Source organism: Balaenoptera physalus (assembly GCF_965194825.1).
Source record: "Balaenoptera physalus genome assembly, chromosome: 1".
In the NCBI taxonomy this organism is placed as follows: Eukaryota; Metazoa; Chordata; class Mammalia; order Artiodactyla; family Balaenopteridae; genus Balaenoptera; species Balaenoptera physalus.
In genome coordinates, this window is record NC_138882.1 from 66,180,803 (window position 1) to 66,310,935 (window position 130,133).

The 130,133-nt window shown below is 44.0% G+C and overlaps 1 protein-coding gene and 1 long non-coding RNA gene across 5 annotated transcripts; one reads left to right on the forward strand and one right to left on the reverse strand.

Moving 5' to 3' along the window:
- Positions 1-34,304: 34,304 nt before the first annotated feature.
- Positions 34,305-114,075, reverse strand: UCK2 (uridine-cytidine kinase 2). 4 transcript variants are annotated; one of them, XM_082438814.1, is made up of 8 exons: positions 113,644-114,075; positions 111,148-111,532; positions 55,774-55,933; positions 54,855-54,951; positions 47,895-48,037; positions 41,849-41,946; positions 39,545-39,593; positions 34,305-38,182 (listed from the first exon to the last, which is right to left on the reverse strand). In XM_082438814.1, exons 2-8 carry the CDS (start codon positions 111,157-111,159, stop codon positions 38,043-38,045), a joined length of 699 nt encoding a protein of 232 aa, XP_082294940.1. In that variant the 5' UTR covers positions 111,160-111,532; positions 113,644-114,075; the 3' UTR covers positions 34,305-38,042. The 4 variants fall into 4 exon arrangements, with proteins under 4 accessions (XP_082294940.1, XP_082294939.1, XP_082294938.1 ...); XM_082438813.1 differs by lacking the exon at positions 111,148-111,532 and having other exon boundaries at positions 113,644-114,068; XM_082438812.1 differs by lacking the exons at positions 111,148-111,532; positions 113,644-114,075 and adding an exon at positions 113,359-113,597.
- LOC309649598 lies at positions 60,416-76,954 on the forward strand. Its single transcript, XR_014257218.1, has 2 exons — positions 60,416-75,302; positions 75,371-76,954. It is a non-coding gene; the product is annotated as an uncharacterized lncRNA (long non-coding RNA).
- Positions 114,076-130,133: the final 16,058 nt, after the last annotated feature.

The window sequence follows — 130,133 nt, forward strand, 5'->3', positions numbered from 1 at the left end:
TGACAAAAGCATATGATTATTTCAATAGGTGTGAAAAGAACATTTAATAAAATTTGAATACACTTCAAATAAACAACATTTTAAGATGTGAGACTAGATGAGTTGTTTCTCAACATGATACAGAGATACTATTTTCAGCTGGCATCATATCTTGTGTGTAAAATACTAGAGGCCCAAAACAAAGATGCCCACCATTTCTATTATGGTTTATTATGTTGTTTATAAAGTTCTAGACAATTCAATGAGACATGAAACATAATAAGAAGCATGCATTTGGAGAGCAGAAAATTATCATTATTGATAGAGAGTATGATTTATTTTCCTGCTGAGAATGTAACCCTTGGCATGAGCCTAGGTGCCATGTGCTTCTGATAATTTATCTCAGCAAATCCCACAACACATTAGGGGTGACACCTTTCTTCTCTTTTGATAGGTGAAGATAAGTAATCTTCCTAGCTATTAAGCTGAGATTTGAACATAATTTTGTGATTACAAAGTCTGTGTTCTTACACCATGTTGCCAAAACAAAAAGATAACTCAGAAGCTTCCAGCACTTCCTCTTTCCTGAGGTCCCAGAGCTGTGGAAATTTCAGCCCTGCTCTGGGATCAAGGTAGAAGCTAAAGCTCACCAGCATCTCAGAAGTCCTAGCGCCAGAGAAAGGATGGCTGGCAGCTGCCTCCTTCCCTGCATCCCGTGGGCCATTCCAACTGGAAAGAGGCCCCAGAGCCTCAGCTACTCAGCACAAATAATGCTGAGGAATTTTGCATTTAAGTGTGAGTCTTAGCCCTTCCAGGGAATATTTAAATTTTAAAAGAAGAACGTTTTTCGCCCAGATGAATCTACAATTGCTTGAATTGTGTGAACAATATTTTAACTGTGGGAGGGGTGGGTCTTTGGAGTTTCTCCTGCTTCCTCCAAGCTGCTGCCACAGTCACTTTCCCTTATGCTAGAAGAGGCTAGCACCTTGGCCTACACCTCTGGAAGTGTGCTGACCCTCTGCCCAGAAGTCATGTGTTGTTGCATAAGGTGACTTGAAGGAAGAGGCCAGGCTTTTGAGGTATGACTGCACAACTTGGCTTGTCTCTTCAGATGCAAAGGAGGCTCAACCCCGCATTGAGGGTTGCCAAGACTTGTCCCAAGCCAAGGAACTCTGATATCTGAAGCTCCAAGTTCCTGCCAGGACTATGGAACTTTCTCTTTCCATTCCAGATGATATCAGAATAAAGCATAACTCCTTCCATTTTCAATAAATCCTCAATTCAAAAAATTGAAGCCTATGGACTCTCCAAGATAGATGGAACTGACAACCCTACATTTTCCTCGTTACTCTTGAAATGTGATGTAATGTGTCATGGGCAACAGGCAGTTCAGCAGCTGCCTCATATCTGCCTGAACCCACAGTTTGTAAGTCCAAACTGGCCTCTTCCTAGTTGTCAGACTCCTTGAAGCTTTTCATTTTCCTTTGGATGTTTTCTTTCCTTCCACCATGAACAACACAAAACCCACCTGCAAGCGGCTGCTGCAAGCTGGCCCTTCTCCCATCTCAGCCCTCCATCATAGAGCAGGTATGAAGCTTGGATATGGTAGAAAGGAGAGGGGCAGATGGAGAGGACATGAGGAGGGGAGGAAAAGGAGGGAAGAAGGGCCAAGAGGGTGCCAACAGAAGACTGAATCCACAGGGTGACAGCACTTGGCACCAGCCCTGTCTCAGAAGCATGAATCCTAAGGGAAGTTTCTCTGTCATAGCCTGAAGCACCTGTCACTGTACCATGAGGACCAAGCTATTCCCAATTTTCTCAACTCATATTCCAGCCAAGCACTGAGGAATGTAGTGTTTCCCTGCCCTGGAACCTCAGGAAATCTGCCCTCAAGGAGGCCTCCCATTTCCTCCTGGGAAGAAATGGCCAGCATTGCCTAACTCTGTTCCCCATCTCAGAACCCTGGACAGCTCCCTGAAGGCTCTGCAGACCCTGCAGCCACGGCAGCCCATTCCTTTCAGAGATTTCCAACAAAACTACAGTCTGCCTCTCTTGTATTCCAGTCCCATAAACAATAGAGACAGACAGTCTTTAAAAAAATAAATTTGTGGGGTGCTTCCCTGGTGGCGCAGCGGTTGAGAATCTGCCTGCCAATGCAGGAGACATGGGTTCGAGCCCTGGTCCGGGAAGATCCCACATGCCGCGGAGCAACTAAGCCCGTGCACCACAACTACTGAGCCGGCACTCTAGAGCACATGAGCCACAACTACTGAGCCCTTGTGCCACAACTACTGAAGCCCATGTGCCTAGAGCCTGTGCTCCGCAACAAGAGAAGCCACTGCAATGAGAAGCCTGTGCACCGCAACGAAGAGTAGCCCCCGCTCGCTTCAACTAGAGAAAGCCCGCACGCAGCAACAAAGACCCAACACAGCCAAAAATAAATAAATAAATAAATTTATAAAATAAATAAATAAATAAATAAATAAATAAATAAATAAATAAATAAATTTGTGGCCACCTAATCCACAGGCAGTGTTGAGTATTCTGCAGAACACCAAGTCTATTTAAACATGGCTCCCATGTCCCCCCCAAGTTTCCCTGTTTATCATTTATGACAAGATGTTTATTAGCAGCAGAGCAGTAAACGGTGAGTGGACATCTGAAAACAGGGTTAAAATGTTCATTGCAGCTCTATTTACAATAGCCAGGACTTGGAAGCAACCTAAGTGTCCATCAACAGGTGAATGGATAAAGAAGATGTGGCACATATATACAATGGAATATTACTCAGCCATAAAAAGAAATGAAATTGAGTTATTTGTAGTGAGGTGGATGGACCTAGAGTCTGTCTGTCATACAGAGTGAAGTAAGTCAGAAAGAGAAAAACAAATACCATATGCTAACACATATATATGGAATCTAAAAAAAAAAAAAAAAAGTCATGAAGAACCTAGGGGCAAGACGGGAATAAAGACTCAGATCTACTAGAGAATGGACCTGAGAATATGGGGAGGGGGAAGGGTAAGCTGGGACAAAGTGAGAGAGTGGCATGGACATATATACACTACCAAATGTAAAATAGATAGCTAGTGGGAAGCAGCCGCATAGCACAGGGAGATCAGCTCGGTGCTTTGTGACCACCTAGAGGGGTGGGATAGGGAGGGTGGGAGGGAGACACAAGAGGGAGGAGATGTGGGGATATATGTATATGTATAGCTGATTCAGTTTGTTATAAAGCAGAAACTAACACACCATTGTAAAGCAATTATACTCCAATAAAGATGTTAAAAAAACAAAAAAATAAAATAAAATCCTGTAAATCACAACTCTGCATAGGCAGCCACCAGCCCTGGGACAATCCCTCCTTTCATGGCTCTGGAAACTGTGGCAGGTATCCATCTGCACTGGAGTCATTTACCCTGCTCAGGTGCTGCATAGTAGGATGTGAAGGGCTTTTTCCTAGGTAGACTCACTTTGTCCCCTTCTCACTTCTTTTGTAGAGTCCCTACTATGTGCCAGATGCTGCACTCAGTGTCAAGATCTGAAAACGGCCCTAGCCTTCAAGGAACTCATATCCGTGAGCAAGAGGCGGGGGACCAACACTGCAGTTGCATTGTTTGCTCTCTGAAGGACCCAGTCCCCCACTTCTTTCTGTGTTTCTGTTTCCTATCATCACCATGCCCCCTAAGCTCATATTTATTACACAGGACCCAGTTTGTATGTGTCCTGAGGTGAGCTTAGCCATGGATGGCTCAGCGTTAGTGATGACCTTCCAGATTCTTATAGGCCACAGAGAGGAGGGTTTGGCCATAGTTAAAGAACTATTCATTTAACTTCAATACTATCTTCATGGCAAAGGCCACATCACTATAGTGCTTCACCTACTTGGCCAACTGGACCCACTGCTACAGCTGCTTCCAGTCTCCCGTGTTGCTCAAGGTACAATGTTGCAATGTACCTCACATCTCGCATGTCATATCTCCTGCCTCGTGCATCCCACCCCCGACACTGGGGAACCACTGAGCCCCGCTAAACTCCTGTGCATACACACTGGCTGGCCCACAAGGTTTCTGCTGCAGGCAGGCAAGGAAGGAAGGTGCAACACTGGCCTATGCCACGACGTATGTCATCAGATCAGGCTTCCCCAGCAGCTGCCCACAGAAGCCAGATAATACAACCAAGGAATACAAAGGAGTTAAGGCCCTGTGGGGGAGAAATTTAAGCTATCACAGCAGCAAGATAGGAAAAAATAACGGATCAATTCTTCTCCCTTCCTCCTCCCAACAGACTATTACCAGACTCAGTATTTCTGTACAACCTCTCCAGAGACCTCATATTTGATGCATCAATAGCTATGCTTTTTGGTAAACTGTAGCCAGTTTGGTAACACACTTCCTTGTATTTGCTTTCCCTTCCACTTTTCCTCATTTCCCTTTCTCCCTCACTGTCACTTCCCTGGGACTGCACTCTTGCACCCTTATAGAGCATGAACTCATAATTTTTTTTTCAGTCTCTGTTTCCTAGGAAACTCAGGCTAAGACACTTCTCAACCAATCTGGAAGCTAAAAATACCAAGATAAATATGACCTAGATGCTGACTTCAAAAAGCTTTAAGTCTATTCCATGGCACCAACACATTCATAGTTTTAATATGATTTGGTATCATAATAGAAATGCATATTGGGAGCAAAAAGGAGGATATTAGGTCTAGTCGGGAATGCTGAGCTAAGCCTTGAAAAATTTGTGAGACTGTCTTATAAGAGAAGGCCATACAGGACAAGGGAATGGCATATGAAAAGGCTTGGAGGGGGCATTCCCTGGTGGTCCAGTGGTTAGGACTCCGCACTTTCACTGCCAAGGGCGTGGGTTCAATCCTTGGTCGGGGAACTAAAATCTCACAAGCCACGCTGTGTGGCCAAAAGAAAAAGAAAAAAGGCTTGGAGAGATTAAACCTTTCTAAAAATCTCCTGCCAAATATTTCTTCAAGTGTTCCTCATTCAGAAGTCCCTTGCTCAATGTCCATCAACAGATGAATGGATAAAGAAGATATGGTACATATATACACAATGGAATATTACTCAGCCATAAAAAGAATGAAATAATGCCATTTGTAGCAACATGGATAGACCTAGAGATTATCACATTAAGTGAAGTAAATCAGACAGAGAAAGACAAATATCATATAGTACCTCTTATATGTGGAATCTAAAAAAAAAGGATACAAACGAACTTATTTATGAAACAGAAATAGACTCAGACATAGAAACAAACTTTTGGGTACCAAAGGGGAAAGGGAGGGTATATAAATTAGGAGTTTGGGATTAACAGATACACACTACTATATATAAAATAAACAACAAGGACCTACTGTATAACTTAGGGAACCATATGCAATATCTTTTTTAAATTTTATTTTATTTATTTATTTTTATACAGCAGGTTCTTATTGGTTATCTATTTTATACATATTAATGTATACATGTCAATCCCAATCTCCCAATTCATCCCACCACCACCACCCACCACCCACTTTCCCCCCTTGGTGTCCATACGTTTGTTCTCTACATCTGTGTCTCTATTTCCGCCTTGCAAACCGGTTCATCTGTACCATTTTTCTAGATTCCACATATATGCATTATATATTCAATATCTGGTAATAACCTATATTGGAAACTAATCTGTGTTGGGCGCTCCTTCAGTGCTTAGCCAGGCATTTATTGTTCTGCCTTAGCCTTCACTTCCTGCTTGCATGGATCCTAATGGTCAGCCGCAGGTGGAAGCATAGGGTCTTCTCAGGTTTTTCCTGAGCATGTGTCCAGCCATGAGCATGTGTGTGGCCTTCTAGATGTCCCAGTATATACGGGGAGGTTTTCAAAGTCTTTATTCTGTATCTCCTTCCCCAAGCCTCTTCCTTTCAGGATTTCCCATCCATCTCTGCTTGCCCTGACTGTTCTCCCTTGCCACAGGTGGCTACAGCTAGTATATTCACCTTTACATGCTTTCAACAAACACCACCCAGGGAAGTCACTTCAACCCTGAAAAAGTTCCAAGGCAGGAGAAACAAAGGCAAGCCCTTGAGCCTATTTTCCAGGGAACCACAAGACAGGTCAAAACACACAGCACAGCTCTTTGAAAGAAAGGTCCACGTTGCTCCCTCTGGAACCAGAAAGCTTCTGCAGAAATGCAGATCACCGTCCTCACAGCTGCTGTCCAGCTGAGAAGCGGGGATTTGTAAGTGGGTGACTTAAAACCATAGTGCTCCCTTCCCCAACTTCAGCAGCTTCTTTCTTCATTAAGCATTCCCCTGATGATTGTAAGTTTTTTAGGAGATTCCAGAGTTCTGAAAAAGTTGATTCTGACAGTTTTTGTCAGTTTAATCATTCCTTTAGTGGAGAGACATAGTTTTTCAGTTCCCTACTGTCATTTTTGGTGACATGCTTACTCTGTATATGTTTCAATGTTTCTATAATAAAATGTTTTTGTAAAAGCTTCAGGTAACTCTGATAAATTATAATAACTTCCCCTCAACCGAGTTTTCAAAAATCACTAGTTTAAGTGAATTCCGGCTTTCTCTCTTCTCGTCTGAGCAACTTTAACTCACTGCCCCCTTGTGGTCCTTTAGGGTTAACGAACCACCCTTCATCAGTGTCCTCCAAGCCTCCAGACGCTTCATGTTATTTTCTGTATCTACCAGGGCATCCTGTGTCAGCCATCTCTGTTGGTTCATCTGCAGCCCCTGGAGAATCTAGAAGTGATGAGACATAACATAGTGTGCCTAGAACAAGACTTACTGGACAGGTGTCAGTTTTCGTCCTTCCCCATTGTGAGCAACCTGCCTTCAGTTTTTCTCTGTCCTTGCATCATTTTTTTCTTATGATAAGCAGCACACAGAAATGATAATGAGGAAACTGCACCCAGATAAGCACATCTGCAATCTCAAGGACAATGCACTGCTAAACAAGGTTTGGTTTTATTGTTGTTATTTTGTCTTGCTTTTAACCACTGTGGAAGTTACTTAACTCCCACTCCCCAGAATCTTCACCAGACCCTTGGCAGATAGGCACCGAAAGGATTAGGCTTTTCTCTTCTTGAACATATTTCAAGGAAAGCTTTTCTAACAGCCACATACGCTGCTAAGCAGCTGAGTACTTTTGAATGCTTTCTCTGACTTCTCTCTCTCTCTCTCTTTTTTTTTTTTTTTATTTAACCATTTTAGAGGATGTTTCTGGCCACCTAGAGGGAACTCTGAGTAACAAACAGATCTCCATGTGCTTGTTTTTCCTAAAGCAGATGCATGTAGCACCTGGCAGCTGAGTGATTTGAGGAAAACAGCTTCTTGTCACACCTCTCTGCACTCCATCAGCCCTGGGAATAATTAGAGATTTCAGAAACGGTGGCATGGAGCTTGGCATTGCCAGTTCTTACTTTCCGCGGAACGATGGGGAATGTGAGATTCTTTGATTCTTCTTTCTCTTTTCTACAGCTTCCTGGTTTCATCTCAGAAGAACAAGATGGGAGTACATGCCTTCTCCTTTGTTAATATCTTGTTAATGTGTGACTCTATACATCATGCTACTCTATGCCCAAAAGAAACCAGTGTCTCCTCACTGCCAGCAAATTAAATCCAATATCTTTCCAAGTCTCAAACAACTGAACCTGACCTCTTTTCCTAATCCTATTTCACACTGTCTAGGATGCTATGATCCAGGCAAAATCAAACATCGTCCATTTTCAGAACTTGTCCCTCGTGATGCCCTTTGTGCAACTGCATGCATGTCATCTCCTCCACCTCAAGTACCCTCTCACTGCATTGTGCCGCTGAGCAGCCCACCAGCTTTCTGGAGGCAGCGCAAACCTCAGGCCAACTCAGGGCTCACTTCCCTCTTCCCCAAAGTGGATGCCTAATTTCCTACGTGTCACATTCTGCTTCGTATTACAGCTATTGGTCAGCTACATCTGTCTCTTCCACTGCGTTAAAAGTTTTTATTAGGTAGGGAAGGTGGTAGAGCCACTTTTGGTGCTGACAATATGTCATAGACACTCAACAATGTTCTCCTGAATGAATGAATGTTAAATAAAAGGAAAAAGAAATAACATGCCAGTCATTTCTCAGGCTTCCAGCAGCTCCCAAGTAAAGTTAAGCCAATATCTATTTCCTTCCGATACTCTATTGAGTGCCATGGAGACAGTGAGTTTCCCAATCCAAGTCCTAGCCAGCCAGTGTAGTGCTTGTGGAATTGACTGATCAATGCTAAGGGATTGGAAAGACTCCATTCCAGATGCCTTGCCTCTTCTCTTGCTAATTATCTTCAATGTCTCCTGAACAAACTGCTCCATAATCAGTGACTTCATCTTCTGCAGAGAAAGCACCAGGGTCTAACTTAAGATGTCTGAAAAACAGCTCCATCCTTTCCCACCTCCAACAGGGACAAGAGGGCAGTCAACAGGCCTGAGAATGGGACCTCAACACTAAGTGGGTTTAACACACAGAAAGGAAGCCTGCAAGAGCGCAAAGGAATCTTTATGACTATTTGACCCAATGTTCTCCTTTCACACACAAGGAAAATGAAGACGAAGGAAGGGAGGTGGTTCCTTAAGCGTAGAAATGGGACTGGAACTCTGGAGTCCTGGTTCCCAGGACTGTCCTTACCATTAATTATGCCAGTGTTTTCCCAAATCAACCTGAGCACACAAATCACCTTTGTGTTAAGAATCATCAAAACTTTGTTACCCCTGGGTTATGGGTGATGCAGAAAATGCAGACTAAAAGGTTTCATGCTTAGGGGATTGGAAAAGGAGAGGGGCTTAAACAGAGGAAGGGAAATCACAAGCTGATGGTAGAATTGCAGAGGGGGGTGGAGAGGAGTTCAACTTTAGAAACGTTGACAGCTGCAAACCAAGCACCGAGCTAGGCACTGCAGGCAACACAGAAGGGCAGCAAAACGTCTTATGATCTGATTGTTAAAAACTAGACTAGGGGGTGCCACACCAGTGGCTTGGAATTAAGCCCTACTGGCATTTGGAGGAGAGGAAATGACCACGATTACTAAATGATTAGTAAAGGCTTTCTTGGAAGGAATAGTGCTTGAGTCAGACCTTGAAGAGAGAGCAGGGCTTACATGGTGCTGCAGAGGCGTGAGGAGCTAGAATAGGGGGAGGAGGAGCAAGGTGCAGGGGCGTTTGAGACAAGCCATCATCAATTAAGGGATCAAGGAGATGAGAAAAAATATCAGAGTTAGTTAAGTAAATTATGCCTCCTGGGGCTTCCCTGGTGGCTCAGTGGTTGGGAGTCCGCCTGTCAATACGGGGGACACGGGTTCGAGCCCTGGTCCGGGAAGATCTCACATGCCGCAGAGCGACTGGGCCCATGCGCCACGGCTGCTGGGCCTGAGCTCTGGAGCCTGTGCTCCACAACTACTGAAGCCTGTGCGCCTAGAGCCCGTGCTGCACAACAAGAGGGGCCCCCGCTCACCGCAACTGGAGAAACGAAGCAACGAAGACCCAACACAGCCAAAAATAAATAAATAAATAAATTTATAAAAAAGAAAAAAAAATAAGAAATACACACCTAGGTATTTATAGATGAAATTATGTGGAAAAAAAAAGTAGGCCTCCCTCCACTGGTCTCTTTCACTTCCCTCCTCTTGGTGCTCCGTCCACAGCCCTGCACGCTCACTTTCCCACCCGTGTCGCCCAGGGCCTGCTCATGGACAGCACCCCACTTGGATCTGTCCTGCCCTAGACATCTCCCCTATTCTCACCCTTCTCAGCCCCTCTCCCCAACTCCTAGCATAAACCATACCTGTTCCATTGCTGATCACCTGCTGGCCTTTCCAAATGACTGGCTGATGAAACGATTACCAAAGGGTCAATGATAGAAAGTAACTCAAGATATTATTCCAATAATAACAGTTAGTTAACAGTTACCGAAGGTTTACTCTGTGGCCAGGGCCTGTGCCCAACAAATGACACATAGCATCTCATTAGTACTCACAGTTTATACTTATATAATAAATAGTGTTATTATTGGCATTTAGCAGAAGAGTAAATGGGCTTGGTAGACCAAACAAGGCACCCCCTCCAAAATGCCCACGTCCTAATCACCAGAACCTAGCAATATGGTACTTTCCATGGCAAAAAAAAAAAAAAAAGTTAAAGATCTTGAGATGGAGAGATTATCCTAGATAACCACAAGGGTCCTTCTAAGAGGGAGGTAGAAGCCCCAGAGTCGGACTGGAGGCGTGACGGTGGAAACAGAGGGAAGCTTAGTGCACCTTGAAGATGGAGGTAGGGGTCATGAGCCTGGGAACAAGGCAGCCTCTACAAGCTGGAAAAAGCAAGGAATTCCATTCTCCCCTTGAGCCTCCAGAAGGAATGAAAACCTGCCAACACCTTGATTTAACCCATAAGACCTATTTCAGATGTCTGACCTCCAGCCTGTAGGATAATAAATTTGTGTCATTTTGAGCTATAAATTTGTGGTAGTTTGCTACAGCAGAAATAGAAAACCAATACACTGCGTTTTCACAATACTTGCACTTAATCAGAGACCTTTACCATCTTAACTCAATGCAGTTTCTTCAAACAAAGAAAATTTTGTAAAATCTGGCAGACCAGCAGGGGAGACGTGTATAAGTGTGTGTGTGTGTGTGTGTGTGTGTGTGTGTGTGTGTGTCAGTCTGTCTTGTGGAGTGTGAGCAGGAAAGTGTTATAAAGAGTAGGTGTTAGAGTATCTGGAAAATCGTCCAAATGGCAACAATCTGTCCTCCTGGAGAGAATTCCCTGGGTGGTTAATGTCACACCCAGAACGAGACTCTGATCCAGAGACCTAAAGAGCCCTGGGAAGGATGGACCACAAGGAGTCCTTACTCCTTGTGGGGCTTTCACATCACTCTCGCCGCCTTTGTGCTGGCATTGGTGACTGCCAGCTTTGTTCACCAGGAGGCTGCTGTCAACCTGACTAATTAGGGTGGTGCAATGATCAGAAATGGGAACCGTAAAAGGAAAACTGCTGAGCAGTTGGCTGCTCACTAGAGAAGGGCTGTGTCTATCACTCTCCATTAATAAAGGAAAGGTGGGACTTTGTGTCAGATCTCAGCTCTAATATTGCCTGACTGGCTTTTATCGGCCATAGGAGACTCTGGGCAGGAGATGCTGGAACTGTTCTAAAGCACTTTACTACACAAGATTTACTTTGCACTCACCAGGGCAAGAGTAAAGTGGCTGTGCTGGTGGTTACCTGGAGTGGAGGCATCTGAGCATTTTTAATCAGTTATTGGGGGAAAGAAGTAAAAGCTACCCTGTGATGTGATAAGACGCAAATGACACTTTACCTCTGTGGTTTTCCCCCAAAACTCATATCCCAGACTAGTCCTGAGACAATCATCAGACAAATCCCAATTAAGGGACAGTTTGCAAAATATCTAACCAGGTTTCCTCAAACTACTGCATATACTGGCAGCTACCGAGACTGCCATTCCCCAGAGTGTGTGAAAGCCCTGGCTCCTTGCTATTGGTCCCTTACCACCAAGGCTCCCCCAAAAGCCTTAGGATCCAGGCAGGCGGTTCTCCTAACTTCAGAAATAACCATGATAAGTGAGCACCTAGACTTGCACATTCAGGGCTCAGAAGACAGGAGTCATGACCTTAGGCAAGTTGCCCCCTCTGCAAGGCCATCTCCCCATATGTCAAATGAAGCAGTCGGTTTAGATCAGCACATGTCAATCTCTAACTGCAGATGCACCATCTGAGGAACTTGTGGAGTATCTGAGGCCCAGAGTCTTCGTTTATAACAAGTGTCTAGATGAGGCCGATGTTACTGGACCATGGACCACATTTTGAGAAGCAAGGGTCTGGATCCATGGTTTTCAAGTAGAGATGATTTTGCCCCATAGGAGACATTTGGTCATGTCTGGAGACACATTTGGGTGTCACAGCTGGAAGGTAAGTACTACTGGCATCTAGTGGAGAAAGACCAGGAATGCTGCTAAACATCCTACAATGCACAACAAAGAATTTTTCAGCCCAAAATGTCAATAGTGCTGTGTTTGAGAAACCCTGGTCTAGATCAGTGTGATCCAGATCATTCTTAGTGTGGGTAAGAATCACCTGGATGACGTGTTAAAACACAGATTGTGGGCCCCTTCCCCGGCGTTTCTGATTCAGTAAATCTGGAGTGGAGCCTGAGGCTTTGCACCTAGAACATGTTCCCAGGTGGTGTGATGCTGCTGGCCCCAGCTCGCACTTGGGGAACCACTGGTGTTGATGAAGGCTAAACTCCTTGCAGCTCTAGCATGCCTTGACTCTCCCACTGCCCACACCGAGGAGGCAGCAGCTCCTTACCTAGAAGCCCCACTGCAGTCAGAACTTGTTGATTCCAAGGTAGGAACTGGCATGGCTCCCCTGTGAGAACATTAGATCTAAAGATAAGGCAGCATTAAGAGGGTGGAGGGGGATCAACTCCATCTTGAGGAATATTCCTGAGACAGCTCGTCTCATGTTTAGGTGGATCCACTTTTCAAAGAAACCAAGGACTGTCCTTGTTTTGAGGCTGAAAACAAAATATCGGGAGGACAGCCTACTTCCAATTTTACTGCCCCATTTTTTGTTGCTCACAAGTCACCCATTAAATGTCAGAACCACGGTATTCACCTAATAGGCAATGAAAGTTGGCTGGCTATCCGTCGAGGAGGACATCTTGGTGGGCCCATGAGATAGCTCACGGTGTCACCAAGCCAACCCAACCCTCCACCCTCCCCCCATAGAACAGCACAGAAAAAGCTATCCCACTTAATCAGGATGACCTGGGAATGAATATGTGAGCTCTCACCGCCCTGTTTGCCCACTTCTCTGTGTGAACTTAGGCGAGTCACTTCTCCTCTCTAAGCCTTCGTTAATGATCTGCAGATGAGAATGACCCAAGTACTCCACAGGCCATGGTGAGGATTTGTGCGTGAGGCAATTGTTATTGATTCCCTATTGTGTGCCGGCACCATTCTAAGCCTCGGGGCTACAGCAGTGAACAAAACAGACAAAAAGACCTGCCCTGCTCGCTCACAGTAGGCCCTCAAAACTTTTTTATTGAATTTACCCAAGGAAAATGAATGGGGGCGCCTTGCCCTAGGAGATCTGTCAAACGCAGCCTCCAGTTCACTCACAAAGAAAAGCTCCGGCAGGCAAGGCAGCTGAAGCAGAGAAACTGGAGCCCAGTGAGGCCGTCTAACCAGGATGATTTATCTTTAGTTCAATATGGTACAGGGCTGCAGCTCCTGGAGCTTTAAATATTAAGGGTTTCATTATGACTATTTCATTATCCCGAGTAGTGCTTTGTAGGAGACAAAGTAGCTCAGTGTGATCAGGCGGCAGGTGAGGCCCACTGGGGTCAGAAATGGGGTCGTGTTGGGCAGGGAATTGAGAGCTCTGGGCAGCAGGACTGTGTCTCGAGCAGTGATATGGAACAGGCCTCACTTTGTGCCAGCCACTGCCGGGCACTGGGGACATGGGAGCACTCGGGAGGGGTGCAGAGTGGTTGGCCCTGCAGCAGACTGCCAGACCCTGCCCGAGGATGGCTGAGAGCCAGAGTCCTTTCTGGGTGAAGGCTTCTTCTAGAAGACAGCCATTAGCTTCTGGCTGGTCAACACAGCAGGTTGGTCCAGAGCCTCTGCAGGCCCAAGGTCTGGTTCAGTTCAATGGGGCCAGCAGCCTAAGCCAACCCCCTGCCCTTAGCCTGCCTCCTGCCCTCCCTCACGACTCCCCTTTAAGAGGCCGACCTGGGTTGCTTCTCTTGTTACCTCCTCCCAAGGTAAGATCTCCCCCAGCTGTCTGGGCCTTTCTAGCCACATCTTTTGATACTTACCCAGCCTGTGTCCCTTTCTCTCTGTCCCCACTCCCTGCTATTCATGTCTTACTAGATGTGATCAGCTAGCCCCAGGGCTGGGGTTAGTGGATGCATCTTTACAGGTGTTGACCCTCCTGCAACATTGATTCACTAAGCATAAGTTTAAATATTTTCTACAAATCTTCTGGAGACTCTTAACCCAAGGGGATAACAGATGTGGAAATTTGTGACTATGGAAAAATGCAGGGGGATTAAAGATAAGATGGGAGGGAATTTACTTTGAGCTGCGATGGGCTGCTAAAGTCACAATTACCCTAAGAGACAGATAGTATTGACGCAAATTTTTACAAATGAAGAATCTGTGGATAAGAGAGCTCAAGGGACTTTCTCAAGGTTCACACAGCTAGCAAAAGACCCATCAGGATTTTCTGAGTCTAAAATTGCAAGCCCGGGGCTTCCCTGGTGGCGCAGTGGTTGAGAATCTGCCTGCCAATGCAGGGGGCACGGGTTCGAGCCTTGGTCTGGGAAGATCCCACATGCCGCGGAGCAACTAGGCCCATGAGCCACAATTATTGAGCCTGTGCGTCTGGAGCCTGTGCTCCGCAACAAGAGAGGCCGCGATAGCGAGAGGCCCGCGCACCGCGATGAAGAGTGGCCCCCGCTTGCCACAACTAGAGAAAGCCCTCGCACAGAAACGAAGACCCAACACAGTCAAAAATAAATAAATAAATAAAAATTTAAAAAAAAATTGCAAGCCCATCACCTATCATGGGAAGAGGGAGAGCTAGTGCTGATAAAACGTGGACGGGTAAGCCTGGAGAGACGAGGATTTCTCCTAACATCTGCAATGAATCCACTCTCGTACTATTTTTTTTTTCTGATAAGGGGTTCATTATTTTTTTATTTTAATTGAAATATAGTTGATTTACAGTGTTGTGTCAGTTTCAGGTGTACAGTAAATTGATTCAGTTATATATATATATTTTTTTTTAATTCTCTTCCATTATTCGTTATTACTACTGCGCTATACCGTAGGCCTGCGTTGTTTTATCTATTTTATATATAGTAGCGTGTACATGTTAATCCCAACCTCCTAATTTATCCCACTCCCCCCCATCCCCACTTTGGTCAACTAAGTTTGTTTTCTATGTCTGTGTGTCTATTTCTGTCTTGTAAATAAGTTCATTTGTATCCTTTTCTTAGATTTCACATCTAAGTGGTATCATATGATATTTGTGCGCTCCCTCACTTTCATCCTAGCTCCCCAAAGCCCTAGACCCTGGGGCGGAGCTGAAGCAGTTAGAGGAGGAGGCCAAGCAGTAGGGCCCAGTCTGTGCCGATGGTGCGGATGAAAACAGTTCAGGTATTCCCTGGATCCAAGCAGCCGCCTTACCTGAGAGCTCAGAAGTCCAAACCAGCCAGTCTGACTCCGGGCAGCTGGCCCTCCGCAGAGCCGCTTCTCCAGCCTCTGCCCTGGGGGCCAACTGAAGCTCCGCTGGCCAGATGAGCAAGCTTTGGCCTAACAGCTGGTGGAGGCTTACAATGTCAGCCCTCCCGACACTGGCATTTTCACAGCCATCTTCACGTTGCCACACTGGAGAGAGGCAGACATGTTTGAGAGAGAAGCAGGGCCTTTCCTAGACCCAGAAAATTTTTGATTCCCCGAGCGCTCTTATTTCTTACATAAGTCTCCCCACCAAGGCTGCTTCTCGTTTCTTCGCTCTGGGTGGGAAGGGCTCGCAAGGCAGCTTAGCCTCAGCTGGGGCTCCTAATTAGGCAAGAGGTCTAGCTGATGGGCTCCCCCGGCTCTTCCCCAGCCCAGGCTGGAGTCTGGGAGGGGTCCCTGATGCCCTTTCTGCTGCCTCCCTCCTCCTGACTCGGGGCCACTCTCCTGCACCTCAGCCCCACCTCCCTCCTCCCTCCTCCCCAACCCTGCCTTGGATTTCTATGCCTCAGACCCAGTGCCTCTGACTACTACACTCCTGCCAGCTCCAGAGCAGATTTGCTAATCGTGTCCCCCACGTCCCCTCCCCTGGCATGTGGGATCATCACATCACACCCACACATGCCCATGGTGAGAAGGAAAGGGCCTCGGGTTCAGAGCTACATGACCCAGGTGTGATCCCAGCTCCACGTGGGATCTTGTTAACTGTGTGGGCTTGCTCAGGACCCGTCATCTCTGAGCCTCAGTTTACTCACCTGAGAAAGGGGGAGGAAAGTAAGACCTGCCTGTCTCTTAGAGCTCTTGTGAAAGTCAAATAACATCATGCATCTAAGGGTCAATAAATAATATCCCCATCCTCCCTTCCTGAGCCTAGAACTAGTTAAGAAAAAAAGACAAAACTGAAGCAGAGTGAATTTTTAAAATCAGTTTAGGGGACTTCCCGAGTGGTCCAGTGGTTAAGATTCCACGCTTCTGCTGCAGGGGGAGTGGGTTCAATCCCTTGCTGGGGAACTAAGATCCCACATGCTGTGTGGCACGGCCAACAAATTAAAAATAATAAAATAAAATCAGTTTAATTGGTAGAGCTGAATTGGAGAATGTGGATTGAATTCGTGGCCAATCTGTGGCTAATATATCCCTCCTGCATTCGTGCATGGCACTCTGGGCTAAGGGATGTACCATTTTTATCTCCAAGAATCACCCAGGAGACCTGAGGCAGGTATGACTCTTACCTGTTACAGAAGAGGGACTAAGGCCCAGAGGGATTAGGAATCTTGCCTAAGCTCACACAACTAGTAAGTTGCACAGCTGGGTTCTGAACCTGAGTTAATCGATTGCAAAGCCCAGGCTCTCACCACCAGCCAGCAGGTGAGAGCCTTTCCTGCTACTAGAGGCAGAGGCACTGGACAACGGTCTCGACCTACAGATAACGCTTCCACTTTTCAGGGCGATTTCCCGTGCCTTATCTCATTTCATTCATTCACCTATTCAACAAATATGTACTGAGCCTGTCCATATGCTAGACAATTGGCTGAGGGTTTGGCAGGAAGCAACGCAAAGTCCCTGCCCACAAAAGCGTACATTCTAGTGAGGAGACAGACCCCAAAGAATTATCTATAGAAGGAAAGATAAGTAGGTGGATATAGGCCTAGCCATAGACAATCTCAAAGAAAAAATTAAATCGGGGTTAAAGGATAGGCAGAGGGACAAGGATAGCTGCTCTGAGCGTCACATCCAACAGAACCCAAATGAAGTGAGAGAATGTGAGTATCAGAGGAAGGGCATTCCAGGCGGAAGGAACGGCCAACGCAAAGTTCCCGAGAATGGAGCAGTGCAGTGATCAAGGGCTAGCAAGTAAGACATTGTGTCTGCAAAAGAGCAAGAAGGAGGGTGGTAGGAGGTGAGGTCTTAGGGCTGGGGGCAGGAAGGGGGCAGCGAGGGGAATATGTAGCCTTGTTGGTCACAGGAAAGACTGGATTTTTTTTCTTAAATGTGTTGGAACCTGGAGGATTACAGAACAAGTAGGTGTCTTGATTTGATTCACATTCTTAAAATATGGCTGCGGCTTTTCCGGGGAGAACAGGTTATAAAGGGCAAGAGTGGAAGCAGAGTCCTAGCCCAGTTATAATCCTGATCCTAGCCGGGGACCTCGGCATGGGAGGCAGCAGAGCAACACAGAAGGTCCGGCTAGAGGCTCAGCACCAGCCACGGAACCGTCCTTGGTTCCCCGCCCCTCTTTCGTCAAGATGGCAGGCCAGATGCACCGTCTAACGCTTGCTGTGTATTTTTCGAATGACATTTCCCCAGTAGTGAAAACACCGCGTGCCACTTTAATGCAAGATGGTGGGACAAAGGCAGAACGCTGAGGGAGGCGCCTCAATTCGCTCCCATTCAGGGAGCTACGCTGTGTGCCCCACCAAGAGGCTGGGGACGCTTCATTTCAATACATGTTCCTGAGCATCTTCTTGCCAGGTGTTGGTTGGGGCACCAAGCTGCACATTACAGGGTGTTGTGCTCTTAGCCTGGTGGTGGGGAGAGAGGCTGGGGGACACAAGAGAAGGAGTGAAGGATGAAGCCAGGAGTAAGGGAGAGGGACCAGGAGAAGGTCTTTAATGTGTGTGCCCTGAACAGGTCTAGGGGATGACCATGTATAAACAGAGGCAGGCAGGTGTGCAGAAGCATGGGCCCCAAGCAGTCCTGTGCAGGGGGAGTCCCTGTGGCCTGAACAACAGGAGCTGTAGCAGAAACAACTAATATTTACTGAGCAATGTGCCAGGCAAGCCGTGCACGAAGAGCTTAAAGGCAATTGCTCACTTGATCCTCCCAACACTGGGAGGCAGGAGGTACCACAGCCGCATCATACGGGGTGAGGAAACAGGCTCTGAGGGCTTAAGTGAGTTGACCAAGATTATTTAGTAAGAAGAGGAATTTAAAAAAAAAAAATTTTTTTAAGTTTTTATTGAAGTATAACACACATACAGAAAAGATTACAAATCCTAAGTGTTACAAAACAGAAACAGATTCACAGACTTAGAAAACAAATTTATGGTTACCAAAGGGGAAAGGTAGGGGGGAGGGATAAAGTAGGAGTTTGGGATTAACATACACACACTGCTATATTTAAAATAGATAACCAACAAGTACCTACTGGATTGCACAGGGGACTCTACTGAATATTCTGTAATAAACTAAACAGGAAAAGAATTTGAAAAAGAATTGATATATGTATATGTATAATTGAATCACTTTGCTGTACACCTGAAACTAACACAACATTGTAAATCAACTATACTCCAATATAAAATAAAAATTAAAAAAATAAATTAAATTAAAAAATTTTTTTATTGAAGTATAACACACGTACAGAAAAGATTACATATCCTAAGTGTACAGATGGATAAATCATCACAAAGAGAATACACCTAGTAACTACCAGCCAGGTCAAGAAACCGAATCTCACCCTTCCAAAACCTCTCTCCGGCCCCTTCCCCAACTCTTCCTTTCCCTCCTCCCCAAAGGTGAGCACTATCCTGAATTCTGAATCCCTAGATTCGTTTTTGGAGTGGAGATTTGCACCCAGGTCTGCGGGACTCCTGAGGCCAGGGTTTTTAGGAGGCACAGGACTAGGTGGATGGACGTCCCCCAGTCTGGCTGGGTCTGCACACCACTGCCAGGACTGTCTCCCTCAACCACATCCCATTCTGTGCCATTCTCCTTGCAGTGTCCTTGGTGGCACCGGAAGGCAGGTGACAGCTCTAAAGCGAACTCTGGAAACAGGTGTGGGAGCTGCCTGCATCTAGGCCAGAGTCCCTCGCTGGGCTCAGTGACAGGGATACGCACTAGACCTTAGGTCAGTGAGGTTGCCCACATCCCTTCTTCAGGAACATATGATTTAATGACAAGTCTGTCCTATAGGAGAGAACAAATTGATAGCCCTGAGCAGTGTCCTTGAACAAATATAACCATATTCTCAAAGCTAAGAGTTTTTATTTTGTGAAATGTGAAGAAAACTTGGGGCGGGGGGAGGGGTAATGGGGAGTTAGTGTTTAAGGCAGAGAGTTTCAGTTTAGGAAGGTAAAGGATTTGGGACATGGATGATGGTGAGAGTTGCACAACCGTGTGAATGTACTTGGTGCCACTGAACCGTACAGCTGAATATACTTAAAATGGTATGTTTTATGTTATGTGACTTTTACCACAATAAAAACAACATTAAAAAAAAAAAAGCTATATAGTCACTGCAGAATAAAATAAAAAGACTCCAGTTTGTCAACAGGACAATAAAACACACCCTCCGTTCCCCCACCTCACCCCCTAGTCTCTGTTCTGGTACAAAAACAAAAAAGAAGCATAAACTTTGCTGAGATAGTGATTAGCTTGGGTTCTTCTGAAGCCCTGAGTAACACAAGCTCTAACCCATGTGCTGCCCTCTTCACCCCCAAGCATATTTCGGCCAGATCCTTAATACAGAATTCTGTGGTCCACTCCCCTCTTGACAAATCTTATTTTTCTTGTGTCCTTTCACTCAGGACAAGATGAACCCCTGACTTTCTCAGGCAGCACCCATCAAGGCCCTGCTCCCCTTCCCTGGCCGTCCTGACCAGAGGATTTTGGATGGCAACAGTCTAGTGAAGGAATATTCCTCCCCTCTAAGCCATTGTGAGCTCAGGGGGGAGCCACCTGAAGGGAGATGGGCCAAGCCACAGACCCAAGTAAAAGAACTGCTGGTGGAGTTGGAGAGGTCAGTGAAGAGGGACTTTAAAGTGCAGCTGTGATCGATACTGTCCCAAATGAGGATGTTATCGGGAACATGAGGCCCAGGCCAGGTGGCTGAGGTAACCATTTCCTGGTCAGGTGAGCAGGAAAACTAGCTTAGTGGAGAGCAGCGGAGCACTTGTAAAGCTCTCCAGGTGGGGGAGACTGGGAGGCAAGAACCCTGTCTTTGGGACGCAGGACACAGAGGAGGCAGCAGAGTGTAAGGTATAGAGTTGAAGCTCTGCAATCAGAAAAACATGGGTTCCAATGCCAGCACCTCCATGCATTGCTGACTTGGCATAATTTACTTAACCTCTCCTAAACCTCAGTTCCTTTCATGGAAAGTAGGGTAATATAATCCACCTCATATGTCAAGTGAGATTTAAAATAAAATAATGTATTTCAGCGACAGACACACAGCAGAGCCTAGGTACGTGGTTGATCAATGAAATGATTAGGAGAAATTTCAATTACGCCCCCTGGTGGAATTAAGCCTATCACATTGGAAAATGGAAGGAGCATTTAGGAGACGGTGTGTCTATAGGATGTCACGGTTAACACACACACACACACACACACACACACACACACACACACACACACGCAGACACACTCACAAGAAAATGTCTGCATGGAAATCTCATTTTAACTAAAGTTTTAAAAACAGTGATTGTGATCAAATTTATTAACACATTGTTTTTAGGCTTTTTTTTAAATTTTTTATGGCTGTGTTGGGTCTTCGTTTCTGTGCAAGGGCTTTCTCTAGTTGTGGCAAGCGGGGGCCACTATTCATCGTGGTGCACGGGCCTCTCACTATCGCGGCCTCTCTTGTTGCGGAGCACGGGCTCCAGACACGCAGGCTCAGTAATTGTGGCTCACGGGCCCAGGCGCTCCGCGGCATGTGGGATCTCCCCAGACCAAGGCTCGAACCCGTGTCCCCTGCATTGGCAGGCGGATTCTCAACCACTGCGCCACCAGGGAAGCCCTAACACATTGTTTTTAAAATAGACTCTGGGGGACTTCCCTGGTGGCGCAGTGGTTAAGAATCTGCCTGCCAATGAAGGGGACACTGGTTCGATCCCTGGTCTGGGAAGATCCCACATGCCACAGAGCAACTAAGCCCGTGCACCACAACTACTGAGCCTAAGCTCTAGAGCCCGCAAGCCACAACTACTGAGCGCATGAGCCACAACTACTGAAGCCCATGTGCCTAGAGCCCATGCTCCACAACAAGAGAAGCCACCGTAGTGAGAAGCCCGTGCACTGCAACGAAGAGTAGCCCCCGCTCACCGCAACTAGAGAAAGCCCGTGAACAACAGCAAAGACCCATCACAGCCAAAAATAAATAAATAAAATAAATAAATTTATTAAATTAATTAATTTAATTAAATAGACTCTGGTGGCAAAGAAATCCAAGAATCCCCACAGGGGTGTTCCTTGATGGGGCAGGAAGATAGCATGGTAACATGTCTCCAGGCTGTCCTCCTCTCCCCTCTTTCCATGGACCATGGGAAGGTACCTTGAGTCTCCCGTTGGCTAGAGGACTTTGTCCCCTTCCCTCAACTGTGAGTGGGATAGGAAAGCCCCCCCTAGCCACAGGTTCCTTTATCACATTTGTCCCGAAAAGTGACAGAGGATTTTCCTCTTGGAGCTTGTTTCAGGGATTAGGACAGAGTCACACTCCACCCACACTGTCCTACTTCCCCCTCGATGTCATCTTCCTCAAGGCCCCTGCGTGGGGAAGGAAAAGAGCCCCTCTCCTCAGGCTGAGGCAGACCCCTCCCACAGAGCCTGAGACAGGAACTCCTGCTACAGGAGACCTCCCTTCTTGGATGTCAGGCTGCATCAGGCCCAGGGAACATCAGAGCACGAGGCTCAGCCCAGCACTTCACTGACACTGCTGTTTCCTTGGCTCCTAACCAGCTAGCACACATCAACCAGCTGTGGGCCTCCTTTTCTGGAAGAGCTTACATTCTTTTTTTTTCTTTTTTTTTCTTTTGGCTGTGTTTGGTCTTTGTTGCTGCGCGCAGGCTTTCTCTAGTTGCAGCGAGCGGGGCTACTCTTCATTGCAGTGCACAGGTTTCTCATTGTGGTTGCTTTTCTTGTTGCGGAGCACGGGCTCTAGGGCCTGCAGGCTTCAGTAATTGTGGCACGTGGGCTCAGTAGTTGTGGCTTGCAGGCTCTAGAGCGCAGGCTCAGTAGTTGTGGCGCACGGACTTCATTGCTCCGCGGCATGTGGGATCTTCCTGGATCAGGGCTCGAACCCGTGTCCCCTTCATTGGCAGATGGATTCTTAACCACTGCGTCACCAGGGAAGTCCTTACATTCTAATTCATTCAACAAATGCCCAAGTGGGCCTAACCTTCCCTGAAGGAATTTTAGAGAAATTTATATGAACAATTATTTTAATGCCTCCTAAGTTTACGGCACTTATGAATTTTCAAAGCATTTTAACCTTTAATACTTCACTTAAATGTGACACCATTCTGGGAGGTGGTAAGGCCTGATATTATGATCCCTAAATGAAATTGAGGCTTAGAGAACAGTTAATCCAGGGTCACATAACTAGTCAACTGCAAAGTGAGGCCTAGGAGGAAAACCTGATGGGAATGATAAGATATATACACACGAAACAACTGTAAGAAGAAGTTGGGTGAGACTGGGAGGGGGTGACACGCTCCTGGAGGCTCCTGTCTCATAAACTGACCAATCTGAGTCCTGCAGGGAAGAGGTCAGTGGTTCCTCCTTCTTAAGACTCCCTGGGTTGGGCTTCCCTGGTGGCGCAGTGGTTAAGAATCCGCCTGCCAATGGAGGGGACACGGGTTCGAGCCCTGGTCCGGGAAGATCCCACATGCCGCTGAGCAACTAAGCCCGTGCGCCACAACTACTGAGCTTGCACTCTAGAGCCTGCAAGCCACAACTACTGAGCCCTTGTGCCACAACTACTGAAGTCTGTGCACCTAGAGCCCGTGCTCCACAACAGGAGAAGCCACCACAGTTAGCAGCCTGCGCACCGCAACGAAGAATCGCTGCAGCTAGAGAAAGCCCGTGTGCAGCAACGAAGACCCAACACAGCCAAAAATAAAATAAACAAATAAATTAAAAAAAAAAAAGACTCCCTGGGTCTAGGAACTTGAATGTGCACATACCATTCCGCCTCGGATACATGCTGTGTCTATACGTGAGTGGCCACTGGCCATTTATGAGGTCCCTGAGGGCAAAGAAGGCTTGGCACAGTATCTGGCACATGACAGGCGTTCAATGATTTTGAATTGACTGCCTTCCAGCTGTTCTGAAGGTTAAAGCAGGACTTGACTTGCTGTGGTTCACTCTCGCCATCTAGTGGCCAGTTCTAAGAGAAACAGACCACAGATGGAGCCGAGTTTCCCAAGCCAATCTGGCTGCAGCATAGTCACACCTAGTCTACAGCCCATTTTTCTGGTCAGGACCAACTCAGACAGATTTCCGTGACACTCTTTAAAAATATGTGTGCATCTCATGCTAACACTGTGCCTAGCTCCAAAACAAAAGTCAAGTAAATGGCCAACTATTAGGCACTGATTATGTGGACAAGTATTGTATGTGCGGGAGCACATGAAGGTACGAGAAAAGCACATTTCACAGTTCCTGAACTTAAAGAGCCTACAGTTTAACTTGGAGTACCACACTCCACACCCTAGGCATCCCAGCACACTCACATACTTAGAACAATGGAAGTTTTGGAACTCCCAGTAAGACTTGATCCTGTAGACAAAGCAGAATTTTTCTGGAGAAAAAAAGTGTGAAAGAAACCAATGGGATACTTTTATTTTTTTCACTATTGTGAGTCAGATAAGCAGAAAACCCTCTTGCTATAAAATACTAGAAATTCTAGATAAAATACCAAAAAATGTCTTGCTTAATGCATAGTGGAGTACATATGAAAATTAAAAATTTTTACAGGGGCCAAGAATAGAAATTGAAAACGTAAGGATAAGATACTGTAGAATATCAACAAGCAGATTTGTCATAAGATGAAATAGTTTTTCTAAAAGCTAAAAATATGGTCAATGAAATTAAAAACTCAATGGATAAGTTTTAGACAACAGACTGAACATGGCTAAAGAGACAATAAGTGAATTGGAAATAGATCTGAGAAACTTTGCAAAAGTAGTTAAAAAAGGAAAAAATAGAATGAGAGTAAGAGACTTAGAGAAAATAATAAATGTAATACATGTAACTACAGATCCAGAGGGCTAAAGGTGAGGAGGCACATTAGAAAAGATAATAGCTATGAACTTTCCAGAATATATGAGACACATAGCTCTTGCCAATCAGGAAGCACAAGTAGGATAAATAAAAATAGATCCACGTCTCAACACTTCAAGGCAAATTGCAGAACATCAAAGACAAAGAGAAGTCTTTTTTTAAAAAAAGACAGTAGAAAAATATGTTCCAAATGTTGAGAGGAAATATACAGCTAAATTATCTTTCAAAAGTGAAAGTAAAATAGACAGTTTCCAACAAAGAGCATACCACTAACACCCTTTGTAAAAGTATCACGAAAGGGTGTGCGTTAGAGAAAAAATTGAATCTGGAACTAAGAAGAACAATGCAAAATGAAATAGTGAACAAAGGCATTATAAAACTCTGGGTAAATATAAAACAAGCACTGACAGCATAAAACGATAGTGATTTTTTAAAAACAATAAATGATAACTAACTTAGGGGATATAAAAGCAAGGTGGATATAATGGAAAAGAATCTGAAAAAGAATATATATATGTATATCTGAATCACTTTGCTGTACACCTGAAACACTGTAAATCAACTATACTTCAGTAAAATGAATACATAAATATTAAAAATAAAAAATTTTAATTTTTCATTAAAAATTAGAAAGCAAGGTAGAAATAAAACTCAGTAATGCTGACATGTAAGCTGGACTGCGTGATCAGAGTTAAAACTTTCTAAAGCTCATATTGTTCAGTAGGAGATTAGAGATTTTTTTCAAGTCAAGTATGCCTGTCAGTTTTAAAAGATAATCACCAAAGTAAGAAAAATATGTGTAATTTCCAAACCTGTAGAGATGATGAAAGTGAATACAGAAATCTCAAGAACTTTTCATTAAATATGGTAGATTAAACCACTGTTATATCTCTGCTCGCTCCTGAAACTACTCTAAACATAGTATTAACATTAATAAATAAGTTTAGCAAGGTTGCAAGATAAAAAACCAGTATACAAAAATCCATAGTATTTCTATATGCTAGCAACAGACAATTGGAAATTAGAATTTTAAAAATACTATTTACAATAGCACCAAAAATTATGAAATACATAGGAAAAAATCTGATAAAAAATGTACAAAATCTGTAAACTGAAAACTACAAAGTATTGCTGAGAGAAATCAAAGAGCAAAATAAGTGGAGAGATATACCTTGTTCATAGGTTATGATGACATATTGAAGATCATTTAAAAATCAAAATGGAGTAACTCTGGTTCAAGCATTCAAAATGGAGCCAGATGGCCACTGTGGATGTGGTCTCAGACATGTTCCTGCATCATTGAGAACTTAAATTTTCTGAACTCTATCAAACTCAAGGATGCCACCAGTTGTTTTCAAAATAGTATTTGCTAGCAGCTTCCAGCTGCAATCTTGTAACTATGTGACCATTTCGGATCCCAATCAATCCTTGCTTAATAAGCACCCTTACTTCTTCCCAGCTCCAATCCCAAGTTTTGACAAACAATTTATATAACTTTGCGGTTTTTGCCTGTATAAGCCTCCCCCATTTTGTAGTCCACAGAATACAATTCAAGTGCTTCTTGAATCTGTGTCTCCCAGGCTATAGTCCTCAGCTTGGCTCAAATAAAACTCTTTTCTATTCCTATCATAGATTGTTTATTGATTACTTGCATTGACAGTCAAAAAACACAACATTGTTAAGATGTCAGTTCTCCCCAAACTAATCTGAGTCTCCAACGCCATCCCAATTAAGGTTCCAGCAGGACATTTTGTGGAAATTGACAAGCTGACTCTAAAATTCATATAGAAATGCAAAGGGCCTAGAATAGCCAAAACAATTTTGAAAATGAACAGAATTGAAGGGCTTATACTACCTGATTTCAAGGCTTATTATAAAGCTACAGTCATCAAGACAATGTGGTATTGACATCAAATAGACAAATAGATCAGTGGAGCAGAGAGTCCAGAAACAGACACACAAATATGAACAGCTGATTTTTTGCAAAGGTACAAAGACAATTCAATGGAAGAGAGTCTTCAACAGTGGTGCTGTTGAAAAATGGATGTCACATGCAAAATAATGAACTTCCATCTATACCTCACACCATAAACAAAAATTAACTCAAAATGGATCACAGACCTAAATGTAAAACCTAAAACTGTAAAATTTCTAGAAGACAACCCAGGAGAAAAATTTTGTGACATTGGATTATGCAAAAATTTCTTAGATATGACTCCAAAAGTGCAATCAATAAAAAATTTTTGATAAATCAGACCATCAAATTTTTAAACATTAGCTCTTGAAATGACACTGTCATAGAACAGACAAACCACAGAATAGGAGAAAATACAATTGACCTTGAATAACACAGGGGTTAGGGGCACCAACCCTCCACGCAGTCAAAAATCCATGTATTGCCTTATAGTCAGCCCTCCACATACAGTGTTCCACATCTGTGGATTCAACCAACTGGGGAATCTTGTAATACTTTAATATGTATTTATGGGGAAAAAAATCCACGTATAAATGGACCCGCACAGTTCAAACCCATGTTGTTCAAGGGTCAACTGTACTTGCAAAGCACATATTTAAAAAGGATGTGTATTCAAAACATATAAAGAACTCTCAAATTCAATAAGAAAACAAACAGAAAGGGCAAAAATTTGATATACACAACATGGATCCATATCAAAATTATGCTGAGTGAAAAAGCCAGACCAAAAAAAAAGGAGTACACAGTGTGTGACTCCACTTATATAAAATTCTAGAAAATACAAAATAGTCTATAGTGAGAAAGCCAATCACTAGTTACTTGAGGGAAGAGGAAGGATGCTTATGAGGAAACTTCAGGGAATGATGGATATATTTACTATCTTGATTGTGATGACGGTTTCATGAATATATACATATGTCAAATTTTATCTAATTGTAAACTTTAAATATGTGCAGTTTCTGTCACTTATAATAAACTTTAAATATGTGCAGCTTATGTCACTTATACCTTCATAACTCTTTTTTAAAAAACAAAACATTGCATTAACAGCTATCATTTATTGAGAACTTGTCATGTTTGATTGTTTTTTTGCTTATATTATCTTTGCACATTTCTATTTTACTCAGAGTAGGAATGACTCAGCTAAAAGACCACATTTCTCAATCTCCCTAGCACGCAGATACGGACATAGGCTAAGTTCTGGCCAATGAGATATCAGCAGAAGTGTGTGGTACTTCTGAAAAGTCTTTCTTAACAAGAATAAGCCATGTCCTTCTTTTCCTCTTTCTGTATGGAATGCAAACCTGTTGACTGGAGCTCTAGCAGCCTTTTTGGAACACAAAGTAATCTTGAAAATATAAACCAAGTGCTGAAAATAGAAACAGAGGCCTGAGTCCCTGACAACATGATGAAACCACCATGTTTGCCTTGAACTTCCTGTCCCTAGATTTATTTTGTGAGAAAAATAAACTATCTTGCTTAAAGCCAATTATTTGGGGCGCTTCGTTAGTTTGTTTTGTTGTTGTATGCAACTGAACCTAATCCTAACTGACAAAGCCTCTTTCAATGATGCTTGGTATGGTGGAGCTACTTCTCAGACTTTGGGAAGGTTAGATCCTGTGACAGGTTGGCACTTTGACCAGAGGTAAAGAAACAAACATTGTCTTCATGCTTCCTGCAGGTTCATGGACACTGCCCCAAAGCCACGCTCTCTGAGTGGCTGACGCAGGCTTTCACTCCATTAATCCACTTTGCTGTTTTCATCTGCTCTCACCTCCTTTCTGGCTATGTACAGACATCTTATTTTCCTCACCCACACATTGGTCTGAGTCCAGCTTGATCATTTCTTAATACCACTTTGGCCCAGTTACACTTTCCACTGAAAATAAATAACACATTTTATGTTTGTATGACAGCTTTTATTGCTCTAATTCATGTTATAGCTGTTCTTTCACATGATCTACTAAACCATTAAGTTGAGGAGGGCAGAGAGGAGTCTCTCATTTCTCAGATGGAGAGGCCTGGCAGGAGAAGTGATGTGACTTGCCAACATCCCAAGGAAAGAGTGGAAGCTCAGACCAGATGAGGTTCCCTGACTCTGTGCCCATCTTGCACTGCATGCAGAGCTCTCCGCCCTCATTCATTTATTCCCCTTTGTTTTTCAAAAGTTTGTCAAACACCTGCTCTGTGGCAGAACTAAGCCATGTCAAGCATTGGGTTGGGATACTGAGAGTAGCCAGACATGTTCTATGCTCTCAAGGAGCTCCCCATGCAGGAAAGACAACTTTTTACACATGCAGACAGTACCGTGGACAAGCATGCAGCATCTCTACCTAGTGACTGAGCTGAGGTGAAGACAATTCCCTGGTGTCTTCCCTTATCTGTATTTAGGAAAAAAACAGAAGATTCTGGGATTTCCCCCTTTTCTCCTTTCATTACCAGTCATTTCTGCCTTCCATTTCATAATCATCTCCTTTGGACCTCTGTGCGATAAATGGATTTTTTGTGTTCCCATCTATTCAATATCATCTCATAGATTTTGCCTTATATTCCTTTTCACAAGTTTTCTTTTTATTTCCCTCCACTCGGAATTGGTCATTTCATCCTCATCCATTGCTGAACCAACATATGTTCTTCCTGCTGTGAGGTGACCCTCCACTTCTGTCATCACTGAATTCCCCTTGAGCCCTTCACTCCTCTGGGATTTTCTCTCTTTGGCTGTTTTCCTAGCCCTCTTCACGGGCTTTCAGAGGGGGCACTCCCAACACTTAGGTCTCTCCTGAAGAACTCAAGGCCTTCGGGACCCAGGGCTGGAAAAATGTAATCTTTCCTGAAGGGTAACATAAAGGCAGAAGCCCCACTAGACAAAGGCCTAACCAAGGCCTGGCTCTCTAGTTAACTAGCCATGACCTTGGGCAGGTCACTTCCTCTCTCTGGACCCCAGTACCCACTTTGGTAAAAAGAGAGTATTTAACGGGAGCCTTGCCTGACCCAGACACAATATAATTCTAACTATACTGACCTGCACTGTCCAATAAGGCAGCCACTAGCCATGTAGCCATTGAGCCCTTGAAATGTGCCCAGTCCAAATCAAGATGTGCTGTGAGTGTGTGGTAGACACTAGATAACAAAGACTTTGTACAAAAAGAAAATGCAAAATATCTCATGAGTAATTTTTATATAGATTACACGTTGAAATAATGGTATTTTGGATATACTGGGTTAAATAAAATATGTTAAAATTAATTAATTTTTTTTACTCTTTTAAGTGTGGTTTCAAGAACATTTTCAATTACACTAGGGTTGCTCGTTGTGTGTCCACTGGCCAGCAGTCAGACAGCTGTCACACAAGCCCAGTGCCATGGCTGGGTCCTGACTCACTCAACCCAAGACACATAGTAAAAGGGGACAAATTCATCTACCTTAGTCACCAGGTGACCTGGAAGATTTGGATCTAGACCAGTGTTTCTTAATCTGAGGATTAAGGACAGAAGCCTTGGGCAGAATTCAGGTAGTCTATGATCTTTAAAATTTACATCTTTATTTTCACTGGCCTCTACTTGAAATTTTAGCCTTTCCTTCCATTATGAATGTAGGAAACAAACCACAGGAATGAACATTAGTTGTACTTGGACTTGTTTGTCAGCAATAGAAATCAGAGTTATGTTCCTAACACCTTACAGTTGCCGCAGAATTTCAAAATACGATTTAGTTTCATCAATATGATACCATGTAGTAGTTATTAGATCTGCCACTGAATCTTGTTATTTGATGTGTTAATAAAGAAGCACACGTATCACAGATTTGTTTTTATATTTTGGTAACTGTGTTTCAATATAATTTATTTTCTTAAATTTCTTTGGATGTTATTTCATACGTGTAAAAACATTATTCTGACAGGTGTCCTTAGACTGCTAGAGGGGTCCATGGCACAAAAAAAGACTGAAAAGCCTAATCAAGAAACACAAGGCACGTTCATTGGCTGGAGTACCAGGGGGGACCCCTAACCCTGAAGGGGCTGCTAGGACAACGTAGGCTGTCCCACTGGAGAGGCCCAGTGCCCCCTCAGCTTGTTTGCCCCACAGACAGAATCTTCAGCTACAGAACAAGAGGACAAAATATCTGACCCCTTTGTTTTGGTGCCAAGGCTTCTGGATATTCACCATTTTGAGGTCCTAAAAAGCACATCATCAAGTATTTGGATCCATTTAAAATAACTAAATGATACGTACAACAGATGTCCTTCCTTATTCCATCCCCGAATCCAACTCCCATCTCTGAGCCTCACACACCCCTGGGAGGTGTCAGGGTCAACAAGAGGGCCAGAAATGGGTGGGTTTCAGCCTGGGAGGCTCATAGCCCTGGGGGCGGGCTAAAGCTCTGAACCTATTGGGTTGGTCTTTGCATCAAAATAGCCTATTGTGGTTTTGCTAAACCCTCCTCTGGCAACTCTGAGATTAGCTCCGGGGCAGGGCTCCAGCAGTAGCTACAGAGAAATCTGGTTTAGGAATTATTCCCCAAGCCAGCCAGCCTCTCCCAGATGCCCTGAGCTACTAAGAAAAAGCCTTCTAGGAACTCAGTCTCACCCACTGCAATCCAATTACTAAGAGTATAAGGACAGCCGCCACTCCCTGGACACTTTACACGCAGGCAGTCCTGCCTGTGTACAAGCTCACATTCAACACTGAGCAAAGCGGGGGTCCTTATCCCTAGAGTACAGCCTGCACAAGACCACACAGCCGTTACGTGAAAGAGTCAACATTTAAACTAGATCTGTCAACTCCACAGTGATTTCGCCCAACAGGCTTGGTCTCCCTTTGACTTGAAGCCAGACAACACTGAAATCATTGAGCAGAAGGTGGAATCCCTTTTACAGAACTCAGCTGACCCCCAACTAACCAAATACAATTTTTAAAAGATGTTCAATTCTCTCTCTTCATTCTCCTGCCTTCCACCCACCCAGATCCTTCTTCCTGTAGCTGCCAAAAAGAATCAGTCCAATGGCAGTGGTCCGCCCCAACTTCTGCCACCAACGCCTGCCCTGGAGAAGCTCTAAAGGACTACAGGAGGAGGAACTTTTGTTTCAAACCCTGAAATCAAGTCCACTGCAGACCTACAGCCCAGTGAGTAGTAGGATCCGGACCCAGTTGTTTTGCCTCTGGGTCCTAGGTTCCCCATCTGTAAAATGAAGGGCTTTGACTTCAATGGCTTCAAAGAAAACCCTGAGAATTCTCAAGGGAGAAGCTGCTTTTCTGCTTTTCACATTAGACTTCAAGGAAGACTTCAAGAAGGGCTCCATGACTAAAAGCATGCTTGAAGGCACTGGACTAGATGACTTCTAAGAGCTTGCCCTGCTCCCAGGACATCTTAGGAACTTTCCCAGGGCAGACATGCAGCCGTAGTTTAGTGTCCCCTGGTGCCGGGTTTTGGGGGTGGTGGGGGGTGTCTTACAACCTAAGAGGCAGTGCTGGACTTGAATGAGCTTCTGAGAAGCCTTTAATTCCCCTTTCCAGTCCCCATGCAGGCAGCGAAGGGCTTTAAACAGCACAGATGACATTTCCGGGAGAAATGGGCTCCCCAGTGCTGGTGAACATCACAGATTTAAACGGTCTACGTGATTAAACACACAAGGTCCTGGGTTTTCAACTCTGCCTATGCATCTGACTCACCTGTAGTTTGTTATAAAAGATCCTCTCCCTAGACCTATAGAATCAGAATTCTCAGGAGTGGATCACAGTAGTGTCTTTATCAAGCCCCGGTGATGATGATGGCCAGCTTGGGGAACCACTAGAGTAGACTGCAGCAACAGAGAAACTAGGAAGTAGGAGCTGATGCTCCTACCTGCCCTAGTGAAGGCTTTAATAAAGATCTTCCAGGAAAAAAAAGAAAAAAAAAAAAAGAAATCACATCAGTAGTTAGACTTCTAGGCCCTCTAACCATTCTCTTCGAAACCGTGATAGCCAAGCAAATAGTATTAGTCCAGCAACCCAAGGCATCCCCCCACCCCCGTTGAGAACTGAGTTCCACCACTAGATGGCAGACACGCACCAGGCAGCCTCCACCTACAGCATGTCCTACTTCCTAGCTTCCTCGGTAGAACTGGAGCAGGACCACATTCCTTACATACTTTGCAGGACTGTTTGAAGGCTGGAAAAGTCTGATGTGAGTGTTATCAGGAAAGCTGGGAAATTTCAAGAACTGAAAAGAAAGTACATGTTGTACATGGTGCTCACTGATAAAGAGGAATCTGGAAATATCCTCAACTCTAATTCCCTTAGTGAGAGCATCCTGGGCTTGTCAGATAAAACCCCATGAAGCACATGAGCTTGTAAGGCAGAGGCCAGGCTGGCTTTCCCTGGCCCAGGGCAGTCAGCACTTAACACCGTGGTGAACCCCAGGCCATTTTCATTCCCTGCATCACGGGCACCACTGACCTAGTCCCAGCAAATCCTCATTGTAAAAGGGGATGCCAAGCATGGATTGGACTGTGCGAAAAATGAGTTTGTGTAAGGCACAGTTTCATGTTCTCCCACCCTTAAGCTCCATCCGTTCATCTGAGGAGATATGTCTAGATAAATCTTTAGTCTTAGCTCAAATTGATTCAGTTGGCTAGTTTGTTATTTTAGTTCACGGTGTAATTGAAAAGATACATAAGCATATATGCAGGTATAGCCCAAGATTTAGCAGGAAGGGTAACTTCATTCTGGGTTTTAGCAAATGTGTTTAAACTCTGCTTTAAAATAGAAATCTAAACATCCCCCAGCACCAGACGATGACAGAAATCAATCCCTATGGTCCCATCCTCTCAAAGCTTTCCCATATCCTAGGTCTCCTTCTCCACCTCTTGTCTTTAAAACTTTTCTGCAGGTCCTAACAGGTTTCTTTCAGTCTGAGCCGATGTGGTTTGATTAAAGCAGCACTCACTGGTCAAAAGGGTGAGTCCAGGATGCAGAGCAGAAAGTGGCTCAAAGGATGCTGTGACAGGCGGGCGGGAGGCAAAGCAAATCGCTCAAGGGCTTCACTGGCCTGCACAACTGTGCCTCAAATTACAACAAGGAAGCAAAACTGAATTCTGAGAAATGAGCAGAGTCCCAAGCAAAGCATCCAACTCCAGACGTGGTCCACAGATAGGGGAAATGTGAGAGCAATGCACAGAGCAAACTGGATCACAGCTAAAGCGGCTTGCACAACCATGACTCACGTCTACATCTGCCTGCAGGTAATAATCGAGCCTGATAATACACACCTACGTGTTATGTAAAAACACAGCGGCCTTCTGAGGATGGATTCCTCTTAAATCCAAGTTCTTTTGGATCTGAATTCCTTGAAGGATTTGCCTCTGTCCTTGGAACAAGTGGCTGGAAATAGCAGGGCAACTCTGCACATCAATGAGGGTCATTTGGTGCCTGGGAGGCAGCAGGTGAAGGGATGAAAGGGAAGCTGAGAAAAGGGGGGGCCGGGGGGAAGGGGTGCTACAAAGAGCACAAAAGCCAATTACTTTAATTATTTTAAAATCCTCGGTGGTGGGTGACCTAGATCTTTCAGTAACAAGAGATAGATGATTATCTGCATTTGATTGATGTATGACTATAAACTAAAGAGATATAGTCATCCAGGGTAATCACACACACATATATGTATGTGTATTCAACTTGAAGTTGTTCCCATTGTCATAATGTCAGATTTCCTCCACCCAACCCCAATAAAGTTTTCTTTATTTAGAAGGTTTTGTTCTGGCTTTTATTGTGAAAGCTGAGGAAGGGATGGGGAAGGGAGGGCAGGGAGGGAGGAGACTGCACAAACAGGATGACCTCAGAGGGAGCAGAGCCAGCCAGAGCCAGCGAAGAGAAGCCTCCCAGGGACCTTGACCTGGCTTCAGAAGCAGAGCAGAAACGCACAAGTGCACACATGGTGACCTGGGTGCAGCCCAGGAGGGCAGGCATAGTGACAGCAGGCTGGTGCCCGTATCCACACAGCGAAGGCCTGGAGGCACTACTTTCCCATCAGCTCGCTGGCCTCAGCCACTGTTCCTCCTGCCCAAGCACCACAAAGAAGGCAAGAGTGGGTTCTTTTCTGTTCAGTCTTTATTTACAGCAAAGTACAGAGTATGTGGTCATTTATGTAACTGCTAACAATAAAGGCAGGGCAGTAGAAAGAAAAGGGGGAAGCGCAAGCATCTGAAAGACAAAAAGAAGCCTACGTCTTTATTTACCTACTCACCCTGTTCCTAAGGCAGGACTGGCTAGGCACTCACTGCCTCTAAGGGTGGCCGGATGCTGACCTGTAACCAGCCCCCTGTCCCAGGAGGGCCGCAGAAGGCCCAGAGACCAAGATCAGAGGGGACTCAGCTCCAGGCTCACCTCGACGGTTTCCCCAGCCTGCTCTCCCTCTCGTTTGCTCGGACACCGAGACTTTCCCCACTCCACCCTGAGGTCAGGGTGAAGGGGAGGAGTGGCAGAGAGGTCCAGTCAGCCCTTCTCAGAAGCCCAGCCCTGGGACCCAGAACCTCCCTAGCCTGCCTCACCCACACGGTTGTGGACAGGCAGGTGGGAGACTCCAGGGCAGAGGAAAACACTTCCCTGCAAGAGGCTACTACTTCCCTCCCATAGCCTCGGGCCCTAGTGCAGGTCAAGGATGTTAAATCAGGGAAGCCACACAAGGACAGCAAAGGAGGTGATACACAAACGAGCTGGGCTCCAGTCCCTCCCGCACACAAGCCTTAGCCTGACCTAGTGGCCTCATGAGACTGGCAACCCACCCTGGGCACAGAGACAAGTGTCCAAGCCAGCCCAGGAGAGGCAAGAAGCCAGTGTCCTTGACTGCCCAGCAGCCAAGACCACAGTGGGTTGCCGCAGAGACAACAGGTTCTGAAGGGTGAACCGGAGACCTTTCCCTGCCACCCTCCCCAGCCTGTTCTTCAGAGACCACTGCCTCTTCGAGGGCCTACCCTAACCATTCCAAATCAAAGGACACCTGAGGTCACAACACTGCATCTTCCGTACACACACTGCCATCTCTCTGCTCCTATTGGTCTCAGGCTGCCCAAGAACAAGAAACCCAGGGCAGCAGAAGCTCCACGGGGGTGAAGGAGCATGGGACCAGGCCTTCCCACGACACAATGCCTGTTCCCTAAACACATGGTCCTCGGACAACACCTGCGCAGCTGGGAGAAGCAAGCACCACCGGGTATGTCTGAAGCCAGGGGACTCCTATGTACACACGACCAACGCTGCCCCACTCTGCTCATCCATATCGCCTCCCCGGGCAGCAAAGAGTATCCAGATGACTCACGTCATGATTTCTGGCCTAATGACTCTATCTGACTCTCCAATGGAATCAGAGATCCAGTGACTCTTGAAATACCAAGTCCGGGACTTGCCACATAGAAAGCTCAAATTCAGATACTCAGCTGGCTAAACGCTGGGGTCACCACACAAAGGCAGAGCTTCCTGTCCCCTCCTTGCCCCAGACGTACTATGTCACAGAACCAGAGGAGTCGTCAGCACGGCCCAGTGAGCCCCCAACCAAGACACCAAGAATTGGTGATGGTTTTACCCAGAGGCAGGGCAGCCCTAGAGCTGCTTCCAGTGAGGACAGGGCTTCTCGGAGACACTGGACGCTTGGTCCCAACACCATGAGTAGATGAGGAAGCGGCTAAGTGAGTCAAGGCTCAGAGATGAGAAGAATCCATCTTCCGAGGCAGTGGGATAGACAGCCAAGGCACAGAATGGTTTGGCACCTGGGAGCTTCAAGTAAAGTTGACCATGCTACCATCGAAGGGCCGAGGCTCTCCCAGACAGGGACGGGCTTCCCCTGAGCACAGACAGGCCCCACCCAACAAGGCAGGAGACCCTTGGGTCCTCAGGATCCTAATCCAGGCCTGCCATCTACCCTTCATCTCAGAACCGCACAAGGCATGACTGGAAAGATAACCAATACTGACTCGGAAACACGCACTCCAGAGCTTGGCCATCCCGCCAGGTACCGGCCTTCAGAGCAGGCACCCCGGGAGCCTCCCCTTCTCCAACCAGGCAGCTGCTGCCCTTGGGGGGCTCCCTCAGAGCCTGCAGCACAGTCTCCTGAAGGTCTCACGGGTGGCAAAGCCCTGCTGGGGATTAGGTTTGACTTTTTGACACAGCCCAACAGAGTTAAGAGTCAAATGGAGTCCAGAAAAGGGGAAGCAAACTGCATGGTGCTGTTTGCTTCCGTGTGACTAGAGTTAACTGCATCAGTTTATCTGAATGGCTCAAGGGGCTATGAAAGCAATGGAAGGAGAAGGGTTCCCCAGAATGTTTCAGGCTGTGGCAGTCACAAGGGAATAACTAAGGGCATAGCCTACCGAGCACTGAGATGGTCCACACTGAGGTGAAAAGGTTCTGGCTCTTCTGCAGTTAAAAGGTGACGCTTTAGGCCTCTATAATCACACCTCTTCCTTCTCGCTTGGTCCCCTGCTTCCTCCACCCCTCCCCACCAGGAATCTTCAGGAATCTGTACTTCTTGCAAAGAAGGAAGTTTTCACCAAGAGAGAGCCCTCAGAAAAGCTGGAATTCTCCACCCCAAACGTTTTCAGCCTAAGACTCCAACTTGTGACTTAAAAACGCCACTCCCCTTCCCCGCCCCTCGTGCCCGGCAGCTGCCATGTGACACGGCAGCATGGTAAATAAGTCAATCAATGTGGCTGTGATGCTGCCAGTGACGGTCCCTGTTATCCCCACCTCGCTGCAAATCCCCACGCTTCGGGGAACAAAAGCTACAGGCTCCCTACACGGCAGAGCTCTCTTGCCACCCTGTGAGGGGCAGGCTGCCAGCAGAGGTCCTCAACCAAAGCCCAGACTGCAAGGTCCACTGTGCACTCCACAGCTTGGGGGACAGCCCAAGGAATCTCATGGGTGACCTCCCTGGGAAGCACCAGCATCTCAGACGATACGACAGGCATAGTCCCACTCCCTCCTTCGCCACTCAATCAGGAAGCGACCCCATCACATCCCCACCAGGGAAGGAGAGCGAGGCAGCTCTGGCTTTCGGAGAGACTGAGAAGCGGTTGAGTCAGGAAGGAAGCGTGGAGCTACCAGAGCAGCCAGAGGTGGGCAGGGGCAAGAAGAAAACGCAGAAGACTCGTTCCCCTCAGTGGGCCCCTTCCCTGAGTTTGATTTTTGAGTTGAGGTCTTGCCTAATTTCAACTCAAAAAAAAAAAAAAAAAAACAGAAAAGAAAAGAGGATCTCTCATCAACATTATCCTAAAGCTCCAGCACCAAGAAGGTGGCATCTGGCAAGGGAAGCGATCAAAAGTTCCAAACTCCACTTCCAACGAGTCCCACAGACAGTGAGAGCCGCGAGCCGTGAGCCTCCCTCCCAGATGCCTGAGCCTGTCCCACCTGGAACCCACCAGGCAACTTCCCTTTGGTGAAACTCCAGCTCCAGCCCCCAAAACACTCAAGTACAGGCCCTCCTGCAGAATACTTACGGCAAACAGCTGTACAGTATTTGTACATTTACACAAAAATAGATCCTTTTCTATATATATATATATGTATTTATAACTGGTTACACGTTGAAGTCATAATTAGGCATCACCAGTAGTAGTTGGCACAGTTTGTCATTTAAGCTCAGGGTCAAGTTCTGTTTCATTTCGCTGCTCCGAAGTACCAAAAAAAAAAAACCAAAAAAACAAAAGGCATTTCATCCCCATGGTGTTTTCTTAAATACAGCAATGTCATAGGAAACCATATGTATAGATGCACAGTGCCTCCTGCCCCCTCCTCCTGTCCCTTGGAGATCGGGGCCAGGGGCTGAGGAGACGGGGGTCAGTGCGGCCGGCTGCTGGACTCCGAGGCCTGCCTCTTGCGTGAAGGGGTATAGCCATTGAGATAGCCGTTGGTCTGCCGTTTGGAGATCCCTCCGTTCAGGATGTCCTGGATGTGCTGCACGATGAGGTTGATGGCCACTGTGGGGCAGAGACCAGCAGAGTGTTAGGGACACGGGGAGGGTGGGAGCACGTCTGTGGGGCTGTTATGTCTGTTTGGGTGGACGGCACTCAGGAACCAAAGGCTAAAAACTGTTCCAGGAAGCTGGCTTTGCCGCTTGCGAGCAGGTCATGCCACCTCCCCAAGCCTCCATCAGGGCTAATATGACCCCCGTAGGGGCATTCTCGGAGTAGGACAATGTAGGACGCGATCAGAGGCATGGACTGGATGAAAGCAATTGACCCAAATTCTGGACATGAGGTCTGGCCTTCGCTCTGACACCATCAATTAGCTGTGAGACCCTTCCACTGGGTCCCCATCCCATGCAGCTCCCCATCCCAAGGACAGGGACCCCACAGAAGGCCCTCTCCTCCAAAGGTCAAATGGGACTCTCTTTCCTTAGCCTTGGAAATAAATCATATGCTTCAAGCAAATGATCAATGTTAACATCACCAAAAATGGGATAAACATCAAGTGCTGTCTGAGGTGATGCCCCAAGAACACCCCTCCCCCAGGGTATTCTCCAGACTATATAAGCTGAAGCTAATCATGAGGACACAAAGGCAAACCCAAGCTGAGTGCCATTCTACAAAACAATGGGCCTGTACTCCTCAAAAATATCAGTGTCATAAAAAACAAAGAAAGGCTGAGGAAAGTTAAGGAGATTAAGTCAATATTAATTGTCCTGGATGTGATGAGTGCACTGTGGCTATGTAAATGAAAATGGCTTTGTCTTTAAGAAATATACAGTGAAATTTTCACTGCTGTGACTAACTCCCAAAAGGCTCGGCAAAAAATTAACTTTTTAAACAGAGGAAAATTGAAATAAATGATAAAGAGAATGAGAAGACAGGGTCTTCTCACAATTCAACTCTGCCCCATTATGCCTAAGTCCAGGGATAGTCCTACTTTCTAGACAAGTCAAAGCTAACGCATAAATGCACTAGTGGTAGAAATCCCTTTCCCTTTAGGAAAGGCTACCTTAGTGGCAGGTCATTCTAAATTAGATTAAGAAGGAAATCAGCTTTTGCTAAAAAATGGCCTCAGATACAAGGCAGCCAGGTATCATCACTGGAAATGACAGTAGAAGGTAATCTATTGCCCTCTGATTGTTGCCAGAGAAGCACAAGTTCACGTCTGTCCCCATTTATGTACGTGCATATTCACAGGGGCCTGTCCCCGAGGCCAGACGCATAGGTATAAATACCTTTCTGGCTCACAGCAGCAGCCAGTGGCTCACCCACATCTATAGAGCCTTGTTTGGTTACCACATCCTACCCCAAAGTATAACTGACAAAGGGTAGAAGTTATGCCCCATGGGATGGCACCCCATGAGGACTCACCTAGATTATCTGCACCTCTAGGAATGATCACATCAGCATATTTCTTTGTCTGTGGAGAAAGATATTTACAATGCATTAAATGCATTACAATGCGTTAAAGAGAGAAGCTGGCCCAAGCCACTCTCTAAGGGAATGTGGGGAAAGCGCCAGCCTTCTCCAACCAATCCCAGAGAGCAGCAGCTTGTGGCTTTAAACCTAATACATTTTATCCATTTTATCTAATTTATAATAAATTGGCTTTTCCCTGAGTTCTCATTAGCATTTAACATTGTTTCAGCTTACAATCTGCACAGAGAACATGGTCTTTGAAACCAAATATATAATTGCCTCTTCACCACTAGGAAAACCATCGGTTAGTAAAACCAAACTTAAAGGGGAGCAATTCACCTTGGATTTCTATACACAGTTTATCTAGCACGAGGGTAAACCCCAAAAAAAGTAATCGCCGTTGATGACCATTTTCCCTGGCTCTGTTATGACACAGCCTTAAAAAAAAGAAAGAAAGAAAGAAAAAAAAGCCCACAGACTCTCTTTTTTTTTGTAAAGTTTACTGACATTTTGTGGACCATTTTACAAATAACTTGTGTCCTGGTGAGACCACATAAACGATGCCTTAGGACACGGGCATCTTTACTCTGTGCAGCTTCCACGCGTCACAACTGCTGAATCGCGACTGAGGCCCAACTTGAACCAGGCAGACAGTTTATCAGGCCCAAGTTCCTGGTTGATGCGGGAATGAGCTGCTCTTCCCTGAGCTGAGTGGCTGGACGGGAGAAACAGGTAGAACAACCTAGAAAATATTTATGTAAAATTCTTAGCTCCATTACAACTAAGTTAAACAGCAGAAAGTTGGCAGTAAACTCTAATCTATGTCCAGTAATCAGTTTCCTTTGTATTCTTATTATTAAGTTAAAAAGAGCAGGAGAGGTCCTCAGATGGATGGATAGAATTGCACAGCTCCACAGCCACCTCTGCCCTCTTCCCAGAAACCTAATCCTGTGACCCAATCCTCTCCAGGGGAATGAACAGGGCATCAGCGTTACTCAGGCTGACTCAAAGCCTGCCTGGTTCCTGACTGAAACAAATGTCAAGTCTGTTTTGATGCAAAACCTACTAACAGACTTAAAGAAACAAAGAGGCCCCCGGGGTGGGGGGGATGGGTGGGGGAGGGGTGCGGATGAACTGGGAGATTGGGACTGACGTATATACACTACCATGTGTAAAACAGATAGCTAGTGGGAACCTGCTGCACAGCACAGGGAGCTCAGCTCGGTGCTCTGCGGTGACCTAGATGGCTGGGATGGTGGGGAGGTCTAAGAGGGAGGGGATATAGGTATACGTATAGCTGATTCACTTCATTGTACAGCAGAAACTAACACAACATTGTAAAGTGATTATACTCCAATAAAAATAAAAAGAGAAACAAAGAAAGAAAGACGGTTTGGGATCATATTTTTCCACGAGAGGAAAAAGAAGTTAATTATTAGGAGAAGCAGAGAAATCCCCACACTCGGCCACACTCTACACCTCTCATCTCCCTGAAGGCATCACCCAAGACCAGACGAAGACCCAACCTCTCTCGCTTTCTCTCAGAACTTAACCTCACCACTCCAAACCTCATGTCCCTGAGGCCTTCCCTCAAAGTTCGCCTGTCTTTCATGAGGAAGCTGGGGTGTTTCCTAGGCTGAGGGCTGATTTGCTAAAAGCTGAGAATTCCCCCGCCCTCACCCTTCCTTCTCTGAAAGCCAGCTCACTAGAGAGTTCCCAGCTGCCGTGGGGAGGCCTGACAGAGCCTGTGCTAGGGCAGAAGTACAGAAGCCTGTTCCAATATGGCGAACCTCCCAAATGGGAACTTACACAGGGACCAATGACAAGCTCGAAACGGGGCTCAGATGTAGTGACAGAAGAGATTCAGAAGGGAATACCTTGTAGCTGAGGCCTCCTACACCAGTACTCCAACCATCACAGACTTTCTGAAGACCCAAGTGGCTGAGTCTATCCTTGGATACTGATGCACCCTCGATAAAGGGTCTCACACCATGAGCCTACCAAGCAAGAAGTGTACAGCTTGCTGGACTCAGACAGCAGGATCCTGAAGGGGTACCCCAGAAAAAGAGTGGCAGGACAGAGCTCTTGCAGAACACAGTGATGGGAAACAAAGCGCCAAAGGCTGCCCTTTCTTGGGACTTGAAGATAGAGGAGGGAATGAGTGAAGTCCCAGCCAGGGAGCTCAACTTACAGACCTTTATTTGTTTGATTACATTTTAAAGACTAAATTCAATGAAAAACAAGAACACAACTCACTGGCAAGCAGAATTCCTCAAAGGCAGGCTTGACGAATGTAATGTACTGAGATAAAATCTGCTCAAGGTCCCTCCCTCTTTCGCTGATGTCCCTTAATACTAGAAGAGAAGGAAAAACAAGAATCAAGAAAACAGTGCATGAGTCAATGCATGTCCGCCTTTCACAAGGCCGACCAGGATCACACAGGCTTCACAGTGACTCTGGATGATTCACAAGCTGGATTCCTGAGAGACTTGACCAAGAGCCAGTCAGCAGCAGCTTTGGGAAAAACAAGTTGCGTTTTCACGTCTTGCTATGGTCAAATCCAGCTATGCTCTCCAAAGCAAAAGGTTGTCCAGGAAAGGCCAATAGTCTTCTGATTTCAAGCAACATTTGACCCAAATTAAACTTCATTGCGAACCCCAGAAAAAGGCAGGACAAACTCATAATAGGAAGTGGACTGGACCCAGAGAGGTGGTGGGGCTTCCTGGAAAAGGGTGCGGGTTGCCCGGAGACTTCTCCTTTGCCCACCCTGATCCCGTACCCTTACACTTACTTACCTGTGTTCAGGACGGCAACCCTCTGCTGATGTGCCACCTCCACCTGCCCGGCTCCCACCCACACTTGAGCCCCTACAGGGGGTAGAAGTGGGGCAGAGGGCCCAGCTGTGGCCAGCCACTCCTGCCCACCTCAAGCACAGAGGTCTGCAAAGGGAAGACCTCTTAGTGAAAGATGAGAAAACCATGGTGTAAGAAACCGTGGGCTGGAGCTGTGAAGCTGCCCAGATGGACCCAAACTCACCACCTTCTACCTTCTTCCTCCTGGGGGGGGCTGTTATTCGGGGACTTGCAACAAACACTGCTTTTAATACAGTCTTTCATCAAAACATGGAAAAGCAGCCAGAATCCTGGTTCTGCCACTGTACACTAACCTCCCTGGGCCTGAGTTTCTCCCAAACTCAGCAAGTGAGTTTGAGCCCCATAATCAAAAACAGCCCCTCCCTACAAATGTTTTCAATCTTGGCTATTAACTCTTTCCCTCCCACCCCAAAAGGGTATCAAATCCATCTACAATCATTTGCAAAGGGCTCTCAGCTCCTCTCAATCATTTCTCAGGTAATCGTTTCAGTGTGGGATGAAACTCGCTGTAAACAAACATAGGGAATACTTCTAAGTGAATTTCTGGAAAGCCACGTCTGTAAATAATTCTGTGTTTACACGCAGGCGTGCACACAGGAACGCACGCACGTGGGGGAGCGCAGGTAACAGGGAGAGCCTGTGGTTATGGTCCAGGCTGGCATGAAGTCTGCACGATCAGATGGCTAGAAAACTGTCAGGAAGACCCCATTCCAGAAACCCGGGTAATAAATATACTGCTATCACCATTGACTTCTCTACCGGCTCCTCAAATCACAGGGAGTTTTCCCCCGCATGAGCCCTGGCAATAAAACGGTTGGTTGGTCCCTAAACCGTCAGGATTTGCCTCACAAACCCTGCCGCCTGTGCACCCAGCCCAGCCAGGAAATGGTCTTCTCAGGCATTTGGACACGGGGCCCTGCTCCAGCTGCCACCGCCGCTGCTCTGTCAGGGACGCTCGGCCAAGTAGGAGCCCCAACAGGTGCCACGTGGCTCAGCCCCACAGGCCTCCAAGAGCTCGGGCACTCAGGCCAACGGGCTGAGCTCACCAAAACACACAGCCCGTGCGGCCTCCAGCTCTTCACACGTCTCCAGATAAGGTCCAAAGAAAAAAGGAAGCCAGACCAAAAGGGTATCAGAGCTGGGGGGAGAAAAGCAAACACACGCCCGCACTTATTAAGCAGCTTTGACTCAAAAGCCCTGCAAAAGCCTGATGCCGGGTTTGTTTCACAAGACGTGCATTTCACACAACTGCTGACAGCTTCAGCACTGTGGGAACCCCTGTCCTTCCCCCAGAACACACACACACACACACACACACACACACTCCCCTTTCACATCTCTCTGCCACTGCCCTCAGCCCAGGCCTGCAGCCCTCTTGTGTCTTGCAGACCCGAGAGCATCACCTGTCATGTCACGGGAGACAGGAACGTACCAGGGGGAAAGCAGTGAACGCAGGTGAGTCACACCTGCGTCCGCTGAAGCCCAAAGCCACTTCTTGCCCCATCAGCTACAGCGATGGGGGCGAAACTGACCCAGTTTGAATCCTGACCCCATTAACTACTACCTCTGTGGTCTTAGACAAGTTACTTAACATCTTTGGAGCTCATTTTCCTTAACTGTAAAGCAGAGCCCATAATAGCAACTTTCTCACAAAGCGGTCACTTAGGAAGACAGGGAGATATACATAAAACTCTTCAGCACCGTGGCTGGCACATGGTGTGTATTCAATAAGCCTAAGTTTCTATGATTATGAAGACAACAGGACCTGAGGAAGCTCCGGGAGGGGGATGGCTCCCTGAGACAGCAGACTATCGGGAGGATGGGAACTGTGAACTCAGGTGAGCAGGCTGGACCCAGTGGGGGTGGGAGTCCCTCAGAGCAGCTGGGAAGGTGGGGGGCGGCGGGCGGGGGCTGCAGTGCAGGAGTGGGGGGCGGACACGTGGAAAGACAGGATGGAGAGGGAGAAACAGGAAGACAGGGAGGAGGCATCCTCCAGCTTCCAGCCTGGAAAACGAGATGGCAGTGGGTCGGCATGTTTCCCAGACGCTGGGAACACGCAAAACCAGAAGGCATCGCCCACCTCTGCTCCCAAGAGCCTTCCATCGAATTATTACCTTAAACAGACGGGACCCCTCCTGAAGCCAAGGACAACTCGGGGCCAGCCAGTTCACTGCACTGAAACGCCTTCCTCCTCAGAGTCAGGAAACGGGGCCAAGCCAACAACTAAGTCAGAACAAGGTCTGGGCACAAACCGGAAACTCCAGGGACTTAGAACCAGCTTCCTCGTCATCACTCTGACCCTGGCATATTTGCTGGGCTGGTATAGGCCCTCTCAGAGGGGCCCTGCAGGGTAAAGGGCAGGAAACGACAGGTCTACCCGTCCCTGCTTGGCTTCCACTCAGCCCTTCCAAATCAGCTAGTGCTGCTTCACATCAGCCAAAGCCGAGAACCAAACGTAGAAGGACCCAGAATAAACACAATTCCTCCACGGCTGTCAATTCACTTAAAAAATTCCTTGAGGAGATGTGTTACCCTAGTAAAAGAACACACTGACTGTTTCAAGGCTCGCTGCAGCCCTAATTCCGTGTAAACTGGGCACAGAGAGCCATGGCGGGAGAGACTAGGGGTCAGCAGTCCCAGGGCCCCCGCCTCACGTCTTCCCTGTTCCTAATTCAAGGGTTGGTTAAATTCACACAGAGAGGGGAGGCGAAGGCAAGCTCTGCTGGGAGGAAACCAATTCCCTAGAAATAGAAGGGGGTCCCTGGGAAGGAAGGAAGTCCTTCCAAGGCTATGAGACTTGATGCAGACCTCCCTCCCACATGAGGGTCAACTTGGAATGTGCCCAGGAGGATGCAACCCACAGACGGCTGAAATCATAGTGCTCACTCAAGTCTCCAGGAATGTTCTTTTGCCCCACAGCTCCCAACTAACCCTCCCTCCCTCTCCCTTACCCACAAAGCACATGCCAGGCATATTTTTTGTCCTAGGTGGACAGAGAGTGAATTCGTAGAAACAGCTTTTGCTGAGAGTGACTAAGCAGTGGGTGACATGACAAGACAGCGGAACGGAAAGAAGGCAGAGACCTGCCCCAGGGGCACCAGGGAAGGCAGGGGGTGAAGAGAACTGACCCTAAGAAATCCCCAGAGAAGGCCACCATCACCTCAGGTCTCTCCCCCATTTCACATAAGGATCTCAGTACAAGAAAAGGAGGGAGACGTTTCTGTTTAATCTACCCTAGGATTATTTGTTTGAGTGAATCAGAGTCCAAGGATGTTGCCACTCCACAAAACGTGGTTCTAATTTCCTGTGCAATTTCTTGCACTTGCTCCTCCCTCAGGCATCACTCCATCTCCTGGGACTTTAGTACCACCTGCTGGACTAATGATGGTACCAGCCCAGGTGTCACCAGCTCCTGAGGACATGACTACTCAGAGGTTCTGACAAGTCCTGAGAGAACACTCGGAAAACATAACATCATAATCTCAGGTGAAGCAGGTTTCTGATCTGCCACATTGATATTTATCAAATAATGCCACCACCAGGCATTTTACCTGCATTACCTCTGATCGGCATAACTATCTCAGAAGTACTAACTAATCCTTACATGATCAACCAATAGGAAAATAAGGTACAGAGAGATTAAAGCATAATCCGCCCAAGGTCACACATCTACTAAATGGTGAAACCAGGATTTAAATAATGTCCAGTTTAGGGGGAAAACCACGGTGGGGTGGGGATGGTGGTGTGCTGAACTGGGCGATTGGGAGTGACATGTATACACTGATGTGTATAAAATTGATGACGGATATAAACAAACAAACAAACAAACAAACCAATAAATAAAAAGTCCAGTTCATCTGACTCCAATTTTCCCCCCAGTGATGCCTCCCAAATTTGGCAAGCTAATATGGACATCCGAGCAGATCAGCCTAGGTAGGACCTGGGTTTGTGGATGAAGGTGATAAACCAGACCCTGGGGCAGATGCATAAGCGATTGTCAGGCTCAAGCCTCAATTCTCTGTCAAAAAAGATCACGCAATTCTTATCTGGCCTGTGTAACCCTAAAACACAGGCCTGTCTCCTTCATATTACCCATTTAAATAAAAAAACCCATGCCTGGGAGGTCACAAGAACCACCAAAGTCACAAAGTTAGCAAGGGGCTCTGCTGGGACTAGAATTCTCCTTTTTTCCATCAGGTTACTCCCCCCTGCCCGACACCACCGGGGAGGGGAAGTACAGCTCCCCTGACTTAATAGAGTGTGACTCCTATTACTTCTTAGGAGGGCAAAACCCAGGGAGTCATTTCTCTAGATTCTGTCATTTCCACTTATAGTTCTTGTGACAAGAGTACTGAACTGGATAAACTGAAAATCTGTTTCATGAACCGGAAAAGAGGAAACTTCACAGACTTTGAGGTCAGAAGGCTCTGGGCTGGAGCTTATGAAATTTGACTCTGCCAACGACTTGCTCTGCGACTAGGAGCTAACCCTGGCGTTTCCTGTGTCACTCCTCTTCCGCACGATGGGGACTCAAACCTTAAGTCAGCTTTCATCCCCCTCCTCAGTCACCCACACCCCACTGCCTTGGTTGGGGTCCCGTCAGCTCTAACTCTGCTAGGAACCTTTCTCATCTCTCCCCAACTCTCCATTGCCCCTCACACCACCCATGGGCGACAGCCCTACCTGTTGTCCAGATCAGCAAGACAGTCCTAACAAGCCGTGGTGTCTCTGTTTGCGGTACATGCCTTCCTGGGCTGCCCACGCCATCACCCCGCCACATCCAAGTCCAGAACCCACTTCCCCCACAAAGCCTCCCAAGCTCTCTGGTGGAAGCAAGCCCTCTGCTTTGTGTCCCGCAGAGCTGAATTCACAGGCTCCGCTCTCCCACCAGCAAGCAGTTTGGTGTCTTCAGCACACGCGGAAGGAAGGCCTGCAGAGAGAACAACTGACTTTGCTCCCAAGTTGGGTGGACAGAGTGACCAAACCTCCACAGAACTTTCCGGAAAGCGAAGGGTGAGAGAAGCGGGCAGGTGGGACCAGCTGCCCAGAGTTGCAGGCAGAGGGTGTTCCTGCCCCCCACCCCAGATGTCCTACAGTGAGTTCCCATCTTGATTCTGACACCTGTGGGGAAATCATAAGGAACTGAGCATTTAACCAAACTTTTCCCCAGCAAAACCAAAACGTAAACTTCTTATGTCATCTCTGTGACCTCACGAGCCTTTCGTTACCTGAAACAATAAGTGACTAATCCCTTCTCAGATGTCACCAAATGTTTGGGCAGCAGGACATCCCTGGGACTAGACTGACTCAGTTGGGCTGGGCCACACAGCCACGAGGCTGCCTCGGGGAAGGCACGGGCCCCAGGATAGGGGAGGGCAGGGGCCTGTCACAGGCCACCGACAGGGCCATCAGAGGCTTTTGGAACGCACCTCTGCGGGAGAGCCGGGTGTCCGCATCTGTGTCCACGAAAAGCTTCATCTGGAACAGGTCTCGCACTTCCTGGGAGTAGAAAGCCAGGATCCCTTCGAAGAGCACCACGTCCGCAGGGTAGACGGTAACCGTCTCCTCCTTCCTGCAAACCAGAGCAGATGATGGGCCGAGCCAGGCGGGGGGAGCCCGGGAGGAGGAAACAAGAGAAGCTGTCTGGGAGTCTGGGGTCCCAACCCCTTGACTGAAAGGGCGCTGAGAGGGTTTAGCTAACACAACCTTACAGAGCCCTCACACCACCACGGGAGACCCAAGAATGAGCGCCAGGACGGCTGGAGCAAAGGTCTCCTGTGACCAGTTCTTCTGAGCTTTCGCCATAAATCAGATGGGTAGACATCCTTCTCCTTGGAATAAAAAACCTGCTGTTGGGACCTCCCTGGCGGTCCAGTGGTTAAGACTCTGCGCTTCCAATGCAGGACACGCAGGTTCGGTCCCTGGTCGGGGAACTAAGATCCCACATGCCACACAGCACGGTCAAAAAAACAAAAAAACAAAAAAACCTGCTGTTGAATGAAGAATAAAGACAGACAAAAGAAGATGTGATCACTTTTTTTTTTTTTTCCCCTCCGAAGGCGTCTCCAGGAATGCTCTCAGTCCTGGCATTTATGGAACCTAACACTCTGAACTTTCAAAAACAGAAACTCACAGTTTTCTCCCAACAACTCCACCCCCTCCCCCAGTGCTGAGGCAACTGGGAGGAAGAAGGAAGGGGCAGATGGAGGGAGGGGAAAAGAAAGCTCTAGGTAAGAGGGTGGGAAGGGGAAACGATTTCTGTGGAGGGAAAGAGTCCCAGTCCTGCCAGGTTTGGCTCTGCCCGGCTCCTACAACTGTCTACCTTATCAGTAAAGCAGGGACATACATTACCTCATCCATCTACCCACAGGATTGGGAAGCGCAAGGCAGATAGTACTGTCAACACGACTTTTCAAAAGCCAGGGGAGTGAAACCAAATGGATAACTGGGGCCTGCTGGGGTCCAGCTCCGCCCTGTCTCAACTTTCACTGCAATCTTATCTTTTGCTTCTGTCGGAAAACCACCTTGCACTTCACCTCAAAATTCACTAAAAGGGAAGTAATGACGCCACTCCAAGGTTTACCACTCACCCTAACTAGCAGACATTTGTGAAGAAACATTTGTGAAGAAAACCAAACAGTTATTTCAAAAGTTCCTTAAGATGATAGGTTTTATCTGTGCAAACACAGTGAAGTCAGCAGCAGCTGGCCACTAAGGAGGGACTTCCTTCCCATAAACATGCTTTGATTCTTTATTGGCTCAGTCCCTTGGGTTCCTGTCTAAATTCTAAGGCAGCACTGCTGGAGCAACTACCAAGGTGGCAGAATATGGAGCATAAAAGACAGCAGAAAAGCACCAGGTTAGTGCAATTAGGAGACTCTCTAGGAAGGTGGTATTAATTCTGGATGCACACAGAACCATCTGGGGAGCTTTTAAAAATATTTATACCTGGACCCTACTCCCCTGGGGCTCTGATTTTATTAGTCTGGGGTGGAGCTAGAGCATCGATATTTTTTAAAAGCTCCCCAGGTATTTTTTCTTTCTTTTTTTTTTTAAGTCATGAAACTTTATTTACTTAACAGCAGAGGTTCGAAGTATTTTGAGCGGATAAAAATACCAGGAGAAACTGCATCCACGTTGGTATTGGAGAGACGCCTAACTTCTGTATTTTAGAAACTGACAGATGAAGTAGCAATAACGAAGGAAATGGAAAGTATGAATAACACAGTTAGCAAGCATGTATGTTTGTGCGTGCACACAACTTTGTACAAAACTTGGAAATACAACTGCAGCAGGCACAAAAATTAACTGTTAGGCCACAATGGAATATTAACCAATTCCAAAAAGTAGAACTCACTTGTGTATTTCTTTTTATTTATCCTGCTTGGGATTTGCTGGGCTTCTTGAATCTGTGGATTTAGTGAGTTTCATTAGTTCTGGGGAAAATTAAGCTACTGTCTCTTCAGATATTGCCTTTATTCTCTTTCTTTCCTTCTTATTAAATATTTTTCAGGTCTTTTCACTGTCTTTCATGTCTCTTAATCTCTTTTCTGGTTTTTTTTTCTGTCTTTTTCTTTCCTTAATGCATTAATGAATGATTTCTTCAGATCAATCCCCTAGTGTTTGAATTGGGTTTTTTTAGGTCCATTTTGCTGCTAAATATGTCTACTGAGTTTTAAAAATGTGCCATTGTGTTTTCCATTTCTAGAAGCAATGTTTGTTCTTTTCCCATATTTGATACATTATTTTTAATTTTTTTTCTTTTTTTTTAAATTTACATTTTCTTCTCCCAGTTTCATTGAGATATAATTGACATAAAGCACTGTATAAGTTTAAGGTGTACAACATAATGATTTGACTTACATACATCATGAAATGATTACCACAATAATGGTAATAATGTTTAGTGAACATCTATCATCTCATATAAATGAAATATTTAAAGAAACATTAAAAGAAATATTAAAGAAATAGAAAATTTTTTGTGAAGGAACTAAGGATTTAGTCTCTTAACAGCTTTCATATATAACGTACAACAGTGATAATTATCTTTATCATGTTGTACATTACATCCCTAGTACTTATTTATCTTAAAGCTAGAGTATATACCTTTTGACTATCTAGTTCTCCCTCCCCCTGCAAGCCCATCTCCCCATTTCCCCACCTCCCCCAACTCCCCACACTGGTAGCAATAAGTTTGATCTCTTTTTCTATGAGTTTGTTTTTGAAGTATAATTGACATACAATACTACGTTAGTTGCTGGTACACAACACAGTGATTTCATATTTCTATACATTTCCAAATCATTACCATGGTAAGTCTAGTTGTCATCTGTCACCATACAAAGATATTACATTATTATTATTGAGTATATTCCCCACATCGTACACTTCATACCTGTGATTCATTTATTTCGTAGCTGGAAGTCTGTACCTCCTAATCTCCCTCACCATTTCTTCTTCCCTTACCCCCTTCCCCTCTGGCAACCACCTGTTTGTTCTCTGTATCTATGATGCTGTTTCTGTTTTCTTGTTTGTTCATTTGTTTTTAGATTCCACATAATACGTGAAATCATACAGTATTTGTCTTTCTCTGTCTGACTGATTTCACTTAGCATAATACCCTCTAAGTCCACCCACGCTGTCGCAAATGACAAGATGTCAGCCCTTTTTTAAAAATGTTCCCCAGGTATGTCTACTGTGCAGCCAGGGTTGAGACACGCCAACCCTAGAAGAATGTCAGGTACCGGAAAACAGGGTTTTGTGGTTTAGGATAAGGAACCAAACTGGGCAGAGTTCAGAAGCAAGATGGATAGAAAAAAGGATCAACGAGTGAGTGAAATAATGAGTCACTCTAGGCAGCTGTCCTGGGCCAAGAAGAGGGCAGAAAGGCTCTGCTGGGAAACAAAACACGTGTGTGGGATTCCTAGGGCTCCATTTGGAATACACAGAGTGAGTGCAATGACCATGCTAATTTACCCAGACTGGCACTGTGTGGCAGTGCTGATCAGCTTGCCTAACTGATAAACACTAAAAAGGAACAGGTGGTTTTCCAACTCAACAGTCATGCCTCTTCAGTCCTGGGACAGTAAGAAGAACAAACTGCCTGCTCTGTGGGTGGTGCCCCGAAAAGTTGAAATCAATCACTTCCCAAGTCCACATGTAGGTCTAGGTGGGAGAAAATTTAGAAATAGCTTAGAGCTAAAAACAACATTTATTGAGCACCTACTAGCCCAGGATGTGCCAGGAACCTATGGTGCAATATTCTGTTTAGGAATTTAGAGATGGGCTGGGAGGTTCACATAAGAAACCTGGAGTATTAGAGCATTTGAGATTACCTAGCCCAACCTTCTCATTTGACAATTATTCTTTACGATAAAGAAGGGGAAGACCAGAGAAAGGTATTTACAGAGAATAGGTGACTTCTCAGTTTCAGCCCAACATTTGTTTGTAGTCACCATGAAAGACCCATGGGTGGGTTGGGATCAGTTAACCCTGGACAGCTGGGTCCCTCACAAGTGGCCCTTAAGAGTTGGGGGGGACTGCTGTGGTCTTAGGTGGTCACAAAGCTTCATGCGAGAGATGGGCTCTGGGCCACTAAAGAACAGGATTTTAAAATAAAAGGTATGAGAGAGGAATCTGGAGAAAAAAACGGAAACACAACTGGATGGGCAACTCTGCAGGGTTTTTTTTGTTGTTAATACGTGAACTGGATGGAGCTCGTGCTGCACAAGCTACTCTTCTTCACCTCCTGCCCCCCGACTACACTGGTCAGGCCCTGACTCCTGCCAAGTGCCCTCACTCCACTCCCTTCCATCGGCCCCATATCAGTCTCTCACCTGGGCCACTCCAAGGGCTGCATAAACAGCATTGTGAATCCTCGTTCCTGCCACCAGAATGACCTCTCCATTCCTACATAACTGCCATCTATGGCTGCCTACTGCCAACACGTTTGTCCTCTGGCCCTGGGGTCCATGGTCCTTCCTGATCTGAGGCCTGCCTGCCTCCCAGCCTCCTCCACCTCCTGCCGCTCTCCCCACACACTGACCCCCATCCCTCCACACCTAACCTACTGCAATTCCCCACCAAGCTTGCCCCTGAAATGCCTCCCTACCCATCACCTTGGAAATCCCTTTCCCAACAATTTCTCATGCTTTCCAATGCACAGCTTAAATATCATCTCCTTTACACAACCTGCGCTAAATACTCCAGCCCTTCCTCCCTCCTACTCCTCCACATCCCCGTGCCTCAGTCGTCAGGCTGCACTGTAATTCTGTAGCAGTACCCCGCCCAGGACCTGAGAGGTGGTGGGCTAGACTGTCTCTTGTCAACTTGACATCACCACCACTCCCCCAAGGCTAGAAACTACAATTCCCAGAATCCCTTTCCCTATATGGTCCCAGCTACTTTGCCAATGGAAAACCTAGAAGATGAAAGTGATTAACACAACACTGTAAATCAACTATACATGAATAAAATAAATTTTTAAAATTAAATTTAAAAAGAAAATGAAAGTGAAACAAAATTTGTAATTTTTAGGAGATCATAGTAGCTAGACAAGGAAACTGCAGACACTCCATAAGTTCCCATTCAGAGGCTGTGGGCCCGGATGGATGCAGCAGATTCTTGGACTTTGCATGAACCTAGCTTCTTCTCCAGATGGCAGCTCAGGCTGCCATCATTGGGGACGAATGTCTCTGATTCTCTGGCTGCGGCCTCCCAGATCTTTGCTCTCCCAGCCCCCTCATTATTCATGTTAGCTCCAGTTCCCTATTCTAAACACCCCTTTATTCCTGCACAGTCTGTAGAGGTTTGATATAGGAGGCATATCTTGTTCTTTGAATGTCCTGCACAGCAGAATCGGGTCCATAGTAGGAAGTACTTCAGTAGCTACCAGTGAGGGATGAAGGTGAGAGCCAAAGCAGCCCGGCTTTCCATCACAATGTGCTCTCTCTTTTCTCCTCCTCCAACCGAATCTTTGCCACACCCTCAAGTTCTGAGAAAGTTCATGAGAAGAGCACAGAACACGTGAGCTAACTGCATTAAAGGCGGAGATGTGTCCTAAAGGAACACACAGGGAGATGAAGATCGGGCTTTTTTTTCTTTTTTTTTAATATATATATATATATATATATTTATTTACTTATTTACTTATTTATTTATTTTTGGCTGTGTTGGTTGGGTCTTCTTTTCTGTGCGAGAGCTTTCTCTAGTCGCGGCAAGCGGGGGCCACTCTTCATCGCGGTGCGCGGGCCTCTCACTATCGCGGCCTCTCTTGTTGCGGAGCACAGGCTCCAGACGCGCAGGCTCAGTAGTTGTGGCTCACGGGCCTAGTCGCTCTGCGGCACGCGGGATCCTCCCAGACCAGGGCTCGAACTCGTGTCCCCTGCGTTGGCAGGCGAATTCTCAACCACTGCGCCACCAGGGAAGCCCCGGGCTTTTAATTATAGAAACATTTGGTAGTAGAAACATTTTAATTATAGAAACATTTGTTTTTAATTATAGAAATATTTGGTACGAAATCTAATTTCCCATTTTTAAAAAATCAACTCAAGAGAGAGTGGGATAAAGAAACCAAGAAGGAAAATGAAAAGCGGGAGGGAGAAACTTTCAAAAGAGCCCAGAGCTAAAAACAACACTTACTGAGCCACTACTAAGGAGCTACACGTGGTGTGACACACCATTTAGGAGTGTCGAGTGTGCCTGGGAGGTCCCCCGAAGGAGACAAAGTGAGCAGAGAGCTCTGTGTAGCTCTGAAGGAGCTCGGGGTCTGGCTAGCAGGAGGGAAGTCCTCCAGAAGCCCCTTCCCACCACTCAAGAGGGAAGGAAGCTGTAATGGAGGTCAAGCCACTCTGCTATTCCTTATTAGGAGCATGAAAATCGACAAATGGAAAGGACAGGTCTGACGTGATTGAGAAGCTCTCTGGTGGGTCTAGTCTTTGGTGACCCCAGTGCCCTCACACCTCCCCACACAGCTCGATCCCAAGTAAACCAGGAGAGCAGAAAGAACAGCTTCCTTTCTTCTTCTTCCTGTTTTTCCTCTACCACACCCCCTTGCGTTTGTTCCAGGAACAACAGCTTGGGCATGTGGATGAGGACGAATGCGCAGTCCCTCACCTGAGTCCAAATTCACAAATCTATCCCTTCAGAGTTAACAGAGCATGATGATCACGATTGGACTGTTCCAGGAAGCACCTGGATGAATTCCTGACGCCGTGCACCTACAGGCACGCTGATGCCACCGCCCTGTCACTGACAGGCTGCAGTGGGCACCAGGCACATGGGGGCGGCGGGGGTGCGGGGGTGGGGGGCGGGAAGAAGCCTGGAACTTCTGGGGATGCTCTGGGGAGCAACAGGTAACAATCCCCAGCCCAGAGCAGCTCACTTACCGGGAATGGGAGACAAAGTCATACACAGGAATCTGGACTGTTTTCCCTTCGGTGATTTCTTTGAGTGTCTTGAAGATGAGTTCATTGTCAAAGGCATCTGAAGGAAATCAAACTATTAAGATGTTTCTTAATTGTAAAATGATTTCTCCTATAATGATGAACAGGGCATCCCTATAAACCTATTATTTCACATATGTGTATCACACACTAGAGAAGCATCCCCTCCCCGCAAAAAAGCCAGATTTCTACCCAAAGCAGAATGCGAATTCCCTGCATCTCAAACCAAAGTGTATAAATGAGTTCTGAAAAGTGGATTCTTTTTTTTTTGGCTTGCCATTCCATCTCTGGCCTCAGACATCTCTCTTCTCTCTCTAAATCCAGCATATGATAACCTGGAAAGCATACTCACAACTAGGGGACTGCAGCAGGCATCACACCAAGTTTTGACTTCCACAGTTATAAGAACTCCAAACCAGCTAAAGGGGCAGTGTGCTCATCTGGGACCGTCAGGGCAAAAACCATTCAGGCCGCCATCCTGGACCCTCCACCCCACTCTGCCAGTCGGTGAGTTTAACACACGAGCCATGTACACGCACGTGCTGGGTGCTGGCGGGAGGGTGTGACACAGGTTGCTGCGGATCAGGAGGCGGGAGAACCAGCTGTGTGTGTGTGCTAACCTGTGTCTGGCCCACCTGGAGTAATAGCTTCTCCAAGAGTCACCCTTGTTCAGACACAGATTCTATCAGTATTTAAGGCGCCAAGCACCAAAGGATGCGTTGCAAAGTGCTTCTTTCCTATAAGCCCCACCGCAACCCCGTAAGGTACCTATCAGTCCTCCATTTTGTGGATGGGAAACAGAGAGGTTAAGCAACTTCTTCAACCAATCCCCCCCCACACGCCCTTCAATGCCCCGACTCACCCGGGTGATCAAAATTGAACTGGCCCTTCAAGGCTTTGGCCTTCTGCTCTGAAGTGAGGACACGGTAGAAGCTATCCTGGCTCAGGATGACCACCTGCTTCTGGCGATAGTCCACCTCATTCTGTCCCAGGAGCTGCACAATCTTAGCACAAACGGAAGACTGTAAGGAGAGAAGGGAACACCACAAAATAAGGGAGGTCCAGTCACTGAGCTGATGTGTGCGCCCTGAGCAAGGGGGCCTTTGGAAGGAAGAACCCCAAGGCTACCATATCTTGGATGATGCATTAGGGGAAGGGAGGAAACGTCTGCTGAGAAGGAATTCAGGGGCCCCGAAAGTCTCTTCCTCTCTTTCCTTAACACAATTTACTACGCTCAGGTATCACAGTGAAGGCAGGGGGAGGAGGGCAGTAATCTCTAACTCCTCTTCCATAAAGCCTTCCCCAAAGCTACTAATAAAAGGTGACACTATTTTATTCTTCCTTGCTTGCACCCTGGGATAGATACACAAAAAAGACAGCAGAAAGTGGGGAAAGGGCACACTGAGGCTGTGCTGATGGGCCAAAGGGCCTCTGGGTCATGAAGTGACTGGGCATTTGCTAGACATCTCACAGCCCCTGCACATCTCTTTATGCCAAAGGAATCTCATAGCAGAGAGCTTGACTGGTTGGCGGTAAGGCCAAGGTCATGGCTTCCATCCTACTTCTGTTTGTTTCTTTTGCTCTGGTCCAGAGCCGTGGACTTCATCGCCCTCACAGTACCCTGGGCAGCCTTGTCACACATGTGTGCCCCTGCTTTTAGAGCTGGAGACATAAACATCACCAATACCTGAAACAACCTAGGGGTATCCCAACTAAGAGTACGGACGCCAGGTACGGACGCCAGTTCCAGATGAACTCAAACCTACGTGCTTTGTGTTGTGTTGCTAGTAATACACAGATCTGACTCCTTTTCTCTCCAATAACATACGCTCTTTGTAAAAGGAAAATTATCAAACCAAGTGCATTCAAAAGAATGAGATAGTGAAAGACTGTATTTACCAAATAACCCTTTTCTTTTTTTTTTTTTTTTCATTTGATACAAAGATTATTTGAAAAATAAGAATGTCTACATTACAAAACCTCTAGAAGCTGTAACTCAAGCCCCCTCTGGAACTGGGTGACCTAATTACAAGCGATGAAAAAATGAGCAGTTAGAGGTTTCTTGGGCTCAGCCTTAGAAGCCTTACTATTGAACTTATTTTACCAACTGATTTTACAGGGAAAAACCAGGAAACTTTTAAAAATTCTTATGAAGAATGTATTTGATTTGTCCAAGCATAAGGAAAACCGGTCATTCCTGTTGTACTAGCAAGTGTAAATTAAAACTATTTTGAATTATACTCCAATAAAGATGTTAAAAAAAAAAAAAACTATTTTGCACAATATGTCCTGTTGTACACGTGGTGAAACACACTGCCATATTATAAGGATCTGTGGGGGAAAAATATTTTGACTCAACTGTTAATTATTAGAAAATTATTTTATGACACTTTTACACATTAACACACAAAAAAGCATTTAAAACTACTTAGGATTTTTGGAACTACAGATGTGCCAAAAGGAAAAAAAAAAAAAAGAATCACAGGAAGGTATAAAGCTTGCACATGACTTAAACTACATTCAAAACTGAAAATGCAAAAAAAAAAAAAAAATGAAAATGCTACAACAGAATCAAAGGTTCTATGCAATCAAAACCTCTAAGTTTTTAAACATGTATAGGCCCATAATTTCCTTTTCCTAGCTTCCATCTGCTTCTTACATCACAAGGCTATGAGAGGGCAACGTTTATACCTGCAGCCTTCACTAGTAGATAGAATTCCTTCCAGAAGTCCAAAGAACAAAAATGAAAACAGGGATTCATGGAGCCAGATATATATAATCTATCAGGTTATTCAAATAATGGTATTTTTTAATTTGTAGCTAAAACACATTAAATGTGTTTTTTTTTTTTACTAAGAATAGTAATCCCACCACTGCCAGGAAAGCATATAAGGAAGTTACACTACTTAATTTCACAGATAAACCATCATTTCCCTTAACCCAGGCACAACCTAGGACAGAACCTATCCAATGGCCAATAAAACTGGTTAATGAACATACAATAGGTACAATTCTAGAACATCAGTGTTCATTACACTCTCTATCAAGAGTAAAGATGGCTGGGGAATTCCCTGGTGGTCCAGTAGTTAGGACTCAGCGCTTTCACTGCCGGGGCCTGGGTTCGATCCCTGGTCGGGGAACTAAGATCCTGAAAGCCACGTGGCGTGGCCAAAGCAAAGCAAACAAACAAACAAAAAAAGAGAGTAAAGATGGCTGTTTTGTTGGTCCACAGCTGCTTGTCTCAGCTCTATGTTTTCAAGGACTGAGCTGGTGATCGTTCTTTCCACAAACATACCACAACCAACTGCTAACATTTTAACTGATTATTGGTTAGGTGTCAGGCCCTAGGCCAAGTGCTCCATTACAGCTACCCCCAGAAGTCACAAGTGTTACCCTTCACAGATGTGGACACCAAATTAAAGGACTTGGCTACAGTCATACAATCCTGGTTCCTTTCCTCTTAAACTTAAAAGTAGTCAGGGACTTCCCTGGTGGCGCAGTGGTTAAGAATCCGCCTGCCAATGCAGGGGACACGGGTTCGAGCCCTGGTCCAGGAAGATCCCACATGCCATGGATGCAACTAAGCCCGTGTGCCACAACTACTAAGCCTGCTCTCTAGAGCCTGTGAGTCACAACTACTGAGCCCGCGTGCCACAACTACTGAAGCCCGTGTGCCTAGAGCCCGTGCTCCGCAACAAGAGAAGCCACCAAAATGAGAAGCCCGCGTGAGCAATGAAGAGTAGTTCCCACTCGCTGCAACTAGAGAAAGCCTACACGCAACAACAAAGACCCAATGCAGCCCAAAATAAATATAAATAAAATAAATAAATTTATTAAAAAAAAAAAAAAGTAGCCAGAAGTGGGGGGTGGGATAAATTAGGAGTTTGGGATTAACATATATACACTACTACATATAAAATAGACAAATGACAAGGATTTACTGTATAGCACAAGCAACTATATATATTCAATATCTTGTAATACCTATAATGGAAAAGAATCTGAAAAATAGATATAGATATATGTATAAGTGAATCACTTTGCTGCACACCTGGAACTAACACGACATTGTAAGTCAACTATGCTTCAAAAGAAAAAAAAAAAAAAAAAAAGGTAGTCAGAAGTTCCAAGCAGAAGAAACCCTTTTATCACTCAGGAGATAAACACCACTGCATGAACAAGCAAAGAAACACTTGCCTGTAGGTTAATTTAGATTTTTCTAGTATTTTCTTCTTTCTGGAACTTGTTAAAGCTGGGCCCAAAATATCTAGATAACTGTCAAATCGGGGCGACAGATACTTGGTGAGGGGTTCATTGCTTCTACTGGTTCTTAGGTTTGAATCTTCACACAATCAGGAGGAAGAAGTCCTACAGAGGACGTCTGCAATGAGTGAATGGTTTTTTCCTTACTGAAGGTCCTCCTTTTATGTCTCCTTCACTTTAATTTCCCTTTTCTCTAACCCTACCCTTTTCAAAAGGATGAAATGGAGCTGCAAGGTGTCTTGTTCCCTCAAGAAAGGAAGTAAGTCATTAATGACTAGGGTTTGAGAAGAAGGCAGGCAATCATGAGCTTGTAGAATGCTAAAAATGGGAGACAGCGCAATTGCTGTGGTGAGCTAAGACTTATTAAATAATTATAGTCACAAAACCACAAGTACCATATGACCCCACTCAGGAGGTATGTAGAGTAGCCAAACTCATAGAAACAGAAGGTAGAATGGAGGTTGCCAGCGGCTGGGGGAGGCGGGGTAGTGGGGAGCTGTGTAATGGATATAGTTTCAGTGTTACATGATGAAAAAGTTCTGGAGATTGGGTGTCCAACAATGTGAATATACTTAACACTACTGAAACGTACACTTAAACATGGTTTAAGATGGTAAATTTTATGTTATGTATATTTTACTACAATTAAAAATAATAATTATTATTATAAGAAGAGTCTACATTTAAGGGGCAGTTTCTCGCTATGTGCTGATACTGGGCTCAACATTTTTAAATCATCCCATTTACTTATTACAACCTTGTGTGCTGGCCATTATTATTATACCCACTCTACTTACGGTGAAGCCTGAGGTGAAGTGACTTCCCCAAGTCAAGTGGCAGTGGAGCCAGGATTCCAACGCGAGGAGTCCAACCCCAGAGCCCACCCTCCTTCCAGCTGCACCTCCCAGGCAAACTGGTACCACCCGTGGGGCTGGAGATAAACTCAGTTTTGCATGGTATCTCCACATGTAGCACTATGTATCCAGAATGTCTTCTGTCCCTGCCACTTCTAATATACTATTTTAAAAGAAGAGGGGGTGGGGGACAGGACACACAGCCACAAGCCAGCTAGGGTTGCTGTCTGAATACAAAGTTAAGATCAATGAGGTTAGCTTTAGAAAAGGAAAAAAAGAAATCATATGGAAGACTCAGGGAAGGTGATTTACAATTTCTTCACTCCTGTGCCATTTTGAAGATATTATCTCAATTGCTTTACAACAAGATACTATTTTACCTTTTTTTTTCTTAATGAGAAGACTGAAGCTTAGAGATTTCAATCAAGCTAAATGACTTGCTCAAGGTCATGGAGCCGAATCTCAAGCCACAGATCTTCTAATTGCAAAGGCACAATTCTTTTCACTATTCCAAACTGAAGCAGCTTTGGCATCAGCCCCAATACTCTCTATAAGTTTACTCCACTTCCAGAGAACAGGGAGGGAACTGGTTAGAAATGTAATTCTGTTTTGTCCCACTGTATCATTAAAGTCAACTTTCATAGAATTTCATGTGACTCAAGGCAGGCAAGTGATATCAAAAAGAAGCTAAAAGTACACACACACACACACACACGCTCAAGGTATTTGGAACCTAAATTTGGATTATATTCAACAAATCCAGCTGTTAGGAGCCAGAAATTTGGAGGGCCCGGAAAATTCTCTGAAGAAAAATCTGTAGGACTAAATCTCACAAACAACTACAGTGATGGAGAACAACTCACAATGACTTTAAGATTCTTTCCCACATTGTAATTCCAAGAACATGTCAACACTGGACTTCATCATTAGGCCAGTCCACCAGATGTGCTAACCAATATGGCGGACTCCCTTCTCGGGGACACTTCCCATTCATTCGGGAAGACCCAGGAGCAGTCAGTCAACAGCCCTTCAAGCTAGCGGTTTCCAACAGGGCAGCTGGTGAGTCTGCACAGGTTCCCATATTGCTATAGGAAGTACAGCAATTCTCTAAACTGATTCTCACGTAGGAGGTGGCTCAGACAGCCTAGACACCACCTTAATGTGCCATTTCTAGCATGTGTGTGTCTTCTAAGATCTTCCTTAAGATCCTCTTGTCCAATCCCAATATGGCCAAATGAGGAAAACAAACGAAACAAACAGAGCAAATGAGCTCTGGTGGCCTTTTTGTTGGGTGAACCACCAACCACCCCAACACATAACCTGGATGGAGCCCAAGATGGTCAGCTCAGAGCAACATAGCTCAGCCCTACAGAGGGCTTCAGGCTGGGTGTGTCCCCAGGGGACGGGGTTGGTATTTCTCATGCGCAACCTTACAGAAGAGTACAGGCTGAGGGCTATGCGCCCAACATGCAAGAATCGCATCAAGCTGTCTGTCCCGCTCAGAGTGAGCTGCTTCATTATCAGAGGGAGCACTGCTGAGATGGAGGAAAACCTAGCAACCACACAGCACGCAGCTTAAAATAGTCAGCCAGCTCCAGGTGAGGCACCTGACTCATCACTCCCTCCCCACCCTTCAGAATGGGTTGTGGGCATCAGTTAACACCTGCCCTGAAGGCACCACCCAGCAGCTAAGAGTGCAAGAAGGCCAGATGCTTAGCCTCCTCACGCAGGAAGACCCCATCTAACTCCGTCACTCTGGGACTGGGTACAAGTCACCTCGATAACTCTTAAAAGCAGCTTTCCCTGTCACTATCATCAAGTAAGAAACACACCGCTGGAACCTCCCTGGTGGTGCAGTGGTTAAGAATCTGCCTGCCAATGCAGGGGACACGGGTTCAATCCCTGGTCCAGGAAGATCCCACATGCCGCGGAGCAACTAAGCCGGTGCGCCACAACTACTGAGCCTGTGCTCTAGAGCCCACGAGCCACAACTACTGAAGCCCGCGCGCCTAGAGCCCGTGCTCTGTAACGAGAGAAGCCACCGCAATGAGAAGTCTGCACACTGCAATGAAGACCCAACACAGCCAAAAATAAATTAATTAAGTTAAAAAAAAAAAAAAGAAAAAGAAAAAAAGAAACACACCACTAACTTATATGGTGCTCAGCACGGCCCCCAGACATTACATCACACCTTTGGGGGCTGGGGTTGCTCCCCATGTAGCTCAGAAGCTCTAATGTACAAGTATGAGAAAACCAAAGCCCCAGTAATTTGCCCTGAGACAGAACAGAGCTCAAATCTGCTGACTCAATTCCTGGTCAAGCCAACTATATGGAAGCAATAGGCAGGTGTCACTCAATGCTTCCCTGGGAATATCGGTAAGGCCAACCAGCCTTGGGTCCATAGATGACCCCAGAACCCATGCACTGCTAAATGGGTTCTCCTAGCTACAACTACAATACCACCACCACATACACACACAAATAAATAAGATCTAAATCAGAAACTCACTAAGTTGTTATGTGATAAAAAGGGTCTTAGACATCAAGAGGTAGCCACAGATCAGTTCAATCACTAAGAGGCGTTGGTGAGCATAGCTGCCTTACAGTAACTAAGAGCTCCTGGAACACAGGAACCAGTTACGACTCAGCTTTTATTCCCAGGGCCTGGCAGGCCTTGGCACCTGGGGGGCTCACTCAAATGTAGTTAAATGGATGACCACAGGAAATGTCTGAATTGACGACTCAACAGTTTTCTTTTTCCTTCAGACCTGGAATTTCAAAAATATAGTTTGCCCTGCTCATCCTTAACATCAGCCTTGATTCCATCTTAAAACATATCACATACTCAGGTAGAGAGACAACTAGTTGTGTACCCAAATCTTAGCCCCCGAGTTTTAGCTGCGCACATGACTACATTTCCCAGCCTCCCTTACAGCCTGTGACTGTACTAAGTTCTGACCAATTAGACTAATTGTGAAATGGAAGCTTCTAGAATCTCCTAAAAGGATAAGGGTCCCCCTTTTGACTCTCTCTTTCCTTTTGGCTGGAATGAAGACTTGATTGCTGGAGCTCAAGCGGCCACACTGTAGGATTGATATCATGCTAACTAAGGGTAGTGAAGCAGCTAAATAAAGGAGCCACAGACTCAAAAGATCATGGAACTAAGATAGGAATGAGGTAAATTATCTTGTTTAAACCCTGTTGTTTGAAGTTTTCTGTCTCTTTCAACTTAAATAATCCTAATGTCAACACCCACATGCCCAGTATACCTTAGTGTAAATGTCCTCCTGAAAGCTGCAGCAATTCTCCTGTCCTGGGCCAAGAGTCTGCCTTATTCATCACAGGCGCCACAAGCATCCCCTCAGACAAGTAATTTCTTTGTGAGTTTTAAAAGGTGAGGTGAGGAGCATTTTGCCTGGACCAATGTTCCCAGACTACTGCGCACCTCTCTGCCACCTGCCAGTCTCTTTCTCTGTATTTACCCTGATGTGTCAGAGTGGAGTTAAACATCCTCCTCATCTTTTAGCACATTACTTGTGCTGCAGGCCAAGCACTCCATAGAGGAAGCTGCAGCTGGGAGGGGGGAAACCAGATTATAAACAGTACTAGATGAAAACGCCCCACAATGGAAGCTCTCACTTGTGTGTGTGTGTGTTTTTTTTTAAATTGGAGTATTAATTGCTTTACGATGTTGTATTAGTTTCTGCTGTACAACAAAATGAATCAGCTATATGTATACATATGTCCTCTCCCTCTTGGACCTCCCTCCCCCGCCGCATCCCACCCATCTAGGTCATCACAGAGCAGTTTTAATTCCTGATCCGTGTTGGTACTGCAAAGGTAGTCCAGCCTAGAAAATCCCAGGTATTAGCCTGCAGCTGAGAAAAATTCTAGCTGATCAACAGTCACCAATATAAACATATTCCCAGGACTTTTCAGTGAATTGTCCATCTAAGCTCTATTCCTAGCAAAGACATTTAAAATAATTCACTTCTGGGTTTGTAAAATTACCTAGTTGGCTCTGTTCTCTTTGGAGTCACGAGCCCCTGCAGAGAAACCCCCTCAAAGAACACTCACTCATGAAATTAAACTTGTTTAGAATCAACTGAGGGATGATGAACAATAGCTAACAAACAGACGCCAGGAACTGTTCTAAGGACTTTACATTTACTACGTTATTTAATCCTCAAATCAACTCTATGAGGTGCGTGGTCTTACTGTGCCCATCTTACATACAGGAAATGGAGGTACAGAGGTAGATTAAGTGACTTGGCCCAAGATCACACAGCGAGAGAGCAGCTGAGCCGGTCTTCACATTCAGGCAGGCTGGCTTCAGGACGCCGGCTCTTAACAACCACACACACTGCCTGCCTTGCCACTGCATCAGAAGGGGACAGAAACCTCTTCTCTTCCCGAGAGCCACAGTGACCCTACAACACAGGTGCAGTGTCCACAACAAAAACTACAGGAGCTGCCAGGAACAGAACACTTTCAGCATGGCTCTGTAATTTCCTCCCCTCGGGCTCCAAAGCACAGGCTTGCTGGACTTCCTTAGAAGTTAGTTTTCCTGAGAAATATTTTACTAGGAAAAGAGTAAGACAAGTCACTTCTGATCCCCCACTTTGTTGTATACTTGAAACTAACACAACACTGTAAAATAACTATACTTCAGTTAAAAAAACTCAGGCAAAACATCAGGCAAGGGGCTTCCCTGGTGGCGCAGTTGTTAAGAATCCACCTGCCAATGCAGGGGACACGGGTTCGAGCCTTGGTCCCGGAAGATCCCACATGCCGTGGAGCAGCTGGGCCCGTGAGCCACAATTACTGAGCCTGCGCGTCTGGAGCCTGTGCTCCGCAACGAGAGGCCGCGATAGTGAGAGGCCCGTGCACCACGATGAAGAGTGGCCCCCGCTTGCCGCAACTAGAGAAAGCCCTTGCACAGAAACGAAGACCCAACACAGCCATAAATAAATAAATAAATAAAATTTAAAAAGAGATAAGCAAAACATTCTCTCTATAAATTTGATCTTTAAAAAAAAAAAACATCAGGCAAGACAGGACTGTGCTTGTGCTCAAGTGGCGATGCAGGCCTCACCACCGGGTTACAATTATCCGGTATAAAACAATGATTGATTTCAGCCTCCTCTTGCTGATTCTGAGCCTGAATATGGAATCTGTGGACACTTCTTTGTATTCCCCACAGGACAAACACAAAAGGCACCACCACCACTCTCCCCACTCCTAAAAAAATGGAATGCATCTAGGCTTATTGCTAGCTTCGATGAATTTGCTCCTTATGAAGCCCTCTGCAAAAGGTAGAAGCAAGAGGAGGCATGCTGGAGGGTCAATTCTCACTGCCTCATGGGTGCAAGTGAGGCTGGATCTCTTTTCTTCCCCTTTTACTTGAGGGGCAGGAGGCAAGCTGAGATGGTAAAACCTAGCCAACCGAACCCCCTGTCCGAGGAAAAGCTGAGCACGTCTTTGGACGAGGGGTGCCAAAGCCCACCCACTTCGTACAGTTTGGCTTACGAAGCAAGGATAATATGCCTATTACAGAAATTATGGCCCAGGACTTGAAGTCCTTCTGGAGAGAGGCACAAAAAAGAAAGCTGACTCCCCCCTGTTTTTAAAAAATGAATGGATAAAAAGGCGAGGACAATGTGCCAGTTGGATCCTTGGCTGAATCTTTGCAAATTGAAGGCCACACATGGGTAAACGTTTAACGTGGACTAAACAGCACAAGACTGCTTTGTTGTACAAAGCATATTTGAGTTAACTCTTCCTTTCCAGTAATCCTTATCCAAATTGTGGAAAACCAGAAGTTAGCCTATCTGGCGGTCAAAAGATTTTTTTTTTTTTCATTTTCTCTTTAGGGTTCCTCTAGCACCTGCGTCTAACTGCAGCACAGCAGGGAGAGGAAACCAAAAGCGTGTGCCACGCACCCACTTCTCCTTCCTTTTGGAAAGTCTCTTTCACTGTCCTTGAAAACCAAACTTCCCACTTATTCCTCATAGCGTCTGAAGAAAGGGGTTCAAATCCTCTATTAAGAAATTCAATTGCCTCAAGTTATCCCTTCCAGATTTTGATGGATTCATCATTCATCAACTACCTCCTTGGCCCCCAAACTCCTCTGGAATCCAAAAATAAATAAATAAAAGAATTCCCAAAGCTACACACCATGTTACTCTATAAAGTATGGTGAGTTTACCACAATGTAAATCACCATAAGTCATCAGGGCTAATCTACTGTTGGCAGATAAGAGGCGTTAAAGCACATATCCTTTGCAGAGAATGATTTTCTTTTATTAATTTGTGAAACTGAAGCAACTATCAGTAGACACAGGCCAAACTTTTGTTTTAGACTCACACAAATAAGTCCACTTGCTTGACAGAGGAAGGACAGTCTTTTCCAGAAATGGTGCTGGACCAACTGGACATTTATTGGCAAAAAAAATGAACCTTGACCTAAACCTCATACCTGATATACAAATTAACTCAAAATGAATCACGGGCTTATGTAAAACAGAAAACTTATTAGGGGGAATTCCCTGATGGTTCAGTGGTTAAGACTTGGTGCTTTCACTACCAGGGCCCGGGTTCAATCCCTGGTGGGGGAACTAAGATCCTGCAAGCCACGTGGCACAGCCAAAAAAAGAAAGTCTTCAGGATCTAGTGCTTGGCAAAGATTTCTTAGACTTGACACCATAAGCATGACCCATAAAAGGGAAAGCTGATAAACCGAATTTTGTCAAAAGTAAACTTGGCTCTGTGAAACCTCTCTCTTAAGGGGATGAAAAGACAAGCTACAGACTGGGAGAAAATACTCACAAAGCACATATCAAACAAAAGACTAGTATCTTATATAAAAAATTCTCAAAATTCAACAGTAAAATACAAACACTCCTACTAGAACATGGGTAAAAGACATGAAGAAGCATTTCACCCAAGAGGGTATAGAGATGGCAAATACGCACATGAAAAGATGCTCAATATCATTTAGCCGTTAGGGAAATGTAAATTTAAACCAGGATGACATTTCACTACATACCTATCAGCACAGCTAAAATAAAAAATAGTGACCACACCAAATGTTGGTGACGGGAAGGAAAGCGACCACTCATACGCTGCTGGTAGACATGTAAATGGCTCACATCCTCAGGAAAACAATTCGGCACTTTAAAAACTAAACGTGCAACTATGATATGATCCTGCAATTGTACTCCTTCCTGGGCATTTATATAGCCCAGAGAAATGAAAACATGTTCACACAGAGGCTTGTACGCATATGTTCACAGAAGCTTTAGTCATAATAGCCAGAAACTGGAAATCACCCAGAAGTTCTCCAGTGGGTGAATGCTTAAACAAACTGGTGACATACACCAAGGAGCACCAGTGAGCAATGAAAACGAATGAACTCCTACCTACCTGTAGGAATCTCCAGAGAATTATGCTAAAGGCGCGGGGGAGGGGGGGTAATGTATGATTCCATTTATGTAACATTCTAGCAATGACAAAATGATGGAAATGCAGAAGAGGTTACTGGTTGACAGAGATGAGGGACAATGGGGGATCGCAGTGGTGGGAGAAGGCAGGGGTGGCTAATAAAGGGCAACATGAAGGAGGGGTCCTGTGGTGATGAAATGTTCTATATCTTCACTTTATTGAGGTCAGTGCCCTGTAAGATATTACCATTGGGGAAACTGAGTAAAGGGTACATGGGATCTCTCTGCTTTATTTCTTACAACTGTATGTGAATCTACAATTATCTCCCAAAAAAGTTTATCTGAAAAAAAGATCAATGACCATCCATCTTTTGTGATTCAACTTCTGTCGTGGGTTGAATTGTGGCCCCCCAAAAAGATATGACCATGTCCTAAACACTGGAACCTCAGAATGTGACCTTATTTGGCATAAAGGTCTTTGCAAATGTAACTAAGGTTGAGGGTCTCGAGATGAGACCATCCTTGGAATGGATGGGCCCTAAACCCAATGACAAGTGTCCTTGTAGGAAACAGAAAAGGAGGAAATACAGAGACATGAGGAAACACCACGTGAAGATGAAGGCAGAGATTGGAGTGATGTATCTATAAGCCAAGGAACTCCACCAGAAGCTAGGACAGGAGCACAGAACAGATTCTCTTTCAGAGCCTTCGGAAGAAACCAATGCTGCCGAACATCTACATTTTGGATTTCTGGCCTCCAGAAATGTAAGAGAATAAATTTCTGTTGTTTTAAGCCACCAAGTTTGTGACAATTTGTTACTGCAGCCTTAGAAAGCTCATACACCTGTCATTTTTCAATGGGTGAGTTTAATTTCTCTCGTTTTTTAAATCACAGAGAATATGAGCACGTTCTTCAACTTCTATTAATGTATACTCTTGGACACAATTTTTTTTCTTCTTCCAGAGGATATATTCCATAAGGATATGTATCATTTCATTCTATAATCTTTTCCTGCAGAATTTTTCCTGATGTTTTCCATTTGCTCTAAGTGTAAACTATTACTAGCTGGCATATAGGAGTGTCACCTTCATCAAATATCCTGGTTAATAATTATCATACATGCTAAAGAGACTCAACCAATTTTTAAAGATTTCAACTACACTCAAAAGAAACTAGACTGAGCACTAGGCTAAATCTACTGTTTCCTTGGTAACTAAGAAGTTGCTTTTAGATCCAGCAATGTGCTTCAGGGTCTTCAAAATGAGTACCAATTATTAGGCTGCAGATGTGTAAAAAGTGCCATTTTGTATCGTGATAGAAATGCCCTAAGCTTCTGAGCAAGATAGGTTTAAAAAAAAAGAGACCGAGATGGACAAAAACTACCACTTAGCGCAAAGTTCTAAAAGGTGAAAAATGGGTCCTTTTGAATCAGGCTGGGCACACGGGACCTGGCTTGATTCCTGACTTTACCACACCTACACCAATTATGTGTCAGACAACTCAACCTCTCAGACCATTAACTGTCCTTGTTGCAAATGGTAGGAATGACAGCCATTCCACAAATGGGCTCTAAGTGTTAACAGGTCAATATATATAAGATAGTGGCTAACACAAAATACATGCTCAATAAAAATTATTCTTGTCTCTAAAACCCCTTAAATTTTCATTTATACAAATATTTCCTAGAAACAATCTATTGGGAAACTTTTTATTTTGTAACTCAGTTGAAGACTTCATCCTGATTCATGGCCATTCATTTTATTTTCTTCACATCTATGAAACCGTACAGGACTACGTTCTGTCTCCAGCTCAGAATTCTGTCATTTGTCCCTGCTTCATTGTTAAACCTTGGTGATCTAAAACCTGAGCTGAAATTCTAGGTTGTTTTTGGGTTTTTTGGTTTTTTTTTTGTTTTTTTGATTTTTTTAGTTTTTATCTTGGTTTTTCTACTTACTTAATCTCTATTACCCTTTTCAAGGCAGTTAGCTTTTTAAGAGGCAATATCTGAAACATGGTACAAAATCTAAAAGGTATGAAACAGCACAAAGTGTGAAGTCTGCCTTCTTCCCACCCCACATCCCAACCACCTTTCTGACTTTCTTGCAGGTGCTGTTTTCGGTTTTCATGTACATCCTTTGAGAGGCGGTCACTGCATATAAAAAACAGAAGTGTGTGCAAACTTTTCAAACAAACACTAACACAATGCTGTACCTTCATTCACTCATATATTTTGAAGATTTTCTCATCAGTGCATTTAAGACCTCTTCCTTTACAAGTGCATACATTCCATTGTATGAATGGAACCGCAGCTAGTCTTCCACTGATAAACATTTCAGTCGTGCCCAACTTTTTCTAAAACAAGCATCATGTATGGGCAAATGTATACACCTGTCAGATAAATTTCTAGTAGTGGATCTGCTAGGGCAAAGAATCTGTATTTTTTAAAATTTCCATATATAAGCCCAGATATCCCCCAGCATCAGTGATTTACATACATCTATTTCCTCATACTCTTAGTCTCTAACTTAATGTTATCTACCTATTTAATTTACGTTTCCATTTTAGGTGAGGCTAAACATCTTTTATATGCCTAAAAGCCTTTGTTTTTCTTTTTCTGAAACCAGTCTGTTGATAGCCTATCCTCACTTCTCTGTTGATTTACTGATCTTTTCTTTATTGAAAAGCTCTTGATATCCATTAAGAAAATTGACCATTTCTCATTTGTATTACAAATATCCTTTCCAGTGAACTTTTACCCTTAAAAAAGGGTTGTTTCCTGAAGAAAATTTTTATTTGTGTAGTTAAATTGATTAACTTCGTAATGCTTTTATCATGTTGTATTTTAAAAAGACTTCCTCATGCAGAAATTTATAATCAATTCCCCCGAGTTTTCTTCTTCTTAGGGACCCTTTCTTGGCCTTCAACTCCCAAGATCCCAACCAGATCAAAGGAGGACCGCAAGAGGGCACCAATCCAGAGGCTCTCTGAACCCTGAACCTACAGGCCAGACACCCAGGGAGCACCGAGGGCAAAAAACTGAAAGGAAATGAGATCTAACAGAGTGGGTTGTAAGGAACTTCCTGTGCACATGCAAAGAGTTACAGAAAAACCTGCTGCTGTGTCCCTCTGGAATTCATCCGGAAAGAGACACAGGATCTGCTTTCAACCCTCTGGTCCACAGCTGCACACATGTTGAGATCAGACTTGTGTTGTGGCACCACTTTTAGGGGAGAAATCTGCAGCAGGTTTAGAGTCCATCACAGATGAAGGCCATGTGCAAAGTTATCTTTCTTTCAAACAAGGTAATATCTTCCCACCAGCATGAAACCCTGTTTCTTCTCTACCATGACAAATAACTAAAGTAAGCGCACACATCCCCACTGAAAAACCCCCCACAAACTAAAGACTAACGGGGAATTCCAGTCCAAACAAACCTCCTATAAAGAATACATATATAACGAAAGATAACAGATTAAGAAGCACATTATATACCATGTGTTTCTCATCTTACCTTGATAATGTCCTTCTCTTTCCCCCCTTCTCACTTGACATGGCTCCTGCAGATTCCCAGACTTGTGTTGTGGGAATTCCCAGACTTGTGTTGCACAGGAAGTACCCACAGGGAAGCTTCCTGCAGTGTGCTGTCTCTCCATAATGCAGTGAGAGGCTTGAATCTCTTCCTCTTATATCAGTCAAACAGAACCCTCTTGCCAGAGACTGTGGCTCAATAACTCCTGTGAGTGGCAGCTAAGCATCTTCTTTCATAAATTAAAGTTATCTTTCAACATATTGTATTAGGAAAACTGAATATCCACAGGAAGGGAGGGAGGGAGGAAGGAAGGAAGGAAGAGGGAGGGAGGAAGGAAGGAAGGAAGGGAAGGAGGGAGGAAGAGGGAGGGAGGGAGGGAAGGAAGGAAAAGGAGGAGGAAGGAGGGAGGGAGGGAAGGAAGGAAGGAAGAGGAGGGAGGGAGGGAGGGAGGGAGGGAAGGGAAAAAAGAACTGGAACCACACCTTATACAATATACAAAAATTAACTCTAAATGGACCAAAGGCCTAAACGTAAGATTTGAAACCACAAAACTCTTAGAAGAAAACACAGGAGGAAAGCATCATGATGTTGGATTTGGCAATTATTTTTTGTTTGGATATGAAACCAAAGGCACAGGCAACAAGAGAAAAAAATAAGATGGACCTCATCAAAAGTAAAACCTTTTGACCATCAAAGGACACTATGAACAGAGTAAAAAAGCAACCTAAGGAATGGGAGAAAATATTTTCAAATCATATATCTGATAAGGGATTGGTACCCAGAATACACAAAGAACTCTTACAATGACAACAACAAAAAAAACAGATTAAAAAATGATCAAGACTTGAACAGACACTTCTCCTAAGAATATATGAGTGGCCGATAAGCACATGAAAAGATGATCAACATCACTAATCATTAGGGAAACGAAAACCAATACCACAGTGAGATACCTCTTCACATCCATTAGGATGGCTATTAGCAGAAGAAAATAACAAGTGATGGCAAGGATATAGAGAAACTGGAAGCCTGTGCACTGCTGGTGGGACGGTAAAATGGTGCAACCACTGTGGAAGACAGTACAGTGATTCCTCAAAACACTAAACATAGAATTACCATAAGCTCCAACAATTCCAGTTCTAGATACACACCCAAAAGAACTGAAAGAAAGGAACAGATATTTGTACACCCATGTTCAAAGCAGCATTATTCACAATAGCCAAAAGATGGAAGCAGTCCAAATGTCTATCGATGGATGAATGGATAAACAAAATGTGGTATATAACCATACAATGGAATATCTATTCACCCTTAAAAAGGAAGCAAATTTTGACACACGCTACAACATGGATGAAACTTAATTCCTGGAAGAATTAAGCCAAATGAAATAAGCCAATCACAAAAGGATAAATACTGTATGATTTGCTTATGAGGTACCTAGAATAATCAAATTCACAGAGACAGAAAGTAGAATGGTGGTTTCCAGGGGCTGGGGGGGAGAGGGAAATGAGGAGTCATTGTTTAACAAGTACAGAGTTTTAAGTTGGAGAAGATGGAAAAGTTCTGGAGATGAATGATGGTAAATACATTCACAACAATTTAATGCCATAGAACGGTACACTTCAAAATGGTTCAAACGGTAAATTTTATGTTATGTGTATTTTGCCGCAATAAAAACTTATCTATTATTTATATTACTAACCTTGTATCACCAAACTAGGGACAAGGGTCTGATCTCATTCATCTTTGTACACCTGTCCCAGTGCCAAGCCCTCAATAAAAGTATACTGAGCCAAAGTCACATTTCTCATGTAGAGTCTAAAACCAAGATGTCTTCCAGCTTCACGTTCAGAGTACTGAAAAGCAGCCCCTGAAGCCATGATTTGGGGGGAGGGGCGAGACACACACCGTGTCTTATAACCCTTTTCTCAGTTATAGAAATCAATTCTCTCATTAACAAATACTTAACAAAAAAAATTTAAAAATCAATAGTTTGCATTACTAGTTACCAACTTCAAGCCAAGCTCTTAAAAGGTGCTTACTTCCTGGTATATGCCAAAAACACAGCATATACTCTAATCTCTCAGAGTTAACTTCCTCTTCCAAGAAGACTTAAAAGATTGCTCCTTGAAAGTATCTTTGCTCCCCCCTCCTCCTCCTTTTTTTCCCTCTCCCTACTCCCCACACTGGCCAACCACTCAGTTTTCTGCAGCCCTTCTTCCGTTTCCAGCCACACACCAACTAACTGCTAAGAAGAAAGCCCAGGTTAGTGAAAAGAGAATTAGATCAGGCTTGGTCTCACACCTACACGGAAGTAAGAATCCTGACGTGAGTCCTGCCATCACTGGTGGAAGTCAAGTCAGACCACAAGCGTGTTCCGTGATTAGTTATCACGGCTGTGGTCACCCTAGTTAACCACCCCCCGGCTTTTCCAAGCTCTCTCATAGGGTCCTCGGCTATGATGGGACGTCTGCTCCTTTCAGATCACCTCTACTGTCTTCTCATGGTGGACAGTCTGAAATGGAATGAACAGTCAGTGGCTCGCTTTTGTACGAGAGAGGGTTTTTTAAAAAAAGAAAAAAAAAAAAAGACAATCTAGTGTGTACATGTCAATCTCAAACTCCCAATCTATCCCTCCCCCACCGGAACCTTAAGTTCTTTCTCTAACCTGTCAGTCTGTTTCTGTTTTGTAAATAAGTTCATTTTTATCATTTTTTTTAGATTCCACATAGAGCCATATCATATGATATTTGTCTTTTGTCTGTCTGACTTGACTTCACTTAGTATGATAATCCTTCTATATTTAAAATAGGTAACCAACAAGGACCTACTGTATAGCACAGGGAACTCTGCTCAATATTCTCTAACAACCTAAATGGGAAAAGAATTTGAGAAAGAATAGATACATGTATATTAAATAAATAAACAGATAGATAAAGGCAATATAATATAGGTCTCTCTTTTTACATGAAAAAATAAGGAATATATAAATAGGGCTGAGTTTTCGAGAAGGAACTTACCCCGCCCCACCCCCAAAAGAAGCAAGAGCAAAAAATGCTAGGAACAACCGGTTTTCTCGTTTTTTCTTCTACGGCTCTCACTGCTGCGCTCACCACGCCTGCTGCAGAGGGTGGGGGAGACCCTTACTGCATTGCCGCCCTGGCGACACACTGCATCTGGGGTCCAGCTGTCCTGGGAAACTACTCACAATGCTGCCAATGGCATGCACCGAGGATTTTGTTCCCGGCTTGGCAAGAGCATGAAAAACGTTCATCCTTTTAACCTATAATTAGACTTCTAGGAATTTATTCTAAGGAAATAATTAAAGAGGAACAAAAAATTTATGAAGATGTTCATCAATGCAAAAAAGTTAATGACAACCTACTTAGTCAGCAATGAGGGGAGTGGGTTTGTTAAATAAATTCTTGTACATTGCACATAAAATATAACACAGGTACCAGGCCATGTTTGCAAAACAATTTTGGTAATATGGGAAAATGCTCAGGATGTATTAAGTTTTTAAAAGCTATGTTTTTCTCAGTTTTGTCCAAAAACAAAATAAGGTCCATGGATGTATATATATTACAGTTCAGAAAGAAGTTTAATAATTTTAACAATGGTTAGGTCTGGGTGAAGCAAGTATAAATCATTTTTCTTCCTCCTTATACTATTTTACTTATTTTTTACACACCAAATGATAAAGTTCAAACAGAAAGAGGTCCAATCCAAAACCCCATACACAAGATGCTGATACCCATACAAATAATAAAATGACATTTGTTTCTGAAATGTTATTTTTAAAAATCAGTCTATTTATTTTAAAAAGACTGCTAAGAGGAAAAGCTGTGCACTCTGGTAAGGTTTACAACCCATTATCATTAGGACAGGTAGAGATGGAAAAAATTCTGTGGTTTCCTATTCTCATTTGGCACCCTGAGTCTGACCATTACAAAAGAACAAAGAATGCACAAAAACAGGTGGCAGATCCAGGACCCTGATATGAAGGGTCACTTACCTAGTTGTTGGAAAAATAAGGGGGCAACTATTAAAAAATAAATGACATGACTTTTTATAATACACGTAAGGTGATTGCCGTATTTCACAAATACATAATGTAACTGATATATACCATATGTGCTTTCTATAGACATTGCAGACAACTTAATTCTTTATTACAGACAAACCAGTTTGCAAACCAGCAATTAGGAAGCACTAGATCATCTCTATGACTCTACTACTAATATTCTGAATTTCTAAACACCCTGTTGGAAGTTATTCAGGCTCAACCATACTAAACACCCTGTTGGAAGTTATTCAGGCTCAACCAAACCAACTTTTGTAGTACTAGATACTACTTGACTACAGTCAAGTCCAAAACTAATTTCGAGCATGCTTTTTTAGCATCTGGTTCCAGTGACTCCCCTTTAACCCACAGAAGGTCCTGACTTGCAAAGAATGTTTCCTTCTTTACAAAATACCCTACAAGCAGTCCCCAACTTACAAACACACTGCCACCCAAAAGTTCACTGGCTGTGCAAAAATGGAACACATTTTTCCACATAAATGAGTGAGGATTAGGTCCCCAGCATAGCTTCTAATGTCATTTAACCCATACTGACGATCAGTCTACAAAACAAGAGAAAGCAATACTGCTGCATTGCTAAGATTTAAGTAGAAAAGAACAGCAGTACAACTGAGTAAGTGCTGCCGCTTGAGGACATAGACCTATGCTTCTAAAGCTTTTTTCTTCATGCTACTCACAGAAAATGGCCAGCGTGGCTGGTTCTTCAACACATAACCCGTCCACCATCTCTCCGGAGGTCTCTACTCCAAACCTCTTGGCCTCACTAGTTTTCTGTGTCTCCAGAGACGAGCCCTCAAGTGCATAAATCCCCCTTAGGGTCAACCTGCAAAGCACATCTTTAGCATAGCTGGGAACCAGGCACAGGAGAAGGCAGCAGCCTCTAAATGGAGGTCTCAATAGCTGTGCATCTGTTGTCTTGGGGCCCAAAGGCTCACACATAATTACATGTTTCCTAAGTTCCAGATCTGGCTGGGGGCAGTTGGGAACCAGACAGTAAAATTATCACTAAGTAGCCAAATGCCTAGCCAGGTCCCTGATTTAGATAAAGCTCTACTTTTTCTACACAGGGAGATCCTCATTTATAGGTTACTCCTTATTTTTGCCCACAAATCTAAGAAGCTTCCCTTCCAGATTTCAAGTCAAAGGGACACTAACTAACAGTAATTGTTGAGTACCTCTGTGTGGCACTATTTTATTCTCATTTAAGGGTCTAAGTGTCTTGTCAAGGCCACTCAGCAATGACATCGGACCTGTGACCTGAAACTAGACCCCACCTGGTGGATCTGAAGTCCTTGGAGGCAGAGTCAATGCCAGGAGTCAGCAGCCAGCAACAGGTTGAGTGCACTATTATGGTAAGAAAAACAAAAAACAAAAAAAAACAAAAGCTGACACAAGTCTCAGACTGCAGCAGCTCCATTCACTAATTGCTCCCTGCGGAAACAAAGGGGTGCTTGGGATGTTTTTCGATCACTTCTCCCTAAAATTAAGTTTTCCCAAGTGTTGGTACTTAAAGGGGACTCTCTGAAATGTGCCACCCTCGAGGTTCCGGGGGCAGGGTTGGGGGGGGGTGTTGGGGTTTTTACTCCCCAGGACCTCACACTTCCAGGCATCTCAGGTCGCCATTCCCTGAGCAGCAGAGATGTGGCCAGACTACAACCCTACGGATGCTTTCTGACGCGGATGCGGCCCTGTCCTGGCCCTGGCTGCCTTAGCAAGGGCAACCTCACGCTTCCCTGAGTGTTTTTGAAGCAGCAGGAAGAGACACTTCAGAGCACAGGTGACAGGATTAGCTTCCGAGAATAGTACCATCTGAGACCACTCAAAAGGAAGGGAAAATAGAAAATGAGACTGTGCATAGGAATAAAGAGACCGAAGAGAGCACATACCTGGGGACTTGAATGTTTTCAGTCAAGTATTTACTAAGGATTTCTACCAAGGCTCCTAAGAGGACTGATGGCTTCCTTTTCAATAAGCAAGGACTTCCAAGTGGGACTCATTAAAGAATAAAAAAATAAATAAAAATGATGAGGGTCTCCTATCAGAAATCCTCTCTCCCGAGGGTCACCCAATAATTATCAATCAGTTTACTGAAAATGATAATATAATTTACTGAAATTTAAAAGTGGCTTCATGAAATTGGCATGTATTCCCCTGGAGGCAGAAGAGCATTGTGAAGACAAAACAGGCTTGCATTACACAGATCTGTGCTTGAATCCGGATGTGGATGGGTGACCTTGAGCAAAGTGATTCACCTCCTTTAGCCTCAGTTCCTTCATCCACAGGATGGCCAGGTAGGGGACACCTATCTTATAGGAATGTACAAGCATTCAATAAACCAGAGCTAATTCATTTTACTGGTGCTAAGACGCAAATTATATTTGACAAGTTGCTTTCTTTTTTTTTTCAAAACAAAAAGCAGTTTCAAGCACTTACTTATGCCTGGTAAAGTATGGGGCATTTATGGAAAATCGTGTAGACTTAATCCCTACTCTCTTGGAGTTTATCATCACAATCCCAAGGACACTAACAAACAAGGGATATTAGATTAGATATTAGATAAGATGAAGAATTTACTCTGTATAAACGTCACGCATAATTGCAGGGAGGTGAGCTAGAGTCCTGCGGTCATAGTACTCTCTCTTTTTAACAACAGTGAAAAGACTTCAACAGAGAAAAAGGCAGCTCAATGGTGGTGGTGTTGCAGCCTTAGCAACAACTTCAAGGAAGGAGGGGGACAAAGGTGGGGGAAAAGAACAACTAAGAAGGGAAAAGAACAACTAAGAAGTGGATCCTGGACTTCCCTGGTGGCGCAGTGGTTAAGAATCCGCTTGCCAATGCAGGGGACACAGGTTCGAGCCCTGGTCCGGGAAGATCTCACATGCCGTGGAGCAACTAAGCCCGTGCACCACAACTACTGAGCCTGCGCTCTAGAGCCCCCGAGCCACAACTACTGAGCCCACGTGCCATAACTACTGAAGCCCGTGTGCCTACAGCCTGTGCACTGCAACGAAGAGTAGCCCCTGCTAGCCACAACTAGAGAAAGCCCACGCGCAGCAACGAAGACCAACACAGCCAAAAAATAATTAATTAATTTAAAAACAAAAAAAACAGTTTAATAAAAAAGAAGTGGATCCTGAAAGGCAGGTAGTTAACACTGGAAACAGGGCAAACATCTCAAACCTGCCCTGCAGCGCACCAGGCATGCTTGGAGTTAAGGTACAGATGGGCTTCAGATGAAAGGTATAGATGAAAGTCCAGAGCTCCCATGGGACGGGAGGGGTCTTTCCTACTGCAAATGCGATGGTGATGTGAGCTGATTCGAAGCTGGGAGCGATGAATACAGACAGCCCCGGCACACAGCAACCTACAAGGAGGCTGGGGAAAGGGGGAGGGCACTGCAGTGGGATGGGAGGGCTACTGTCAAGGGGAGGCAAGGTGGGCAGGGAGGGCGGAGTGTTCACCAGAGAGGGTGAGGGACCCTCCCCCGGGATTCGAGTTTGGGAAGGGACTTTCTCTTCACTCCAGTTGAGCCTGCTAACAGGGTGATGTTTGGGTCTGAAATGCAGGGGAGGGTTTATATACATAAATTTATATAGATTTTATTACAGTCCTCCATTCCCTGTGTCATAAATGTCACCACCCAGTGAACTGTCTTATCTTTCTCAGTCTTCAAATCAAATGGCAGGGAGTCAGCACCAGTATCACCTGTAAATCTGTAGAATGGGATTTGAAATGGGACAACTGCCAGTTCAGTAGATTCTGTGACATGTCCAGACACTTCTGCTGCAAGGCCTGGTATAACCCTCTTGGACTCAGCCTTTCCCTCCAGGGACAAGTTCCCAGGCCTATCAGAGCAGCTGCTGCTGGCTTGCTCATCTGTCAGCAAAAATCGAGCTAATGTAGGCAAGGCTGCCAAGGGGGCAGACAGGGAACTACAGCCACTTTCTGCATGGCACCCAGGGCAGCACCACCAGACCCACTGACACCTGCAGCAGGCACAGGGCAAGCAGGAAGAGCTGGACAGACACACGTGTGAATTCCCGGGTCCATCCCTTATTGGCTGAGCAACCTTGGGCAGGCTACTTAACCTCTCTGAGTCTCCACTTCGTCCCCTGAAACAGAGGACCAGAACCTCACCTCAGGATAGAAGTAAATGGGCAGCTTTCTATCTTTAGGTGCACGCTGCACAGTGGCTAGAACACTCAATAATGCTTGTGGTCTCACAAACCAACCTCATGCACATACCTCATGTACCCTAACTTGAGATTTTTTGTAATGGTCTGAAAAACAAACCTTTCTCTAGTCCTCCTACCATTCACCTCCCTCACTTTCTCAGAGTGCTGATTCTAGAGGCCAAGATCCAAGATCCTCAGAACTCCTCCTGTACCGCTGTCTCCATCCCTCCAGCAGACACAGACACAGGGAAACAACATAGGAAAATCACTCCGAGAGGACACAGCTGGCCTGGTGAGAGCCTGTAACCCTTTAATGTGTGAGGCTGACACTGACAGCCTAAGGAAAGAGCTGGGAGGGGTAAAAAAAAAAAAAAAAAAAAAAAAGGAGAAAGGAAGGGGAGGGAGGGTGGCCAGAATGACAGTCAGATGACAGCCAGAGCAGCACGTAAAGGACCTGTGGGGTACAGTGGCAATGGGACATCATTCAAATGCCTCCGCTTGGCACACAGAGCTGCCAAGCTGGCCTCTACTGGCTGCTTCTGCCTCTCGCTTCTGCCATGTACCCGGTGTGAGCACAAACTGCTGTTCCCAGCCCTCCAGTTCTGTCTGGAACGCCACCCTGCGAGTGTCCCCACCCACCTTTCCAATCTGGCAAACTCCTGCTCATCTTTCCTACTCCAGCTCAGTCACCGTCTCCGCCTTCTCCAACCCCCCACCCCTGCGATGACATCTCCCTCTGGGTGTTCCCACATCATGTCACTTACCCAACTGCACGGCCATCGCTTGTATCAGTTATCTGTCTTCTCCTATTGCCAACTCGTCTTTGTATGCCAGGTACTAGGGACTCAACAGGCACTCAGTGTTGGCTGAATAAATGGATGACTCAGGTGGTATTCAGTACCATAGTTTGCCTCCTGCTCTGATGGAGCCTCATCAGCTTAGTGGAAACCAGGATTCAGCGAGATGAGGGTTCAAGTACCAGCTCTACCATCTGCTAGCCATATGTGACCGGGCAAGACACTTGGGGAGACACTCATTTCTGAACCTCAGTTTTTCATGTATTAAAAGGAGGGATGAATAATACCGTCCACCTTATATGACTGTGATTGACCTCAGGATCTCGAGAAAGCAGGTAGAAGAGAATTCTGGGAACTGTTCAGGCAAATGCTTTCCCAAGCCCCTAAAAAATGTTCTCTCCGCAGAGAATGAAGCCACATCACCTGTATGAGGCCTTCTCAGTCTCATCTCTGTAGACAGCTTGCCAAATGTTAAAAAGAAAGCCCTAGAGCCCATGAAGGTTGCGTTTAACGCATATTCTTCATTCTCAGGCTCTAAATGCTGGTCCCGGGTGACATCTGAAACTGCCAAAGGAGTGACATTTGACTCTGGAAGTGTTTTCCAATTAATTTATCTATCAAAGCTTTCCAGCTCCCCCCTAGGTGAGTCCAAAGCTGAAGAGTTAGGAAGGTTAACAGTTAAATCACCACCTGGCCAACTAAACACATGCAAAGCTGACACAATCACATGTCACAACTCCTAGTTCACTTACTGAAGTCATTCCAAGTTTCTCTTCCTAGGAGACACGCCTCTGGCCAGTTGCAGGGTATATACACACAGGAATGTCAACTAAGAAATTAAGACTGAGAGGGACTTCCCTGGTGGCACAGTGGTTAAGAATCTGCCTGCCAATGCAGGGGACATGGGTTCGAGCCCTGGTCAGGGAAGATCCCACATGCTGCGGAGCAACTAAGCCTGTGTGCCATAACTACTAAGCCCGCGCTCCAGAGCCCGCGAGCCACAACTACTAAAGCCCGCACGCCTAGAGCCCCTGCTCCACAACAAGAAAAGCCACCACAATGAGAAGCCCGCGCACCGCAACAAAGAGTAGCTCCGGCTCGCCGCAACTAGAGAAAGCCCACGCACAGCAACAAAGACCCAACACAGCCAAAAATAAGTAAATAAATAAAATTAAAAAAAAGAAAAAAAAAAGACTGAGAACCAAGGTTGGAGTAGTTAAAAAGAGGGCAAAAAATTTTAAGCCCAATGCTTTTAAAGATCATTACAAGTTACTTAGAGGAAAAAACTAAAATGACAACAAACAAAACTCACTTAACACCTAAAATGCCAGGTATTAGGCATACAGCAGTCACTTAATATTTGCTGAAGAGATTAACCCATCAGATGGTACCTAGTACTATAAGTTGCCTACTGCTTTGATGGACCTTGATTAGCTTAGTATAAACCAGGTTTCAAAAAGAAGATTGGGGCTTCCCTGGTGGCGCAGTGGTTGAGAATCTGCCTGCCAATGCAGGGGACACGGGTTCGAGCCCTGGTCTGGGAATATCCCACATGCCACGGAGCAACTAGGCCCGTGAGCCACACTACTGAGCCTGCGCGTCTGGAGCCTGTGTTCCGCAACAAGAGAGGCCGCGACCGTGAGAAGCCCGCGCACCGCGATGAAGAGTGGTCCCCGCTTGCCACAACTAGAGAAAGCCCTTGCACAGAAACGAAGACCCAACACAGCCAAAAATAAATAAATAAATAAATTTAAAAAAAAAAAAAAAAGAAAAGAAGATTGAAGTGCTGGCTGTGCCATTCACTAGTTGTATGAGCTTGGGGAAGACACTTATTTCTGAGCCTTAGTTTTATCATCTATAGTAAGTGGGTTGGCGTATCTATTTTATATAAAATGTAACCTACTGTTTAGAACACGTAATACATAATACCTTCTACCCTGGAAAACGCATATCGCCTTATCATGGAGAGTTCTTTAGGGTTTAAAAACATTTTTATACCTATTTTCACCTTTTATTCTCGTAACACCTGAGTGCCACAGATAGGGCAGATTCCTTTCTATTTTATAGAGATGATCAAACATCTTGGAAGTTACTCGACCTGCACCAGGACACACCCAGAGGCCGAGCAGAGCACAGATTCAGAGTATTTTGACTTCTCTACTCTGCGGCTCTTCCCGGGGGCCATGCTGGCCAGGGCAGGGAAACAGAGCTCCAAGTCTCCCAGGACCAGGCTGGCCCCTCTCTTCACCTCTGCCCCCACGTCCTACATCACAGGTACCCTGCCTCTACGTGCCACAGCCTCAGACACGGCGACTCTGGCGCATCACCCAAAGCAAGGTTCAAACAGCACGTGTTCCACCACCCCACCTGTGTTCGGACATCTACGAAAACCTTGGGATGCACAGGCGGACAGAGGTCACGTGGGTCCCAGTTAGACAAGACAGAAGGAGCTTGTGACAGAAAATGCAAAAACTGGGAAGTGACTGAACCCACATGTGAAAACAGTTTTACTTCCTAACGTGGTGGACTGTGTGCCAGCTGAAATGTGTTTAACTGTGAGCTGTTCTGAAACAAGATGCAAGGAAGTAGGATCTGTTGCTATATATATATAAGTGACTTACTGGGGGACATCTTTGCTACAAAGTAAATGGAGATTCAGAGAGACCAGGAATAGACGTTTATGGAATGAATTCAGAAAGCCTGACTCCTTGGAACTAACCTTCACACACTAAGGCCTACAACATGGGGAAAGAGGTCCTGAAGAGAGCTAGTTGGACCCTGCCGATTACAATCTATATCATTCCAGAGATGAAGAATGTCCTTTTCCTTTGTTTTACAAGTGTCCAGCTATCCAAGGTAAAACAGTTCAGAACAGGCAGAAAAAAGTACAGGTTGGCAAGCATTTTGCACAGGGTGAAAAACTGGCAATCATCATTTTCTCCAGCAAGATACTTTATTCTGTCCCTTCTCTTTTCATTGTCCCTGTGTGCAAGGTACCTAGCAAACTGTTAATTACACCTTCAGAAGGGACTTACATAACTTTTCAAAACCAGTTAAAATCTTTTCAACTATGTCCTTCTAAAGTAGGGTCCAATAAGTGTTGGGGATCTGTAGGAAAAACAGAAGCATAAAGGAAAGAGCTCGGGGACTGAAATAAAGAAAGTAAGGTATTATTTATGGACTCAAAAAGATACGGTGCAGCCAAATAAAAAAGAGAGAAAAGAAAAGATATGGTCGGGACTTCCCTGGTGGTCCAGTGGTTAAGATTCCACACTCCCAATGCAGCAAGCCTGGGTTCCATCCCTGGTCAGGGAACTAAGATCGCACATAACACATCAAAGCCCGTGTGCTGCAACTGCTCAGCCCACGTGCCACAGCTAGAGAAGCCCCTGCACCACAACGGAGGCCCGGTGCAGCCAAAAATGAATAAATAAATGACTTTTTTTAAATTAACTTAAAAAAAAAAGATATGGTGAAGTAAGAGCTATGGTGTGGGGGGGTGCTTTAGAGTGAAGAGCTGAACAAAAATCAGGACATCAAGAGAGGAAAATACAAATTTCTTTTTTTAAACTATGAAGATTCAAAAGATACATTTTTTTTTTTTTTTTTAAAGGAGGCTGAGTTAGCAACGTACAGTCTAACTCTAAGAGGTGGGGCTGGGGGAGGGGACACAGGTCACTGAAAAGGCCACTGGCATGCAGCTACACAGCTACACTGGTCGGGTTGATCATAGGCCTTACACTACCTGTCAGTTCTCTGCATTATTCGAGTGATCAAGTCCTGGAGGGAAACCAGAGAAACCAAAGTTTACTTCCCCATGGGATGTGTGGGAATCACCTGAATGAAGTTATTAGCTAATATCCTAGGACCAGAGCCCCTTGTTCCCCATCCCTCCCTGTGGCATGGGTGGTTTCAGAAGCTAAGCCCCTTCTTCTTGTGTGGGATGGTGTACGCATTCTCTGGCCTGCCGCCACACTCCATGGTGCCTTGGGGGAAAGCCATTCCAGAATCCACTGCTTGACTGCTTCCTACCTCTCCCTCAGGAACTCTCAGCAGGCATTCTGCCTCACCACTGGAACCCCCAAATGAAGGGAGATACGAATGCGACCCCACCTCCCCCAGTCTTCACACTTCCCTGGGAGCAGGGGATTCTGACAGCTCAGCTCTAGTTGAGAAGGCTGGTGAAAAAGCGGTACCCAAGATTCTATCTAAAACTGCTAAGGAAGAAAGTTTGAAAGATGAGATCTTTACATTTGGATAACTACATACAAGTGCTCCCATAAACGGACACTCCAAGAGCTCTGATGGCTTATCCAGAGCCTTGTGTTTGTGCAAGTTAAGAACTCCCAAGGAGATAACTCACTTGTCCCCAGTTGTGAAATACTCATGAAGGGAGACACAACTAGGGCATGGAGATGGAAATGAAAAGTTCCAGAATATCACTAGTACCTTAACCTTGTGTCACCAGGGGCCCAAAATAAACACTTTCCATTATCTTCACAGGTTATAAGCACCAAACAGAGGAGGGAGTAGAGAAGAAAAGCTCTCTGTGAAATGCATTCTGACGGAGGATGACATTCAGGGAGGGAGGTGATTCCTTTTTGGATAAAGACCCTTTCTGCAAACGCCCAGCTGGGGAGGGGAGAGATGGAAAGAGAACCCACTGGATTTAGCAGGCAGACATGATACTTAGCGTGCTTTAAAAGACATAACTATTTGGTATACTGGTATGCTTGGTTTATTTTTCATGGAGAGACAAAAAATATCTCATAAATATGCCTGACAAGTTCAGGGTTGGAGATGCAATAGGGGAATATCCTTCTCCTTTAACTTTGCAAAAACAGATGGGCATTAAAATCACTGAGATGGTCTGCTTTACACTGAGTTGCTCCCCAGCACCCAAATTTTCCCATCCCGCCCTCCCATCTCTGACCAGATCCAGGAGAGAAAAACTGTCAGTAGGTTGGGCTCTTCCTGGTGCCTCCAGGCGCTAATCCAAAAGCCTGACGGCAATCCATAGCTTTAAAGTCTGTTCTCTATGATTCATGTGGTTCTGCAAAACTCTGGGAAGGTGGCCGCTCAGAGCTCACAGACGCCAGGCTGGAACCCTGATATTCACATGACACATAACTCACAACGAAAGGGACGACTTAGAAGAAAAGAAACCAGCGCCAGGGCCCTGAGAGGGGCACAGCCTGGGGAACAAGAGCCTTGACGAGGGAGACTTCACTTTGATACTTGAGAGATGTTTGACTCAAAGCCACAGCAAGAGCTGTACCGGCTTGAGTTTGATTCTCATCACTCTATAAGAGGACTTTCCAGAATGTCCCAGTTAAGCCAGACGGTACCAGGTATCCAGGCTGGGCACGGAGGTCACCCCTAAGAACATCACCCAGACCCAGTTAAAAAAAAAAAAAACTGGGGCACAAAATGAAAGCTTCCTTCCAAACATTCAAAAGGAAACTAAGACAAAGGAAAGAGACTGAGAATCTGTGTGCTTATGGATGAAGCCAGGAGACAAAAGAATAAACCAGAGAGAAGAACCATCATCACAATGCACCTTTCACAATGTTTCCCCTGGGGGTTGACGGACATGACCGGATCTCAGAGATACCCAGGTGCACTGGGTCAGCTCCAAAGATGAGACACAGATCACAGAGGGAAAAGAATCTTGTGTTTACCTTCCCAAAGATTCAGACTATGTGACCTGGAAGGGAATTTCAAAGCTGTCTAATCCAGTTCCCCTCAACATGGACCTAAAGAAGGTGTCTGTTCTGGCATATGGAGCAATCTTGGGTTCTTTTCCTGGCTATTCCTTACCATTTCTGGGTCACCCCAGTCAAACCTCTTACCTGTTAATCCAGTCCATCTCTCTGAGTAATGAGTGTTAGTAATTATACCTTCTTGATATAGAAGATGACCAAGTTACAGAGGCTTATGACTTACTATTAACTATTCAGCAAAACCTGGTAAAGGCTGAATGAAAAATGTGGAGGAAGGCACCACACCAAGAACAGAAAGGGAAGAAGAACTACTGTGAACAAGAAAATCCTCTGCTACTCACTCCAAGAGACATGCTTTCCCAGCTAAAACCAGTTTTCCAGTGTGTATAAACCCTCACTACAATTACCCTACAAAACTGGTCACTAACCCCCAACACAAAAAGAGCCAAGAGGGAGGCGATATATGTATACATAGAGCTGATTCACTCTGTCGTACAGCAGAAACTAACACAACATTGTAAAGTAATTATACTGCAAAAAAAAAAAAAAAAAAGGTTAGAGCCAAAGATGAGAAAAGGAACTTTGTCTTAAGCAGGAATTAATCTTGTGTTTCTCTCTCAATGCTGCATCTGATCATTCTGTATAAAACAATCATTAGTACCTGAGCACTGGCTTCCTCCTCTCTCTCCACCTTCCCACCCTCCCCCCACTCCGGCCCTGCCCTGCCCCTTTCCCGCTACATCTCAGAGGCCAGCAAGTCCCAGACCAGGATCCCTTCAGGACTACTTGATTAACTGCAGCTCCAGAGAGAAATTCTGCTTTGGGTCTTGTTGTCCCCCACCCCTGTCCCAAATCCAGAACCCACACTTTCACCATGAACTACACAAAGACAATGTTTTGTCTCCAGTTAGGATTCTCAGAGCAGAGGCACCGCACCACCTGACCTCCTGTCTGGTTCGTTGGTAAACACTTGAGACCCACAAAACCACAACTCCTCCTTTGTCCTTAGCTCCGCCCCTCCCCCCATGCTGGGTAAACTGTACCAAGCATTATAGAAGTAAATCAACATTGACATTCCATCTGTGAGAATCTGCCTAGTCCTTCTGTTGAGTGCACTTTGAAGACTCTGCTCTTCCCTACTGTCATTCGTATTTCCTTTTCATAATCATTAGCAGTTTGCCTTTTCCCACATTGGGCTCATTTCATTCCACACCCACCTAGGCAGTCCCACCTTGTGCTTCCCTGAAACCTGGCATATTTTCTGAAGCCTAAGGATAAGGCCCTGAAGGGCAGCTAGTACCAAAAGCTAACAGACTCACAGACATCCATGTCTGCTCCAAACTCCCAGTCTATCTAAAGCTCAATGTTTCTTCTAGAAATTCAACCTCTACCAATTCTAAGATTCCTGTATGGTTATCCGAACGAATGAGGTAAAACTGAACAGCCGAGGAGAAAAATAAGCGAGTCACAAAATACATCTAAGCAGTTAGCAACCGCATGACAACCTTTAACTTCATAACTGACAGCAAATCAACAATACCTCCTTCATTTTTTTTCAATTCAAAATAGCAGTTGAAATATTCAGTAACACCCAACACTATCCCACAACTCAGCTATGAACAAAGTTTATATGATCATAATAATGTAAAACACTAAATGTCGCTCTGCATGTATACACTACCAAATGAAAAATAGATAGCTAGTGGGAAGCAGCTGCATAGCACAGGGAATCAGCTCGGTGCTTTGAGACCACCTAGAGGGGTGGGATAGGGAGGGTGGGAGGGAGGCTCAAGAGGGAGGGGATATGAGGATATATGTATACATATAGCTGATTCACTGATACAGCAGAAACTAACACAACATTGTATAGCAATTACACTCCAATAAAGATGTAAAAAAAAAACCAAAACTGATTCACTTTGCTGTACAGCAGAAACTAACACAACACTGTAAATCAACTATACTCCAATAAAAATTAATTAATAAAAAAGAAAATTTATGGGACTTCCCTGGTGGCGCAGTGGTTAAGAATCTGCCTGCCAATTCAGGGGACATGGGTTCGATCCCTGGTCCGGGAAGATCCCACATGCCGTGGAGCAGCTAAGCCTGTGTGCCACAAATACCGAGCCTGCACTCTAGAGCCCGTGAGCCACAACTACTGAGCCCACGTGCTGCAACTACTGAAGCCTGCGCGCCTAGAGCCCGTGTTCCGCAACAAGAGAAACCACAGCAATAAGAAGCCCACGCACCGCAACGAAGCATAGCCCCCGCTCGCCGCAACTAGAGAAAGCCCGCGCACAGCAACGAAGACCCAATGCAGCCAAAAATCAATCAATAAATAAAAATTTAAAAAAAAAGAAAATTTATTTTTTTAACAAGAAATAAATAAATAAATAAATAAATGTCGCTCTAACTGAAACATTTTATAATTATATTAGAAGAAGAGACGTAGGGAAGAGGTGTTAGTTAAAACATCATCATTTACAACAGGGAGTCAATAAAGAATGTTTAATATTGGGAGAGGAAAAATCAGAAAATAGCAGTGAAAATGTGATTTTTTTGAAATTCGGAAATAGTGAAATAATCAAAAGAACTGAAAGTGTTTGTCTCTGGGAAATGGGATGGAGTGAAGGAGAAAGGACTCCTTATTTAGGGTTATAAGCCTTTCTGCAGAGGTAGTTATCCTTATTGTCATCATCATCTTCCTCAAAGCTAACGTCTATTGGCTGTTTACTATATACCAGTAACATTTCAACTGCCATCTCTGTAATATTTCACCTCTTTTGAGAGGTACATTTTGGTACCCATTTTACAGATGAGGAAAATGAGGCACAGCAAGCAACTTTCCTCAAGCCCATTGCACTAGGCAGGAGCGGAGCAAAGGCAGAACTATTTGTCTTTTTATACCAAATACATTTTTTTAACTTTTACCAAGTAATAACATACAGGTTAAATTTTTAATCAGGTACCTTCACAAAAGCAGCAGCATTTGGAAATAAAAACAGCCAGTTAAATATGAGGGTGTGAGCTATTTCCAGACTACATGATAAAAGGCTCAGATGGGGACGAAAGTGGGCATGACAGTGGTGTCATACCAAAATGTTTATTTAATCTGAACAGGTGCCCCCTGTATACAGGCTGAGCCCACACATTCTCCTCAATTAGTGAGAACCTCTGTGCCCTAATGAGGAAACGTCCAAACTGCCCTCTCTAGAGTTTTACTCACACCCACCTCATTTCCTCAGACTAGAAAAAAGTATTTCCAATCTCTAAATCAAGTCAGCCTCCAGGACCGCTGCAGCCTGAGAATAAGAGTGTGTTAATACCCGTATCAAAAAGGGCTCTTTGTGTCCTCATGCTCCATTCTGGGATGGAAAGCTCCTCCAGCAAAATGTGCACACTTCACAAGATTCTACATAGTTTAAGAAATTGATGGCCCTTCTGGAACACCATCCCAGGGCCCCAGGCTAACCTAAGAGCCCCTGCCCTTCAGGGAAAGCCTCTGCTCCCACTGGAAGGGAAGAGAAGGAAAGACATGACTTAACCACTTCCCGAACGTTATTATAAAAGGTTGTTATTACACAAAGAAAATTTTAAACAGTCTTTTTTTTTCTCATCAGCACAATTATAGGAACTAGGAAAAGACCACAGTCAGTAACCAGGATGCTCAGACCTCCAAATAAGGTATATCCTTAGAATTTAGCCACATTAACTTTCCTTACAGGGATGACATCTTCTAGTAAGAATCAACAGAAAATAGATGGCAGCAGCCATCTGGAGGATCACCCCTCTCCCCAGGATATTGCTGATGAAGCTAAAACGTTCCCCAAATCTCAAGAAGACTGACATTTAGGTAACGTAAAACAATTTCAGTGCCGTTCATCGTTGCACAGCTAAGATAATGTCATAGCTCAAGGGACATGTCCCCAAGGAGTCATGGAGGAAAAGAAATGTTTCCCAAGAGGGGTAACATTTATGTAAAAGGACTCTACCTGTGAATAAGTGTATGCTTGTAATTGAAAAAATCTTTATGAGGAAACCAACCAAATTGTACTGCAGAAGGGTGCTGAAGGAGGACTTCATTTCCACTTTTTGCTTGGTATATTTCATGTTCATTCCACACACCCAGCGCAGCAGAGCACCACACTGGGAGCTGCAGGAAGCAAAGCCACCTGTCCTATCCAGCTTACACTGAGACTCAGCAGAACAGAGTGGGGTTTTGGACTCTGGAGCCAAGCTGCTTGGATTTAAATTTCATTACTACCACATAGTACTTACGGACTTGAGACAGTTACTTAACTTCTCTGTACTACAATCTCCTCATCTGGAAATCGGGGATAATTACAGTAACGTACCTCTCGGGGCTCTTAGAAGGATTTAAGGAGTTAATAAAACACTTGGAACAGTACACAGTCAGTGCTCAGAAAAATATTAGCTATTATTTGTAAAAGTATTTTGAAAAGAAATAGAAAATCAACATACGTACAAATAATTTCATAAAGCGATGCAAGGAAAATAAAATAAGGCAGTGGAATAGAGTGACTGCAGGCACTCCAACATGTCATGCTGATGTTTTACAAGAGCATGTGTTACTTCTGATTAAGAAAAAAAAGAAGTGGCAAAAGATGATAAAAGTTGTACTTTCTAATAAATTAAAAGACTGTGCCTGGGAATTTCCTGGCGGTCCAGTGGTTAGGACTCCATGCTTTCATTGCAGGGGGCATGGGTTTGATCCCTGGTCGGGGAACCAAGATCCTGCAAGCCGTGGGGCGTGGCTGGAAAAAAATTAAATTAAATTAAATTTAAAAATTTTAAAAAAGACTGTGCCACCCCTCAAAACACCAGTGACCCAACAACTTCTTGAAATTGAAATATCTACCTAGGAGCTCAATAGAAAAGCAATGGTTTTTCCTATAAATACAGGGTTCATTTAAAGCTGACTTCTTTTTCACACTCATGTATAATAACTTTTGACATGAACTAGCAGTTTATAAATTCAAGAGATGAAAGTTTTCTGCACTAGTCCCATGTTCTAAAACATCAGTGCCCAGTCCATCTGCCATCCCCATGCCTGCCCCTCTCCTTTCACACACCTACACACTCACATGACAGGCACAGCAGAAGGTAAACCAGATGCAACATCAACAAGTGTGGGACTTCCCAGGTGGTGCAGTGGTTAAGAATCCGCCTGGCAATACAGGGGACATGGGTTCGATAACTGGTCTGGGAAGATCCCACATGCCGCAGAGCGACTAAGGCCGTGCACCACAACTACTGAGCCTGTGCTCTAGAGCCTGTGAGCCACAACTACTGAGCCCACGTGCCACAACTACTGAGCCCACACGCCTAGAGCCCGTGCTCCACAACAAGAGAAGCCACCGCAATGAGAAGCCCACACAACACAACAAAGAGTAGCCCCCAGCTCACCGCAACTAGAGAAAGCCCGCATGCAGCAATGAAGATCCAATGCAGCCAAAAATTAATTAATTAATTAATTAATTAATTTCAAAAAGGCCTGCCTATAAATTACTAAAAAAAAAACAGTAAAAAACACAAACACATGGAGGCTAAACAATACGTTACTAAATAACCAAGAGATCACTGAAGAAATCAAAGAGGAAATCAAAAAATACCGAGAGACAAATGACAATGAAAACACGACTATCCAAAACCTTGGGATGCAGCAAAAGCAGTTCAAAGAGGGAAGTTTATAGCTATACAAGCCTACCTAAAGAAACAACAAAAATCTCAAGTAAACAATCTAACCTTACACCTAAAGGAACTAGAGAAAGAAGAACAAACAAAACCCAAAGTTAGTAGAAGGAAAGAAATCATAAAGATCAGAGCAGAAATAAATGAAATAGAAACAAAGAAAACAATAGCAAAGATCAATAAAACTAAAAGCTGGTTCTTCGAGAAGATAAACAAAATTGATAAGCCATTAGCCAGACTCATCAAGAAAAAGAGGGAGAGGACTCAAATCAATAAAATTAGAAATGAAAAAGGAGAAGTTACAACAGACACCACAGAAATAAAAAGCATCCTAAGAGACTACTGCAAGCAACTCTATGCCAATAAAATGGACAACCTGGAAGAAATGGACAAATTCTTAGAAAGGTATACCTTCCAAGAATGAACCAGGAAGAAACAGAAAATATGAACAGACCAATCACAAGTAATGAAATTGAAACTGTGATTAAAAATCTTCCAACAAACAAAAGTCCAGGACCAGATGGTTTCACAGGTGAATTCTATCAAAAATTTAGAGAAGAGTTAACACCCATCCTTCTCAAACTCTTCCAAAAAATTGCAGAGGAAGGAACACTCCCAAACTCATTCTATGAGGCCAACATCACCCTGATACCAAAACCAGACAAAGATACTACAAAAAAAGAAAATTACAGACCAATATCACTGATGAATATAGATGCAAAAATCCTCAACAAAATACTAGCAAACAGAATCCAACAACACATTAAAAGGATCATAAACTACGATCAAGTGGGATTTATCCCAGGGATGCAAGGATTCTTCAGTATATGCAAATCAATCAATGTGATACACCATATTAACAAATTGAAGAATAAAAACCATATGATCATCTCAATAGATGCAGAAAAAGCTTTTGATAAAATTCAACACCCATTAATGATAAAAACTCTCCAGAAAGTGGGCATAGAGGGAACCTACCTCAACATAATAAAGGCCAGATATGACAAACCCACAGCAAACATCATTCTCAATGGTGAAAAACTGAAAGCATTTCCTCTAAGATCAGGAACGAGACAAGGATGTCCACTCTCACCACTATTATTCAACATAGTTTTGGAAGTCCTAGCCATGGCAATCAGAGAAGAAAAAGAAATAAAAGGAATACAAATTGGAAAAGAAGAAGTAAAACTGTCACTGTTTGCAGATGACATGATACTATACATAGAGAATCCTAAAAATGCCACCAGAAAACTACTAGAGCTAATCAATGAATTTGGTAATGTTGCAGGATACAAAATTAATGCACAGAAATCTCTTGCATTCCTATACACTAATGATGAAAAATCTGAAAGAGAAATTATGGAAACACTCCCATTTACCGTTGCAACAAAAAGAATAAAATACCTAGGAATAAACCTACCTAGGGAGACAAAAGACCTGTATGCAGAAAACTATAAGTCACTGATGAAAGAAATTAAAGATGATACCAACAGATGGAGAGCTATATCATGTTCTTGGATTGGAAGAATCATTATTGTGAAAATGACTATATTACCCAAAGCAATCTACAGATTCAATGCAATCCCTATCAAATTACCAATGGCATTTTTTACGGAACTAGAACAAATCACCTTAAAATTTGTATGGAGACACAAAAGACCCCGAATAGCCAAAGCAGTCTCAGGAAAAAAAACGGAGCTGGAGGAATCAGACTCCCTGACTTCAGACTATACTATAAAGCTACAGTAATCAAGACAATATGGTACTGGCACAAAAACAGAAACATAGATCAATGTAACGAGATAGAAAGCCCAGAGATAAACCCACGCACCTATGGTCAACTAATCTATGACAAAGGAGGCAAAGATATACAATGGAGAAAAGACAGTCTCTTCAATAAGTGGTGCTGGGAAAACTGGACAGCTACCTGTAGAAGAATGAAATTAGAATACTCCCTAACACTATACACAAAAATAAACTCAAAATGGATTCGAGACCTAAATGTAAGACCGGACACTATAAAACCCTTAGAGGAAAACATAGGAAGAACACTCTTTGACATAAATCACAGCAAGATCTTTTTTGATCCACCTCCTAGAGTAATGGAAATAAAAACAAAAATAAACAAATGGGACCTAATGAAACTTCAAAGCTTTTGCACAGCAAGGGAAACCATAAACAAGACAAAAAGACCATCCTCAGAATGGGAGAAAATATTTGCAAACGAATCAACGGACAAAGGATTAATCTCCAAAATACATAAACAGCTCATTCAGCTCAATATTAAAGAAACAAACAACCCAATCCAAAAATGGGCAGAAGACCTAAACAGACATTTCTCCAAAGAAGACATACAGATGGCCAAGAAGCACATGAAAAGATGCTCAACATCACTAATTATTAGAGAAATGCAAATCCAAACTACAATGAGGTATCACCTCACACCAGTTAGAATGGGCATCATCAGAAAATCTACAAACAACAAATGCTGGAGAGGGTGTGGAGAAAAGGGAACCCTCTTGCACTGGTGGTGGGAATGTAAATGGATACAGCCACTACGGAGAACAGTATGGAGGTTCCTTAAAAAACTAAAAATAGATTTACCATATGATCTAGCAATCCCACTACTGGGCATATACTCAGAGAAAACCGTAATTCAAAAAGACACATGCACCCCAATGTTCATTGCAGCACTATTTACAATAGCCAGGTCATGGAAGCAACCTAAATGCCCATCAACAGACGAATGGATAAAGAAGTTGTGGTACATATATACAATGGAATATTACTCAGCCATAAAAAGGAACGAAATTGGGTCATTTGTTGAGACGTGGATGGATCTAGAGACTGTCATACAGAGTGAAGTAAGTCAGAAAGAGAAAAACAAATATTGTATATTAACGCACGTATGTGGAACCTAGAAAAATGGTACAGATGAGCCGGTTTGCAGGGCAGAAGTTGAGACACAGAAGTAGAGAACAGATATATGGACACCAAGGGGGGAAAACTGCGGTGGGGTGGGGATGGTGGTGCGCTGAATTGGGCAATTGGGATTGACATGTATACACTGATGTGTATAAAATTGATGACTAATAAGAACCTGCAGTATAAAAAAACAAACAAGCAAAACAACTAATACTAAACTTTCATTGGGTTATTTGTATGGAAATATGTTAATATAAATGTTTCAGACATTACATGAAATTTCTAAAAATCTTATATGTTCTGGTATAATATTATAAGTCATAATTCTAGTTATTACTTTAAAATGTATATCTCAGAAATAACTTATAAAAAAATAAAAAAAATAAAAGAAAATCAACAAGTGTGCCTCCTGCTAGTATACTTCCTACCAACACTAGTTTAATGTTCAGCTCTGCAGAGAGCAACTGCCATGAACATCTGTGCCACATCAACCAAGAACTATATATATGTGAGATTAATTTTTCAGATCTCAAATTCTGATGTTAGAATGAAAAAAAAAATTTATCCAGGTGAACCCACACATTACTCAATCCTACACTCATAGCAAAACAAAAAGCAAAAAACAAAACAAACAAAAAAACAAAGAAAACCCTCATACCGGGCTTCCCTGGTGGCACAGTGGTTGAGAATCTGCCTGCTAATGCAGGGGACGAGGGTTCAAGCCCTGGTCTGGGAAGATCCCACAGGCCGCAGAGCAACTAGGCCCCATGAGCCACAACTACTGAGCCTGCGCGTCTGGAGCCCGTGCTCTGCAACAAGAGAGGCCTGACAGTGAGAGGCCCGCGCACCACGATGAAGAGTGGCCCCTGCTTGCTGCAACTAGAGAAAGCCCTTGCACAGAAACGAAGACCCAACACAGCCAAAAATAAAAATATAAACATAAAAAAAAAAAAAGAAAACCCTCATACCTATGATATTCTAGGCATAGTAGAAATGAAAGACATTGCTCTTAAAACTCAGTCCGCTGGGAAGAAAAATAAGCAAACAGCAAACAGCGTGCTAGAGGGAGGAGAACACAGGATGGGAACCTCAATTCAGAGCACAGTGGACGGCCAGAGAACACCTCCCAGGGTTTTGAAGGGACGGGACAAAAGGGGAGGGGACAACATGTGAAGAAGAAGCAGCCGCACGTCCAGAGGTATGGAGGTGAGCTCTCCAAGATCTGGGAACTGTAAGCTGACATCTGGGTTGGAAAGGACAGGCATGGTGTATGTATGGAGAGAAACAGGAAGTAAGCCTGGAGAGACTAAACCACGGCTTAGGTGGGAGGCAATGCTGACAGCAAGACTGAAGGCAAAGAAGAGCCACTAAAGCATTTTTGGGGAGTGACAGGCATGATCACTCCAGCAACAGTGTGGAGAATGTCTTGAAAGAAGTCCAGATTGGCGGCTGGCAAGTCAGCCACTGGAGAGTTATCCAGGCAAGAAATGATGGATGCAGGCGAGGGAGGGAGGGGGTAATTCCAAGGGAAATTCAGCAAGTAGAACTGGTGGGACCCCGGGAGCCAGGATGGGTGTGGGAGGATGGAGGAACGCTGGAGAGAGATGACTTGCGGTTTCTTTCCCATGCATTTGTGTGGAGAGAAAATATGGGTAGTGCAGCACCTGTGGCTGGGAGCAGTTGAGACTGGGTACTAGGGACTAGGCGTCTAGTTCTGAATAAACTTAGTTCATGAACATCAAAGGGCAATGCCCAGGACACAGCTGGATAAGTGGGAAAGGAACCCAGGAACAGGCTCAGGGCAGGAAATCACCTGGGAGTCATCAACAAATGGAGGATACAGAGTATGCAGAGGGTGCAAACCAGTGAGCCAAAGAGGGGGTTCTGAGGCATGACACATTCACAGGCAGAAAAAACCCTCAGAGGTGGAAGAACCATGAGACAGGGAGAAAGTCAGCCTAGAGTGGTGAAATCAAAGAACTTTCCCCAGGGACTTCCTTGGTGGCGCAGTGGTTAAGAATCCGCCTGCCAGTGCAGGGGACACGGGTTCAAGCCCTGGTCTGGGAAGATCCCACATGCCGCAGAGCAACTAAGCCCGTGCACCACAACTACTGAGCCTGCGCTCTACAGCCCGCGAGACACGACTACTGAGCCCACGTGCCACAACTACTGAGCCCGCACGCCTAGAGCCCGTGCTCCGCAACAAGCCACCTCAATCAATGATAAGCCTGCGCACCGCAACCAAGAGCAGCCCCCGCTGGCGGCAACTAGAGAAAGCCCGCGTGCAGCAACAAAGACCCAACACAGCCAAAAGTAAAAAAATAAATTAGTTAAAAAAAAAACTTTCGTCAGAGGAATTGGTCATTGTCAATTGTTACAGAAAAGTAAACTAAGGAATCAACAGCTTTAATGGGCCTTAGGGACTAGGTGATTATTGGTGACTTTAGCAAGAAAAGCTTTACCACAGTCATTAACATTCTCCAACTCCTCTTAACTTCCGACAACACTTACTGACTGTACCATTTACTCGGCACTTGTCACACCTTCCATAATCAGACCGAAGTCCTTTCTATGCAAGAGGCTAGGAATACAAAGATGCACAACCTGCATTCCAGGATCCTGGAATCTGTAAGTCAGAGGTCTTGGATGGACCTGGAGGGTATCATGCTTAGTGAAATAAGTCAGAGAAAGACAAATACCGTATATTATCACTTATATGTGTAATCTAAAAAATAAAACAAACTAGTGAATATAACAACAACAACAAAAACCCAACTCACAGATATAGAGAACAAACTAATGGTTACCAGTGGGGAGAGGGAAGCGGGGAGGGATAAGATAGGGGTAGAGGATTAAGAGGTACCAACTGCTATGAATAGAATAAATAAGCTTCAAGGATATATTGTATAGCACAGGGATTACAGCCAATATTTTACAGTAACTATAAATGGAGTATAATCTACAAAAATTTTGAATTGCTATATTGTACACCTGAACTAATATAATACTGTAAGTCAACTATATCTCAAAAATAAATAATTTTTTTTTAAAATACGGGGGGAAAAAGTCAGAGGTCTAACAGCTGAGCACAGTACTACAAAAGGGTAAATGCCATAGGAGAAGAGTAAAGGGATTATATTTAGTTGGGTTTGGAAGACATTTATTAAACACCTACCACGTAGTTAGGTAGTAGGTTAGCACCCGTGAGTCAGACCTAGACATGTGAGCCCCATGAGGTCAAGGGCTTTATCTAATCACTGTTGTAGTCCCAGTACTTAACAGCGTGCCTGGCACTTTGTCAGAAATCAATAAATATTGACAGAATGAACCAGTGAATGGAAGACAAGACCTTTTCTCTCAGAGGCAGACAAGGGTGAAAGCTTCAGTGGCTTTATTTTCATATGTATGTATCTCCTATACAAGACCAAGTTCCTAGAGTCCCACAAGTCATACATGGTAACTCTACAGCTATGAAACACTGCCTCGCATCTAGCAGACAATCAAGAGACAACTGAGAGGAGGGTAGTGATGGCAAGGGACTTGCAGTGATGCTGGTCACAATATATTTCTTAACTTGGGCAAGTACCTACACAGGTGCAGTCACTTTGTGATTAATTCACTGAACCACACACTTGTAATTTACACCCATTCCTGTATGTTCTATTTTTAATTAAAAGGGTTGTTTTTTTTTAAGAAAGTAATGTTAGGGAATTCCCTGGTGGTCCAGCAGTTAGGACTCCATGCTTCTACTTCAGGGGGCGCAGGTTTGATCCCTGGTCAGGGAACTAAGTTCCCACAAGCCATGTGGCACAGCCAAAAAAAAAAAAAAAAAAAAGGAATGTTAATTAATTGCTTTTTTTCCCCATAACTACCCTTTATAAAACAAGTCCATCTTAACAGCTACAGAACAGGATCGCTAAGGCCTCCAGCAAGTTGGGGATGAGAAAAAGAACACTGAGAAGTCAACATCTGACTAGTCATGGCCTTATCAGCAAAGAGGACAGGCCATGGCCTCAAGGAGACAGCATCATGGTTAGCAAGTGGGAATCACAATGCCCTAATGGGTCCTCATCACTATCAACACCGCAACGCCTGGACAGCTCCAGGCTCATGTGCTCAGGGAGCCGTGCTGGTCAGAAGTGTCAGCAGGATGGCCAAAGAGCCTGCAGTGACAGCACGGCTGCTGCAGAGCAGGAACCACGGTGCAGGAGAACAGGTCCCCTGTAGACTCCCTGCGATGTATGTACTCCTGCTCCTTCTCATGGAACCCTAGTAACTCTCCAAATGAGACATGATCTCCTTTTCACAGATGGAGAAAGGGGTTCGGAAGAAACAGATGAAGAGTGGTGGAACTGGGACGTTAACACAAGCACGCTGACTCCAAAGCCCATCGAGCTGTCTGGACCTACTGGAGATCCACTGCAATCCCTGCTGCAAGGAGAGACATCATAAAGCTTTGATTCTATCACACCAAGACCTTGAACCCCACAAAGACCTGCAAAAGGAGCCTCATGGCAGGCTGGGGATTAGCTCTTCTCAGATGTACAAAACACAAGCTTTTCCACTTCCAGCATGACGTCCCGTGATTGTGTCCCTCCAGAACCCAAATGATCAATCCAGCACAGCCTCTAGCTTGTGTTCTCCAGAGTCAGACAAGGAGGGCTCTGCCTCCAATGCCTTCAGAAGAGTACTCACTGCCCCTTATTCAATTGCTACGTGTCAGTCATCTGCTCCTTATGCTTTCAGAGGTTTACTTTCTCAGGACTTCCTTGGTGGTGCAGTGGTTAAGACTCCATGCTCCCAATGCAGGCGGCCTGGTCCTGGTCAGGGAACTAGATCCCACATGCATGCCACAGCTAAGGAGTCCATGTGTGGCAACTAAGGAGCCTGCCTACCGCAACTAAGACCCAGCACAACCAAAATAAATTAATTAATAAGTAAATATTAAAAAAAAATTTACTTTCTCTACAAGGGGGGTAGAGGAAAATGAAGCCACTGACTAATTAAAATAGCATGTTTTACAACCTAAATGTCTACTGACATATGAATGGATAAAGAAGATGTGGTACGAATATACAATGGAATACCACTCATCCATAAAAAAGAATGAAATAATGCCATTTGCAGCAACATGTATGGACCTAGAGATTATCATGCTAAGTGAAGTCAGACAGAGAAAGACAAATACCATATGATATCACTTACATGTGGATCTAAAATATGACACAAATGAACTTATCTATGAAACAGAAACAGACTCAAAGACATAGAGAATAGACCTGTGGTTGCCAAGGGGGGTTGGGGGAAGGATAGATTGGGAATTTGAGATCAGCAGATGCAAACTATTATATATAGAATGAATAAACAACAAGGTCTGACTGTATAGCACAGGGAACTCTATTCAATATCCTGTGATAAACCATAATGGAAAACAATATGAAAAAGAATGTATACATATGTATAACTGAATCACTTTGCTGTACAGCAGAAATTAACACAACATTGTGAATCAACTGTACTTCAATAAAATAAAATAAAATAAATTTTTAATGCATGTTTTACCTCATTAGAAAAATCAACATGTCCCCAGGAAATGCAGCCCACCTGAAACAGCAGGGCTCTTAACCAATCTCCTCACCAAACTCAACTACTGGAGAAATTCTGGAGAAAGTTCGTGCAGACAACCAATACACCATACAACAGAAACAGGTCCTCAGAAACCCTCCACTGGGACTTCCCTGCTGGTGCAGTGGTTAAGAATCTGCTTGCCAATGCAGGGGACACGGGTTTGATCCCTGGTCCGGGAAGATCCCACATGCCACGGAGCAACTAAGCCCGTGCGCCGCAACTACTGAGCCTGCACTCTAGAGCCCGTGAGCCACAACCATGGAGCCCACATGTCACAAATAGTGAAGCCCCTGTGCTCTAGGGCACACATGCTGCAACTACTGAGCCTGTGTGCTGCAACTACTGAAGTCTGTGCGCCTAGAGCCCGTGCTCCGCAACAAGAGAAGCCACCATAATGAGAAGCCCGTGCACCACAACGAAGAGTAGTCCCCACCCGCCGCAACTAGAGAAAGACCCAGCGCAGCAACGAAGACCCAACACAGCCAAAAAAATAAAAATTAAAAAAAAAAAAGAAAAGAAACCTTCCACTGAGACAAAGGGCAGTCATACCACAGCTGCTTTGATAAATGCCACGCTGATTCCAATGCACCTGTTGGCAGAGGTGCTAACCCATCAGCTGCACAGATGGGGCAGGCTACCCGTGGCTCCTGGGTATTTGCCCTGGGTTCCAAGTTCTATTCCTGCACAGAACTACTTCTTATCAGTCCTATCATAAATTTACTAGAACAGTGAAGACCATAACTGTTTCAGTTTACAAAGTATCTGCATTTCTTTTGTCAAAAAAAAAGAAAACATTTTAAATAGTAGCATCTCAGATCTTAACACTGCTGTTTTACAGCAGAAACTAAAGTTTGTAATATATGTAATTATGTCTCATCTGTGTTGATGAAAGGAAGAACACTAATAACCCCAATGGGACAATACAAAATTATACACATAGCTTCGGACAGTGTCTGTCATGTCGAATCTCTCTAATTCAGTAAGGACATACTCTGTTGCCTACAAGCCACACTAAACTCAAAAGAACCTAAAAAGCTACCATGTTTTCCCACCCTATGGCTCTGCTCAGCACTTCTGCAACTCCAATCCATGCTATGAAAGGCCTATATTCAGAGGAATGCAAGCTGCCCAAAGCAGAGATAGTTTTTCTCAAAAGATGATGCATCTACCTTCCTCTAAGATAGAGAAGATAATCGTTTTGGTTTAAAAGATCTACTCTTCTAGCATTTCTTGAGTTAAAGTAAAAATCTAGTTCATATCAACAAGCATTTCATTAAACAAAATTAGGTGGCATCCCTAATATGAATTTGACAGCAAGATATTAAGGTTCATTATATATTTTTTAAATGAGCCATTAAACAGGCACCTAAGCCATCTAGCATGTACACTGACACCGAGCTCTGTGGTTGGCAATGTGCCCACAATCCTATCCTGGTGAAGTGATGTCCAAGAGGAAGTACAAATGTGACCAGCAAAGGGACAGTGATCTCCCAGCAACAGCCAAAGCAACTGGGTTTAACAGCTGAAAACTAGTATTAGAAGGGATAACTGAGCAAGGAAATAATGAACTCTTCATCCATTTTCCAACAAATATTTGAGTGCCTACTGGGTGCAATTCTAAATAAGGTGACCAAGGAGGTGAGAGAGTTAACTATTCAGATGTCTGAAGGAAGTGCTGTCCCTGCAGAATGAACAGCCAATGCAAAGGCCCATTTGTAGGACCCTGTGGATCTTTGTAAGGACTTTGGCTTTTATTGAGAGTAAAATGGGAAGCTACTGCAAGGTTGTGAGTAGAAGCAGGGAAACTGCTATCCAACCTTCCTTCATTTTAACAGAATCACTCTGGCTGCTACGATAAGAAGAGAACAGGAAGATAAGAGTAGATCAGGGAGCTCTTAGATAGCCTCAACCACCAGAGGGCAGACAGCAGAAGCAAGAAAAACTACAATCCTGCAGCCTGTGGAACAAAAACCATATTCACAGAAAGACAGACAAGATGAAAAGGCAGAGGGTTATATACCAGATGAAGGGACAAGATAAAACCCCAGAAAAACAACTAAATGAAGTGGAGACAGGCAACCTTCCAGAAAAAGAATTCAGAATAATGATAGTGAAGATGATCCAGGACCTCGGAATAAGAATGGAGGCAAAGATCGAGAAGATGCAAGAAATGTTTAACAAAGACCTAGAAGAATTAAAGAACAAACAAACAGAGATGAACAATACAATAACTGAAATGAAAACTACACTAGAAGGAATCAATAGCAGAATAACTGAGGCAGAAGAACGGATAAGTGACCTGGAAGACAGAATGGTGGAATTCACTGCTGCGGAACACACTAAAGAAAAAAGAAAGAAAAGAAATGAAGACAGCCTAAGAGACCTCTGGGACAACATTAAACACAACAACATTCGCACTATAGGGGTCCCAGAAGGAGAAGAGAGAAAGGACCCGAGAAAATATTTGAAGAGATTATAGTCGAAAACTTCCCTAACATGGGAAAGGAAATAGCCACCCAAGTCCAGGAAGAGCAGAGAGTCCCATACAGGATAAACCCAAGGAGAAACACGCCGAGACACATAGTAATCAAAGTGGCAGAAATTAAAGACAAAGAAAAATTATTGAAAGCAGCAAGGGAAAAATGACAAATAACATACAAAGGAGCTCCCATAAGGTTAACAGCTGATTTCTCAGCAGAAACTCTACAAGCCAGAAGGGAGTGGCATGATATACTTAAAGTGATGAAAGGGAAGAACCTACAACCAAGACTACTCTACCCGGCAAGGATCTCATTTAGATTTGATGGAGAAATCAAAAGCTTTACAGACAAGCAAAAGCTAAGAGAATTCAGCACCACCAAACCAGCTCTACAACAAATGCTAAAGGAACTTCTCTAAGTGGGAAACACAAGACAAGAAAAGGACCTACAAAAACAGACCCAAAACAATTAAGAAAATGGTCATAGGAACATACATATCGATAACTACCTTAAACGTGAATGGATTAAATGCTCCAACCAAAAGACACAGGCTTGCTGAATGTATACAAAAACAAGACTCATATATATGCTGTCTACAAGAGACCCACTTCAGATCTAGGGACACATACAGACTGAAAGTGAGGGGATGGAAAAAGATATTCCATGCAAATGGAAATCAAAAGAAAGCTGGAGTAGCTATACTCATATCAGATAAAATAGACTTTAAAATAAAGAATGTTACAAGAGACAAGGAAGGACACTACATAATGATCAAGGGATCAGTCCAAGAAGAAGATATAACAATTATAAATATATATGCACCCAACATAGGAGCACCTCAGTACATAAGGCAACTGCTAACAGCTATAAAAGAGGAAATTGACAGTAACACAATAATAGTGGGGGACTTTTAACACCTCACTTACACCAATGGACAGATCATCCAAAATGAAAATAAATAAGGAAACAGAAGCTTTAAACGACACAATAGACCAGATAGATTTAATTGATATTTATAGGACATTCCATCCAAAAACAGCAGATTACACGTTCTTCTCAAGTGCGCACGGAACATTCTCCAGGATAGATCACATCTTGGGTCACAAATCAAGCCTCAGTAAATTTAAGAAGATTGAAATCATATCAAGCATCTTTTCTGACCACACCGCTATGAGATTAGAAATGAATTACAGGGAAAAAAGCGTAAAAAACACAAACACATGGAGTCTAACCAATACGTTACTAAATAACCAAGAGATCACTGAAGAAATCAAAGAGGAAATCAAAAAATACCTAGAGACAAATGACAATGAAAACACGACTATCCAAAACCTATGGGATGCAGCAAAAGCAGTTCTAAGAGGGAAGTTTATAGCTATACAAGCCTACCTAAAGAAACAAGAAAAATCTCAAGTAAACAATCTAACTTTACATCTAAAGGAACTAGAGAAAGAAGAACAAACAAAACCCAAAGTTAGCAGAAGGAAAGAAATCATAAAGATCAGAGCGGAAATAAATGAAATAGAAACAAAGAAAACAATAGCAAAGATCAATAAAACTAAAAGTTGGTTCTTTGAGAAGATAAACAAAATTGATAAGCCATTAGCCAGACTCAACAAGAAAAAGAGGGAGAGGACTCAAATCAATAAAATAAAATAAAATAAAAATAAATTTTAAAAAAAAGAGTAGATCAGGGAGATGAGTCAGGATTCTACTGCAATGACCCAGCTGTGAGATGCTGGTGGCTTGGACCAGAGTGGAAGCAGTGGAGATGAAAAGTGGTCAGATTGTGGACATGTAGGTAAGGAGGTAAGGTCAACAAGATTCCTTAATGGATTGGATACAAGTGAATACAAAAGGAGTCAAGAATGGCTCCAAAGTCTTAGGCCTGAGCAACTAGAAGGCTGAAAATGTCATCAACTGAGATGGGGAAGGCCGCAGGTTGAGCACATCTGAGGGAAGAGCAGGAGTTAAATATTGGACGTATTGAGACTCCTGTTATACATCTAAGTGAAGATGTCAGGGAGTTGAGAAGAGTCCTTAATGTTTGGTTATTTAACAAACACTTATTGAGAACTCACATAGACTGTTTTTAGCCCATTTGTGAGCCTCGCTCAGGCAACAGTGAGGTAAACATAGTCTCTGATGCTGAGAGCTCCGTCTAGAGAGGAAGACAGACTAAAGAAGCAAGGACTGCCCTGGATGGGGGAGAATTTTACAATGGAGTTCTGGTAGGACGCTTTAGCAGCACAGCAGAGGGTCACTCCATCATGCCAGCCTAGGAGGACTGCCTAGGAGACAGAGACACCAATGGAAAGATGAGCAGGGGCTATCCGGGTAAGGAAAAGGAAGGAGGATGGAGGGAGGAAGGGACTCTAGGGAAAAGGAGCAACATCTATCTGTGAGAGAAAGCACACAGGGCCCCAGGACCTCCGAGAAATCCAGTTCAGGTGGGTGTTGGCAAGGGCCAAGAGATGACAGTCCTTCAGAACCCCACCAAAAGATTACAAATGCCAACCGCATCATAGAGGTTCGGAGTTGAAGATTTGAAAAGTACTTGATCTGTGTGACCAGTAGTAAGAAAACAATTATAGGATACTCAAGGCAAGCTGTGGAATTGTGAAACGCTAAGAGCTGTAAGGACCCTCTTCTATAGATGAATATACCTAATAAATAACTGGCAAAGTTGGACCGAAACCCAAGTTTCCTAAATCAGTGGCCATAAACTGATTTGAAGTACTAGTGCTGATACTAAAAAGTGAATGACCTAATGAGTGGGTAACAAATGCTTTTACAATTCTGGAGGCTTCCAGTTTTCTGCTTTCAACAAAATTAAAGGGAGGTGAGTGCCAAGCTGGCTGATTCATAAACACACATCAGGTTCTGACATATAAATAGAAAGATGAAAACTGGGTGACCTTGATATAACAAAAGTTCTTCCATTCCCATCTACTTACGTCAACAAGGTTTCTCAAAGTTTACATCTAAACAAGCAAAAAATCTTATTCTAGCATTAAGTAGGAATCATCCCCCAATACATGAAATAATTGGGTGGGGGAGCTCCACCTGTCTCATCAAGTTACTTTCCGACATAATTCTACCTTTTGTGTCTAATTACTTATCAAAATGTATATCTACTTGATCTGATTAATTTATGCTAATAACTGTACTGATGCAATCCAAAGGAAATTAACACTGAAGAGACTTATGAGAACAGGAAATAAAGATCATTCCAATGTACATACATATTTTTGTTGCAGAAGGATGACAGAGTGATCGATAAAAAAATTTCAAGCATAAAAATAAATTAACATTTTGTGGAGGAAGTGGAATTGAAATAAGATTTCAAGGAGAAAAAAATGAAAACTTAACATTTCTGATTCAATGAAGAGCTTATTCATGTATTTCTTAAATGGATGGTAATAGGTCAAATTATTACAGTATTTAGAGCACATTTAAGAGAATGAAACAATTATTATTTTAAAACGTCAACATTTACAATATATCAGAAATTACATACTTTGCTACTCTTTACTCATGTGATGAAAAAAACTGATGTCAAAACCATGTGACAGGGATAAAGAATTCTCCAAAATTCTCTTAGCAGAAATGGATGCAAACATGTTTAAAGACCACAGTTCAAAATCACAGGTCAGCACCCTTAGCATCCCATTCTACTACAAGCTCTGTGTAGAGCCTGAGAGAGACTACCAACCTGCACAGACAGAGCTCACCCTCCACCATGCGGGAGGAGGCAACCCTACAGACAACTGCAGAACTCTGGACTTCCTACAGGACAGGCAAACAAACAGAGGATGTTTGCTGAGATATGACAAAACAGCTCTCCAGCTGAGGGGAAGGGAGGTATGGATATCAGACCAGACAGCATACTTACAGCCTGATTAAAGCAATAAAGAAGCACAACTCAACTTCAACAACACACACACAAAATTCTTATGCTTCTACCATGTATGTACCAGGCAAAATTCTTACCTTACCAAAGCTCTACAATAATGTGCCACAAGTCATACAAAAAGCAAGTGGTAGAATCTTCTGTCACTATTATTGCAAAAATGAGTGCTCCACCAAAATGAAATGTGGGATCACACGGGATGGTGGTGGTGTGATGAATTGGGAGACTGGGATTGACATATATACACTAATATGTATAAAATGGATAACTAATAAGAACCTGCTGTATAAAAAAAAAAAAATGAAAAAGAAAACATTAAATGGAGCATCTTGGTTTGCAAAAATAGCTGATGGACAACAATGAAGATGAAAATTTTCTAGCTGCATAATTGGGGGATGGGACTCTCATGATTTTATAAATACTGCAAATGATGAGTTTCTTGTACTTGGATCATTTTGGGGAATAACTTTTTTAAATACAGTCATGAAATCAAGATTCATGATACTTAACTTAGAACCAAACTTTCAGCCTTATATTATCACTAAGAGTAATATCACCAAGATCATCCAAGATTCATGAATCACCACATTTGAAATAAGATTTTTAAAAATAAAACATTCAGTAAGAACCAAAAGTCTTTATACTGCTAAAGAAACCACAATTTTTAAGTGTTTATCTCATTTTTCTTATCCTTTCATAATCCCTATTTTTGTTTTTAATTATATTGATTATACTTACATAATTTGCATATTCAGATACATGATACATTACAATAACAAGATGATCAAATGCTTTAATGATAAATTGGTTTAATGATAAAAAGTTTAATGGACAAGAAAGCACATAAACACACACACACACACACACACAGAATATACTCTCAAGAGTTTTTATTGATTTAAGAAATTGAGACACATGTCTAAAAGACCTTAGAGATCTTAAGCAATTCCAACAGCACCATCTCAGATCCCACTAGCAAAAAAGGTCAGGTCTTCAGCCATGAAATTCCCAAACACAACCTGTCTCCATCACAGGACCTCATGAGAGCAAGACTCAACAAAGAAATAATATCAACGAAAAGACAACCTACAGTACTTCCCTGGTGGTGCAGTGGATAAGAATCCCCCTGCCAATGCAGGGGACAGGGGTTCGAGCCCTGGTCCAGGAAGATCCCACATGCCGCGGAGCAACTAAGCCCGTGCGCCACAACTGCTGAGCCTGCACCCTAAAGCCCGTGCACCACAACTGCTGAGCCTGCACCCTAAAGCCCGCGAGCCACAACTACTGAAGCCCGCATGCCGCAACTACTGAAGCCTGCGTGCCTAGAGCCTGTGCTCCGCAACAAGAGAAGCCACCGCAATAAGAAGCCTGCGCACCGCAACCAAGAGTAGCCCCCGCTCACCACACCTAGAGAAAGCCCGCGCACAGAAATGAAGACCCAACGCAGCCAAAAATAAATAAAATTAAATCTTAAAATAAATAAATAAATATATATATAAAGCAACATAACTCAAAAGATAATTAAAAAAAGAAAAGAAAAGACAACCTACAGAATGGGAGAAAATATTTGCAAATGATGCAACTGACAAGGGATTAATTTCTAAAATTATATAAACAGCTCATATAGCTCAACATAAAAAAAAAATCAAAAAATGGGCAGAAAACCTAAATAGACATTTCTCCAAAGAAGACATACAGATAGCCAACAGGCACATGAAAAGATGCTCAACATCACTAATTATTAGAGAAATGTACATCAAAACTACAATGAGGTATCACACCTCACATTGGTCAGAATGGCCATCATCAAAAAGTCTACAAACAACAAATGCTGGAGAAAAGGGAACCCTCCTACACTGTTGGTGGGAATGTTTAAAAAAAATAAAAAATAAATAATATCAGGCAGAAGACCTAAGCAAATGCTATAGGTACAGTGAGCTGGAGTTAGGTGAGCACAGACAGTGTGCATCAGAAACACACTTCAAAGACTTTCCAACAAGAAATGAGGCAGCAGCTGAGGAAAGGCAGCAGCAGCAAGACCTGCTGCTTGGGCTTCATTCTAGCAGGCATGTGCTAGGCACTGGCACAATGAACAAGAGGGAATTTCAGGCAGAGCAAACAGCAAGTGTGAAGAGCCCTGGGCAGGGGGGAAGCATGATGGGCCAAGCTGGGGATGTGGCTGGAATCGAGAGCAAAGGGGAGAGTGGCAGGGGGTCAGCAGGGCCAGATCACGTCAGACCTCCCAGGCAGCAGCTTGAGGCGGTACAAAGCAGACAATGCCAGCTCTGAGAAAACAGCAAAAGAACCAAAGCAGTCCCATGGTTCTGGGAGCACCTGATGGAGGGAGGGTGCGGAATGAGTGATCTGGCTGGATGGGGATGGCTGCCGAGGTTCCAGGAACCCGGCAATGGGAGCCGAGGAGCCGGAGGTCCAGGGAGCATTCCAGAGCGCTCCAAAAGCAGATGCTGACTCATGGTCGGGCCGAGCTGAGGTGACAGCCCCCACCTCTGAGGGGACTGCAATGTCCTCTCTTGGTCTGTATTATTCATACACTGTCAGACTGACCTCCCTCAAAATACGTCTGAAGGCTGGTCCCTGCTTGTGGAGAAAGTTCAAAACAGGCATAGATTTAGTAAAGGAAAAACCTGGATTCCAATCCAAGTTCTATCACTTACTAGCTACACATGACCTCAGGCAAGTCAAAAATTCTCCTAACACCTTCCAGTGTTATCCATCAATGGGGAAGACACCTGCCCCACTTCAAAAGGAAGAGATAAGGAAATGCTTTAATGATAAATTGGCTTGATTGAGCTGTTTAAGCAGCTTGTAACTATAAAATACTGACAAAGACTTTCTCTCATATTTCCTTATAACCTGACTTCCTCTTAATACAGTATTCTGCACAATGACATTCAACAAATATTCATTTAGTACATACTAATTAAATACTAGGCTCTGAATAAGCAATACCAATGCACAGTACTAGGGTTCAGGGTTTTTTTTTACTGCCTAGTCACTGCAACAAGAATAGCACAGTTAAATATGGTTTCAACTGTGGCTTCAAAGCCTAATTCAAATAGTCTTATGAATTAAAAGAATAAAAGGATAATTACAAATGATGGTCTACCTAACTCAGTTCAACAAATGCTGTATCAAACACTGTAATGGGCATTAAGGCAGAAATAAATGAGATGCTCTTATAGAACTTTTACTATAGTGGGGGAAGCAGTCAACAAATAACCCCAGCACTAGGCAAAATGTGGTGAAACTATGGAAGCATTAGAGACAAAATATAATTCTGATTAAGAAAATGGATAACAAAGTTCCCTGTGGGAAGTATTAACAAAACTGAAACCTTGAAAGGATTAGAGGCCATTCCAGAGAGAAGACCAGGAGCAAAAGTATAAATGAAAGCAGTTCCACAGATGTATGTGTGTGCATTTGGGTGTGGGGAAGGGGGACAAGAGTGGACAAATAAATAGTCTGGTGGGACTTCCCTGGTGGCGCAGTGGTTAGAAATCTGCCTGCCAATGCAGGGGACACGGGATTTGAGCCCTGGTCCGGGAAGATCCCACATGCTGCAGAGCAACTAAACCCATGCGCCACAACTACTGAGCCTGTGCTCTATCAGCCCGCGAGACACAACTACTGAAGCCTGCGCGCCTATAGCCTGTGCTCTGCAACAAGAGAAGCCACCCCAATGAGAAGCCCATACACTGCAACGAAGAGTAGCCCCCGCTTGCCGCAACTAGAGAAAGCCCGCACGCACAGCAAGGAAGACCCAACACAGCCATAGGTAAATAAATAAATATATTTTAAAAAATTTTTTAAATAAATAAATAAATAGTCTGGGACCACATTTGGGTGCCAGGGGGATGTGCACTGTGCTGAAATAGCTGACCTATAGCCTGGGCAATGGAGAAGTATCCAAGGTTTCCAAAAAGGAGAGTGACACAGTCAGAGCTACACTAAGGAAGACCACTCTGACAGCAGTGCAGACCGAGAAGCTATTTCAATTGGCCAAGAAGTCACAGGGCAGTAAACAGCAAAAATAAAGAGGAGAGGGAATGGCACCTAAAGTCATGGATATATACATATATTCAGGTAAAGAAGTTTAAACTGTTTTTCTTCCCCATCCAGTGTTACTTCTTGCTCTCTCTAGACCTGTCCTTTAGGAGGAAATATGAGAATGTGATTTTTAACATAGATCAGAATTACTTTCTCAACCCACCACAATTTTAAGATGAGTTTTTAACAATGATTTGCCATGTCAGCCTAGCAAAGCTTACTCTAGAGCTCTAATTAATCTTCATGTATAAAACAAACTTTAAAAATGTGATGTATGGGACTTCCCTGGCGGTCCAGTGGTTAAGACTCTACGCTTCCAATGCAGGGGGTGCGCGTTCGATCCCTGGTGGGGGAACTAAGATCCCACATGCTGCGTGGCATGGCCAAAACAAACAAACAAAAATGTAATATATGGACCACAATCTCTATTTTTGCCTTCTACAACCAAAATAACTTAGGCTAAGATAAAATACTTGTTAACTCAGGGCAGCAACAACATTGAGACAAATTAGAGCTCTCAAGAAAAGCTGAACAGGGAGTTGTTTTCTCTTATAAAGGAGGGGAAAAAGCAATCAAGATCTATATTGCCGGGCCACTGAGTACAAAGCAATCTGCATTTCCATTTCCTTTTGGGTCAAGTACCTCTGAAACCATTCTGTAGCCATTTCCAAGTAGCCCCTTTCCAGGTTGAAGGTGTAAACTTGTGTTCTCCGGGCATGCCTTAGTCAATTCTTCTTAAACAAGGCCAATAGCTGGGACGAATATATGATCTGAATTCATTATTTTTCTCATCCGTAAGTGATGAGATGAAGTGTTGGACTCCAGGGCCTCTGAGGTTCCTTCTAGCTCTAAAACTGTCCTTTTTTGTTGATGTCCTTGGGCCCTTTGCCTTCTCCCAAATTCCTTTAACAGGCACAGAGCAAATATGCAGGGGGTAGAGTATCGACTTTGCTTCCAGGCCCTCCTGTACCACAATGTTCAGACTTGAGGCTTCCAAAGGAGGTCCAGTTTGTTAATGCTGACCATCCTTTAAAACAAAAACAAAAACAAAAACTTCAAATTCCTTGGAGAAAAGGCACTAAGGCCTGGACTAAAGAATCAAGACATAATTGCAGCAAACTGACTGCAGTAAAGAATTTTTGAAGTCCAATGCTCCTTTGGGCTTTTTTTAGTAACAAAAAAATTATAAAATCTTACAATGACAAAGTATTTGTTAATGCCCAAAAGATACAACATGCTTTAAAAACTGCATGAAAATAGACCCTTTCTTGGGAGTATCTTCCTCCTTGATGAGAAATAGGGACAGCAGAGTTAAGAGATCCCTTAATGGCTCATTCCTAGCTCCTACTTGACACGTTACCAAATAACACATTTATACTGATTATCCACTGAGAAAAGGTGATGATTGAGGAACACACAAGAATAAGAAGCGAGTTAGTTCACCTTTTAGGATCTTAGTTTCCACCTCTGTAGTGACTAAATTATTTAGATGATTACCAAGGTCATTTTGTTCCTAAATGCTACACTCATCTGCCAGTTTCGGTCTCCTTCCCCCTAGGAGGGCTGGATCTCAGGTTAATATTTGGGTCCAACTATGTGCCAGGCATCATTCTAGGAGCGCTGGGAATACGGCCATCAACAACAAAAAAGGCCCCACATAACACGAATATACTATGGAAAGGGCGGGGGATGGGGTGCGGAGGGGGACTGAGAAAATTCTAATCTAACAGGTACATTTCCTAAAAGAGCTGGCATCCTGGTTTGGCTTTGACTTACTAGTAATAGTACCAATAAAAAACATGTAAAAATTTAAAAAGGCATTCAACCAGGGGCAAATTCAACACAAACTTCTGGGACACAAAGCAGGCATATCCCAAGCCCTGGGAGCTACAGCCGAGATTAACTAATCAATAAAGAAGTTCCGTAGCGCCAGCTGCCGTGCCTGGGCCCCCTGCGCCAAAGTAGTCCAGACCTGGAGGGAAAAATGTAAAACCAAAATGGAGGAGGGGCTACGGCAGAGTCTGCTCCGGAGCAAAAACCTCGTGGCTCACTTCTCATGGCGCCAACCAGCCTTCCTGCTCCGCTCTCCCTGACCCTAGGAGGCATCATCCCACCTCGCCAAACCCAGCGCGCAGCACCTATCTCTCGCAGGCTCCCCTTGAGGAGCCCGGGCACCAAATGAACTTGTTAAACAGTAGGGAAAACAAGTACGCACATCTTAAAGGCAGGGGAGCAAAGAAAAACATCTGAGAGGACTCCACCCTTCTCCACCTGCAGAAAAAGCCGCGGGCAAAGCTAAGAAAGCATATCCCTAGTCTCTCCTTGCCTTGCTGAAAAAACAAAGAAAGCAGGCTCCTAGAGGATTCAGACAGCCAGAGGACGACCCCGTTTCGCGGATGCAAGACGCGTACGGCCCCAGACATCTAAGAGCATGGGGCCAGCACAACTTTCTCATTGAAGCCGACCGCGTTTCCTCTTAAAACCCCCCAAAAAGAGAAGCCCCGACTATGATCATTTCATTGATGTCACCTCGCCTATTAGGCTCTCAGGATTTTACCCGGAAACCCCTGCAATCCCGGGCCCCGGCGTCCAGCCCAAGTGGGGCTCCCCTTCCCCGGGACGCCGCCTCGCACGTTCTCGCAGCCCTCCCGGTCGGGCTACCCGGCTCGCTCCGCCCCTGGCACCGGGGTTGCGTCGCCGGGCGAGCACATCAACGCCAGGCCGAGGGAAGACGGGTGTACCGGGGGTTCGTAGAGGACCCCGCTTAAAGCCCTCTCCCCGAAGACGGACTCGCAAAACAATAAGCATCCGTTTTCTCTGCCCCTCCCCCATAGGACCCCGGCCACGAATTACCGCCGCCGGGGAGCGTGCCAGCCCTGTGATCGGTGGCCGGAGTACCCCTGGAACCTCAGATGGCCCGAGTCCCCGGCCGCCCGTCCCCTGCCGCGGCGCCCGGAGTCTGCGCGGGGAAGACTCTGCACTGGAGCGCGGCCAGCAGCGGAGGCGCGCGGGCCACGCGGTGGCTGCAGGAACTGACATGGCCCGCGGCCGCCGGCCACATGCGGCGCCGCCGGGCCGGGGCCGGGGTGGGGAGAGGTGGGGAGGAGAAGAGAGCGCGGCCCCGGGGCCCCGCCGTACCTTGCCGCTGGCCGTGCCCCCGCTAACGCCGATCAGGAAGGGCTCGCCGCCGTTGGGCTGCTGGTGGTTCTGTAGGGTCTGCTCGCTGTCCCCGGCCATGGCTCGCGCCGCCCCTCCTCCCGCTGCCTGTGCGAACGGACGCACGGTCCCCGCCCGCGCCGGGCTCCCTCCGCTTCCTGCAGCCTCCGCTGGGCGCTGCCCAGGTCGAGGCTGACGCGGCTCCCTGCGCACCGCTTGGATCCCGGTGCTGGAGCTGGCTTTCCCGGAGGAGCCGAGAGCCTTCCTCTGCCGGCTGCGGCCGCCTCGGTTTACATCCCAGGCAGAGGTCAGCGTGATGCTGCTGCTCCAATCCGGGCGGACAGCGCACTGCTATTCGCCGAGGCAGCGGCGGCGAGGCGTCTGCCCCAGCCTCCGCCCCTCCCGGGCCCCGCCGCCGCCGCCGCCTGGGGTCTCTGGGAAAGGTGTGAGCCCGACCCTTCTCCCAACCCGCCTGCTTAACCCTTTCCGCGACGACGACCTGCGGCGGGCCCAAGGGAAAAGAAAGGAGCCTTCTGCGTTTTAATTGGGTATGCTCCCACCTATTTCAAAAGGGATAAAAAGCTAAAAGGACACATCAAATAATGGAGGAGATGCCTCAGGTTTGAGAAGCAAAATTAAAACAAGCTTGGAAGGTTAAGATGAAACAAAGAGTTAATGTCATTTACCCATTATCCAGACTAAAAACTTGTGTTCCGAAAATGAGATTTTTTTTTTTCCCCTCCCGTTTGCCAAAATAATATGTCAGCCGCTGGCTTTAAATATTTCCTCTCTTGGAAACCCCCAAACACCATCCTCCTTAAACGGCGACTCTCTGGAGTCCTTCCTAGAGAAAGGTAATTTGAGGAGCTCATCTGAGGGAAGCCCTCCCTCCTAACATCAACGCCCTTTCTAACCGTAGTTCGAAATCCCAAACACTGAGGTTCCTGTGGAGTTAGGGCTGTGGAAACGTTAAAATAATACTTAATGTCACGTTGACTTATTAATACCTTTAAGTGAACTGGTTTTTCAGAGATGGGGAATTAGGCACTTGGTTACAAAGGCAGTAGCTGCTGATGACTCAGAGCAGCGCCACCTCTGGAGCCAGATTTCTGCATTGACGTGCAGTTCCCTGAGCAAGTTACTTAATCTCCCTTGCTCAATGTTCTCATCTGTTAAGTGGGAATAATAATGGCAGTTACATGCTAGGATTATTATATTAAATGAACTATTATATTTAAAGTACTTAACGTAGTACCCTGCACAGGTACAAGACCCTATATAAATGATCTATGAGGAGAAGCCCCTAAAGGGCTGAAACTGGAAAGGGAACCTTCTTTGGGGCACAGGGGAGAAAGGGAGGACTAGACTAGTCACTTACAGCCGCTGCCCCTGTGAACCTGGGACTGGTATAAATGAGCTGATGGGGGTCCTACAGTCTAAAGGAGAAGTTAAGTCTATAGCATCCTCTTTCAAAACTTAGTAAGTTACCTAAAATTCAGAATTATTTTGAAAAAAAATTACTAAAGAAAATTGAGTATTAGAAAAAACAAATGTTCGTTTCACTTTTTAAATATTTCAGGTAACCATCCAAAACCAAACTCCACAGAAGCTCAGACAGGAAACTAAGCTGGGGAGAGCAGCTACCTGGTACCCAGAGGCAGGCATTTGGGAGAGGTTAGCTAGAAGGATGCCTTATCAAATGCCTGTGGGGTGGGTGAGTTTTAGCTGATTCATGTGTTTGCTTCTCTTCCTCCAAGTTTTTCTCCACTAAAAAGATAAGATCTTCAAGGACTTTTGCAGAGCTCTTCACAGCCCAAGATACGGCCTATTGGAATTTGGAACTTGATGGACTCATAGCTAAGGGAATATTAGGTAGCTGAAAGGAAGAAGAAGAGGATAAAACAATGCCATGTCCTCCATGAACTTTCCCCAACTCTCTGCCTTTTTTATCATTCCTATAACTTTTTTCTACAATATTTTATCATAAAAATTTTCAGACATACAGTTGAAAAATTTTACGGTAAACACTGATATAGCCACTACCTAGATTCTGCTGTTAACATTGTACTATACTTGTTTTATCACACTAGTTGTCTACCCATCTTTTATCACATTTTTATTATTTGTATTATAGTTTGTTTCCCTTTGTTACTCCAAACTGCTTTATACATTTCTTGCTTTGTCTGTCTATTTTTTTTAATCTTTTTTTAAAAATTTATTTATTTTATTTATTTATTTTTGGCTGTGTTGGGTCTTTGTTGCTGCGCGCGGGCTTTCTCTAGTTGCGGCAAGCGGGGGCCACTCTTCCCTTCGGCGTGCGAGCTTCTCATTGTGGTGTCTTCTCTTGTTGCAGAGCACGGGATCTAGGCACGAGGGCTTCAGTAGCTGTGGTTCACGGGCTCTAGAGCACAGGCTCTGTAGTTGTGGCGCACGGGCTTAGTTGCTCCACGGCATGTGGGATCTTCCCCAACCAGGGCTCGAACCCATGTCCCCTTCATTGACAGGTGGATTCTTAACCACTGTGCCACCAGGGAAGCCCCTGTTTGTCTGTTTTTAACTACTATATCCCTAGCACCTAAAACAGTTTCTGAGACATAGTAGGACCTTCATAAATATTTGTTGAATGAATGGACACCATATCTCATTTCTACATTCCCAAGGCCCACAGAGCAGAATAATTGGAAATAGGAAGCACTCAATACATGTTTGTTGAATGAATGGATGAATGAATGAATGAACAAATATGAAAGAGGTAAGAAAATACCAACAAGTAAACTTCACTTCCACCACTTTGGAAGGAAATGTGATTTTCCCCAGATTGCATTTATGTGGTTACTATTATTTCTGAATGTTTTGTTTTCCTGGCATTCCAAGTAACTGTCTACCTCTAATCCTAGTATGTGCATCTATTAACTAGTTAAACTAACTCATTAACTGAGCTAACTCATTACTCTTATCTGCACCCTGTTTAATAATAATAATATTTGACATGAGTTAATATACATAAAAGTGCTCTGGGTACTTCCTTCGTGGCACAGTGGTTAAGAATCTGCCTGCCAATGCAGGGGACACGGGTTCGAACCCTGGTTGGGGAAGATCCCACATGCCGTGGAGCAACTAAGTCCGTGCGCCACAACTACAGAGCCTGCACTCTAGAGCCCGTGAACCACAGCTACTGAAGCCCTCGTGCCTAGAGCCCGTGCTCTGCAACAAGAGAAGACACCACAATGAGAAGCTCGCACACCGAAGCGAAGAGTGGCCCCCCTTGCCGCAACTAGAGAAAGCCGGAGCGCAGCAACGAAGACCCAACGCAGCCAAAAATAAATAAATAAATAACTTTAAAAAAAAAATAGTTCTCTGAAAAAGAACAAAAGCTATGTATATAAAGGCCTAATCCAGCTGCACTCTGCACTCCGTGTTTTCACTTTGCTGTTTTTTCTCTATTCTGTCTCTAGGGCAGGCTCACCTACACATAAGGAAGTTCCCCTCGTCCATTTAAATTATTAAGAATATTCTCAGCACTGGTGACCTGAACAAGGACTTTTGCATCTTTGCTCTCTGAAAAGCAAGGCAGGCTGTCTGTGCTATTCCCTGTGCTGTGTCATCCTCTCTTGGGAGCCTGGTCACAAAATCCCACAGCTAGGGATGTTCAAATCATGTTTGAGCCTTCTCTAGCAATTACACTGCAGATTCTGGATTAAGTGATTTCCAGATGCCCTCCTTCCCCTCCCACTAAGAAAAAACATCAAACATTTTCAATAAAATCCAGAGCTAGAACAGATTCAAGGGAACACATTTTCTCAGTATCTGTGAGAATTTTTTTAATACAAATTCAGATTTCAGTCTGATCAAGCTCTGGCCTAGTTAACATTTGGGAATGAAGTCAGCATGAGTGTGCAACTACAGCTGTAGCCAAAGAAGGAGAAAAGACCTTGCTGTTGACAGTCCTCTATCTGCCTGCCTTCTCTCCTTAAAGCAGCTATAGTTCTGAACTAAACAAGCAACCTTACATTTTGCCTCCAACTGACAAATGCTACCTCTAGGTGCTTCATACACCATAGCTAACTCTCTAATTGCTTATCACATTTCCCAACCAGAAAAAAATGTTCTCACACTTCAGTATGTCTTCTGCAGCATGTTAGTTCCCTATTTTGCCTTTCCAACTACCTCCTGCCTTTTATCAATCAGCAATTGCTTTGACAGGTCATAAGTACCGTTCTGAAAAGATGACCAGATGATATGAAAGCTACTTCAACATCTGGCTCTGTGATCTTAATCAATCCCGTTCTCGGATACTGTTAAGCAGCAGGATATAGCACAGTCTCACAAAGAGCAGCATCTGCAGCCTCTGAAGGCAAGTCCATGGGCCCCACCCCAGAGGTAGTAAACCTGAAACTCTGTGGAAGGAGCCAAGCAATTTGTCTTTCATAAGCCCTCCACTTGACTCTAGTGCCCACCAAAGTTTGAGAACTACTGATTTAGTGGAACAAAGACAGTGTGAGCTCTAGTCAGAAAAGAAAGTTTTGCATCCTTGCTTTGTTACTAACTTTGTAACCTTTGGCAAGTTACTTACTTTCTATAATCCTGGGTTTCTTCAACTGTTAAATGGTACCTGGCTCATAGGATGGTTGTGAAAATAATGAATCTATATCGGTATACATATAGTGGTTGTTAAATATCATTTCTTTTTCCCTCCTATTTCTGTCACAGGTCCCTGATTATTGCAAGAGTCATACCATTTAGAGATTAGTAATTCCAAAGGTAAGGACTCCTAATCCCCAAGGACACTTTAAACTAAAAATGAAAAGATAATGTCCAGAATAGGTAACTACAAGTAGAGCTTGCCTACAGCTAGAGAAGTTGGGGGATAAATAGGGAGTGGTGACTAATGGGTCCAGGATCTCTTTCTTAGGGTAATGGAAATGTTCTAAAATTAATTGTCATGATGGCTGCACAACTTTTGCCTAAGAACCATTGAATCATTAAGTTGGTGAATTGTATGGTATGTAAATTATATCTCAAAGCAGTTTCAAAAAATAGGTCTCAACCTGCAGTCTAGGAGGGGGAAGAGATTTTTCAGAATTGGGAACAGAAATGGCAAAGACACAGAAAAAAAGACTGAGAACTAAAAAGACAATGGTCAGGGGCTTCCCTGGTGGCGCAGTGGTTGAGAATCTGCCTGCCAATGCAGGGGACACGGGTTCGACCCCTGGTCTGGGAGGATCCCACATGCCGTGGAGCAACTGGGCCCGTGAGCCACGATTACTGAGCCTGCGCATCTGGAGCCTGTGCTCCACAACAAGAGAGGCCGCGATGGTGAGAGGCCCGCACACCGCGATGAAGAGTGGCCCCCGCTTGCCACAGCTGGAGAAAGCCCTCGTACAGAAATGAAGACCCAATGCAGCCAAAAAAAAACAAAAGAACAAAACAAAACAAAAAAGACAATGGTCAGAGGACTTTGTAACCTATAAAACAGTACCCAAATGCAAGTCGTTAATTTTGTTAAATTCAATATATTGATTTTTGCACATATGCTCTTCCCCTTCCTCAGAAAGATAATAGTCATACAAGGGCCCTTAAATTTTAGCTGGCCCAACTTCAGAAATCCCACATGCCCACAGAAGTCTTCCCAGACTTTGAAAACGTTAACATATAGATTTTAGTTCTATAGGGATTTTCTGATTTTCTCTCCCTACCTTATAACAGGATTTTCTAGTGTGATTCTATGAAAATAAGACTTTAAATAAAGTAAGGAGTTCAGTTGTCTTGCCCAGCCAGCTCCCAGCATCACTATTTTGTTCACTCTCCATGTTCTAAGCCATTTAACTTCATTTTGTTCCCAGGTCTTATCCCAAACCTGCATCTGACCCTTTGCTTCTTTTCCTATCACCAGATTACCACCCTGCCCATCCCACTTTTCTACAATGACTTCCTTCACCTTCCTCAATTAGCTACAAGGTCACTTTCTCTGTAATTCATCTACTTCTACTTCTACCCCTCCCCCTCCACCCTGGGGCTGATGCTCTGTCCATTACATCATAATGGATGCATTGTGGTTGGTGATGTACAGTGCTGGGGACTAGGGTGACACAAGGGAGACCCCTAGGGTGCAAAATGTAAGGAGGCTCTGACTCTTGGATGGAGGAAGTGCTAGCGTAGGGTGGGCCTTAAAAAGAAGTCTTCTTTATGTGTTTGCTCTAGACGCCTTCCTTGCCTCACCCCAGTCCCAGCCCTGGTAATTGTCAACAGGAGAAACAGAGGACAGTACAGCTAATGGCATCAACCTCAGAGCAGTAGCTACATTTGGTCTGGTGGCTTGGCTTGTATTTAGACTGGTGGCCAAGGATGGCAGGTTTGACTGTCCTCAGGGTGATGGACTGAGGTGCTAATTGGTGTTGGAAGCTAAATGAGATCGCAGATTTAGCAGATTAGTCTTTGCTCAGGGTTCAAATGGTATGTTGCTGAAAAGTTACTTTGGTATCTCGAAGCAACCTCTCCCCAGATCATTAAGAGAGAAAATTAGTTCAAATCTGCTTCATAATGAAATTACAGCTGTTTCTGGTGGCAAAGAGGCCTAAGGCTTTGAGTGATGGAACCTAGTGTTTCAGAAATATTTTTAGTCAGAGACTGAGAAAACTAAAAAAAGCAACCGATTCCCCAGGAACACACACACACACACACACACACAAGTAGAATTTTTTTTTTTTTTTTTAGTGGAGAGAATGCTATTTTTATTTATTTTATTTATTTATTTATTTTTTTGGCTGTGTTGGGTCTTCGTTTCTATGCGAGGGCTTTCTCTAGTTGTGGCAAGCGGGGGCCACTCTTCATCGCGGTGCGCGGGCCTCTCACTATCGCGGCCTCTCTTGTTGCGGAGCACAGGCTCCAGACGCGCAGGCTCAGTAGTTGTGGCTCACGGGCCCAGTTGCTCCACGGCATGTGGGATCTTCCCAGACCAGGGCTCGAACCCGTGTCCCCTGCATTGGCAGGCAGATTCTCAACCACTGCGCCACCGGGGAAGCCCACAAGTAGAATTTTGAGTATAATTTACTCAGGGCTGACATAGCCCCAGTTTTCATCCTGGTGGCCAGGGGAGGTGGTGGGGGTGAGGACAGATTCTGAGGAGAGCACCTATTGCCAGCACAATGGAAGTGTTAATCTCTTTTTAAGGAATATGGGCCGCCTCTGCGAGCACAGAGGACCCAGGGGCATGGTGGTTGCCTAGGCAATATCCTCAAAGGCACCCATCCAGATGTCCCCACCCATATTTTAGGATCCTAGGTTTTTATCACCAAGGCCCTGACATTTTCCTACCAGTCCCGCCTTGGCTGACCAGCGTAAACAACTATTGATCTCTGAGCCTCTAACAATTAGGTCTTCAGCCTGCTGTTCAAATGTGCCTGCACTTCCACTGCAAAAGATCAGGACCTCTTTGTAAGCTACCAGAGGTTCTCTGACTCTCACACTTAACCATTAACTGCTTGCTAACAATAGCATGTCACAACTTAGCAGCAACCAGCCAGCTCCGGTCTTTGTAGGCATTGGTCCCCCATAGTTTTTGAGAGGCCTGAAACATTGCTCCTGCCACAGCTTTCTCCGCCACCAGGACATTTTCACAGGCCACCACCAGTGAAACCTTTAGCAACTGAGCCACCATCTTGTGCCACGTCCCACCCCCCAACCAGGACAGCATCTTCTTCCTCTGCTGGGCAGTAAGTGAGCCAGTCCAAATCTCTGTCTGACCACCTATTTTCTTGGACCACTCTTGGTACCAGTGGTGCTAATCTGGGTCCTCTAAAAAGCAGATGCCAAGATGGGATTAAACACATGAAGATTAGGGGAAATGACTGTGAGAGGAAAGAGGGAGCTGGAAAAACGTGGAAGAGACCTCAGACTGCAATACAGACCTGGCCCTGAGTGAAGGAGAGAGGTAAGGAAGATTGGGCAGAAGCATGCTAGACTACTGTGCAGACTAAGAAAGGTTCAGCCAAGCTGTTGGGAGTCCTCAAGTTAAAGCTAACAATCAGAAGAGCCTCATCTCTCCTAGGAATGGACCTGCCTTAGTATTCCAGTGACATGGAGTATTCCAATTGGCTGACAGTAGCCAATGGGAAGCACAGTCAGGGAGCAAATGCAGCACATTAGCTGAGGCTCTTGGTCAGTTCTGTTCCTTGTGCGTGGAGTTCTTTGAGACATTTCTCCTGGCCACCACATATGGAGAGTGAAGTGTTGAAATCTCTAACTAAAATTGTTGAATTATCTATTTTTCCTTTCAGTTATATCACTTTTTGCTACATGTATGTTGGGGCTCTTCTGTTAAGTACATATAAATTTATGAGTGGTCATATATATATAGATATATATAAAGGATATACATATCCTTTTCCATTACAAAATGTCCCTATTTATCTCTAGGAATAGTCTATGCCCTAAAGCCTATTTTGTCTGACATTAATAAGCCACTCCAGCTCTCTTATGATTACTATTTGCATGGTATATCATTTTCCATCTTTTAGTTTTAACTTCTTTGTGTCTGTGAATCTAAAGTGTGTGTCTTGTGAACAGTATATAGTTGGATCTTGCTTCTTTATATAGCCTGACAATCTGTAGTAGATCTAACAGTATAATATAATAAGTCTGCTAGTAACATCTTCTCTCAGTTTTTGCTTGTCTGGTAATATCTTTATCTCAATTTCTTTCTCAAAGAATGGTTTTACTGGATATAGAATTCTTGGTTAAGAGGATGGTATTTTTTCCCCAGCCCTTTTTTTTTTTTAACATCTTTATTGGAGTATAATTGCTTTATAATGGTGTGTTAGTTTCTGCTTTATAATGAAGTGAATCAGCTATACATATGCATATACCCCCATATCTCCTCCCTCTTGCATCTCCCTCCCACCCTCCCTATCCCATCCCTCTAGGTGGTCACAAAGCACCGAGCTGATCTCCCTGTGCTATGTGGCTGCTTCCCACTAGCTATCTATTTTACATTTGGTAGTGTATATATGTCCATGACACTCTCTCACTTCGTCCCAGCTTACCCTTCCCCCTCCCCGTGTCCTCAAGTCCGTTCTCTACGTCTTCCCCAGCCCTTTTAATAAGTCATCCCACTGTCTTTCTGGCCTTCATTATTTCTAGTGAGAAGTTAGAAGTCAGTTAGTTAATTGTTTTCCCCCTATATATGATGAGTCATTTTCTCTTGCTGCTTTCAAGATTTTTCTCTTTGTCCCTGGCCTTCAGAAATTTGCCTCACATGTCTAGGTGTGGTTTTCTTTTAGTTTATCCTATTCAAATTTCATTGAGCTTTTGGATGTGTAAGTTAAAGTTTTTCATTAAATTTGGGAAGTTTTCAGCCATTATTTCTTGGAATATTTTTTCTACTCCTTTCTCTCTCCCCATCTTGGGACTCCCATTACATTTAAGTTGGAATGCTTGACTCCAAGGTTTCTAAGACCCTGTTTATTTTTCTTCAATCCTCTTTTTTCTCTGTTCTTTGGAGTGGATAATTTCTATTAGTCTATCTTCAGATTCACTGATTATTTCTTCTGTCATCTCAAATCTGCTGCTGGGACCATCTAGTGAATTTTTCATTTGAGTTATTATGCTTTTCAAATCTAGAATTTCCATTTGCTTCTTTTTTATACTGTTTCCTTATTGAGATTTGCTTTGTGTTGATTCATTGTTAGCATTTCTAAAATTATTTGAACATATTTGTAATAGCTGCTTTGGAGTGTTTCCTTGCTAAAGCTAAAAGCTGGGCCCACTCATAGTTTCTTCTACCTGCTTTTTCCTCTGTATATGGGTAGAACTTTTCTGGTTTTTTTTGCATATCTAGTAGTTTTTGATTTAAAAAAATGGACATTTTAGATAATATATTGTAGCTACTCTGAGTTCCATTTTATATTTTTGAGGGTTGTTGGATTTTTTGATTTTTTGTTTAATAACATGCCTAGATTTAAATTGCAGAATCTATCTCCCTGATGTGCAGCCACTGATGTCTCTGCTGTTTTATTTTTGTTTGTTAGTTTGTTATGTTTGCTTAAACTGGCTCTCTAGTGATTTCCTCTGTGACTGCATAGCTTACTGCTCAGTCAAGGCTTTGGGCAGAGGTTGTACTCAAACATCTTGAGCCAGTTAGGCTCCTACCCTCTGCTGACTCATATGTGTGTGGATTGGGGAATGCATTCAAAGTTTCAGCCTGTGCTCAAGTCTCCCTCATCTTTTACTTTTTGCTGGGCTCTCCGAGGTCTCTTGGATCTTCTCTAACCATGTGTAGTGTCTCAGTCAGCCAAGGATGTATGAGGAGCTTATCTCAGCTATTCTATGCCTGTCTCATTTCCAGAATTACCCTGTTAAATTTCTGGCTGCTTCACCACTTGCCCTGAACCTGAACCTCATCTTCAAGCTGGCAGAGCTGCTTGAAGCATTTTCCTTGTGCTCAACTAAGTCCACTGCTTATTGCTGGCAAGGCTGTGGGACTGTGGCCACTACACTGGATGGGATCTGACTCCTCTTGCAGAAGTGAGATTCTCTTGCAAAACTGAAAACTATCGAGTGAACTAAAACACAGCAAGATAAAATTCCAGGCTCTGATACTTTCATTAGTGAATTATACCAAACATTCAAAGGAGAGTTAATACCAAGATTTCACAAGCTCTACCAGAGAGAAGAAAAAAGATGGAACACTTAACAACTCATTTTATGAGACCAGCAGAACTTTAACACCAAAACCTGACAACATGTTACAAGAATGGAAAACTAAAGGTTAGTCTCTCTTATAAGCGTAATATATAAAAATCCTGAACATAAACCACAATTTTAAATCCATCAATACATAAAAAGGACAATCCATCACAAACAAGTTTTGTTTATTTTAAAAAAATGTAAAGTTAGTTTAATATTGGAAAAATCTGTACCTTCAATATTCTAGATCTGGCTCAAAAATGACATGCAACAAACAGGGTAACTTTATTTTTTTTAATTAATTTTTATTGGAGTATAGTTAATTTACAACATTGTGTTAGTTTCTGCTGTACAGCCAAGTGAATCAGTTATACATATGCCTATGTCTACTCTTTTTTAGATTCTTTTCCCATATAGGTCATTACAGAGTATTGAGTAGAGTTCCCTGTGCTATACAGTAGGTTCTTATTAGTTGTTTATTTTATATATAGTAGTTTGTATATGTCAGTCCCAATCTCCCAATTTATCCCTTCCGCCCCCTTTCTCCCTTGATAACCATAAGTTAGTTTTCTACATCTGTGACTCTATTTCTGTTTTGTAAATAAGTTCACTTGTACCATTTTTTTAGATTCTACATGTAAGTGATATCATATATTTGTCTTTCTCTGTCTGACTTACTTCACTCAGTAAGGGTATCTTTATATATGGATAAATCCTGTGATAAATAAGAAGGGGTAGGGTCCTTCATTACCTATCACTATGAAATGAACTCTTTCTTGAACACCTACAGCAGTGTTTCCCAAAATATGTGCCTTGGAACCGTAGTTCTGGGAGGAACAAAGGTATTGGGAACAAATTACACAAGTTTGGAAAAACCTGTGTAATACCCTCTGTTCCCACTTGTGCATTAGCATATTAAACACCCTGAGAAATACTGCAGTGAAGAAACTTATTTATGTTTGTTTAAACCAGTGTTTTACCAAAGTTACCAAAGCACAGAATCCTTTTTTTTCTGTATGCCTATTACTAAGGGGCAGAGCTAGTATTTTATGGAGCTCACCCTAAGAAATGCTTGTCTATAGTAACCAAGGGTCCATACAGCAAATTATCTCCTACCAGGAACTAAACAGTATTTTGCTAGCTTGGAAGTGGTCCTCAGAGACCTATTTACATTGAGAAAGATATTTATTGACTTCAGCTTTCTATTAGCTCAATATCTCATGTTTAATATTCAGTTATTAATAATTTATTATAATTGTGTTCTCACTTAAATTATAGATGTTTAGTGTATAAAAATCAAGCAATGCAGAAAAGTTTTATATAGAATGCTAAAGTTCTCCTTAATCCCCTCCTTTAGAGATCATCATTATTAGCAGTTTAGTGTTATTATTCAGTTTTTAAAATTCATATTTTTTGCAAAGTTTTTTTACAATAATTGCTCACTAGCAGAGGATTTGGTCAGTTTTTCCTATCTAATGAAAATGCACACATTAATACCATTAAAACCTCTAAGCTTTCAAATAAATATGAAAATATCAGAGTTTAAAAATATATGTACAAAAGATGAACATTAAAAGTTAAATACAAAAGGGAAAATAAAAGAAGGAAAAAACCCTAGGAAAAGAAAGCCGATGACTGTGACATCTGATTAACTTGAAGCAAGAAATGGAACACACCAAAGATGGGAAACAAAGGGATAATTTATTTATTTCTGGATACACAAAACACTTATCTTTTGAATGCTCTGACAGTTTCATAAAAAACAGTTTTCACTATGGCTATTACAAATCAAGGCATACTTACACAGGAAAATATTCACAGACATGAAATTACTGTTTATGCCAACAAGAGAAAATGGATAAAAGACATCAGTAGTTGACAGTTATGATTGATGGGGAGGAGGTGTCTCTCATTCACAATAATCCAGGATTTGGAATGAAATGAAGGTCAACAGAGGAGGGGCTCCAAGTAAGTGTCATCCTGTTGACACCTGAAGCACCACTGTCACCAAGGGAAACAACTAGGCATTCATTGTCCCCTTTCCATTGGTGGCGTTTCTAGGGATCAGGTGGGAATTGAAATGACAAGAAAAAGGGTTTTGTAAATAAGGCCATAGTAATTATCATACTGGATCAGTCTTATGGGTCATTTAATTCATGACAACATCTGACAATGGTGTCCAGGGCTATTTTGTGGAAGGGTCTCATTTTCCTCTATGCTGAGAACTTCAAACGTTTCAGGTCCAGTTCCAACAATTATTTTCTTTTAAGGGCTCAGGCTGAAATGTCAGAGTGTTTATATCCTATTTTTCCAACTCTCAGATCAGTTTCATTTCCTCCTGTGGTTCTTTCTCTAGCTTTAATGTATCTTTCCTCTGGTGTGGACACAGAACTACATACTGTATTCTGGATGTGAATTCTTCTGTTTCCTTTACAATGCCATTCCTAATGACCCCGCATTTTTGTTGCTCTTTGTGGCTGAAGAACCAGTCTGGACCAGCATGTTCAATAAACAAGATGATTGTCTCTGACCAACCCCCTTTCCTTGGTTTAGATGATAGTCAATCCTTCTTTAGGTTTGGTGGAAACAGCAAGTCAGGAGTCCTTGCCCATGGTCTGGTAGTATCAATAATGAGCTATGTGACCTTATAAGTTATTTAATTTATTCATATATTAAATGAAAGGATTGACATTTAGGTGCTTTAAGTTCCCTCCCAGCTCTGAATTTATATAATTATGATATTGTAGCTTATCTACCATTTTTCTCTACATTCTTACACCTCATAGGAACTTTTAGCAGTATATTTCTATCTTGGCATTTCATTTACTGCAGTTGGTTAGTGTCAACTACAGATGTAAATATTTTACCTTAAAATCTCAAATCTTAATGTAACATACACTTCTCCATCAGTGTGTAAGTAACCATCTCCATTGTGCTTTTTAAAACCCCAACCCTTTATTTCCTAGCTGTAAATCACAACCCTAATGGCCATCATCAAAAAAATCTACAAACAATAAATGCTGGAGAGGGTGGGAGAAAAGAGAACCCTGCTACACTGTTGGTGAGAATGTAAATTGGTACAGCCACTATGGAGAACAGAATGGAGGTTCCTTAAAAAACTAAAAATAGAACTACCATACGACCCAGCAATCCCACTACTGGGCATATACCCTGAGAAAACCATAATTCAAAAAGATATGTGCAGGGGCTTCCCTGGTGGCACAGTGGTTAAGAATCCACCTGCCAATGCAGGAGACACAGGTTTGAGCCCTGGTCTGGGAAGATCCCACATGCCGTGGAGCAACTAAGCCTGTGTGCCACAACTACTGAGCCTGCACTCTAGAGCCCGCAAGCCACAACTACTGAGCCCATGTGCCACAACTACTGAAGCCTGTGTGCCTAGAGCCCATGCTCCGCAACAAGAGAAGCCACGACAATGAGAAGTCCACGCATAGCAACGAAGAGTAGCCCCTGCTCACCGCAACTAGAGAAAGCCCGTGCACAGCAACGAAGACCCAACGCAACCAATAAATAAATAAATTAATTAAAAAAAAAAAAAGATATGTGCAGACGAGGCAAGATAGCGGAAGAGTAAGACGCGGAGATCACCTTCCTTTCCACAGATACAGTAGAAATACATCTACACGTGGAACTGCGCCTACAGAACACCCACTGAACGCTGGCAGAAGACGTCAGACCTCCCAAAAGACGCCCTAAGGCGACCTGCATGCAGAGGCGGGTCCAAATCCAAAGCTGAACCCTGGGAGCTGTATGAACAAAGAAGAGAAAGGGAAATCTCTCCCAGCAGCCTCAGAAGCAGCGGATTAAAGCTCCACAAACAACTTGATGTGCCTGCATCTGTTGAATACCTGAATAGACAACGAATCATCCCAAATTCAGGAGGTGGACATTGGGAGCAGGATATATTAATTTTTCCCCTTTTCCTTTTTTTGTGAGTGTATATGTGGATGCTTCTGGGTGAGATTTTGTCTGTATAGCTTTGCTTTCACCATTAGTCCTAGGGTTAGGTCCGTCCTTTTTTTTTTTTTCTTTTTTTACTTAAAAATTTTTTTTTCCTAATAAATGTTTTCTTAATAATGTTTTCCTTATTTCCTATTTTTAGAAATTAAAAAAAATTTTTAATAAGTTTTTTCATATTTTTTATTTTTAAAAATTAAATTTTTTTTCTTAATAAATTTTTCCTTAATTTTTTTCTTATTTTTTATTATAAAAAATTAATCTATTTTTAAAAATTATAAAAAAAATTTTTCTTAATAAATTTATTCTTAATTTTTTTCTTATTTTTTACTATAATAGTTTTATTTTATTTTATTTTATCCTCTTTCTTTCTTTCTATTTTTTTCTCCCTTTTATTCTGAGCCATGTGGATGAAAGGCTCTTGGTGCTCCAGCCAGGCATCAGGGCTGTGCCTCTGAGGTGGGAGAGCCAACTTCAGAACACTGGTCCACAAGAGACCTTCCAGCTCCACGTAATACCAAACGGCGAAAATCTCTCAGAGATATCCATCTCAACATCAAGGCCCAGCTTCATTCAACGACCAGCAAGCTACAGTGCTGGACACCCTATGCCAAACAACTAGCAAGACAGGAACACAGCCCCATCCATTAGCAGAGAGGCTGCCTAAAATCATAATAAGGCCACAGACACCCCAAATCACACCACCAGACGTGGACGTGCCCACCAGAAAGACAAGATCCAGCCTCATCCACCAGAACACAGGCACTAGGCCCCTCCACCAGGAAGCCTACACAACCCACTGAACCAACCTTAGCCACTGGGGACAGATACCAAAAACAACGGGAACTACGAACCTGCAGCCTGTGAAAAGGAGACCCCAAACACAGTAAGATAAGCAAAATGAGAAGACAAAAAAACACACAGCAGGTGAAAGAGCAGGGTCAAAACACACCAGACCTAACAAATGAAGAGGAAATAGGCAGTCTACCTGAAAAAGAATTCAGAATAATGATAGTAAAGATGATCCAAAATCTTGGAAATAGAATAGACAAAATGCAAGAAACATTTAACAAGGACGTAGAAGAACTAAAGAGGAACCAAGCAACGATAAACAACACAATAAATGAAATTAAAAATACTCTAGACGGGATCAATAGCAGAATAACTGAGGCAGAAGAACGGATAAGTGACCTGGAAGATAAAATAGTGGAAATAACTACTGCAGAGCAGAATAAAGAAAAAAGAATGAAAAGAACTGAGGACAGTCTCAGAGACCTCTGGGACAACATTAAACGCACCAACATTCGAATTATAGGGGTCCCAGAAGAAGAAGAGAAAAAGAAAGGGACTGAGAAAATATTTGAAGAGATTATAGTTGAAAACTTCCCTAATATGGGAAAGGAAATAGTTAATCAAGTCCTGGAAGCACAGAGAGTCCCATACAGGATAAATCCAAGGAGAAACATGCCAAGACACATATTAATCAAACTATCAAAAATTAAATATAAAGAAAACATATTAAAAGCAGCAAGGGAAAAACAACAAATAACACACAAGGGAATCCCCATAAGGTTAACAGCTGATCTTTCAGCAGAAACTCTGCAAGCCAGAAGGGAGTGGCAGGATATACTTAAAGTGATGAAGGAGAAAAACCTACAACCAAGGTTACTCTACCTAGCAAGGTTCTCATTCAGATTTGATGGAGAAATTAAAACCTTTACAGACAAGCAAAAGCTACGAGAATTCAGCACCACCAAACCAGCTTTACAACAAATGCTAAAGGAACTTCTCTAGGCAAGAAACACAAGAGA

Bases quoted from the DNA above. Each gene is read 5' to 3' on its own strand.
- UCK2 (XM_082438812.1), bottom strand. From the start codon at position 113,544: ATGTCAGTTCCTGCAGCCACCGCGTGGCCCGCGCGCCTCCGCTGCTGG. The intron at 54,952-55,773 runs GTGAGTCGGGGC...GATTTCCTTCAG, and splicing joins GTTCAATTTTGATCACCCGG to ATGCCTTTGACAATGAACTC. The intron at 41,947-47,894 runs GTGCGTTCCAAA...CTTCTCTTCTAG, and splicing joins CACCCGGCTCTCCCGCAGAG to TATTAAGGGACATCAGCGAA.